This window comes from Nyctereutes procyonoides, unplaced genomic scaffold (assembly GCF_905146905.1).
Source record: "Nyctereutes procyonoides isolate TBG_1078 unplaced genomic scaffold, NYPRO_anot_genome, whole genome shotgun sequence".
NCBI lineage: Eukaryota > Metazoa > Chordata > Mammalia > Carnivora > Canidae > Nyctereutes > Nyctereutes procyonoides.
Window position 1 is genome coordinate 21,853,599 of NW_026575044.1, and position 144,179 is coordinate 21,997,777.

Genomic DNA, 144,179 nt, shown 5'->3' on the forward strand with positions numbered 1-144,179 from the left:
TTGTTGAAAATTATTTGACCATATACGCATGGGTTTAATTCTGGGCTTTCTGTATGTATCATTGGTCTGTGTGTCTGTCTTTATGATAGTACCACACTGTTGTTGTTGTGTTTTTTTAAGATTATATTTATTTATTCCTGAGAGACACAAAGAGAGAGAGGCAGAGACATAGAAGGAGAAGCAGGCTCCTGTCATGGAGCCCAATGCAGGACTTGATCCCGGACCCACGATCATGCCCTAAGTGGAAGGGAGACACTCAACCACACTGGGCTATCCAGGCATCCCAGTACCACACTGTTTTGATGACTATAGCTTTGTTATAAGTTTTAAGGTCAGATATGGAGAGACTTCCAATTTTTTTTTCTTTTTCAGGATTATTTTGGCTCTTCAGGGTTCCTTGAGATTACATATTCTTTATCTTAAAAAAAAAAAGCTTCCTTTTTTTTTTTTACTTATGCCCATTATAATGCAGTTTCTAAGGAGCCAAAGAATATTCTAAGACTTGAGAAGTAGTTAATGCTCTCAAATGCTGCTGATTAAGACAAGCAAGGGCAGTATCTCCTAAATTTAGAAACAGAAAGATTTTTTTTCAGTTTTATTGAAAAATAATTGATATACATCACTGGTAAGTTAAGGTGTACAACATTATGGTTTGATTTAGATATGTTGTGAAATGACTACAACAATAGTTCAGTTAACATCCATCTTCTCATATAAATACAGTTAAAAAAAGTGGAGGAAGAAAAAATATTCTACTTGTAATGAGAACTCATATAGGAAAGTTAGGAGTAAATCTCATATGGCAGTGTTAGCTATAGTCATCATGTTGTACATCACAATCCTAGTACTTATCTATCTTATAACTGAAGATTGTACCTTTGACAAGATTAGTTGTAGTGAGTGGTAGGGGTGAGAGAGCCAGGGAGCAATGAGTTAAGGAGGAGTAAACTTGGAGGTGTAATGAATAAGAAGAAAAACTCTATCAAGATGTTGGTTATAATGTCTTACAATATTCTTTGGCTCCTTAGAAACTACATTCTCTGATTTCTTCCTGTATCTTTAGCTGTTCCTTCCCAGTCTCCTCCTTAGGCTCACCTAAGCACATTCTGGAATCCTTTCTCATCTACTTAGTTACTTCTAAGTGATCTAAAGCATTTTCCTGACCTCAATGATTTCATGAACTTATTACCAAATTTGTCATCCTGTAGTTTAAAAATTATGAAAAATGAAGCAGAGTATAAAATTGTAAAAGCTCATAAAAGTATCAAAGTTAAATAGGCATAACTTGGGGGCAAAAGAGAGTTTATGTTAGGCCTAAGGAAATATTTTCTTGTTTTTAGTAGTCTTTTTATTTTTATTTTTTGAGTTAGCAGACAGAGCTCCTGAAATTATTGAGGAATTTTCTTTCTGGAATAGTTACCTGCTTGGTTATGTATTTTTACCAGAGTCTGTGCGACTGCCTTACATTAATTTTAAATGCACTAATTAAACTCCTATAATAGCCAACATTGTTTTTCCTCCTAGTAAATTTGGCAATGATTCTAACATACTGGGAAAGGGGCTAGGATAGGAGTTCCAAACTATACATGATTGTATGGTCAGGTTACTTAGCCTGGAGCCACTTCAAATTGATTAAGGAGATGACTCTTACAGAACATTGTTAAATGTCAATGCTAGAGAATATTTACATGGTGGGGCCTTATCTGTTACTAGTGCTAATCCAGGCATATCTGGGTTTTCAGGGAAATTTTATAAGGAGAGAGAGCAAATGCTTCCTGGGGACAGGGGACAAAGGACTGCACAGACATGGGACTAATGGCTCTAAGTGGTTCTCTTGAAGAGAAAGAAACAATTATGGTAGAAGGCTGTGTGGTATAAGAGTTTAGAGATGGAAGGAGGAGACACTGAAAGGTCAGGTGCAATGACACCGAGTCTTTTGACCCAGGCTGCCTTGACTGATGTCATAGGGTCTAGGTCAAAGAGACTTTAACTAATTATCAAGTCAAATAGAAAGATTTAGCTTTGGAATGTCTGGTAAAGCTGAGCAAAACTCAGATATCTTTGCTTTGTGGCTGGATAACTGGAAAGATTCATGGGGGTATTCATCACAGCTTACTTTTTACATCTTGCTTACCCTACACAGAAGCTAAAGGTTCAGAGTTCTACAGAAAAACCAAGGAAATGTCAGCATTTATATATGGATTTTTCCATTCATACAGACAGCAGCTGCATCAGGCAAATAGGATACATACCTTGAACCAGAGTCAGGATTTGGGGGGTACCATGTTTATTTTCTGTATCATTTAAAGTTGACCAATTGTAGCAAGACTTTTGAACACATTTAAATGCCAGATTATGTGACCCAAATCATGTAGATCATAGACTCCAGCAAGAAAAAGACCCATGATTATCTTCCTTCCCAGACTAACAGCTCAGCACCTTCCTTTGTCTTTGGTCATCTGCCCACCTTACCACCTGGGCTCTTAGGCTGGCTTTGCCTACACTGATCTGCCATTTGCTGTGTTTTACTTGGGCCTGGCTGCCTTGATTTTTTTTTCCCTGGGATCAAAAATCTACCATTCTTTTGTTCTGCTGGGTGACAAAAGCTCCTCTGAAAATGTATTCTGAGCCAAGGCATTCAAGGAATAATACTTTATAGATTATTATACCCGTAGAAATTGTTTGTCTTTGATCAAGGCCATTTAAGTTTTTGTCCTACAGCAGTTAATTTTATGATGCAAGTGTTAACACTTGTGACATGTGAACTTGTGGGGAGATATCGCCTAGGGTGTGTGATGAGCTGGGCTTCTCTTTATCAGGAAGTGAGTTTTCTAGCATGGAGAAATGGCTAGAGCAATCAGTCGGCCAAGGAACCAGCTAAACTGACTTTGTTTTCTTTTCTGAGGGATAAATTGGGGAAGCCTTGGGGAGTAGGGGGTTGGGATTGCTTAGGATGTTTGAACTGATTCCCTCTTGATAGTTAAGAAATCACTCTGGCATAGCCGTTTGCCGTGGTATTTTTCACACTTTATCTAGCATCCCGTGTCTCTGTTGCCTGAGAACTGTATTTATATTTACACTGTGAAGCGTGAATATGCCGTTGTCCTTTGGGGAAAGGGATTCATCAAATAATCCTTTTGCTTGAGTATTATTAAGTGGACCATGGCACTTCCTCTGCTTGTTTTTGCTTGGAGCCCTTGGGACATGTGAGGTGGCCTTGTCCAGTTCAATGGGTTTCGGCAGGGTGAGCCAGATTTAAAGAAACATAAATTCAGTTGAGAGAGTAGGTAACATGGCATAGCTGAATTATGGACTTTAATAGGCAAACCAAATAGTTAAATGCAAGATGCTTGCTGCATGCTAAAACTTAAGGAATGCATATTCAATGCAATGCATTATTAAATACAACATTGAACATATGGGTACCCACAATTAATGTATATAAATAGCTGATAAAATTGCTCAGTATTAGAAAGCTAGCGGCAAAAATGACCTCATATGTCAAGCAGACAAGTAGGCAGCTACCATTTTCTTTGTACACCTTACAGATGATAAATTAGTTTTATGGTCTGCATGGGGCCCTTATCACACTACAGCACCAAGTGCATGATAAAGAAAAAAAATGCCTTGGCTCAAAAATCGAACTGGAATTTGGAGTCCCAGCGGAGCTCATTTTTTAAATGTAAAGAATTTTAGCCCGCTTCCTTTGGGGAAGATTTATTGTGGCCAAGAGAAATGTAGATCTTGGTTATGTGTTTTGATTAAAACTTGATTTTTGTTTTTATTGACACTGGGTAGAATGTGAATCCGTCATAACTGGCTGCCTATTGATTGAGAGCAGTTTGGTCCAATGGGCACAGGACAGGAAAAAGAAGGGGGAGTCCTGACTTATTTCCAGCTCTACTACTAACAGCAAAGCTGACCTTGGGTAAACTTGGTAACTCTTTACTATCCCTGCTTGCTCCGTTTAATTCCCCTCAACGTTGGTAAATAAACACTGTGTTTTATCTTAAGTTCATAGGATGTAGGAGAGCAGTTATTCAGTATAGATTAAAGGAGAATAGACTACTTTGTCCTAGCATTATACAGGGCAAACACTACCTAAATAAATGGCATTATTGTACTGTGTGTGTGTGTGTGTTGTGTGAAGAACCACTGATGTTAAAAATCTTGAGTACAAAGAAACCCAGAAAGATAGCAGGCTCTGTCGCAGGGTTTGTGTGTGGTTTCTCAGCCTTTGTAACACTATGCCTCTTTCTGACAAACAAAAATCTCATGTACTGCTTTCCTACAATTTGCAATTCAAAATAAATTACATATTGTGACTGACTTCATTTACTGTAATGGGACAGAGGCCTGTTTTGCTTTCAAGGGGCAAGAGAAACCCCGTCCTCTCTGAACTCTTCCCCCCTTGCAGTCACTGCTTTGCCAGCCAAGAGTCTCCTTAGCATAATTTTCATATCAAACCCCATCAGTGATCTGTTGTTTCATTATCAGGCAGGCAGCAGCATGTGTCTGTTATAGGATGCATTCTTGTGCCTCTGGGTGTGGCTGAAACTCCAGAGGTGAGTAAGTTCCTTGTTTAGGACTCAAGCATTATTCAGAGAGCTGCTGGGAGAAAGGGTCATTTGGGTAGCTTGACGAAGAGAGTACATCTTTCCCTTTTTTCTCCTTTCGCTACTGGTGTGGTTCCCCTCTCCTATCCTGAAGTCTCCTGGGAAAATGGTCTCTTCTTATAAATTATTTTCGAAAATTCACTTAATTTCTACACATCATTGAGAGAAATGTTATCAGTTTCTACTTTCCACATGGTAACCAGAAATGAAATGTCTGGTCGACCCTTGAGGAAATAGGCAGATCCTCACCAGAAGGACCCCAGCTCTAAGATGCCCTAAGGGGAAGTCAGAGGCAAAGCCTTTGGGGTTCCATTCTGTTGAGGTGACTTCTCTCTGATTTCAGCAAAGCTTTGGCATTAATATGCTTTGCTTCACAGTTGTTTGTTTTGGTCCCTTTTTAGAGTCACAGGAATGGTATGAAAGGGAGCCAGTTATGTCCCTAAACTGAGCAAGTGAATGTTTCTTCTTGGTCCTCATTAGTGCCAAGATTTCATGTATGTCCCTGACTTTTCATTCATTCATGCATACATTCGTTCTGCATATTTATTGAGCAATCACTGGGCCAGGAGCCAGTGATACAAAAGCCTTCATGACCTGCCTGTCTACTTCGCAGCCCCAGGATCCCCATTCTCAGCAGCACTACCATTTTCCTTGCTCACACTTTCTACCAGCTCTCTTGAACATCACCCAGCCTTTGAGCATGTTTCAGTCTCCTGTAGCTGAGTCTGTACATGATGTTTCTCCATCAAAACCATCTAGGAATGACTAGGAATCCAGTCATTCTGGATGGACAACTAAGATGTCCAGTTAAAGGTCACCTTTTCCAGGAAGCTTTCCCTAGATCTCTGAGACCAAGTTGGCTGCTCCTCCCTCATAAGTAATTCTTGTTAAGCTTTACCACTACAGCTGTTCAGTTTCATTTCATCCCCTCTGGATTATATATTCCTTGAAAGAGGAGACCATCCTCACCATTATATTGCCAGCACCTACACAGACTGGCACATAGACACCACCTATTAAAAACTTTGGAGTAAATCAGTGCAATCACAATGATCTCTGTCTTACAAGCTGCATAAGGGTGTGAGCCTGGAGTTTAAACCTTTTAGAGGAGCAGGTTTACCTCCTCCTGGCTTTTGTAGTTTAGGAGTGCATAGGTGTGTTGTTGTTATTACAAAGACTCCAAGGACTAAGGATCATGGAGAGGCTTTTAATTTACTAAATATTTAAAATAATTGTTATTCGTAGGCCTCTGCTTGGAACTGATTCCACTCTGTATCTATGTTATATATAATTGTATGCCAATATCATTTGCTATATAAATAATGCTCAGTGCAGGCTTATTAGATGATATACATATACACTATTAAATCCTTGGGAGTGATGGAAAAATAAAGGATATTTAGCCATTCTTTCCTAGAACTATTCAATCTTGGAAATGCTGTATGACACTATATAGGAGCTCTTGTCTACGTAACTGCTCATGTAGCTCCACATGGCAGTTGTCATTCTCCTTGGCTGGCAATAAACTTATCATTACTTAAAGGAAACTAATCTGGATAGGTAATGACAGGGATGAATAAAGTCATTTTGTAGATGTACAACTGTGGTCATTAAAAATAAAGCAGACCCTTCTCAGGGGGCTGCTAACCTTGCCAGCTAGTTGACATTGTTTGGATCAGAGGACACTCAGCCTGTGTCTGAACAGAGAAGAAAAGCAGCAGGATTTCCAAACAAATGTTTGCTCTCTGGCTCTCTCCACTGCCTCCACATTTTTTTAAAGTTTTATTTGAGTTTATTAGCAGCAGTGGAGCTGATTAGCAAAGTGAACAAAAGCCCAGAAGTGGGGTCCAGCCTCACAGTTATTGGAAACATAGTATGGGACAATCAACAGACATATACATTGGAAAATAACCTAATAACATTTTTCAACTTATCTCATGGTTCTCTCCCTTCTCCTCTTAGTGAATATTTGGGCCCCAGAGACACAAAGGGACAAAATGTTTTGTCCTTATTTGTTGGTAAAGTCACTCCAGAAAGTGGAACGGACAAGAGGGTCAGGGTTTGGTTTCTTCTCACAGAGACTGTAAATGAGCACATAGACACACATGCAAAAAGTAGGATTTATGCCTCTGAATATGGCTTATAAGGAGGGAGTAAACCTCCTGAATTTAGCAATCAAATTTGTTAAGGCTTCTCTAAAGCCTAAACTTCCAATTAACAAGCAAATCATCATCAGACAGCTAGTGAATGGCAAATTCATTCCATTCAACATCTTTTCAAAAGTGGATTTTGTGCACTTATCTCCATGAAAACCCAGCAGGAAGATTTTCCCTGGGAGTGCTCCTACATCTGCCTGTTTTTAATGATGGTAATGGCAAGCAATATTCTACAATTACTTTGGCGATCTCATTTCAAGCATGCAAATCATATTATTGAAGAGCCTAGCAAAAGCCATTTGTTCCTTGGAATCACCAGATAAGTTCTGTGGGGTGAGCAAATGCTGCTTGGAGAAGGCCAGGCCCTTCTGTGTCATAACCTCAGCTGCACAGTGGTAGAATTTACTCGCCAAGGTCACAAACAACCTAATGCAGACATCAAAGGGGAAATGAAACAAGATTTCATTCGTAAAGTGAAGGTGTCCTTCTTTTCCCTCCATTTGTGAAAGATTAGCTTTGTTACTCTTTTACTTAATTAAAAATAACATCATTAAATAAAGAAAAGAACAAAACGCTGGCTGTTGGTAAAGTTCATGAAGTGAAAGCCAAGGCCTTGCTCAAAAGCAAGGACTTCTTTATGTACTAGCATGGTCCTGATGCCTTTTCCATTTTTTTCCCTACTTTCTAGCTTACTCATCTGAACTGTAATACAGTTGATCTTTATACATATATCTAGAGGCAACATAAATGGGATAAGGAAATAATCACAATATAGTAGCATTTTTAAGGGATAAAATTTGTTTAACAAATACCATATGTAAGATTTAGTGGGGAAAGGGGAAAGACAAACCAACAGTGACTCCTCTTAACAGGCTCACGAGTATAAAATAGAAGGACGTGCCTCTTTAGTCTGGGATGATCAAGGATGATGCTGTGTAGAGGTAGGAATTGAGTCTTAATCAGAGAGATAAAATTGCAATAAGTGATGAGGACTATCAGATCACATTCCAAATCTCAGAAATTGTGACACATGGCAGAATGGGGGAAAAACCAACTTACCTTTAAAAAGTATTGCCTGGGTGGCTCACTTGGTTAAGCATCTGACTCCTGATTCCAACTCAGGTCATGATTTTAGGATTGTGAGATTGAGCCCTATGTCTATGTCTATGTCTATGTCTATGTCAAGCTCCGTGTTTGGTGGGGAGTCTTCTGGAGACTTAAAGGGCTTGGTTCCTTTGAGATGTGTTGTACAAATGCTTGACATTAGAATGTGTCTTTTGTTTGTAGGGTTCTTTGGTTCTGGATGCCTTGGATTCTTTAGGCAAAAACCCATATAATCTGTTCATGTGTGGAAATGAAGAGGAGGAGTGTTGATATTTGCCTTTTTGTAAAAAAGAATAATTCATAGCTGAGGGTTTGAGCTGGTAACAGATTTCACATGTGGATAGCATTGTACCTCCTGTGGAACTCTACTAGAAACTTCCCTGGAGTATGCAACTCAGAATCAGTTGTGTTTAATTCTTTGAATCCTTTTTCTTTGAACAGAATTGTTTGTTGATTTGAGTGGCATTTTCATCTGAGGAGTTGGGAATTTTCTAGAAGACAATGGAAATATTGTTTATGCTTTTTGAGTGGGGTATTGGTCTATAAGCACTCAGCAAGTAATTAACAACACACGTAGTTGACACTTAATAGCACTTACCATGTTCCAGGTCCTACAGAATCCATTTCATTTAATCCTTACAACAACTTTGTGAAATAGATATTATTATTATCCCCATTTTAGATGAGGGAATCAAAATACAGAGCAAGTTTTTTCCAAATGTCATATACAGAAGCAAATTCAGATTATCTAGCTCTAGAGTCCATTTTTTTTTTTAATAGGCTAAGGACACCTTGGGAACCATTGAAACAAGAATAATAGGAAGTGATAGTGGTTCATGTATTTGATTTTTCCTTAAGAATCTCTATGTTATGGCATAATAACCCAGTAATTGTTGTAGAGGCTCTGCTTTTAGGGGACAGGGCTACTGGTGTTACTCTAAGGCACTGTGTCAGCATATCAACCTTGCTGACAGCTTGGCCACCACGGCTGTCCCCAGACACATTAGAATTGCTTACAGCATCTGTCTTCTTGGTCTTTGAGCACCTGAGTTACATTCTGAGTGGTCATAAAAGAGTCATAGAGCGAGTCCTTTAGCTATCACCCATAACTGAGCTGCCACATTTTCTTAAGATGTAGAGAGTCAGGGAAGTGTTGATTCTGTTCTCCTGAAAGCAAGTTCAAACAACCCACTTTTCAACCTTGCTTTCCTATTCCTTTCTTCTGTGAATTTTCTTAGCAATTCTTCAAAGTATCTGAAGGTTAGGAATGGAAGAGCTTGGTCATAGGAAGAAGGTAAGTATGGAAGGTAAAAGAGTAAATATTCTTGTTTCACTTTTATTTTCAAGACTTAGAACCATAGGCATAGTCTTTTTCATTAGAAGCTGCATCCTAGCTGAGAAGTTGAGTATCTGCAATGCTTAAGAACTCTGTGCTCTAGAAGTCACTTCTTTTTGTCTTGAATGGGAATCAATAAATCTGAGTCAAAATCCTAAAGATAGAGAATGCAACAGGTTAATGACCATAGACACAGTGGCTGTTAGCACATGCCAGTCAGGCTATAGAACTAAATGAAGCACAATTGGATAAGTGACCAAGCTCTGAGCACTAACCCAACAAATGGTCATTGTTCAACATTAAGTGCTTACAAGAAGATTTCAAGATAGTGGCTTAAAGCTACTTTTCACTGGCTGTTTTGGGAGATGGTCAAGTTGGAGAACATCATCCTTTCCTTCTCTGACTCTGAATTTTTGACTGCTTGGCATTGATTTTATGTTATTCTTCCTGTGCCTTGACATATTATGCATGTTTTAATTGTCCTTTTCTCTTTACTCTGATACTACTTTTGTTTGACAGGAGTGGCTAAGAGCTGGCCTGGCTTTTAGTCTTCTGTTAGGTTGAGGAATGATAGTCTCTTTCCTGAATTTATGGATGATATGGAATTCAGGGAAGGGTGGAGAGTGGAAAATCAAGAAAGAACCAGCTTTACAAAACCAGAAAGGAGAGTTTCAATAAGTTGCCAAACTGAGGAGCTCTAGAACTAGAAATTGATAGACAAAGTGTAGGGTTAAGGAGGCAAGCAAGTCTGAAAGCAGACCTGCGTGATGGCCAGAAAATGGATTTCTGTCTGTAGCTGGTGTTTGCCTGACTGCTATGTGGAGAAGGGAAGATGTGATGGTAATTTTAAAAAACTAGGAAAAGGAGAAATATTCTCCCTTTCTCTCAAACCAGTACCCTTTACCATATCTGATTCTATTCATTTGACTTATTACTCATTACATTGTATATAATTAGTTATTTTTTGTATGTGCATATCTTGATTCCCTACTTTATTGTAAGCTCTTGGAGGGCAGGAATCTTCTGTATTCCACATATGATTGTCTTGAACATCTCAAGAATTCAGTGAATACTTGTGATGAATTGATCGAGACAGGTCCTTAGGACTTGCTGCTATGGGCTATCCCTTGCTGCTTTGAACAGATGGTGGTAGTTTTGCCCACTTCATATGGACATAGTATGAGAACAGGAACTATTCCAGACACGGCTAGGAGGCTAGCCAGTGGAACTTGGACTCTGCATTATGGTCACCTCAGATCACAGTGGTCTGTTCACAAAAAGGAACTGCATGTGTTACTTTCATAGCACTGAAAAGGCATGCTAGCTAGTAAGAGGTCTTTTTATTTAGCCCATTACCATTATAATATGATGAAATATTTTTAAACTTAAACCCATCTAATTAACAATGTTTTTGTGACTACCCAAAATCTGTATACAAATATTTCATTTTTCTGATCATCCAGAATCATGAAGTGGATAATTCAGGCCAAAAAGTCTAAGGTTACCCATTATTTAGGTTAAAATTTTCAATTTATTTATTATTATGCTGTTATCTAGATAACTGCCTTATCCCTACGGAGTTTTTGAAATCTTTACTAAATACTTCAGCCCATACTGATATCCTTCTGATTTGATCTTAGGTAACCCATATTACTTAAGTCTCACATTTTGGCAATTTATTTTATATAATTGCAGTTGCAGTACATTTTTAACTTGTATGCTATAGTAGATGGCAAGTACTGCATTTTGTGTCTATTTTATATTTTCAGAATCACCTATATCAAATCAGAGACCAAATACAGTAAGTGTTCAATATATAGTTTTTGAATGAAAATGAATGGTAAACCGTGACTCCTTACATCTGTTTTGAAGCCTGTGCCGAATCATTTGACTCCTCTCATTTGATTGCAAGCTCTTCCAGGGCTCTCCATCTATTCAGGATATAATTTCCTTAATTCCAAAGCAGTATAATTCAAGACTTATTTGTTTAATAAATATTGATGGCCTGTAATGACCATGGTTTTTAAGATGAAGAGTATGCAAAGACAGCACTTGAATATAATAAATAAATAATAAAACAGCAGCCTCCAAGTGGGATGGCTTGGGCTCATTGCCCTTTAACATTAAGCCCAAAAACATGAGATGCAGAGCTCAGAAAATGGTAATGGGCTGAGGGGCCCTCTTGGCAGTAGGTTGCCAATTCACAAATATCAAGTATTTACTTTTTATACTAATGGTATAAAAAGAGAGTTTATGTCTGCTCCTAGCTAGGGTGTATGTATGTGTAGGGTCAGGGCGGAATATGCCAGAGCCATCTTTTTTAAAGCCAACTTCCTAAATATCACCACTAAATTTGTTGTCATTTCTGTGAACCCAGGCATCATTTCTGTAACACTGTTGTGGATGTTATGCATTTCCACCTGTTGACATGTTCTCCAATTACATATGTGGAAGTCATGAGGAGAGACTCATTGTGCTCTCTTTCTTCTTATCTAAGATGAAGTTTGTGCTCAATAAATGTCAATACCTTACTGATTGCTTCAGCCACTCATGACTGTTTCACCAGAATCTGTGTGTTCCATGAAAGTCTGTATAGAGACTAAAGTGTTAATAAAATCAGAACTCTTCTCTCCTTTAATCTCTACTTCATTCTCTTGTTTGGTTGTAGACTCATTGACAAGCTTGCCCTCCCTCCCTAAAGCATTTTGAGGCAGACATTAAAGACAACTGATTATTCTTAAAATTCAAACTTTTCTACATCTCTTAGAAATGGTTCAGCAAGTTCACTAAGTTGGTATTAGAGCATTAGGGCTTAGCTCCTCCCAAATGTGGTCATTGTTGTCTCTCCACTTCTCTAGGATAAAGACCTTTGACTCCCCAAACTGTCAACCTGGTACTTTTTAGCAATATTGATGAAAGCTATTAAATAATAATGACAAGCCCCCAAAATAGATTTACAGGGCTTGTGGTGGCTAAGAGCTTGGTTTGCTAAAAATAAAGCTGCTTCTGCTCCCTACATCATCCCTTTTCTGCTAGACTATAATTAAAGTCCACATCTGAAATTCTTATTGAGCAGCAAAGTCCCATGAGTGATTGGCATCTGGCATCCAAAAATATTCTGCAAAGAACAGTGTTCTCAGTGGCACATCTGACAGGCTTGGCTCACTTTCAGTGCTCTTGGCTTCCCAATGAGTGGCAAACCAATGGATGAACAGGAAGATTGCTTCAGCCCAATATCAATCAATCAGTTGGTTCTTCCATCAATGACTTAAAGCAATTTCCTGTGCCTACCCTTTTTTACCCCACACTGGCACACGAGAGAAGAGTGATAGGAGAGAAATCAGCTTCACTAATTGGAACACTTTCTGCCTTTCCAAGTGCTGGGAAAGAAGGACCCAGCTTAGTAGGGAAAATGTGGTTCCCCAGCGAGATGGAGAATTGCACTTGCCTGCTGGTCCAAATAGCATTAGTTTTTTGCATAGAAATTCCACCCAATTAAAGACTTTTTTTATTTGAACCTGAGATTTGTGGTCTCCCTGGAAGGGAGAGATTAGTTTTAGGGAGGAGAGGAAAAGCCTTTCCCATCATCTTGTTTTTCATGCTTGTGCTATTTGCATGAAAACTAGACAATGTGTGATTGCACATGGGTTACTCCTCATAGCATCCTAAATAAGAATATGTTGGACAATGAGAGTCATTTTTTCCTCTGAGCAGTCAAATAAACCTAATCATATGAATATACAATGAGATAAAACACCAATCTTGCACTGAAAGGTTTTATGATTTTAAGTAGACTTGTGCTAAACTCTTATCATAATTGTAATTAGAAAGAGCAGGCCAGTTTCCTGCTGCTCGAGCTCACATTTGACATGTGAACAGTATGAGGTTAGATGCCTGAGCTGAATTTTTGATTTGAACTAGTTTAGAGTAGCTGTTTGCTATGTTGCAAATACAGAGGTCATAAAAGTACTGTTAACTCTGCTGAAAACAAGTATATTATTTTTCTACATTCTCTAGAGACAGCCAGTATTTCAACCTTTAGTGTGTAAAGCTGTGAGTATACATTATGTTAAATAATAGAATGGCCTAACAAAGGAGAGCTAGATATATAAGAATTATAATGTTAGGACAGAGACAATGATCCAAATGTTTTGTGATGCATGTAGTCCATCTGCTAGGCAAGAGATGGCTAATAGCATGAATTTTTTAAGTTAATCAAACCTATTTCTCAGGTCTTGGTGCTTTCTCCCTGTTGTGTCAAAGCAAGAAAAACAAAACAACAACAAAACAAAACAGAGGAGAAATATAGCAATAGTCCTGATGGGGAAAGAGTTCCAGAGATGACTTCAGAAGTAAGCAGAAAAGGTAAAATGTCAGAGATGTTTTCTGCAGAAGAAATTGATAAATCAATACACATTGACAATTTATGCTTCAGTTGCATCTTTTGGTAAGTTCCAAACTATTTGAAGTTTTGAAACTTTCCAACTATTTGAAACTTTAAAGATATTCTAGATGTAACATCTATAGATGTGTAATACTTGATACAGATGTCAAGGACAGGTACTTGCTTATTATTGCAAAGCCCATTAGTCTACACGTAGATTGGAAAGATGGATGTTGGAGCTAGAAAGATGTTTTACATATGTTGTAGTCTTTCTTCCTTACATGGAGAAGCTATGACCAAAGAAGGTTAAGGGATGGGCATAAAGTCTCATAGTTAATTATGGAAGATCCAGACTAGAATTTTGGTCCTTTGAACATGATTCAAGTATACTTTCTGAATTAGACAACCCTTAGAATTATGGTGTTAAATATGAGAAATAAAAAAGATGCCTCACCCACTTTGCATTAGTAGCATAAGGTACCACCATAGGTACATGTGGGGCAGAGGCATGTTGAAGCTGGACTGTTTGTCTTAGAGTCTAAGCTCACTAGAGTTTACTAATATATTTTTAGGAGTTTTGTTAACTTATTGATGTTATGTTGGAAGCTTAAAATTAGCCATGGTGAGAAATGGTGGAATCTACCACCCTGGAGATAAAACATTTATCAGAATGTTATTGATTGGAGGTATATTTAGGAAAGGAAGAGTTTTCAGTAATTAAGACCAATGCCTGGAATGACTTACATACCACTTGCTGGTATGTAAGTGTACCAAACTAATGCCAACAGCTTATTTAAAATGAAAGAAACGCTTAGTGAATTCTACTCTAGCATATGCTCATAGAAATAGCACCATCTATTAGAGATGGATAAAGCAGTGTTAATATTATACATGTGAACTCTCACTCTGGAGATGAGGAGAAGTGATATAAGTTCTTCATGTCAAAGGATAAACATGTCAATCTTTATTAGAGCAGTCTAGGAAGAAATTATGAGAAAAATTTCCTAAAGTGGAAAGTTCAGATCCATCTCTGGACAGCTTTTGGGTTTGGGGGGAGGGGGGTTTGTTTTGTTTTGTTTTGTTTTGCTTTTGTCTATGGGAATGGTATTTACAGAATCAGTGTATTTTAGAGCTGTATGGAGAGATGAAATCTTAAGATATTCTAAAACAGAGAAAATCACCTATTTTAAAGATGGTGAGCTATTCAGTGGTGAGCTGGAGATGGCATGTTATGACTCAAGAGGCTGAATGTGTCTGCACATTTTTGAATGTGTGTGACTTTGTACTCTGTGACATCACTTTTGGAAGCTTGAAGTCAGCCATGATGGGATTTTTTACACCATGGAAACTGACAAACAGTACAGATCAGGGTTTTTTTTTTGTTTTGTTTTGTTTTTTCCTTTTTCTACAAAGATGGTTATTAACCATTTACCAGAGCATCACTGGATACTATGGTACCCTAACATTTAAGCCATAGGCAGTAGTCAAAATTTTATTCAGAAGTTTTTTTCTTTTGAAATTATTCTTTAAAAAATATGTTTAGTTAAGTATCTAATTGTGAACTAGAAACAGGGCAATAATAGGCCTATGAAGTAAGAACCTTCTAGGAGAATGCGGGAATTCTCTCACCAAGAGATAAAAATAATGAAATAGTTAAGACCACAGTGGAAAATTGGACTAATATCTAGTCACTCATCATTTAACATATGTTAATACCTATAATGTGTCTACAGATAGGATAGGTGCTTCAGGGAATGCAAGTCATATACAAGTTTGACCTTAGTGAGCTTAGCATCTGACTATGTAGATAAAACATAAACAAATAGAAGCATGCAGAAGAATGACTGACTCTTAAAAGACACACAGTGAGTATAATAAGGATTGAGATGGAAAAAGAGCTGAGTATTGGGTAGAATCATCAGACAAGGGTATACAGGGAAGGTGAGGCTAAAGCAGAATCTTAAAGGCAGAGCAGTATTTGAATAATGCTTGGAGAGTGGAGAGACAGTTGCAGACATGATCAATGGGCCACATAAGCGAAAAGTCTACAGGAGTGAGTGCTGCATGTATTAGGTCTGTTAATAGACTTTTCTGGCAAGAGTAGAAGTGGTAGCTGGAAAATATTGCAGACAGAATAAGATACAGAAAACGGGCAGAAGGAAAGAAGATGAGAAGGAGAGAGGAGAAAAAGTAGGTAAGGAGTAAAGCAAAAGAGGAGAAGCAGAAAAGGATCAAGGAGTCAAGGCAGGGCATTATGTGAAATAGCCCTTGCATATATCACATCAGGTAACTATTAATATCTGAGGTCAGACACTGTTCTTATTTCACAGATGAGGAAACCAAGGCTGAGCCAGATGAACTCTTTAAAAATGGCCAAATTATCAGGGGTGGAACCTGGTATCCATTTCAGCTCCTCTGACTCTAAGACATAGACTCTTGCTGCAAGACCACATACTCTGGCACCTGGATCCTTGTAAACTCCAGCAGTTACCCTATAGTATCATTTTAGTTAAGTGCCATTCTGAAAAGGAAAAAGGAAAAACATCACATTCGGGAACACAGGAGGTTGAACCAGCTGTACCCCAGGCAAATAAACATTTCACAAATGGCTTGATTAAGTATGGAAACAGCCTTCCGTGTCTGGGTGAAGGTTAAGGTTGACAAAGGAACATCATTCTATATCTAACTGAAAAGACACCCAGGGTGAATATGTTACAAAGGGAAAGAGGTTATAGTTGTTGAAATGGAAGGAGACCGAAGATTCAACTAAAAGGAAATACTGAATCCTGAGCGTTTATTATGAACTGTACCTCTAAATCTTTCCCAAATGGCAGAATTACTGCAAGTTAGCTCACCGGGGAACCAAGGATACTTTTGACAGATCTATACAATCCCCTGGTAAAGATAAATGGGGTGTAATTTAAGTAGTCCCAAACTTTTCTGCAAGCTTCAAGATCACTGCACATTGTTGGATCTATTCATAATGGCCTGGACTGTATCCCAAAAATACCAGTGGGAGAAACTGAAGCGGACTGGCCTGGCTGGAAAAGGAAAATGAAGCCATTTGGACTTGGCTGGGGCTATGGAAGGTCTGACAGTTTGCAATTTATAATTTTTTTTTTTGTCCTTTAACATTCTTTATCTGCCTTTATTTGCTCAACAGCCCTTTTACTGAAGTTCACGCTTAACTTACCACATTCGGTGAAGCACACAGCAGTGGACAGGGGAATTTAATCTAGAAATCAGCCTGACTTGTCTTCGCAATGTATTTTAGCTTCCAGGACTGTGCTATGAGGATGCATAAGCAAGAGCCCTGTCTAGGTCAGGTGGCCTGAGAGCCCTGCCAGCATCCCTAACAATGCCTTTTAGGCAATGCTGTCAAGCGGACTCCCGTCTCCTTAACTGACAGCAATGAGCATTTTAATAAAATGAGGTTCTGGTTGTTTTGAAGCATGAAGCCTAGTAGAAAGGAGAATCTGATCAGCTTTCGCCATGCCTTTCATAATTGTGAATCCTTCCATCTGACTGCCAGTAATTCGCCTTCCCAGACATTCAGAATAGATCATCCTCACTTCGAGCTGTCTCAGACGCATTGCTTGGGATTCTTTCAACCTGCCCTGTAGCTTTCAGGTGGTAAGATGGCAGGCGTCCAGTCCCTCTGAAGAAAAAAGCCTCATTGTTCATTGTGCTGCTGTATCTTCCAGCCCTTTTTGTTATATCCCGGAAACCTATTTGCTTTTTAACTGCTGCCACATACTGGGAAAACATCTTTATCGAGTGGTCCTCAGTGCTGTGGCTTGAGTCCCTTTCATCAGGGGGCCTGTAAGTCCCAAGCTGAGATGAAAAGTTAGAATGTTTCTGTCTACCTGGTTATCTTTATGTCAAACCAATTTGAATGTCATTGGTCCGTGTGCTGCTTTGTTGCTGAAATTTTGTTGGAATCATCACCATCTTCCCAGAAAGCATAATTCAGTACCACTGGCATATATTCTCAAATTAGAATTCCTTCTGGTTCTAAATACATGTGTCACATTAACAGTAGTCTATGAGAGAGGATTTTCCAATATAACAGGGAAACTTAGGGTCAGACATGCCATAAGAAAGGATACTTGTCCACATTGCTGGAAACCCCCCACCAACTCTCTCCTGTATTGCCTTCTTTTTTCCCTTCAGTGTATAAAGAAGCTTGATTTCTTCTGATTAGAGCTGAATTTAGATTCTAAACATACTGTCAGTCAATATGTATACTGTAAACATTCAAAGTGTGTATGACGCTGGTAAGATCAAAAAGGTATTAGTATTCTCACTGTAGATAAGTTTAACTACATTGCCTCCCTCCTGACATACAGCAGAGAAGAGATACACTAAGGAGTGCAATTAATAATGTAGGATAGGGAAAAGGTAACTTAGGAAGAAAGCAAAACATGACTTTTGAGTAAGTAAGTCTGAGGAAGATAAACCTGGTCAAACAAAGGACTGTTCTTTACAAAAAGGACTATGAGTATATTTGAGTCCCTGGAAAAGCATGGCGATGAGTTCACTAGATGATGGGAGAGCTATGGGGGGACACAGGAGTCCCCCCCCGAAACCAGCTTTTTAAATTGAAGAGGAATTAAATTTGGAAGAGGAATATAGACATTCAGGATACCCTAATTTAATTGATCCAACAAATTAACCTTGTTCTTTCTCCCTTGTATGCCAGTCCCTGGAGAATATTACCAGCTTGATACACATATCACTCAGCCACTTTGTTCAGCATTAACCCTGCTTTTCTCTCAAACTCTGTTTCCTGTGTTCCACAGCCATTCACACAGAGAGGACATAGGCCTCCTTCTTACCAGATGTCTGTTTTTTTGCGGATGTGACATACCAACATGTTTGGTGCACACTGAGGCCTATGAGGGTACAAGCTGAGCAGAAGAGTAACTCTTGCTTGATTACAACTCCTGGGACTCTTCATGGAAAAGACTCCTCCTGTGTCATTTTATCTGCAGAATAGCAACTATATCAATATTCCTTTTTTGAACTTAAGCAATTTAGGGGTTGACACAATACTTGATGTTTCTTTTTATTTTTAGAACAGTGCTTTGCAGAGTAGTGATAAGAACTAATATTTATTGGCTGATTGCTATATGTTAGACATGGGGCTGAATGTGTTTTGGGAATTATATCATTTAATTCTCACAGTAGCCCTGTGACATATGCACTGTTGTTATCCCCGTGTGACAGATGTGAACACAGACTTGGAACAGTTAAGTTGACCTGTCAAAGTATTATTCCTCATGTATGAAGTCCAGAACTAAATTCATGTTTGACCGGTAATAAATACCTGTTGGGTTAATAAAAGAATTCTAGCAATTCCTGTGGCTGAGACTTTGAAGAAACCCAAAATCCATGAAGTTACACATTTGTAGGACTACCTTGACTTCCTTTTAGAATCTGGCCCTACCCTACCTATGTAGTGTATCTCCCCTTTTCCAAGTAGAGGTACTCCGAGCCCATCCAGTTAATCTTGCATGGTTAATTATTTTTCCATTTGCCTTTCCAGTCCTTTCTACTCTTCAGGATCCTACTGAGGATTCCCATGACAGTTTAGGTTGAAGGGTCTAACCATTCTGGGTTGTAGTCTCTGTGCCAGACCTTACTGTCTAACTTTACTTGCTTCTTCCAACCTGCTCTCCTGATCTAAAAATGAAAGTAAGCATAGTGTCTATCTCCCAGGCATCATATGAGGATTAAATGAGATAAGGCACTTGGAACAAAAGTCTGGCATGTAGAAAGTACTAAGTGAATAGTAATTATAGTAATAATAAATCAGTAAATATTATTGTTACAGTACTTAGGTCAGACCATCTTCATCACATTCTTCTCTGAATGTTCTCAAAGCCAGCACTTTAGTAGCAATTACATTTTACATGTGTGCTACTTTATTCACTGATGACATTTATCTGCTCTATGACAAGGAGTCATTATATACAAAATTTCTGAGGATACAAAATTCCTGCCCTCACCTTAGCTCTAACCTGAATATGCTTGCAATGGTGCTGTGATCCCCAGGTAGGTATATAGTTTGTTCAGGTCCTGAGTCATCTGTAAGTAGGCAGAGAACATATATGACAATCACCAGATGCCAAAGGGAAAATCATCCTTGCCTTAGGATTAGACTTCACTCTTGCTTGTGCTGATTAGAGTCCATCTCTTGCTTGCTGGATTTCCTGAATTCAAAATATGCATTTACTTTGACCATAGGCTTGGTTATTCCTTTACACCATTGAAGATGTGAATTTTGGCTTCCAGACTTTTGCTTATGACATATCTCAAATGCCTAGCTGCAGGTTTGCCCCGAGTCTATTCACTTTGAGAAACTGCAGTAGTAAGTAGTGGGAGAAGGACTCTGTTTCCTGGTTGAGTATTTTTTTTTAATATTTTATTTTTTTATTCATGAGAGACAGAGACAGAGACACAGGCAGAGGGAGAAGCAGGCTCCATGCAGGGAGCCTGACATGGGACTCAGTCCTGGGTTTTCAGGATCAGGATCATGCCCTGGGCTGAAGGTGGCACTAAACCGTTGAGCCACCCAGGCTGCCCCGGTTGAGTGTTTTTTGTGGTGGTGGTGGTGGTGGTGGTGGTGGTGGTGGTGTGTGTGTTTTAACAGCATGTGTCTGCTTTCAAGAAATTTCTAGTTAGATTATGTAAAAACATGTCTTTGTGCAGTAAATTTAATCTCTTCCTAGCCTCTTGCTTCTGACAACTTGAAATAAATACTTTGACTAAACACCCTGCCCTGAGTGTCTGGTAAAACTAAGTTATCTCAGCCTAAAAGGAGGAAAGGGAGCCAGAAATTTCATTTATTGAACAACTCCCTCCTTCTGTTCTCTGAAATCTACCTCCCCAAACTCCAGAAATAGGAGAATTTCCATGGAAATTTATAGATGGTGTTTGCAGGAGTGCTAATGAGGATATATAATTCTTCTGACACTTAAATAAAAATTGGAAACCACAAGCACCATTGTAAGAATGTATAATGATATATTAGATGTCTGTTTTACCCCAAGTTTGATCTGCTATAAGTGAAATTGTGGCCTTTGCTAATAGAAACATTAAAAGGACTTGAAGACTAGGTTTCTGTATTCCAGTATAGTAGTAGAGAGAATGGAAGCATCATGAAAACTGTATTTTAAAAAGTAACTGACAAGGGAAATAAGAGATAAGATAAATCTGAGACAATGTAGGGAATTCAAAGTAAAGAAATTGCTTTGAGTGGAAGAGAACAAAGATAATGATATTTAAACACACATACACAAAATGTAATTGCCGAAGTCTCTATTGAGACTTGGCAGAGCAAGATTTATGAATGGAAGGACATAATTTGTTTTTTAGATAGTTTAATAGGTAGAGAAGAGAAAAAGTTTTACAGCTTCAAAATGTCTGTAACTGTGAAAAATCAATGAAAATGGGGTAGTGCATATGGTGGGAAGCATTTGAACTCAGATAAGAGGAATTAGACAATCAGTGATGTAGCAGGTGTATGCTGCAGAACTCATGCAGAGGGAAGATGTGGACAGTGCTTTTCAAATACAGATCACAGAATGTCTATATTAGGGATGGGAAGTGATGAAGAAGAAGTTATTTTACTAAAAGTAAAAGCTACATACTTAACATTAGTAATTTTGCTAAAAGTAAAAAAGCTACATACTTAACATTACCTCTGTCCGTGTGGTTTTTATCAAATACTGAAGGAAAGTAATATTCTGGACTATTTTTTATTTTTAAAAAGTGATAAGAACCTTGGGACAAAGTGAGCATAGCATTCTGGAATTCATATTAAAGAGTAAGAAAAGATAATACTGAACTAGAAGTGCTCAGTGTAGTAGAGCAAGAAGGTGAAGGTGTACCAGAATCTTCTGGATGTCATTCTAAACCACATGTATAATGTATCTGAATCTCTATAGAGTGTCAGAGGGTCAGGGAAGGACCATGAAGGTAGGGTTAATTGTTATTAGAGAATCCACAGTGCCAGATCTTCCTCTGTCACTGACTCACAGTACACACACTATACACAATACACACAAAGTACTTACCCAAAGCATCCCACTTATAGATTCCCCCTGTGACAATCCCCTACCCATTAAAAAAAAAGCAACAGTGTCAGCAAGAGACTTGTTAGAAAAAAAATTTAAAAATTAAAATAAAAAAATTAAAAAAAGAGAGAGACTTGTTAGATAGTGATTGGGAGTGAAAGTTCGGACAACTCACTTTTGGGACTGTTGATACCACTGGGCTTTTAGTTTTAACTGTGGTGGAAAAGAAGGAAATCTGAAGACTAAAATACTGGATTTCTTGTTCTACAGGTGTGGTTGAGTCTCTCTCTCTGTTTGATCATATTTGTAACCTGACTTTGTGGAACTGTTTATTGTTTATGCTAGTTATAAGAGCAATGTGACCCTCTGTAGAAGGGGAACTCATTTGGGCAGAGGATTGATTAACTAGGTTTTGAACATGTGGATTTTGAGTTGCTAGTGGAACAGCCAGTCAGATATGGCATTGGATAATATTGACAAGGAAGAGATCAAGGACAAAGAGAGATATAGGAAGAAGAGCTATAGTTGTTGCAGGTGGTGGAGTATCAAGACATAGAGGAAGCAGAGTCAGAAAAAAATATCAGGAAAGAGAAAGAAAAAAGCAAGCAAGCAAGAAAGAAAGAAAGAAAGAAAGAAAGAGGAAAGAAAGAAAAGAAGGAAAGGAAAGAAGAAAGAAAGGAAGAAAGGGAAAGGAAAGGAAGAAATTTGTAAGGTAGAGAAGAAGCTAGAAGAGTCTCTTCATGTTATGAGTTTAAACACCATTAGATTGGTATTGAGGCAGTCTTGTGGCTAAAGAGGGGATAGGAGAGTTGAAAAATAAGGTTAAGATTATATATTCAGAGAATGAAAACTCATTTAGAGAAAATTTGACTATGCTGGTTTTAAAATCAGATGAAGTTGAAGATTAAACGGACAAAAGAAAGAAGGAATACATGACTAAGAGGAAATGCTAAAGAGAACCACAAAACTATAAAAAAATTGAAGATATCTCAGTCCCAGCTAAACTGAGGCTCACGGAAATAATACTTGAAAACAAAAAAAAGTAGTACCGAGAATTTTTAGTATTATATACAAATCAAGGCTAAGAAAAGAGCTAGTGTATAATGAATGCTTGGGGACAAGAACATAAAGGTAGTAGATAGCAGAAAGAAGACAAGTTAGGCTCTGCTTCTCTTTCACTTTTACATTTTTGGACCAGTGAAAATGATGCTTCATCATCCTTTAGGCTCAAGTCTTCATTGTAGTGAAAGGAGTCATTGGTATTGCTTTGTTGTAATCAACACCTTTACCATTTTATGATTCTGTATTTACAGATTTTTTACTAGTAGAAATATATGGATATATCATTATATCTGCAGGTATTTAGTATCTGTGGTGTACGTTTCTTCAGATCCTTAACAGATAAAGGTCAGTAAATTGATAGAGCTGAAGGTCACCAAAACTTCAATGACTAGAGTATGGCTTTGACCCTCATGAATATGTATCACACTCATTTTAGGCTTAATTTTTTTTCTTTTCTTTTTCCATTTAAGAACTAAAACCCTCGGAAAAAAGCCCTGAGTTCCTTATTTTAGTCTGAATGTGATCTGAAGGTAGTTAACCTTGGAAAGAAGGTAGAAATGAAGACAAACTTTCCTTCTGGCCTCCTGATGCTACTGTGTGAATTGATGGATCCCTCAAGGATGAATGCGACACCATGACAAGTGTGGAGGGAAAAGTTATGTTGAAGCTGACATTCACAGGGTGTATTAATTATAAATATCCATCTCCCTAGTGATCATGTACTTTTTTTTCCCCCAGGAAGCAAACCGACCAAGAATTTTACTTTTGATGGAAAGGCAGAATGTTTGGAGTTCTTGTTAAGTTTCAATACCTTTAAGTGGAATTCATCTTCCCATTAACTTGAGAGATCTGTAAATCTCAGACTTGTGTATAAAAGGTGTTAGGTGCAGGGCAGGAATGTGCATTTTCCTTTTCTCATGGCATTGCACGGAAGTTGGACTGAACCCTAAATCCAATTAATATGAATGGAAAAAAGTTGGACTTTATTTTTGAGGCTGAAGGGCTCGGGATTTTTTTGGCTATGATCAAGATTTTCCTTTCCATTAAGTTGCCAGAAAAGTGTTCCTTTGTTTAAATCTTGACTGCTGAATGTGGTCATGATTGTGATGCCAAAAAGAAAAAGGAAAGTTGGCTAGGAGTGGTCATTAACACCACTATAAGATGGCACGCTTCAGAAAAAGATGGTGGGCTTGTGAACACCACCCAAAGAAGAGGAACACCTCCTGCGTTTCCAGAAACTATGGTCAGCTACTTTCTAAAGAAAAACAAATATATCTGGGAAAACCACTATGTTTGTCATGTTTTGGACCAGGATGTAAAAAGAAAATAGTGTTGACAGTATGTTCACAAGGAAGTTCTATGGCAACAAACTACATATATATTTATTTAGTCTTCTTACACCATTTGTTGATAATGCAGACACAGCATTAGACAGCCTGTCTGGCTAATTCAGGTCAAACTTGATGCATTTTCTCAGCAGGTTCTTTTGCATGAGTTAAGTGCAGCCAACATTTCACCTGTACACACATATTTTCGTTCTCTTGATTTCCATATCCACTGAGGGCTCTGAAATTATGTCATTTTCCTGAGTTGATCCGTTTATTCCCCAAGTGGACTTTTGTAGCCACTTCTGTTGCTCTTATTGTTTCCCTCCGGGTAACTTCATAAGAGCAAAAGGGCACACTTTACTTAATTTGGACATCAACTTTCTTTTCTTATCTGAAACTTCTTTATAACCCTTTTCCATTTTTAATGAAAGCAATTATCTAAGTGAACAAGCATATGCAAAAATATTTGAGAGGTAGGCCAGGAAGATATTTCTGTCTTTTTAAACAAACCACTTTTTATGTGTTTCCTGTTTTTTGGGATGAACATATTAAACCACATAGAGTTTTCTGAAGTGGTAAATCACCATTTTAAATCACACCGTCCCTATTCTGTAACATTTTATCCAGGTGCCCATCATTTACGCATAGTGCTTAATTTTACTTCCTTTACAATATAAATTTGATAATATTCAGAAGCTCAGGAGCTATTTCCTTTTAGTCAAATGTTTTCCTACTGGAAAATGTCACCATGTAGATAAGTCACAATAAGATCACCTCATGAATATTCACAGGGCATATTTTGAGTACTGTATCACTCATTTAATGCTCTTTTACTGGCTAGATCACCCATATTCTTGATTACTTTCCCCCATTAAATCCTTAATTGCTATTTAAACCAGGCAATTTTTCATAGTAATTCTTGTCCAGTCTAGTGTCCTGGTATTGCCACTTGATATTACATATGACATATAATTCCCTCTCATTCTTGAAATTTATGTGTGATTCATTTCTTGCTTTGCTTTTCAAGTTGGGATGTTTTAATTTTTTAAAATTCATTGGTCATAATTTTCCAAAAGACAACTTCTGAGCTGTCCTTAGAAAACAGATCATAATGTAAAAGTTGTGTAACATTCCCCCTTCACAAAAATACTTGAATTAATATAATCATTCAAAATTCCCCTTTTCTCAATTTAAAACAAACTATTTTGCACTTAGATATTTGTTATACTTGGTGCTAGACATATACATGCACCATTTTGAGCTGCTTTTACTCTTTCGAAATCCTAGAAGCTAGTATGCTTTTTATCAAAATTGATATTTATCCCTAACCACTCCCCTCTCCAGCTTTTGCTGTATGGTTTCATACTAAGTAGTTACTGAAGATGTAACTTTTCATCTGATGTTCTTTTTCAGATGTCTGAAGAAACACAACATCATGAATATCTGTTTTTGTTTAGATTTAAACAAAACATACATATCTGTTTTTGTTAGTTGAACTTGATTGTAAACTGCTTGGTTAATGGAAAGTTTAATTTTTTGTATTAAGCTTAAGGTTTGACCATGCAGAATTTTCAGTATTCAGTCTATTTCAGTCCATGAAAATATGGTGAAAGCTTATATTTTGACCTGCTTGGAATATCTGAATTAGTGTGTAGGTATGATTTTATTTACTTGAATAATTCAGATAATTGTTACATATCCCATTCTCTATGTATCTGGTTTTAATTCTTTTCATTTTAAGTTCTGAGGGACAGTTTCTGCTACATTGTTTAGCAGCCTGTGCCATTTTGGTCCAATGGGCCAGTCATGCCTGGATACTCAGTGATATAATTAGGGAATGTCTATTGCAGTATACTGAGCTAATTGCTTGCTTTATCCCACATTAACAGTGAAAATACCCAAGAGAGATAATAAATTACATAATTATATATTTCATTTTCACTTTTATGGGAATTTTTTTTTTTAATGGGTAAATGAGATCATTGCAACTACAAGACTTGGGCCCCTGACCACTTCAGGGGAAGGGAGCTTGTTTTCTGTCAAATCATAAGCACTAAGCTTCTACAAAAGGGCTGAAGTTAAGATCCTGCCGTGTCTTATTTCTATTTGTGTTCTGGCTTTCAATGATGGCAGCAGAGAGGCATTATCATGTAGTTTGTAGAAAGCAGTCCAAAGTTTGGGTCCCTTCTCCAGCCCTGCTAAGGCTCCTCTAGAATGCAATGGGAAGAAACAAATATGCATACCTACTTCTGCTCATGTCTCTATGATTTTTTTCCCCAAAGAAAGATGTCCAACATTTTAGAACAAAATCTTAATTATTCAGAGTCATGTTCTTTAGTGCTTAAATTCCTCAAATGATTGCTCAATTATCCACTTTGTTTTGTCTGTGTAGATACCCTGGCTCAAGTCCATTAACCAACTAATGTACACCAAAGATGAGAAAATTAGGAGATTGTGCCTATGTTGATATTTCTGTTTTCAGCCCATGGTTTGTTTGTAGCACTGATGTCTGCTGTCCTCATTAAGAGTTATCAAATCAAAGTAGTGTTCATTGCAACCAGCAGATAAGTTAAATAGGTATTTACTCTTTAATTGCCAGCTTGAAGAAACATTGTTTCTATATTTGAGGAAGAAAGGTAAATATCCCCTTTAATACTAAAGAAAGACATTTCAGATAAGAAAATCTCAACTTTTGGGATGCCTGGGTAACTCAATGATTGAGCATCTGCCTTTGGCTCAGGGCATGATCCTGGAGTCCTGGAATCGAGTTCTGCATGGGGCTCCCTGCATGGAGCCTGCTTTTCCCTCTGCCTGTGTCTCTGCCTCTCTCTCTCTCTCTCTCTCATGAATAGAAAAATAAAATCTTTTTTTTTTTAAAGAAGAAAATCTCAACTTTTGGTGAGAATGTAAGGATATGGGCCTTGCTACAAGTACTCAGAATGAAATGTATCTTAGGCTTTGTTCCTAATGAACCACCATGTTTTTCTCCCTCAGTGGAATTGATGATGTCTTTCTCTCATAGATAGTACTTTTACCTAGTTCCTGAGATTGTCTGGAGCAGCAGATACCAGTGACTTGAGCGACTGATTTTGGCTCCTAATTTCTAGTGTTTTGATATGCTAGATAACCTGTAGGTTGATGACCTTCTTTTTATTTTTTTTTAAACATAGTAATCATTTTCCCTTCTGGGACTGTAACTCTTTTTTGAACTTCAGCTTGTTTAGGGTTTGCCCTGCTGCATAGGGGAATCTTGTATGCAGTGTAGCATAATAGGACAGTCATGGGCTTTTGGAGTCAGAATCCACCATTACAAGTTAAATCACCTTGGGCAAGTTATTTAACTTCTTTGATCATTATATTCCTTATTTGTAAAATACAATACTCATCTCATATTCTGTAAGGGTTAAATGGGTTGAGAGACAAAAAGGAGCAGGTAAAGAGTTTGGCATCTTTTGGTGTTCTGTTACTGACATGGTCTTGCAGTAATAGATTTATTATTTGGAGCCATATGTCCCTGGTTTCTAAATTACTTGGATTCTTTTTTTTTTTTAATTACTTGGATTCTTGCCATAATGTCTACTATTTTCCTGCCTCAACTCTGGCCTCTTAGCTATTGAATGCTTCATTCCTGGGTTAGTATCTATACTGAACAAAGAAATGTGTGGATAGATACAGGGATAGAATAGAAATAGAATGATTCCTGAGCAAACCCATTCCATAATTTACTTTCCCTTTAGAGCACAGCCCTTTGGACTTCTGACTCTTCTCAGAAAGACCAGAACTTCCAATTAATTAATTCCCCCATGACCCTGTGCTGCTCCTTTGCCTGCAGTGTTCCTGATATTCATTGTCCTGAGACATTGTAGATTATGACACATTTTGGGGATTTTCTGGAGGTTAAGGCCTCTGTCTTCAACTATAGAACGCTATCAATAGAGACAATTCATAATTATCTTGATTAGAGAAACGTTTGTGTTTGTTTGTTTTTAAGAAATGACCATTGTTAAGGCACATAGTACTTTTGACCAGCTCATGTCCCCTAAGACCTTGAAAAGCAGGCCACAGGAGCAACTATATTTTAATATGTGAGCAAATGGACTTGATAAACTATGCTATGACAGCACAGAACAACACAATAGTCCCCTTAGAATACTTAAAAGTTGTAAGAAGGGAAGGGACGTATAGCATCGGATATTCTGAAATCTTTGTCTTGAACCATGTCATAACATTCTTCTTTACTATTTTGCAATCAATAATAGAGGGATTTTATTATTCAATATTCTTCATGTAAAAAGAACAGTTGTGTTTAGGTGTAATTATTGTCACTCTTTTTGGTTAGAGTAAGATATCTTAATAGGCCATATCAGAGAGCTTTACCTTGGATGAGACACTTCTTTTACCCAGTTGCTTAGAAAGGGGATGATAGTGTTAGATGGTCTGAAAGGAGTTCCACATCTGGTTGTACCTATGAAGTAGTAAACTTAGAAACCAGCATAAGTAATATGTGATTTTTTTTATTGAGATATAATTTATATAGTATAAAAGTCTCTCATTTAAAGTGTGTGATTCATAATTTGTTTTTAATATATTCATAATTTGTGCAGAGCTCTGTAATTATAGAACATTTTCATAGCCTTAAAAAAGAAATCCTGTATTCATTAGCAGTTACTCACCTTGTCCCCTCCCCAGAGCACCTGATGACCACCAATTTGTTTTCTTTCTGTGGATTTGCCTATTTTAAACATTTCATATAAATGGAATCATACATTATATGTACTTTTGTGCTAACCCTTTTTTAACTTAGCATAATGCTTTCAAGTTTCATCCATATTGTAGTATCAGTGTTTAGTTCATTTTTATTAACAAATATTCCATTATATGAATATTCCACATTTTGTTTATCTGTTCATTAGTTGATAAGATACTTCAGTATCTTATGGCTATTATGAATAATGCTATTGTGAGCATTTGTGTACATTTTTTTGTGTACACATGCTTGTAAATTTCTTGAATATATATCTAGGAGTGGAATTCCTGGATCAGATACTAACTTTATATTTCTTCTTTTTAAATAACTGACAAACCATTTTCAAGGTGGCTGTGCTTACATTCCCTCCATCAGTGAACAAATGTTCCAACTTTTTTACATCCACTATTTATTCTATCTTTTTGGTTATTGCCATCCTAGTGAAGAAGTATTTTATTGTGCTTTTGGTTTTTATTTCCCTAATGACTAATGACATTTAACATCTTTTCAAGTGCTTATTTGCCATTTATATATCTTGTTTGGAAAAAAATATTTTCGGATATGCTGCCAAATTTTTAATTGGGTTATTTGTCTTCTTTCTTTCTTTCTTTCTTTCTTTCTTTCTTTCTTTCTTTCTTTCTTTCTATTTTTCTTTCTCCTTCCTTCCTTCCTTCCTTCCTTCCTTCCTTCCTTCCTTCCTTCCTTCTTCTTTCCTTCCTTCCTTCCTTCCTTCCTTCCTTCCTTCCTTCCTTTCTCTTTCTTTCTTCTTCTTCTTTTCTTTTACTATTTTAAGAATTTTAAATGTTCTTTATATCTTCTGGATATTAGAACATTATCAGATAGATATATGCTTAGCAAATATTTTCTCTGATTCTTATGGTTGTTTCTTTGCTGATGGTGTCCCTTGAAACGTAAAAATTTTTTATTTCTATGACGTGCAATTTATATTTTGTTTTGTTGCCTGTGGTTTTGATGTCCTACATAAGAAACCCATTTCCTAATCTGAGGTCATAAATATTACTCCTGTGTTTTCTTTTCAAGATTTTATAGTTTTAGCTCTTACATTTAGGTTGATGATTCATTGTGAGTTAATTTTGTATATACTGTGAGGTGGGGGTGGGGGTCCAAGTTCATTTTGTTGGTTGAAAACACTATTCTTTCTCCCATTGAATTGTCTTGATACCCTTGTTGAAAACCATTGACCATAAATGTAAAAGTTTATTTCTAAACTCTAATTCTTTCCTGTTATGTTGACACATTGATGTGTCTACCTTTTATACTGGTACAAACCTGTCTTAATTATCTTAGCTTTGTAGTAAGTTGAAATATTCAAATGTGAATCCTCCAGCTTTATTCTTCTTTATCAAAATCATTTGGGCCATCCTGGGTCCCTGAATTTCTATGTGATTTTTAAGGTCAGTTTGTTAATTTTGGCAAAGAAGTTAGCTGGAACTGTGATGGAACATTGAATCCGTAGCTCAATTTGGGAAATATTGTCATTTTAACAATATTGAGTTTTTCAATCCGTGAACACAGGATGTCTTCCCTTTTATTTAAGACTAATTTATTCCAAGAATGTTTTATAGTTTTCAGCATAGAAGTCTTGGACTACTTTTGTTACATTTATTACTGAATATTTTATTCTTTGGTGCAATTATAAATGGAAGTGTTCTCTCAGTTTCCTTTTAGGATTATTCATTGCTATTGTATTGTAATGTACAATTGATTTTTGTATATTGATCTTGTATCTTGCAACCTTTTTGAACTTTTTTATTGATCTAAGAGCTTTTTGGTGAACTCCTGAATATTTTATACAAAATCATATCATCTGCAAATGGAGACTTGTTTAATTTTTTTCTTTCCAATCTGGATGCCTTTTATTTCTTTTTTGTTTAATTTTATGGCTAGTAGCTCCAGTACAATGTTGAACAGAATGGTAAGAAGGGGCATCTTTATCTTAAGGGATAAGCTGTGAGTGTTTTACAGTATGATGTTGATTGTGAATTTTTTTTGTGGACACCCTTTTTAGGCTGAGGAAGTTTCCTTGTATTCTGATTTTGTTGAGTGCTTTTATCATGAAGAGGATTGGATTTTATCAAATCCTTTTTCTGTGTCTACTGAGATTATCATTTGTTTTTTGTTTTATATTCTATTAATATGTATTAGTATGGTAGTATTAATTGATTTTCATGTGGTGAACTAATATTTTGGGGATTAATGCCATTTGGTCGTGGTATATAAGAATTTTTGTATGTTGCTAGATTTGGCTTGCTAGTATTTTGTTGAGAATTTTTGCATTTGTGTTTATAATGGATACTGATTTATAGTTTCCTTGTGAAGCCTTTGTCAGAGTAATACTGGCTTCATGGGATATTGGCTTCATAGGATATTGGCTTCATAGAGTTTTCTCTCCTTTTTTTGAGAGGGGAAATTCTTCTTTGTAAGAATTTGTGAAAAAATTGCTGTTTCTTAATGTTTGATAGAATTCACATGTGAAACCATCTGGTCTTGGGCTTTTCTTTATGGGAAGTTTTTTGATTACTGTGTCAGTCTCTTTACTATAACAAGGTTATAGAACCATAACAGGTTCTTGTCAGAGTTTCTGTTTCTTATATCAGTTTTAATAGTTTCTTTCTAAGAATTTGTCTGTTTTATCTAGCTTCACTAATTTGTTCGCAAAAAAATTGCATATCATATGCCCTTATCTTTTTTATAGTAATATAATCCTTTTTGTAGACTGGTAGTAATGTCTTATCTTTTATTCCTGAATCTGGTAATTTTAGTCTTCTTCTTCTTTTTTTAATCTATGCAGTCTATCCAAAGTTTTACCAATTTTGTTGCTTGTGATTATTATTAGTCCTGAGTAGGAGATACAGAGACTTTGCTAACTATCCTTTCTGACAAATTGTCAGAACTAAGATGTTCACACATTGCCTTATAAAAAGAAATTAATTATCTTTGGCTAATTATTTTCCCAGAATATCTTTATAATCCATTTTGAATATATTCTCTGTGAATTAAGATGAAAACTTTGTACTTGTTGTAATGAGCACCAGGTGATACATGGACGTGTAGAATCACAATATTGCATACCTGAAACTAATATTATACTGTATGTTAACTAATTAGAATTCAAATAAAAACCTAAAGAAGAAAAATTTCTAAAATTATACTTTGGTTTGTTTCTTCTTGGGTTTCAGAGATCAGGAGATTGTAAAGAAGACTTCCTTAATTTTCCCCTATCTGCTCTTTTAAATGATAAAATATGTTATGTCCCAAAAAGCCAACAATTTCTGCTCTTACCATCCGAGCTTTGCCCATCCAAGTGGAATTGACCTATTATTCATCATTTGTAGTGTTAAAGACTTTGGTTGTCTTTCCCTTCTGTCTTTGTTCCTGGATTGAAGGTTCCTTTTTCTGGCAGTCTGTCCTCCCACAGAAAGTCCTTAATCAGTCCACTTGATTATTTAGAACTTTTCCATTGGTGTTCTGTTTCCTTTGAGGTGAAGTACTCAGAATTGCTTGCTGTATTTCAGATGTTAAGGCATCATGATTTTGTAACAATAGAGGATAATCTTCCTTGTGTGCTGGAAAGGAGATTTCAGACTATGTGAAAATGATAATTCTGTGAAGTGAGAGGGTACAGGATGGTGGATTTGAAATCTTTGGAAAAGAAGGAAGAGTTTCCTGTGTTATCCCAAGGACAGATGCCTCAACTAAAGGCAACAGAACACATCTTCCTCTAAATAGTTCTGTTATGTGAGACAAGACTCCATCAAAATCCTAGAGGAGAACACAGGCAACACCCTTTTTGAACTTGGCCACAGTAACTTCTTGCAAGATACATCCACGAAAACAAAAGAAACAAAAGCAAAAATGAACTATTGGGACTTCATCAAGATAAGAAGCTTTTGCACAGCAAAGGATACAGTCATCAAAACTCAAAGACAACCTACAGAATGGGAGAAGATATTTGCAAATAACATATCAGATAAAGGGCTAGTTTCCAAAATCTATAAAGAACTTATTAAACTCAACACCAAAGAAACAAACAATCCAATCATGAAATGGGCAAAAGACATGAAGAGAAATCTCACAGAGGAAGACATAGACATGGCCAACATGCACATGAGAAAATGCTCTGCATCACTTGCCATCAGGGAAATACAAATCAAAACCACAATGAGATACCACCTCACACCAGTGAGAATGGGGAAAATTAATAAGGCAGGAAACAACAAATGTTGGAGAGGATGTGGAGAAAAGGGAACCCTCTTACACTGTTGGTGGGAATGTGAACTGGTGCAGCCACTCTGGAAAACTGTGTGGAGGTTCCTCAAAGAATTAAAAATAGACCTGCCCTACGACCCAGCAATTGCACTGTTAGGGATTTACCCCGAAGATTCAGATGCAATGAAACGCCGGGGCACCTGCACCCCGATGTTTCTAGCAGCCATGTCCACAATAGCCAAACTGTGGAAGGAGCCTCGGTGTCCATCGAAAGATGAATGGATAAAGAAGATGTGGTTTATGTATACAATGGAATATTACTCAGCCATTAGAAACAACAAATACCCACCATTTGCTTCAACGTGGATGGAACTGGAGGGTATTATGCTGAGTGAAGTAAGTCAATCGGAGAAGGACAAACAGTGTATGTTCTCACTCATTTGGGGAATATGAATAATAGTGAAGGGGAATATAAGGGAAGGGAGAAGAAATGTGTGGGAGATATCAGAAAGGGACACAGAACATAAAGACTCCTAACTCTGGGAAACGAACTAGGGGTGGTGGAAGGGGAGGAGGGCGGGGGGTGGGGGTGAATGGGTGACGGGCACGGAGGGGGACACTTGATGGGATGAGCACTGGGTGTTATTCTGTATGTTGGTAAATTGAACACCAATAAAAATTAATTTATAAAATAAAAAAAATAAAAAAATAAAAAAAATAAAAAGAATAAACGAAAAAAAAAAAAGAATAAACGAAAAAAAAAATAAATAGTTCTGTTATAAAAATATTTTTGGTGAGAAGTTCCTACTCATACCAAAGTCTCCTGCTGTCTGAGATCAGAATCTGATTTGAAGTCTGCATGCTCCATCATTCATCTTAGCATTCTTGTTTGCATGACTTCTGCTGCTCAGTAGCCAAATGGAAGATTAATCACAGAATTAGCATTTTCAAATCGCCAACAATCTCCTTTGCAGATGTGCAGTTATATTGCTGAAGTCTGTTGTTTTGCCCTACATTTATTGTTAATAATTAATGTACATTTCTGGGTGAAATTATGTGCTATCACCATCTGGTTAATTTAATAGAAATAGTCAAATCTAAAGCACTTTATTAAATATGTTGGAAATAATCATCACCATTACTATAATGTAGCAAGCATCATGTTTTTTCAATAAAAAATGCCAGAAAATAGAACAATTCACCGTATGTCAACTTAGTTACTGTTACCACAAACTCATTTTTTGAAAAACTCTCCCTATATTATGTAGTCAGTTTGGGAATTAACAGAATGCAAAGTTCAGAGATTAAATGGTAGGCTATAAGCAGTCTATTAAATTTTCAGTAAAAAGCTTGGATAATAAAAGTAGTGTATCACATAGGTGAAGAAAAATTATGTTCCACCTCCTCATATTATTCTTCATATTGAATATCAAATGAAAATTCTGGAGAGTAACAAGAATATAATTATTTAGCATTTTTCTTCTTGGAACTGTCTGAGGAAAACAAATGGTGTGAGCTAAGTGTTCCTTTCTGAATTTGTAAAGTGCCAATATAATGAAGAAAACATGTTTAGTCATTATACAGTGTGTCCTTCTTGATAAGTTTTGCTCTGAAGATTGAAACATAGATCACCACTAGGTTTTTAATATCTTCTTGTTAATGTTTTACTTATGTAATAATAGGATGTTCAATCTTCATGTCAAAGAAGTTAGCTTCCAGGGATTTCCCACCCTAGTCAGTATTGCCCTTGTCTTGAAGACTGGGATTCCTCCAGTATATTTTTTCTCATAATTTAAATATGTTGAAACCTTCCTTTCCTTTCCCATTTGCTCCCCACTAAGGCCATTCAAGGACAACTTTGTGAACTTGCATGCTATCTCATTTCTCTTTGCGATAGTTCTCGTCTCATTTATTTCCCAGGTGAATGTCTTACCCTAAGTAGTTCCCAGCTGATGATCTTTGAGCTGCGAGTAGATAATGGTTTACACTGAGATTCTATTCTATAGGGTTATGCATTGTAGCATACCCAAAAGAAGGCCCTAACTGGCCTATAATCACAAATGGAACATGCATTAGTTATATTATCTCACTTTGTAATGAGAAATGAACACACTGTAGTCTCTGTCCTTGAGAGGAATGAAAAGAGATCATTTTTATTAATAATGTTAGCTTTCACTTATTGAGCTAAAAAGTATGTACCAGGTAGTATTTTAAGCACTTTCTATGAATTGTCTCTTTTAATCCTCATACCAACTCTGGGAAGAAAGTACTATTATTAATCCCATTTTGCAGATTTGGAGGATAAAACCTAGAGGGATTCGTTTATTTGACCAAAGTCACATGGCAATTAAGTGGTGGAGCTGGGATGTGAACGTAGGCAGATTGACTTCAGCATGTAGTTCTCACCCTTGTTTGTATGTCAGAATCACCTGGGCACATTTGAAAAGTTACCTATGATCACATTATTTTCTCAGAATCTAATTAGTCTTGGGTGAGGCCAGAGGATCAGGGCTTTATAAAATTTATTCAGAGGTTCTTCAACATGGCCAGGGTTGAGAATTCAGGCTCGAGAGGCTGCAATCACTGGAGAGATTAACTCGGATTCAACCAACTGCAGAGATATCTATAATGTACAAGGTGTAGTGCTAGGAGCTTCACTTGAATGACCTCTTATATTTCTCACTGCAGTCTTGTGAATGGAGATAGACATCATTATCTCAATGATAATGAGAAATTCTCAGTGTAGAGAGATTAAGCTGCCTAAGATTTTCCAGCTAATAAGCAGCACACCCTGTATGAACAGAGTTCCTTTAACTTTCAAACCTGGATCTTTTAAATGATTATCATAGTGTATAAATTAACAAATATGTATTGTGTAGGTAGTATGAGAAGGGCAATGTGCTAATCACTATGATGAAAATACATGAAATTATAATAAATGCTATCAGAGAGAATATCATTGGTTATTAGAATTAGCACTGCTAATTGTATATTACTGGCCAGAGTGCTAAGGGATTCAGAGGAGTAATTGATGATGATTCCATCAGTCACCTATGTGTAGTCATAAGATGCCTCAGAGGAGAGGAAGTATTTTTGCAAAGAGAGCCAGACTTCAGAACTGGCTCACTAAACTAAGGAAAAAATACAGGCATTTCAAAGCTAAAAACAATATGCAGAATTAACCAGGACCATCACTTTTCCCTTGGAATGATGGTGAAGACAATTATCTCACATAATTATCATATTCACAAAGATCATGACTTGTCTTTACACATCGGTGTAGGAAAAACAGGAATTTTCTTTCTTCTTTCTTTCTTTCTTTCTTTCTTTCTTTCTTTCTTTCTTTTCTTTGTTTCTTTTTTGTTAGATCATGTTTACAGGAAATGTTAAAGATTTCTTTCAGACCATAACTAGATGGCTTTTTAATTTTTTTTATAAGTGACTCTATGAGTGAGATGGTTTTTTACCTGGGTTTTTTTAATACTTAGAGATGAAATTTAAGCCTCAATGCCATTCAACTTAAGGGTTCTTGGGCAGGAGAACTTGTCCAGTTCTTCTCAAATTATACCACTGATAACCTATTTTTGTTTTGTTTTGTTTTGTTGTTTTTAAGCCACACTGGGCATGAAGGCTTGAACTGAGATCAAGACCTGAGCTATGATCAAGAGTCAGATACTTAACTGACTAAGCCACCCAGGCACCTCTTATCTTTTTTTTTTTTTTTGCATGACTGATATCTTGACTAATAATTTGAGCCCCAATTTTCATGGCTCTTTGCAGCATTTACAGTAAAAAAAAAAAAGCCATGTTCTTTTTAGGCTCAAATTAAGACTTATTTAGTACAATTAACATTCATTTATTCATTCATTCAAACATGACAGTTTTTATTGCACACTTACTATGTGCCAGGTACTATTTTAGGTATTGAGAATAGCAACGAACAAAATAAATTTCCTGCTTATATAGAACATACCATCTGGTGGAGTTGGTGGGGAAAGATAGATAATAAAAGTAAATACACAGCAAATAAGACGATGACAAATGCAATGGAGATAAATGTAGCAGAAAAATGAGCATAGGAAGAAGCCAGATTAGGGAGATATTATTTTTGGGAGATAAGTGAAGAAATGAAGGAAAGAAGGGGCAAATCATTTATATATCTGGGAGCAGAGTCTTAGCCAGGGAAGTAACAAGAGAAAAAGGTTTAAAGACAGAAATGACTTAGCACATTTGGAAAATAATAGAAAAACTAGTATGGCTAGAACACAGTAAAAAATAAATAGAAGTTAGGAGATGTGTCCAGTGATGTAGTGAAATCTCAGTTATATAGAACCCAGTAGGCCCTGGGAGGACTTGCCTCCTACACCAGTGAAGTGGAAAGTGGAAGAACTTGAGTAGAAAAGCATTGTGTTCCAGACTTACGTTGTAAAATAATTATTCATATTTCTGTACAAAAAATAGGAAGACCAATTAAAAAGCTATTGCAGTGTTCTTGCTAAGAAATGATGGTAGCTTGTACTAAGTGTTGGTGGTAGAAAGATGGTTATACTCTGTTTTGATTTTGAAAGTAGAGCCAATGGAATTTATTTTGGGGTTAGAAGTAAGTTTTGAGTTAAACAGAAAAATCAAGATGTTAGACCTGAACACATGGGAAAATAGAACTACAGTTTATAAAGATGGAGAAGGCAGCAGGAGAAGCAGGTTTAAAACCAGGAGTATTAATTTATACAGGTTAAAGTCTAATGCCTGTCAGACACCCAGTAGGTAATGTTGAAAGCATTTTAGAGAAGAGGTCTGGGTTGAGAGCTAATAGAACATAGATAACATTTAAAGCCTCAAGCTTGGATATATGTGTGTATATACAGGAAATATCTAAACTTTACCCCTGGTGCAGCCCAGCATTTAGAGTTTGGTAAAATGAGGAGAAAGTAGAAAAGGACTCTTGAGAAGCAGGAGTCTAGGAGATTAATGAGAACAGTGACCCAAAGGCCAAAAGAAGGAAGTACTTCAAGGAAGAGTAATTAGTTATGTCAAATGCTGACACTGGCAGAGGCCACATGAAAACTTAAAGTTTAATCATTGGATTTTACAACTAAAGGTCATCATTGACTTTAACAAGAGTTGTTTTGGTGAATTTATCAAAGGTTTTCAAAGTTGAATTCTTATTTGTGAAGATAAAAATGTTGCTTTCTTAGGGAATAAGAGATCTTACGAATCTTTTGTTCCTTAAATTCTACTGGTGGGTCTTCTGATACTTTGATTCTTTATAAGGGATTTAAGTTTTTGTGTTTGGGATTTACCCCAAAGATACAGATGCAATGAAATGCCGGGACACCTGCATCCCGATGTTTCTAGCAGCAATGTCCACAATAGCTGAACTGTGGAAGGAGCCTCGGTGTCCATCGAAAGATGAATGGATAAAGAAGATGTGGTTTATGTATACAATGGAATATTACTCAGCCATTAGAAACGACAAATACCCACCATTTGCTTCAACGTGGATGGAACTGGAGGGTATTATGCTGAGTGAAGTAAGTCAATCGGAGAAGGACAAACAGTGTATGTTCTCACTCATTTGGGGAATATGAATAATAGTGAAGGGGAATATAAGGGAAGGGAGAAGAAATGTGTGGGAGATATCAGAAAGGGACACAGAACATAAAGACTTCTAACTCTGGGAAATGAACTAGGGGTGGTGGAAGGGGAGGAGGGCGGGGGGTGGGGGTGAATGGGTGACGGGCACGGAGGGGGACACTTGACGGGATGAGCACTGGGTGTTATTCTGTATGTTGGTAAATTGAACACCAATAAAAATTAATTTATAAAAAAAAAGAAGATGTGGTTTATGTATACGATGGAATATTACTCAGCCATTAGAAATGACAAATACCCACCATTTGCTTCAACGTGGATGGAACTGGAGGGTATTATGCTGAGTGAAGTAAGTCAATTGGAGAAGGACAAACATTATATGTTCTCATTCATTTGGGGAATATAAATAATAGTGAAAGGGAATATAAGGGAAAGGAGAAGAAATGTGTGGGAAATATCAGAAAGGGAGACAGAACATAAAGACTCCTAACTCTGGGAAACGAACTAGGGGTGGTGGAAGGGGAGGAGGGTGGGGGGTGGGGGTGATTGGGTGACGGGCACTGAGGGGGGCACTTGACGGGATGAGCACTGGGTGTTATTCTGTATGTTGGTAAATTGAACACCAATAAAAAATAAATTTATTTTTAAAAAAAGTTTTTGTGTTTAATAAGAAAAAACAGACTAATGTACTTGACTATGGAAGGTTTCTCAAATGGAGAAAGTCAAATACAATGTATTAAAAAGATGAGATGCGCTCAACCTGTTACTTGGTCTTTGTTACTCCAAACAACTGATGGAACTGTAGGGTTATCCACAATAGGCGTGCAGATAGGCATCACACAGATAAAAATTGAAGGACTGAAAGACAGGCCTTCACTCTAAAAATCTGAAGTCAATAAAGTTTTGTCTTAACACTTAGGTGTTAAAAATCTAAAAATTTGAAGTTAATCAAATCTAAAAATTTGAAGTTAATCAAATTTGTCCTAACACTTAAGTAAGAGAGGGAGAAACCATCTGAAAGATCTTTATTACAGAGATTTCTGGGAATTTGCCCACACACGTGATTAATTCTGGACATTTTGATTATGACAATGGAGAGAGTTGCCAGAGTTAGCCAAATATAATGTATAGGTGAAACTTCATGTGATGAACAACTGGAACATCTGTCAAAGAAAGACTGTAAGTGGTAGAAGTGGGATTCATTTTGGTTTGGAGGTAAGTCCGTGTGATTCAGTTTTCTGTGCTCCTAACCTTATAATATTTTACTGTCTTATATGTGCAGGGGATAAATGTCAAATAAATAATTTATCTTAAACCATCTGAGCTAAGCAAACAGACCTGTGAATCAAATTTTGACTTACCTTTAATTTGACATCTGTTTCCATTCCGTCTTCTTTTCCCATATCTAAGGATGACCCTCTGCTTCGCTTTTCCAAAAAGGCAGCCATTACTTTTCATTTGATAGACGTTTCTTATTCCAGAATTTTTGTATTAGAAGGAATCATTTAACTTTTCTTGACCTTAGTTTCAGCTTTTTAAATAGAAGTTTGGGTTAGCTGATCCGTATGGTCCCTTCAGGTGCTGAAAAATTATACATTTTATGGGTATATGTTAATAAACATGAAATCATGCTATTAGATATGAAGAGTGACTTGAAGTGCTTCTTTTTCCCATAAGGGCAAGAATGATGGTGCTCAGTCACATTAGAAAAGGAGGAGAAAAGGTTACACAGTATCTCATAATCCTGAGATGTAGTGTGTAATTATCCATTTGCAAAAGGCTTTCTTAATGTTCTGTTTCACTGGGAAAGTTAGAGCAAAGTGAAAATAAAGTTCTGCAATTATGAAATCTGCTCACTTGGCTCTTTCTGCTCTTCAAAGTAAATTCTGTGTTAATAGAGAAAAGTTAGTTAGTGTAACAGGCCCCTAATTTGTTACCATTGTAATTATTTTTTTTTCAGACCCATTAACATTTGTGAATGAATTTAATGCTCAGTAAAATGACAATCTCAGCTGTGGTCTGATCCAGGCATAGCACCAGCCTGCTGGGATAAGAACCTTTTAAATTGTTTCTAATATACCTAATTTTCACTTAAAGAGTGTCCTCCTTTAAACCTTTGGAGACTTGCTTACCTGAGATTAAACGCTCCGTATATCACAGAGTAATCATTCATTCATTCAGTATTTATTAAGCACTATGTGTATTTGTTGTTCTAAGCACTAAGGATGAAGCAGGGCACTTGTCAGACTTTACAGTTCTACAAGGAAGATAGACATTTAAAAAAATTTCTACATGGTGTGCATATAATGATAGAGCAGTAAGATGCTATGGAAACAGAGTCTGAGCAAATGAGATGCTATGGAGACAAGGTCTGAACTTAGTCTAGGCCAGGGAAATTTTGGAGTAAGTGAGATTGGAACTGAGCTGTGAAAATGAATTGCAGCCAACTATGTGAAGTGTGCATGTGTCTTTATTGTCTATGTGCATGTGGCTGTGTGTTTTTGTGTGGGAGGGTACAACGGATTCAAACAGGGAAATGACATGAGCAAAGGGAATAAAATATGACAATAAGGACAATATCAAGGAATCCAGCAGAGCCTATTAATGGAAAATTAAGATGGGAGAGTATAAGAGGGAAGGAAGTTCATGGGAAATGAGGTTGGGGAGATGAGTGAGGGGGAATAGGGAAAATTTTATAACATGTTAAGCAGTTCTGTGCTTAATTCCTAAGAGTAGTGGTAAGAGGAAGGATGTGAATTTAAGATGATCATTTAGCTTCAAATGTGCATCTTGGATTGGAGGGGAAAAGCTAGGAAGCAGGGAAACCACAGTTCAGGTTCAAGAGATAATGACATCTTAGACTCAGATAAGACTCACTACTGGCAGTGAGTCTAGGGAAAAATAGGCAATATTTAGAGCTATTTCAGAGACAAAACCACCAGGAGTTGATAGCATATAAGAAGTGAAGGAGAGAGGTGCCTGGATGACTTTGTCTCTGATGCCTGATGACCTCTGACTCTTAGTTTTGGCTTAGGTCATGATCCCAGGGTTGTGGGATTCAGCCCTGCATTAGGCTCTATGCTCAGTGCAGAGTGTCTGCTTGAGTTTCTTTCCCCTCATCCCTCTCCCCCCACCAACCATCCCCAGCCCTTGGTCATTCTCTTTCTCTCTCTCCCCCTCATTCATAAATAAATAAATAAATAAATAAATAAATAAATAAATAAATAAATATTTTTAAAGTGAAGGAGAGAGAAGGGTCAAGGCTGACTCCCGGGTTTCTGGCTCAAGTAATAGTAGAGATGGGGTGGGGTGGAGTGGTATTTCACCTGATTAACATGGGCAACTGAGGTGTGGGACTGAGACAAGGAACTTGAAAGGAGGATTGGGGTGGAAATGTAGGAAGGAGGAGGCAGTGATGAGTTCATTTTGGGACTTTTGAAGTTCAGGAGAGCATAAGACATCTAGGTGGGTATGCGAGCAGGCAGCTGGATGTATGAGTCTGAAATGCAGAAGCTAAATCTGGATGCAATTTGACAGTCATTAGTATGTAGTTACTCTCAGTCTGCCAAGCACTGATTGCCCCTCTGGTATGGCCCTCACCTTAGTTTGAATTATAGACGTCTGTGAATATTTCTTATCCCCTTACAATGAAGAGGGTTCCTTGAGGAAGAAACTACATCACTTTTTTTGGGGGGGTACACCCACAGAATTTTGAACAGTGCCTTCCAGAGAGATTAGACTTGACTACCAAATGTAGTTTTCTGTGATGATCTAACTTCCTTTACTAGGCGAGTTGACTGTGGCCCACTGAGCCCTGCCTCTGTGTTCCTCCTTCACTGAAAGAACCCTCTTGTCTCCTTTCCTGGTTTAAACCTTGCTTTCTTCTTAGTCTAGTTCTTCAGTCTAAAGAAGACAGCACAGTCTACAAAAGGACACTAAACTGGAGGCAAGGAGATGTGAGGAGCAGCCATCAGTTGTGTTTCTTCTAGGTTGAGTAATCTTGAGCATATCATGTTATTTCATACCCTGCTTACCCATCTGATAAAGAAATGGTATCTAAGATCCTAAGTAAAACACACTTTCACTTTCCCCTCTTTTGACCTAATTTATCTTTTGTTTATTCTCTTATGTTTTGAGCTATGCACATTGGTGCTTATATTCTTAAATGTGTAGTTATTTATATATGTAAAAAATTTTCTCTGCCCCAATACATTCAAAGCTCATAAGGAGTTTATTTTCTGGTATTCCACACAACCTTCATTCTACTGCAGTGGTAGTCACAAGATGCTCAATACATACTTGCTGAATGCAGTTGGATAGGAAAAAGCATCAGAAACATGCATATGATGACTGTACATTTTTTTTTACACTTTTCCTTTGCCTCATATAGGCCCAACTCAGCAAGGTGTTATGGAATGGGATTTAAATTCTGTTGTTTTTCCCATACTTTATCAAGGGAAAGTTAGATGATACTCTCTCTGAGATGCTATATGAGGATTTCTTTAATTTTTTTTTAAACAAGTGGAGAACTTTTCTTCAAACAATAATATTGTATCATATAATCTTGCAAAATATTTAAAACTTAAGTGAGAGTGGATTTGGTTGAAATAGTGATGGGACCTGAAGCCCTCCGTGTAATTTCCTCTTTGTACGTTCCCTTTCTGAATATTTGGGCAGAACTCCTGGAATTTGAGAGAGATTATGTGGTCTTTTAGTTTTCAACTATTGACTCTATAATTCTATCAGTCAATGCTATGACTCGTCTCTGTTTCTCTTGTATCCAGGCTTATGTTAGATGCTGTGGTGACTTTTAGAGATGAAGAAAATGTACCCCCTGCCATTGTTTAGAAAGATAATCTCCCTTATATGGATGAAGCAAGTAAAGGCCCCCATATGATGGCACTGCCTGTTTTTCTGTCTGTGGAGGAATTGAAGCAGGTGATTCTTAGTCTCTTCCAGGTTTCACATTCTATGATTCTAAGTGTTAATGATGTGGCCATGTGCGTTAAGTGCTTTGAGCTCAGGAGTAACACTATATAAATTCAAGGAACATTACATGCATAATCACAGTTGCTAAGCATGGACAAATTCCCTATTTGCATGATAGCTTCAAGAAATCCCAAGGGAAACACTGTTTGGGACCCCAAAACAAAATTACCTTTATTTCTTAAAAAGAAAGAGAGAAAGAAATGTAAGCCCTCTCTGCTCCCTAGGCTCTTCCTTAACATGTTGTTGCAGGCAAATCATTCATTTGTCATTTAGGAAGAATATCCCAAATGGTATTCTCTCCTGATTGAAATAAAACTTCCAGTGCTGGGCTGTGCTGGTTGCCAGAAGTGTCTGGGTTAATTGCACACCTGCATTTTATTTCAAGTAAATTGCATGGAGCCCCCTCCCCGCCATTTGTGCCCCTCACAAAGCAAGAGCCCACCTGTCTGGAGGCTCTTTGGGCAATGAAGGACTGCAGGAAAAATTAGTCATCCTCTTTTCTTCCCTGTGACTTCTTTGACCTTGAGACTTCTAATGGCATCTCAGACAAAATGAACATAATCTAATGGACAGCGGGGAAGAGGGAACGGCTGGGTACATCTGTCGTATTACTGGGCTGTCTGAACAGTCAATGAAGCAGGGCCAAACCATAAGAGGCCTGTTCAGTTTAGCTCCAGGGTCTGCAGAGAAGGAGCACAATCATTTATCTTTATTTACTGAACTCTGCTTTCTGTTTAAGAAAAAAAAAATTGACAGGTTGACAAAAACCCGCGTTGGAGCTGCCCGCTGCCCAGAGATAAATGCTATTTGTGCTCTGGAGAGTCAAGGACAGCTCACGATGCCCTTTAGCTGGTTTCAGTGGGTGCCGGTTATATGGAAACAAAAATGCCAAGGCATCTGGATCCTCTTTCCCCACCAGCATCTTCACATCTCCCATAGAGGATTTGGTAGATGGATGTACAAGAAAGAAGTCTTGCAAAGAATGGGATACATGAATCCCCAAGGAAACAATCCAAATTGGAAATCTGGGCAAAAGAACCAGGCAACAAAGATGACTGGGAAATGTTGAATATCCCATAGGTTTCTTTATGATGAGATGGTGAGAGATTTACCCATGGCATCCATAACACATATAGTACAATTTCTATCAATAGAAGGGAGACAAATAGGCATGTTCCAGCTGCAGATAAAACTTGTACTCTGAGCCGAAAGCAGGAATTTAGAAATAGGATTTTAAAGTCCTGTCCACCTGTGTCTATTCCTTGCTGAATGATGTTGATCATATCACTGACTCTTTTAATGTCGCATTTATGGCTTACTGTACTTTTGTTGGAATAGCCATCACCAAAATGATACTCCTGTTCATCAGGGAGTATATAAGACAGTTCACTGGGAGTGGGGAAAATATGAGAGCTTATTTAGTTTTTCCTTCTTTTTTTCTCTCTCCCATCTCATCTTTTAAATTTTGTATCGAAGGTTTTTTATAACATATGTGATACGATAGTATATAGATATGATTTATAAATATAAAAGAGGTAAGTGCTTTAAAACTTTTTACAGGTGGGAAACACAATTAAACATACCTGAGACCATCTTGAAGTTTTAGGAATGTATTCCCATTGACACTAATTCCTTAGGCAAATTGCCCAAACTCAAGATGCCCCACTGTTCATGGAGATATTTTCCCAGAAATTCTGGAAAACAGTTACTTCTTTATCCCCTATAGTTCTTGAAATAAATAATGCTTCACATTGCAATTGGCATACCATCATTCATTATCTCTATGCCAATATTCATGTGTATGTTAATATTACCAGTAGTCAATCTTAGGATAATTTCTACCTTGTGATCTATTTCATGGCATTTGCATGAGATCCACCAAGTCTCTTGTGGTACAGGAGTTGGGGTTGGGGGTTATGTGGGGGTCATACAGGAAGGTTTTTAAGGTTATGGTTTCCTGAATTTGGTCAAACAGGAGTGTCTTAGGTGAGCATCAGAGACTCTGTATACCACAGTGACCATGCTTTGGGACAGTGAGAAGGACAGCCCAAGAGTATACCCATCAGTTTTAATGTTCTTGACTAGCTTTGCCAGTCCACGTTTTAAGGATGTGCTTTAACTATATCCAGAAGAAGCTAGTGTGAGGTGCAGGTGTGTGCCTGGGAAGAGTTCTAATGTTAGGGGATGAAATGGAGGTCTGGACAGAGGCAGAGCCAGTGTTCTGGAGCCTAGGCTGGTATCAGACAGCTCAGTGCAGGGAGAGCTGTAGTACTGATCAGAGGAAAGGTACATTGGAGAGCTGGGTTGAGTGGAAGCAAGGCGAGGGTGGACTCTAGCAAGAAGTGTGGGAAGTGGAGCAGCAAAACTTGAAGAGAAGCTGGAAAGATCCCTAATGACTAAAAGCCATTATCTCATTACATGGTTATTAATGAACCAGACATTGGGGTATGGGTAGAACGAGAAAAAGGCACTCAGAGTGTAGGAGTGGAAGGATATTAAATGATAGTGAACTGGAATGAGTTAGGTTGGGTTTACTACAACAGATCCTTGAATTCTCAGCCATGGGACTCAGAGAAGGAGGCTGATACATTCATTGTGCTGAGACCAAACTGGCAGTTGTGGAGGCTAGTAGGGTAGGAAAGGCTGTGTCTCTGAAAGTCATTCTAATAGTTTGTGAACTGTAGTATCTGGTGGCTTGTTATATGTCACTGTGTCAGGTTTTGCCATGTTTAGGGAACTCACCTTGACTGATGCAGCAGGATAGGGCCACCAGAAGCAGACACCACAAACCAGAGTCATTGAAGAAGTGGTTTTGTGAACACAGTCGTGAGTACTGTGGATGTCACACACTCCAACAAGCCTGAATTCCCATGCTCTGAGCTATTTGCTGAAATTGTTTACTAATATTTTCTACCCCTTTAAAGGAATATATCACCACTAGGATATTTTTATTGTATTAACTAAGAAAATAATAAATATCTTATAAAGAGTGCAGCTTATAAATTTCACCCATTTACTTAATGATTTACATAAATAAAAACAATTTGGGGGATTATGATGAGTATTTTCTGAAAATGTCTCAACTAATTATTGTTTTCTGTTCACTTTGTTATAATTGAATAATATGACTCATAGCTGTTAAGAATAATTATTTTGAGATATTAAACATAATCACCATTTTCTTCCTTGATGTTTATTTCTTATATTATGTAGTTATTGTGCACGAGTATCCATTAATGACTGTATACTTTTTATTCATTAAAATCAGTTTATAATACGAGCTTTTGTTTCTATTTAATTGAAGAAGCACTGAACATTTAGCTCTATGCATAGCACTCTGCTTGGTGCTGGAATAGAAGATGTAGGCAGTGGGCTCTCAAACAGGATGCCCTAGGACATGCTTTGGTATCAGAACAAACTGCAGCATCTCAGGGTTTAATACAGTCACCAGTTATTTACCTTTCATTTGAGTCCAATTCAGGTCCTGGCAGCTTTACTTGGAGACAGATCTTCCATCACTTGTTGGGGCCTAAGCTCTTTCCATCTCAAGATTTTGCCAACTTCTACATAAGGCTTCCAAGGTCCCTGTGGAGGGAGAGAGCGCTGCAGGATTGCATAGAGTGGATTTCATGTGTAGACCTGGTGGTGGTGTCATCACTTCTATGGCCAACCCACTAGACTAGAAACAAATCACCTTTCCAGCATACACTATTGACTTGAAGTTTTCCAACCTCTTCCTCTAGTGCAATAAGCTCATTAGGCATGTGGTCTGCCTTCCTAGCTATGTAGCAGGCAGCAGTTCTGCTAAGAACTTTAGTACTTCTTTCAGTGCATACATGCACAGCAATCTTTCCAACCTCTTACATCAGTTTTATTGTCTCTCATTGCTTGGTTCCTGTGTCAGTGGGAAACATTTCACGTGTTTGTTACAGCAGCACCCCACTGCAAAGTACCCATTGCTGTACTATTAAGCATAGCTATGCTGTGATTCAGTAACAGATAAACCCTAGAATTAGATTGAAGGAAAGAATAAGAGTTAAAACTAGAAATATCTGGGGATGCCTGGGTGGCCTAGTTGGTTGAACGTCTGACTCATGATCTCAGCTCAGGTCTTGATCTCAGGGTTGTGGGTTCAAGCCCTGCACTGGGCTCCACATTGGGCATGGAGCCTACTTTAAACAAACAAAACAAGCAAAAACTAGAAATGTCTGCAGGACTCAGATCACAGGGAAGAGAATCAGAGGTGATGAGGGACTATGTAATCTTGCAGGGGCACACAGGTATGCAATAAGGAGAAATAGAGGCAGAGTAACCATTGAGTAGAAAATTGCTATAACCTAGGAAAGAATATCAGGGGTCAAAATCAAGGTTATGTGGAAGAAACAGGAATAAAGGGAAGCATCTGAGAGATATCCTGAAGGAAGAACATCTGGCTTTGTAGAAGAGTAGTCAATCAAAGTCAAAGGCACAGGTCCTGGTTCTAATTACTCAATTTACTAGCTGTTTAGTTTCCTTTATCCTTTGTTACCTCACTTTAAGACTGAAATGATCAAATCTGGCATATAGATTTCTAAAGTGTATTTTGGGAACCAAATGGTATTAAATAATTGAAGATGTTTTGTAGACAGTATAATGTAAGTCATTAAGTAAAAAAGAACTAATTAAAAATGGCTCCAAAGCCTGGTGCCTGGGTAACCATGAGAATAATGCTGGCATTTCTAATAGAAATGGTAGGACAGAGGGATAGGTGGGGCAAGCTAATATGTTGCTTTTGGTCACAGTAAGTTGAAGTTTTCATCCAGATCTTCAGATGGATATATCCAGCAACAGTGTATCTTTGTTCCCCAGAAGGTGGTCCTAAGATGATGAACTGTGTGCAAATGATTTGTAAAGAAGAATCTATTAAGGAAGGGAATAAAGCAATTCAGGAAAAGGGAAGAAGCCAAGTGAGGCTGAGATTTCAGGCAGGGATCTGAGGAGGGTAACCTTAGTCTGACCCAGGAAAACTCTGTAGTGTGAGTCATGCTTCAGGATTTATCCCACCTGAGGCAAAGGAGCAAGGCTGTCATACCCCTGTGGCCTTAGTGGTCAGTTGTTGGCTAAGGGCCTGGCGACACAAACTTCTACGCACTTTCTGTGCTTTACCTGAGCTGGTTAATTGGCTTTAGGAGCTAAAGGTAGAAATCCAGCTAAAGAAAGCTGCAAGTGTAGGTGGTTAGAACCAAGAAAGTGGAAGGTAAAGACAGCAAAAGGGATCCAATAGGATCTGAAAGAAGCTTCAGAAGGGCAGTTTTTGATGTTAGGAGAAAGGGTGGAATGAGAAATCTGTTTTGTTAGCATCTGATAAACAGTAAAGGCAAGGTTTCTACATGTTAATGGGATTTTTTAGTATCTCTGAGCTTTTCATTATTCTCACTTTCTGCAAATTTTTTTTTTAAATATATAGGCCCTACCCATGTTTCCTTTTCTTATCTCAGATTGGATATCTGCAGTGTAAGAATTGTGACTTAGGCAAAGTTATTCTCAATATTCTACCAAACATTTGGAAAGACCCTTTGCCGTCTTCTCAACTACAGGGTATCCCACTGGTCTGTGTTCTCTTGAACACCTTGAGCATTCTGTCTTCTCTACTAGTGATACTCTAATCAAATTCACTGGAAGTTATATGTGCCTGACAGAGATTAAGCTCTTTTTATCCTCTTCTCTTCCTCCCTTCCTCTGACCCTTGAGGGATATTATCATTTAATAACAAACTTATTTCTGATGGTGAAATTTTAAGTAACACACAATGACTGTTGAGGAGATTGTTAAAATTCTTATGTTTTTATTCACAACTTTAAAGAATATCAGAATTTTAATGATTTAGCTTATTACACTCTCTGTTTCATACTTTTGATACATTTGATACCTGATTTTTTAAAAGATTTTATTTATTTAGAGAGCACAAGTGGGAGGAGGGGCAGAGGGAGTGTGAGAGAGAGAGAATCTCACGGGGATTCTGTGCTGAGTGCAGAGCGCAATGTGAGGCTCCACCTCAGGACCCAGAGATCATGACCTGAGCTGAAATCAAGAGTCAGACACTTAACTGACTGAGCCATCCAGGTTCCCCCTATTGAATGGGTTATTTTTAAGAAGCATTTTGTTATCCCTAGCCATACCTTAGTACCTTAGAGCAGTAGTTGAAGAGTTTAGTGATTTGATAATAAATATAAAGATGCTGAGAAAGAAGATACAAGATTTGAGCATGAAGAAGTGAGCCTTACTTTTCAGGGAACTCTGGTTTTTCTGATTGACTTCTTAGATATGTCTTGAAGGTGAATCTTCTGCCACAGGCTGCTTTCTGAGCTCTCCAATGAGATTAAAAACTACCACACACCGCCCCCATCCCTGCCTCTGAGAAGTGTGGATTTATGTGGCAGAATTTTTACTTAGTAATTAATTTGGACCCCAACAGTGTGGAGATGGTGAGAGAAGGACCCTATTAAGAACAGATATTAAGTTAATAGCAGGTGACAGTGACTTCATCAAAACCTCTGTGCAAAACATCAAGTAGATGGAAATTTCAGTTCTGGTACATTACTCAGCTGAGTATCATCAGACCTGCTTACAAGGGTCATAAAGATTATTTGTACATTAAAGAAGGGCTTGTCCATCAAGCTCAGTATGAGAGAGAGGCAGGAAAATCACCATCTCATCAAACACAAAAAAATACTGGTGCAGTTCCACTAATGAAATACTCAATACTTTGCAAAATTTTCACTGGCTGTTTTTCATTATTTCTTTAGATACACATGTGTCCTCCCCCCCACACACACACACACATTCTTGCCATAAGAATGAGTGAGAGAGAGCTAGAACAGATGTCATTATCACTTCCATATCTGACCTATCCACGAAGACCACCACAGGGAAATGGAGGTAGGGAGAACAGCAGGGAATATGGCCATTGTGATTTAGACAAAACTTGCTAGCTAAATAGATGGCAAGGGTCACCTGATGAAATGGAAGCTTGGTAAGGCTAGGGCAAATATGAAGAAAAATCACAGCCTCTTTGGAATATTAACCCCTCTAGTTCATCATTGCATAAGGTCACTGCTTATAGATCAGAGATCAAGAAATAAAGCAATAACAGAAAATGTTTGAATACAATTGAGACCAAATGACAACATTCCCCACCATACAAAGTTAAAGCACAAAAGGGTGATTCAATTATGTGTTCGGGATACACAGGAATTTGGGAGGTCACAGGATGCCCATTTCATTTTGAATGCTTTGAACACTTAGCTGGAAAGCTGAATTGTTTCCTCTTTATTAAGGATTGAGCCTTCCTATTAGCAACACTTCTTCTGAATAGGAGCTCAGAAGTTTTGTGCAAGGGGCTTACAACAGGAATATCTTTATTTCTTACCTCTGTCCCTTGGTACCTTCTATAAGCCAAAAGGACATTTCTGATTAATACGGTAATTAACTAGTTATTAAAAACAGTAATCATCTAGGAATTATTTGGTGCCATAAACATCCCATACAGAGAAAATATTTGAACATTTAAAGTTGAACATTACAATTGGCTTTGTATGCAGGAAGCCAAAAGGGACATAAAGAATTTTTAAGTTCCCAAGAAAGCACTCACATTAGGAACAAGTTGTCTTTTTGATCAGGTTGGAAGTTAGTGCCACACATCCAATAGATTCCCCTTGTGGCCAGTAGCAATGAACCAATTTCTATTAATGAAGAGCTCATGTTTATGGCTAATATAGAAGAAAATGTACTGAAGGGGGGAGCTTAGTCATTCATTGGAGATAGCTTAATTCTGGTAATTTCCAATTTCCAAGCTTGTTTTAATTTGTTATCAAAGTAATCACTCATTCCGGCTGGAGTCAGAAATAGCTTTTGTCGTCTGTAGCCTGACAGATTATTCAGATGGAATGCCATTTTTTAAAGCTCACCTGCTCAGCATCTGTGATATGCTCAGAAGTTCCAAGAGGTATGGTTTTCAGCATCAGAGCCAGGCTTAAAAGAACTGAGGCCACTTTGCTGCAGTTTTCTAAGCCAGGGAGTATATTTCATGACTCTAAATCCTGGTTAAAACACAAAGAGAAGACTACGGTGGGGAACAGAGATTGGAGAATGGACTATTCACTGGACTTCATCTTGTGTGCCAACGTAATCCTACAAGCTTCCTTGCTCACTCTGCCGGAGGGAAAGTTTATCTAGATTTTGCTACAAACATAAGACTACTCTCATGGGGTTGCCCTTGGCTTTTCTAGTACTGGTCCACTTTTCCTTTGATCCACAGTGTTCATTTATCCACAGTGTCCAGGAGAATGGTCAGCTAAGTGTGTTTGGCCAGCTGTATAGAAGGCCAGCAAATGATGCTGTGCAAATACTAAACACTATTTAGAAATTGAACTTTGAGGTTTGTCCTAGATTATGCCATTTACAAAGATGATTCCACTCCAGAAACTTGGATGTTACTTTGCATTGTTTCATCAGGGGTAATATAATGAAATAAAGTTTCCCACTCTGTGTCCTACTTCTTCTAACACTGTGGTGGCAGAGGGCGCAAAGGAGGCGTGTGGAATCATATTTCCATATTCCGTGGAGAGGCCGGAAAGGCCTCAGGGCCACTTTTACGGGAGACAGAAGTGCAGCCATGCTTGATTGACTTCACTATGTTTACACAGCTTTGTAAGGTTACAGTGAGGATTACAACGCTGACTCACAGCCAGCGTTTTCTTTATATCTGAAGAAATAAAACAGTTGAGACAGAGATGGAGGGAAGGAGGAGCCAAGGGATAGAAGGTTATTGAGGATGTGGTGGGAATCAAGGAGGAGGAGGGAACTACAGCAGAGGACATAACTTGTCTCAAAGACCTTCCTTCTCAAGTTTGTCATCTCTGTTGATCTCGTGGAAGCTGCAATTTATTAAAGCAAAGTAAGGGAGGAGGATGGTTAAAGTAAAAAAAGCTGATTGTCACTAAAAACCACAACTTCGGGACATGCTTTCTGAATATATACAGAAACACAAACAACCCAAACCACAGTTCCCTCATTGTCACGGAGTAGCTTTCCAGGGATGATAATGAAGAATTGTCTCCTCTTTATTGCTTTGGCTGATGCCTGAGTCTGTGGCGCCAAGAATCTGGATCTCCGAGAGCCAGGCAGTGGAAAAACAATACATTAGCATTAAATAATGGGATCTCTGGTACCCGGACTGCAATGGAGGAAGGGTTAACCAAGCTGGGGCTTTGTACAGCTGTGCCTCCATCTATAATCTCTTGTTTTTCTAGGCTGCAAGGAGGAGAAAGGCGCCTTGGGGGAGGAAAACACAGAGTGCCCTAATCTTATGATAAAAATAATATGATTCCTATACCTGCTATCTCTCCCCACCAGGTTTCTGCTCCCTCCACAGAACACTGGTAATGCCCATAAATGTCGGTTAAAATAAAAATTTCTGTTCCATTAAACATATGAAAAATATGTTGCATTGAATATAGTTGGTTTGGGAAATCTGTTTTTATCCCTCCTAACCAATCGTCCATACTAACTGCAGCTGCCACAAGTGGCAGTGCATTGGGCAGGGGATGGGATCTGAATCAGGGTCAGACTGACCGTCCACGCAGTAGATAGCCAGTGTGAGCCGTGCGCATCTGCACACCAGGCTGACCCTGCTCAAGTTCTAAGGTATACATTTGGGCCAGCATGCTCTGGGAATTCAGGTAGGTTTATATTCTTGAGGTAAATGTGATTTGCCCTTGTTTGCATTCTGAGAAGCTTGAACCATAGTAGTGCACCCTAAACCAGGGTAGGCCCTCTTAGCACACAGTCTGAGGCATTAGAGCCAGTCTGTGCTGGCTTCTGATCCATGTGGCACCAGACTTGAGTATAGCAGGTGATGTGGGAACATGTGTCTACTGACTACTTAAGATCGAATTTCTTGTCTACATGCAACATTCTGGGCTAGGGACACTGCTCAGGTCCTAAGCATCTTTCATGGGTCAGAAGGTTGCCCGTGTGACCTCCTTCATGAGATCGTTATTATTTTTTTCCTCCATTTTTATAGTAAGGAAACAGAGTCAGAAAACATACTTTGGTTAGGGTCAAGTCCTTTAATAAATGATTAATGACCTTTTCCAGTCAAATTCATTGCCTCCTTCCTACCTTAGATATGGCAGCTTCAACCATGGCAGTGCCATTACATATTCTTCTCCTAGCTTCAGACCTGTGCATGAGGTTCTTTCTTTTGGTACAACTCTGTTCCATATGCATCTTTGCCTCTTTCCTTAACTGCAGTTCATTCTTCAAGATTCCTTTGCCTTTAGCAAATACTGAGCAAGTAAGGAAACTTACTTTATTTCGGTTATTGCATTAGGGAGAACCCTGGAGATCTAAAGATCAGGGTGTCTCAGCAGGATAGCTTTGCCTCAGACTTTTATAGAAAGGAGAGGACAAACTACAGGTAGGGTGATTTTAGAGTTGGGTTTGTTTTTGAAATCATAAGTCTCAGTCAGTAAACTGAACAGGAATTGTATCTAGTTAATTTTGGGAGGGCAATTCCTTCCTTCCTTTTTCCTCCTTCCGTCCCTCCCTCTCTTCTTTGCTCCCTTCCTACCTTCCAGATTTTATTTATTTGAGACAGGGAGAGAGAGAAAGAATATGAGCATGAGCAGGGAAAAGGGGGAGGGAGAAGCAGACTCCCCACTTGCAGGGAGCCTGACACAGGGCTTGATCTCAGGACCTGGAACCATAGGGTCTGAGGCATGATCTCAGGCCTGAGATCATGACCTGAGCCGAAGGCAGACACTTAACTGAATGAGCCACCTAGGACCCCTGGGAGGACAATCTCTAATCTGTTATTAATTCATGAGACAAAGAATGGGGAGTTGGAGGTTCTGTGTCTAGCTTTTTAGGAATTCAGGCAAAAGAGTCAAGGACTATGTTGGGCTATCACAGGTAAACAGAGGAGACATCTATGAGTCTTCTGTGAAGTTATGAGAAAGAGTGGACCAGCATGTCTTCTCTAAGTCATAGTGGAAGTGGGATTCTTATGGTAAGCCATTTCCCCCATTTCCCAGAAAAAAAAAAAGAAAGTGTGGGTGTGGGTGTGGGTAGGGGTGGGGGTTGGGATGTCTTAACCATGCTGTTTTCATGGCCCAGGTGGAAGTCAACACTGGAAGTTATCTCCCATTTTCCCCAATCTGGATTAGGGGCTTCCTCTCTTTATCCCCAGAGTACCCTGGACCCGAGTCTACTGTCACACTCATTACACTGCATTGTTTGGTTTTCCAGTTAGCCATCAGCTTGAAGACAGCGATGGTCACCTTGCCTTTGTATCCCCAGCCAGCGAACTCCTTGGACTGCTGCCAGCTCTCATTTGTTGTGAGTATAGGATAGGTAGATGCCAACTGGTAGAGGGGATTTTAAGGTAAGGAGAAAGCGTGAACAAGGACATAGTGAATGAAGCTGCCTGGTGCAGAGAGGAGAGTGAAAGTTAAGTTGGGAACAAGGAGAGCCCTGGGCACCCCCCAGTACCCACAGCTTCTCTGAGAGCCTCTCCAAGCCATTCCTGAGTTGGGGCAGACAGAAGATGCCCTTCAACACACTTTGCTATTTTTCCTGGAGCTTGGTCTTAAGTGATCCTGGGCTGTCACTTTCACCCTTTCCCCTGTGGCTGATTTTTCTGCAGTTCTGATGACACTGCTGTCAGAAAGTTTTTCCTGGCAGTTCAGCAAAGGGAAACGGAGGGTATTGTATTCCATCAGTAGCACATGAATCCCTTCTCTTCTCACTGCTTCCGCCCTACAAATATTTATAGATATCATTATGCCTCCCTTAGCTATCATTTATCCAAGCGGTAACAGCACCCGTCTTTCCATCTTGCCTCATAAATCAACCCCTCCAGCCCCTGTAATCATCTCCCTGCTCCTCTCTGAACTCTCCAGGGTCTGTCAACATCTTAATAAGGTACCCCAAACCAAAGGCTCCTCTCCGCCACAGTACTAAAGCAATTACCTGCCTATTAGGGGAATGGCATATGCTAAAAAGACATTTTGGCCTTGTGGATGCCATTGTGGATTTCAAGCTCATTTCTCACATGTGGCCACTTCTCCCTCCAGAGTGTTTTCCCTGTGACTGCTGCCACTGTGCCCCTTCTCTTCCTACCACCTGCTACCCAATAAGGATCAGAAGTGGACTGGGTTTGCTCTCCATCTCTCCTACTCTTCTTCAGGACTCTCCTCTCCAAATTTCATCTTTGCTTTCTCTGGGCTTTCAAGATGACCCACAGTGGGCCCTAATGTCTTCATTGTGGCATTCTATCTCAAACCCCAGGTTTTTCCTACTCCCTGGTCCTTTTTCAAAGCATGCCCATTGGGCCTCAATTTTGGAAGGCCTGTGTTCAAACCCCAGGTCTAATGTGCTGGCCCAGTAGAATGATTTTGCAAAGGGAACTTAACTTCACTGAGCCTCAATTATTGTACCTGCAAAACAGGAATAAGAATTATATCCAACTCATGGTGTGAGAATTCATGGAAAAACATATATTAACAATACTCAATTGAAGTTCCTGTTATTATCCTCTTCCTCTTACTCTCTTCCTTCTTTTCTTCTGACTTACTATCTTGGATGAAGATCTAGACCAGTGATTTACAAATCAAAAGGGGAAGAAACATATTTTCCTCAATTACTTTGACGTTTTAGAGGAAAAGTGGCTTTAAAAGACACTTACTTTCAGGGACACCTGGGTGGCTTAGCGGTTGGGTGTCTGCTTTTGGCTCACGTCGTGATCCCTGGATCTTAATCTTGTAGGGAGCCTGCTTCTCCCTCTGCCTATGTCTCTGCATCTCTCTCTGTATGTCTCTCACGAATAAATAAATAAATCTTTTTCTAAAAAATGAGACTTTGAGTCATTATTCCCTTCTTTGCTATGTGGAGGTGCTCTGTAGTGATGTAGAATTGCACAAAGAAACCCTGGTTAGCTTTATTATTTACTGTTTTCATGATTCTTGTTAAGCATAACCAAGAAGGAGAAAGGAAACCCATAGGTAATGTGTGCTCATTGAGGAATTAAATGATGTTCCTTCTGAAGCAGCTATGATACTAAAAGAACTAAATAAGGCATAGAGTATATTTGACAGTATTAGAGTATTGAAATAAATGAACTGATAAAGACTGAGTGAGAAGTACCTCTACAAGTATATCTGAGTCTAATTAGGAAAACAGAACCTCCACCAGATTGCTCAATTGTAGGAATTTATTTTGGGCAACTAGTTAAAAGGGTCTTGAAAAAACAGCAAAACCAGGTATTAGCAATGGTAGGAAGATGCCTCAGGACTGAGAAAGCAAAGGAAATGGAGGTTTATCTAGAGCCCTAGAGCCAGCTGCCTAGGAGGAATTGAAACTACTTTGATCTCTATAGCCAAAGAGGAGGGGCAGCACTGCTCAAGATGCTCAACCTACAGAGTGAGGAAGGATGCCTAGACTTCTCCCATTTTCCTCCACTTCCCATCACTGGCTGCACTTAGCCAGAAACTATTTGGGAAAAAAAAAATTGTGAATCAGCCTTTGTGATACAAAGCAGAGAAAGGGAAGGGCAGAAAATGGATCTGAGAGCAAACTGGTGAATTGATTGCACAGTAAGAATCATTAACACAATATCTATAATGGCAGTTGATAAAATGCTCAAAGGGTCTAGAGGACTAGACTAACGGCTAAAGGTATCCCTCCATCTCTGTCTCGGTCTCTGTCTCTGTCTCTATCTGCACGTCCGCCTCTACGTCTCTGTCTACCTCAACCTCACAGATGAAAGGAAATGTGCTTTCCTATTAAGGAAAAACGAATCCTGCCTATAAGTTAGAGTCTAGTCAGGAGACAGAAACCATATCAATTATACTGAATGGGATAAAATTCTCCCCCCCCCAGTTTTATTAAGATATAACTGATGTATAGCATTATATGAATTTAAGGTGTATCCCAGGATTTTATAGATGTATATACCGCAAAATGATTACACCTTTAATGTAGTTAAAGGTCTGTTAGCTCACATAGTTAATGCTTTTTCCTTGTGATGAGAACTTTTAAAATATACTCTTTTAGTAGCATTCAAATATACAATATAGTACCATTAAGAGGGTAAATTAAATATGAATAATGGAGAACTAGGTAAAATGCTGAAATGTTTAAGTGGGAGCTATAGAGGGTAATAAAGTTAGCTACTAGGGAGGGCAACCATCGCCCTTAAGGTTGAAAAAAGCTGAACAAGGTCAAACTTGGAATCTTGGAGGAGGGCCCTTGAGGCTGAGATCCAGCCTGCCGCCATTGTCTAATCAACATAGAAGCAAATGTCCTCTGCAGTGTCCCAGCTCAGATATCACGAAGTAGGATCAAAAATAGGTGTGGTTCAAGTTAAGAAGCAATAAATTAATGATTGGCACACTTGCCAAAGTTTCTTTGGCCAAGTTTTTCTTTCCACTTTACCATTTAAGCATCAATAGCAGGGGTAAACTTCAATACAAACTCAAATCCATATATTTGATTAAGGCTGGAACTATAGATAGGCAATCATGAGTGTGGCTTTAGATAGTCTATGTGTGTCTTGAAGGCTTCCACCAGGTATGATTCTTACACTAAAAAACTGCTAAATATGGAGTCTTTCTTGATTGCATCAAGAACAAATTCCCCTGTCTGTGGGTAGAATGCTGTAGTAAAAACTTAGGAAATTGCTTCTCTTTCCTCCTTGCTTATCTAAATCAGATAAGGAGGGGCAGCCTGGATGGCTCAGGGGTTTAGCGCCACCTTCACCCCAGGGTGTGATCCTGGAGACCCGGGATGGAGTCCCACGTCGGGCTCCCTGCATGGAGCCTCCTTCTTCCACTGCCTGTGTCTCTGCTTCTCTCTCTGTGTGTGTCTCTCATGAATAAATAAATGAAATCTTAAATAAAAAAAATTTCAGTTGAGGGGCACCTGGGTGGCTCCATTGGTTAAGAGTCTGCCTTTGGCTTGGGTCACAATCCCAGGGTCCTGGGATCAAGCCCCATGTCAGAGTCCCAGCTCAGCGGGGAGTCTACCTCTCCCTCGCTCTTTGCCCCTCCCCCTACTTGTAGTCTCTCTCCCCCTCTCAAATGAATAAATAAAATCTTTAAAAAAAATGAAGTTTGGTTGAAGTCCTATTCCCCTCTCCAGCTGACATCATCTTTCCTTCAACACAGATCTTTTTCATGGTGATTTTATTCAGTACCATTCATTTGAAAAAGCCTAGTTGTATGTGTGTTTGTGGGAGTGAATGAGTGTGTGTGTGTGTGTGTGTGTGTGTGTGTGTGTTTAATAAACCTTGTCTCACCAGTCAGATTGCCAATTTCTTGAGTTCTTTGAAAGGAAGCACCTTGTCTAGTAATAATCAAGCTCATTGGGACAGACCATCTGTGCCTTGTGAATTTACTGAATCCAAGAGAGGTTTGTGCAGAAGGTGATACTTAGGCCTGACTCCCATCTTGCAGGTAATTTGAATTTTGATAAATGGAAAAGAGTTTCTGTGTTTGAGAATGCATGCACTTGAACGACAGTGGGACTGTGTGTATGTGTGTTGGCTATGATGGTGGGATGGGTCTCTTCTATACAACGGAAGCCGACTGCATGATGGAGAGCATAGACAATAAACACTGGGCAAACAGGCAGCTAACAGGCAGGAGAGTCTGAGGAAGAAAGCAAGCCTGAGATCAATATTCTTGTCCCTGATTCCATTTCAAAATCCTGATCCAATGCCTTGGCATATTGATGAATTCAGAGGTGCATACAGCACCCCCTTTGATTAGCAGTAATCTCCATTCAGGAAATTGTTTTCTTATTCCCGGTATTCTGAGAAAATGCTGGTTGTCTTGGTACTGTTTGTCCTTGCTGAGCGAGTGTGAGAGATGGAACATCTATCAGGGCATCTCTTCACCACCTTTTCAGAGTTGCATTGTTCCTAGCACAATACAATCTTTTCCCCTGCCTTTTGTCCATTACAGTGTTTTATTCTGAGCGCAGAAGCTGCCTGCACTTAGTTGGACAGATTGTCCCTGACTAATAAATCTCAGCATTGGGACTCGCTTCTTTGTACTCACCGAAAATTTTAGTCTTTACTTTTCTGAGACTGGTTATACCAAAATGTACTTTCTCCACCATTAGTCATTATCATTCCTATTTTGGTTTTTGCTCAGGAATGTTCTCTGGAAAGGTGGATGGCACTGATTGCCTCAGGTGCTCTGTTCTGGCACCCAACACTGCTATAGCTGAGGGACATAGTGTGTTTGAAAATTAAAGGAAAAAAAAGAAAAGCACCTGTTGTTCATACACTCCTACTTTTTCCCTGTCTCTCCAATCCTCATTGTTAAGTGAATTGAAATGCCCCTTTTATCTCTTCCTCTCTTATCTCCCCAAATATTTTCAGAGTACTTATGTGACATTTATCCAAGAAACAAAGGTAACTAAAAATCAGCCATAAGCCTTGGGGGAACGGGGACTATTATTTATTGAATGCCTATTATTTTCCAGGAGCTTCATACATGTTCAATTTTCACAAAAATTGGGCCAAATAAGAATTACCCCCATTCTACAGATGAAACTTGGAAAGTGAAATGATTGACCCTATGATGACAAAAGCTGCAAAAGGCTGAGCCACTTTCAAATGCAGGTCCTCCCAAAGCATGTGTTTTCTTCTCTTCTGTATTCAGAGCCTGCACAGTTATGCACATGGTCATTGCACAGGAAGATGAATGCTGTAGGCCACCGCACTGTGGGAGAACACTGAGGAAGGAGAAGGAGATGAGCTATGGATTGTTCTGAGGACTTCTTCCTTCATGGCTCTTCTCAATGACCTTTATAACTCAACTTTCCTTTGGGAAAAAGATGGGGAAGAAGTTGTCCAAAGGTGACTAAGTAGCTAGTTACAGCCAGGTGCGGGACTACCATTCTAAAGGAAGGATCTAGGTCCTTTCCCTGTATTTCCAGGTCCAGATGAGACCAAAGAATGCCTGTTAAAGAAAAATTGGTATTGACTCAGGAAGTTCATTTGATAATTTGATCTGCTTTAAATGGAATTGGCATGTGAGGAGCATCCAACTTCCTGCCAGCAGAGCCCAGCCCTGCATGTCCCTTCCAGCCCTATGCCTCTGTGATAAATAATTCCAGATTCTCCCTCAGGCTCCACAATTCAGTTCTCAATGGGTAGCAGTCATTCCTTTTAGTGATCATTTAGTTCTTGTAGCTTCTGGTTAGAAGCGAATTCCTAGATAGATTTTGTGTAGCCTCGTTTAAGAAAATCAATGCACTAGCATGTATTCTCAGTAAAGCAAACACACAAGGAAAGCACCACTAACCTAGCATTTTTAAATGAATTGGTGGTGTGTTTCTGATTGTGTGTGCATCAAACTGGATAAAGAAATTATGCAGGATGAGAAATTCTGCACACCAAAAATGGGCTAACATCTGAGGATGCATCCAAGTGATATCTATTAAAGAAAAGTGAAAATAGTTTCTCAAATAATCGCAAGCATCTTGAAATGTAGTATTTAATTTAAAAACATCTGTATTTTATACCATGTGTCAGCTTGAATTTAGGCTCTAATTGGCTTAAAAACACTGAATTATTATAGCCAATCTAGAATTTAATTCCAAAAGATTTGGCTACCAAAAGCACAAAATCCTGAAGGAAAATTCTCGAGTGACATTTTTTCTTATCGCTGATGAGGCAAAATTGTTTTATTAATACTATTGGCTTTTGATCATTTCTGACAGGAATAAATTTAACCAAATTTGGCTTAAAAGACTAAAAAAAATTGTGGTCATTTATTCCTGAAATTAACCCACCACTCTTCCTAGATTCCTTTCAACTCCATTTTCTAGGGAGTAGTCAAGGATTTATTCAAAATCATGCAATGCCTAAAATAATCATTATTCCCTCTATTATAGGTGGTATTATATCCGGGGCCTTCTCACTTACAGGCATGTCTGTCAAAGGGACCATTTTTCAGGCTCACAGTTCCCAAGACTCTGTCACTTTCTTACTTACAGAGGCCCAAAATGGAAACTATTTTTCTTTTCATTATGAGCTGTCACTTTTTCATCTTGGCACCGCAATGATAGACTTTCATTCATCTTCTATATTACCTTTCCTGAAACCTCTGACACAGACTGACACAATGCAAAATGCAGGAGATCTTGGAGCATACGTTGGCAATTTTGAGGGAAGGCAGCAGCTTGTCTCGCTCCGTTATTTTAAATATATATTGAAAACACCAAGATTCCTGGTGTGGTGGACTGGAAATGCTAATGTGCCATGCTCTGTTTTCACCCGTCCTTATAATGTCTGCTCCCTGGGCCCAAATCAAAGTGAAGAGTTGGCAGAGGGCAGCAGGGTTGCCAAGGCTTTACCAGAGTGGAGGGCAAGAGTAAAAAGTTTGCTTTAAATCCATGAGGACATGAGGCAGAAGAGGAGAATGAGGGTTGTGGTTTCTCAATTCCTTCCGAGATTACTGAGGAGACCACTGATTCTTATGTGTATGTTGGCCTAGTCCAATGACAAAATAAGTCCTCAGGTGAGTCCACCCTTCTCGCAGGCTCAGATATTGAATAGAAAGGCAGTGACATCTCACTATCCAACATCAGGGTCCAGACATGCTTCTGTGTCTCTGTTCTCAGTGGGGTGATTCCAGAAGCATTTCTCATGGTGTGGGAGACCTAAGACAGAGAGGGATAAAAAGAAGAAGAGAAAGCCAGATCCAATTTACTCCAACTGCTTTCAAATCATACTGAATTTTGATTCTGAATTTTATTCAGAAATATAAATATCCAGTGTATCAACAAATCATGCTTGGATTCTGGAGGGTGTCGAAAGGAAAACAGCTTACATTCTTGACATTCACATCTTTTTAGGGGACATAACTCTAAGTGAAATGATGAAAAAGTAAAAGTTTGGTATTCCTTGTTACATTTTTAATTGAATCTAAATATTTAGTGGAGTCAAATGTTTATTACTGAGCACATTTCTGTAGCAAAACAAGTAGTATAGGGGCATTCATCAGGAATGAGACAATGTTGCCATAGCCCTTGTCTGTGAAGTGGGTCTCATACCTGCTCTTTAATTCCAAACTCCGTTTGGCCAAACCCCAGTTACATAAAACCTTATCAAATGGTGTGTCATCTAAGAGTGTCACTACTTTCTCAGACAGATGTCTTGTCCTTCCAGTAGATTATAAACTATTTATAATTAGAGGTTGGGTTTTGTTTAACATTGTATATCCCCAGTGCTTTACACACGTCTTGCTGTACAAATATCTGCTGATTGAATAAATGAATGGTAGAAGATTCTGACCAGATTCATTGCCCATTTATTTTCAATTCTAACCTTAGCTGCAAGCCACTAGAGGTGTTTTCTTTCCCCAGGCGGTTGATTTAAAAACTGTATGTTGGAACGCTTTTAGGTTGGGCATGAGCTTTTCAATTCTCTGTCCCCCTCTTCATGTAGTTTTATCTGACTCAGGTGAGCCTGAAGTTTTCGATTTTCATCCCATCTGGGACTGACATTCTGACTCAGTATCTTTCATAGTGTTTTTCTGTCTCTTGTTACTTTTACTTTCGGTACCTTTGTTCTGAACCTGACAAAGACTGGAGACATTCTCCCATTCGTGTGAGATCATAATATAGGCCGCTCAGCCACATCTAGGGAACCTAGCCCACTCTGTATCTGAATGGGCAACTGTCCTTGGTGTGTGTTTCAAAACCTAGCTTTTAGTGTTGGATATTGGAACATTATGGAAGCTGGAGGATGTGAAGATAAGAGGGCAAATAGAAGGGAGGTGAGAAGTTGAGAAAAACTGGGGAAAAGGAAAAATTCCAAGTTATACCTGGAACACTAAAGAAAATCAACTGAGAATTGATGTTAAAAGGTAAGAGAGTAAAATGGCTGAATACCAAAATAATATATGAGTGAACAATTTTTATATATTTGTTCAAAAATATACACACATATAAACATGAAATTAAAATATATAGTGGAAAGATGTATAATAGTAATTTTTAAGCAATTTTATTGAGGTATAATTGACGTACAATAAACCACACATATTAAGTGGATAATTTGATAAGTTTGCCATATGTCTACAAGCATAAAACCATCACCACAATCAGGATAATGAACATAACCATCACCCCCAAATGTCTGATCATGAAAACTTTGATATAGTCAATGTAATACAACAATATGGAATATTACATAAAAATATATTCCTAAGGCAAAAGATAATTTAACTAGAAAATTTAATTTATATGATAGATGGAACGGTATATTATTTAATATATAAAGAATTTCTATGGATCAAGAAGAAAAAAAGACAGCCCAATTAAAAACATGGGAAAAGAGACTGATAACACAGTTCATAAAGAAATAGCTCTTTACCAAATATACTCAATATCACTGAAATAAGGGAAATACAAAGTAAAGTTGTAATGCTTACCATTTTCCATCTAGTAAATGACAAAACTTAAGAGTATATAACCCAGCATATTAATTATTGTGAGGAAAAAGTGCTCTTATTCCATTTTGATTGGAATTAGGGCCTGTATGGAAAATATTTTGGGAATAGTTTTCCATAAATCACCTCCACTTAAGCCAGAACAGGATTTCTAGGTGTTTATTCTGCAGATAGACTAGCATATATGCTAATGATTATATGTGCAAGGATATTTTTTACAACATTGTCCTAATACCAGAAGATTAAAACTCAAATGTCCTAACATATGGGACAAGTTATAAAAATGATGGTGCTTCAGAAATATAATTCTATGCTATTATTAACAGCTAATACATGCAGATGGTGCAAAATTTTAAAAATATGAGATAATATACTCAATATACTTTCTCTTCTTCCTACAATCACACAGTTCTCTCAAGGTAACCATTGTAACTGATTATATCCATTATACAATATATATATATATTTTATATATAAATATTTATATATATAGCATAATATTATGCAACTAAATGAGTGATATTATAAATAAAATTATAAAAAACTTTGAGTAAGAAAAGCAAGGTACGGATCACTGTATGGTATGCTCTCACATATGTAAATAAATGCATAGAAAATTTTTACACATGCTATTAGGAAGCCTGATCACATATCTGCTTCTTTTGTTGAGATCACAGATTTCATCACCAATCTGAACCACACCTCTTTATAGATTATACACACTGAATTGTCTGTTGGTCTCTTCCTGGCTCACCCTTTAATTTATTTAAAACCTGTTCTGGGGATCCCTGGGTGGCACAGCGGTTTAGCGCCTGCCTTTGGCCCAGGGCGCGATCCTGGAGACCCGGGATCGAATCCCACGTCGGGCTCCCGGTGCATGGAGCCTGCTTCTCCCTCTGCCTATGTCTCTGCCTCTCTCTCTCTCTCTCTCTGTGTGTGTGTGTGTGTGACTATCATAAATAAATAAAAAAAATTAAAAAAAATAAAATAAAACCTGTTCTGTATTATCATGCCTTCAGCTTTCTCAGTTCAACTCTATTTATGGCATATGACCCCATTCTAGCTTCCCTCTCTAATCCTCCAGCCAGGAAACCTGAACTTAGTTATAGTAACAATACATTTCAATCAATGTCATCCTGAACTAGACCACTGACTCTCCGTCTTTAGCATCACAATCATCATGGGGGCTTGTTAAACTATAGATTGCTGGCTCATCCCCAGAGTTCCTGATTCAATATGTGTATCTAGTTGAGGCATATGTGAACTTTGTTAACAAGTTTCAGGTGATGCTGATGTTATTGGTTTGAAGATCATAATTGGTAATCACTGGCCTTGAGCATTAGTGATGGAATCCATCACATACCCAGCCTCAGTTTAAACTTGTGTTTACATATGTAAACAACTTTGCATGTTCAACCTACTATAAACCTATTTGGGACTAATGGCTTTATCCAGATGGTAAAAATTTGGCATTTGGTGAAATTTCATGTTTTTTAGTGCAGCCCTCTTTTCAAGGAGAAATGTATAAATTCCTTTGGGGGCAATGTCTAAAATGCCCAAAGTCAGCATGGCATTAAATTGCCCAGGTTCAATTCTTTGCTTAATGTTAGGGATGTGCACTTGTGACATTTCTCTTTCCTTTACATTTGGAAGAGACATTTGCAATTACCTAAGAAGCAGCCCACATGAGGTGGATATTTGGCAGCTCTGGTTTTCCTGGACATGGAAGGGTTCATTAACATAGATGTGAATAGGGAAGACCTGTGCTTTTATATAACTAAATTGAAAGCCTTTTTCTTCTCTACTGTCCTTTTTGCTCCTTACAACAATCCAGCTCAGGACTTGCCTGAAGCAGAGCCAAGGCTGTAGGTGCAGAATTTTGGTTTGCCACATTTCAACAAGAATGACTTAAGGTCCAGAGGCAAGGAAACTCTACATGAAATTCTTTCCTTTTTTGATGTCCCATTCTTTTATTAATAACAGGTTTATTTTCAGTCTCCCTTGCTTGCTCCATGCTGTCCTGGGGGAAGGGAGAGGGGAGTCAAAAATAAAACCAAATGAGAGGTTGTGGAGAAATCGTGATAGGAGTGTTGGAGTTGCAAGCTGGAGTATTAGCCATGGATGTGTGCTGGTTCGATCTCACATTAAGATAAATCTCACCATTTATGTGCAAGGAATGCAGTTATCAGGCATCATTCAGCTGAAGGTGAGGCAGAACCTTCAGGACCTGCCTCAGCTTTTGCGCTGAAACCACACTGTCCAAGAGCTTAGCTCTTTCTGTCCAATGAAGGACTCCTCTAATGGGCCATCTTTGCTCTGAACTCCCCATTGCATTAGCTGAGAATTTATTAAGTTTGTTTTGTGATCTGAGGCTGTCCTTGCCCAGTCCTGCTTCCTTTACTATTATTCTGTATTGGAGTCAATTTTGCACAGTCTGAGGCTTCTCCTGCCTAATTTTATTTCCCTCACTCTTCTTTTACTGAGTTCATTCCCAATCCTTTGTACTCCTAATTCCATCTAAGTAGCTGCTTTCTGGAAAACCCAGCTTGATATACCTAGACATTAGGAACACATGATTGTTCAAAAGGAAGGAGATGTGATTTCCCAATGACAGCTAAGAAATGGGAGGAAAGTGTTACATAAGTAAAAGACATTTCAAAGTGCAAATAACAGTAATATTGACCATATCAGTTTCTTCTTCAAAGACTGCCAATGGCTAACCATTGCCCACAGCATAGGTATAAGTCCCATCAAGTTCCATTTATTATCTCTTTCCATTTTTCTTTCTAAAATTTCTCTTCTGCTCTCCTATATACAAACTAGCTGCTCTGTCTGTATCTAGCTGTGTAGATACAGACAGAATTTTAAAGCTGGGAGAGAGTTTATATTGTGTCCTTCCTCATTTTATAGATAGGGAAATAAAGCTGGTCACACTTTTTACCCTGTCAACATACATGCACGTGTGCATGCGTGCACACACACACATACTCGGTTTATATTTGAGAGTCTAAATTAGTGCTGTCCAGTGGAAACTTTTATGATGATGGACATCATCATAAAAAATGATGCATAAAACATAGATACAGGTACAGAACATAAAAGTTCTGTATCTGCTCAGTCCAGTATGGTCACCACTAGCCACAGGTGGTATGGAACACTTGAAATGTAGCTAGGAAATAAGCCACATGTGACTAGTGACTATGATACTGGATAATACAGGTCTAAGATTTTTCTTACCCTCTTTAACCTGTGATACTTAACTCCTTTTTGTCTTTCTAAATTCACCCCATTAAAAACTGTTGTTAAGTCTGAATCGTTTTTCCTTAATGAGATCTCCTTTTGACCATTTTAACTTACTTGGAAGATTGACATCCTCTATACTATTGTCTTTGTTGGTATTTATCATTCAGCCCATGTTTAATGAGTGCATACTATGTTCAAATCCTTATACAAGATGCTTTAAAGAAAACACACACAAACTCTTGTGTTGTGTAACTTCTTAATCTATGACATAATTTAAGTTCTAACTCAAAAATTTTTACTGAAAAAAATTATTGAATTTTGTTTTGATTTGTAATATGTCTCATAGGTATTCCCCCCTCTTTCCAACATGAGATTTTAAATTCTATGAAGATGGAGATTGAGATAATCAGACAATTATCTGATTTGCGCAAAAGTAGCACCTAGTAACAATGTTAGTTGATCTGATAAATAAATGTACTAACTGATTATGAAGAAATGTAGGTTAAGGCACTAAGTTAAAGCACTAACATTTTTTTTGCCAATTTATTAACCAAGTAATGAGGAAGAAGTGACTTCACAAAGAACTAGGATAGAGGAAAGACATAAAATATTGACCAGTTTGTGGGCTTCAAATTAAAATTCTAGAGTGGTTGGTCCAGAAGTCTGATTTACTAAATGATATTCCAGAGGATCTTGGAAATATTGAAATGTCAGTTTCTCTGAAGTAGATTATCACAGTTCCCTATCTCTTATAGAAGAGGATTTCATTTAACTTCTTACTTGAAATTTCTATCTATTTTAGAATTATTAAGGCAATATGATTTTCCTGCTGACTCTATAGTGTACCAGTCATGGCATCCCCAGTGAAAGGCAATGGTTGGTTTCCATTCCATAAAATGTCTGGAATATGTCTGGATTCCACAAAATTGGAGAGATCTAGTTAACTTAGTTCCTGTGCCTTGCATTCATTCATATTTCTTTCTTCAAGTCTAAGCTCAATTATTACAGTCTGATGAGTTTTAAGTGTTCATCTCTATTTTTAAATTTAACACACGATTTGGCAGTTTGCACAGGAATTGACAGATGCTTTAAATAGAAATCTATTATTTTTTTCTTTTTTAAAAAGGGGAATGGATTAATTTACCTGTGGTAAATATGTCCTTTCTGCAGTATCAAAGGCCACTGTGAGATGGGGTAAGTGGTGATATCTGTTCACTGACAGGAGCTAAATAGTCAGGATGCTTTAAATAAAGGAGGCCTGCATCTGCTTTCCTCATTTCTGGCCTAATCGGAAGAGAATTAATTCTTGGAGAAATCACTGTTTGGTAAGAAGCTCATTCCTTTAGGGCCTGCCTGTTCAAGTCTCACTTCTCCAGGAGCCTTTACCTATTTATTCATGTCATACAAACCCTTTTCCCTTGAGTTCCTATATAATCCTTTCCATACTATCAGGTACTGCCTTTAATTTCCTTTTTCTGCTCCCTCTCTCTATTTCCCCTCTCCTCCCTCCTTTTCTCCTTCCCTCTCTCTTCCTTCTCTCCCTCCCCACTCCCTCCCTCCCTTCCCTCCCTCCCTCCCTCCTTCCTTCCCCTCATGTGTTTGAACTCCCAGTTTAGATGGCATACTCCCAAAGCAACAGGAAAGGTGTCTGTTGTCTGCCTAACATGGAATGAGTAGAGAACAGGTACTTAAACATTTTATATTGATTTACTGAATTGATTTTTCACAGGAACCTCTCTTGTCTCTTGGGCATTCTGTGCCTCACCCTGTCCATGCATTTGCATAACTTTAAGTACAAATGTCTATTCCTATGGTGTGTGTGCTTCTATACATCCCTGACTCACAGGTAAGCAGCTGAAGGCAATTGCTTCCAGGTGTTTATCGGAGGAAATCACTGTCTGTCAGTAAGCCAGTGACAGATAGGGGCTAATTTCTCAAAAGAAGTAATTAACTCTGGGGGATCTTGGTGATGTATTTTAGGAGAATAAATCTTTCTTTTCACTCTCACTAATAATGTTTGTCCATGCATAAACACACACACTAACACAAACCCACACCTTTTCAGGGCCTTTTTATTTATAGCTATATTCATTATTCAGGGTCATTGACTAAAAGAACATATATGAAAAGATTCACTGACAGAAATCAGATTGTACTTTAAAACAAGAATAACAAAAATAAGTAAATTTTATAAAGCAGTATAGGTTGCATACAGCCCCTTATTGGGATGGATCTAGAGAATCCAATATTCTGTTACAGTGGATTTTGATCCTGTCTGGGGACTTTTCATGGGTTACCACACTTAATGTCTTTTCTCCAGAATGTACAGTTTGGAGGAAAGCAGAGGATTAGGAAGAGAAGAGAGAACATCTATCCTACCAGGTAAATCAGTCAAACTAGATCCAGTGTCCATGTAGTGACACACCAGATCCTGGTGTGTGTGTGTGTTTTAAGATTTTATTTATTCATGAGAGACACAGAGAGAGAGGCAGGCAAAGACATAGGCAGAAGGAGAAGCAGGCTCTATGCAGGGAGCCCGATGTGGGACTCGATCCCGAGACCGTGGGATCACGCCCTGAGTCAAAGGCAGATGCTCAACTGCTGAGCCACCCAGGCGTCCCAGATCCTGGTATTTTAATCACATTTAATAGAAGTAACTAATAATTAATTTAGAGTAAGATAATAATATATGTAGTGTTTTTCACTGATAAAAATCAATGAACATTTTCCTTGGAAAATACTTAGTGATGCCTGTCCCATAAACTGTACTGGCAGGTGAGAGCCTGGGGGGCAAAATTTTTAGCCTTATGAATGAATGAGTGAATGTATGAATGAGTGACTGAGTGAAGCCATATCTTTTTTTTTCACATCTTAATTCATTGTATATTTCTACTATAAAATAAGTAACAAAGTTTTGCTACATTTGAGTTAGTGGTGAGAGACTTCCTATACCTTCAAGGATTCAGGAATTGGTCTGTGACTGTGATCCTCAAACATTAAGGTACATTGGAATCCCTTGGAAGGATCCTTCAAACACAGCTGGGTCACACCTCTGGAATCTTTGATTCTGTAAATCTGTGATAGAGCCCAAGAGTTTGCATTTCTAATAATGTCCCAGATGATGCTGATGTTTCTGATTCAAGGACTTCACTTTGAGACCAATATTTATCTGTGGTTATTGTCTTATATGACAGAAGTTAAGTAGCATTTATTAAATATTCATTGATCACTTACTATTTCCAAAGTAGACATGCAGCCTGTTTGCTGTTCTCAATGGTCTCATAATCTAATTGAGAGGACACACTTAAAAAATGTGAGATTAAATAAAATCAGAAGTTAAACTGCATGGTTCATATCCTTCTAATATAAGTGAGAGCACAGAGTTCTCAGAGGCCTAGAGTCAGAATGGAGACAGGCCAGGAACTCTTGGGCTTTGCATAATGGACAGGACACATATACCTGAGGAGTGGAAGATATAATAAGTATTAGCACTCAGAAGCGGGGCCAAGGAACACAGCAAACTCTCTTTGAATACCAACTTTTTATGGAGGATAAAGGGAAAATTTCTGCTTTTACTTCCAGAGAGTCTAGAAGAGAAAAAGCAGTGATGGTAGACTTTTTGAAAATGAATAATTATATTGGCCTTGACAAATAGTATTTATCTTGCTTTAAAACTAAGTTTCACTCTCCAAAGATAAAATCTTTTATCAAAATGTCTTTAGGATACTAAAATCATCTAATGGTTAACCAAAGTCTTTGCACCTTGGAGAATGCACCTTAGTAAATGGAGACCAACTGGGTGTTCTTGTCACTCCTCTTCAACACCTCTGGGCCTTTGAGTGCATCTCTACATGGATAAGGGCAAACACCTGCTGGTTCTAGCTTGTTCTTCTTGCCTACAGTTAAGCAGTGAAAATAATGTGAGCACTGAGGTCAGCAGCACTAGACACAGAATGGGTAGTTGTTTAATTCTTCAGCTCTAACAGGCAAGCAACATTCCCACAGAAAATATTCCTAAAGATTGTAAGCTTCTGGGTGCTTTTTTTTATTGTTGAAATATAATTGACACACAATGTTATATTAGTTTCAGGTGCACAACATATTGATTCAGCAATTCTGTATAGGTGGTTATTTATTTCTAGAATATCAGAACTAAAAGAGATCTTAGAGGTAAGCTAGGCTAATAACTTTCTTTTGTAAATTAAGAAAATAGGGTTCTCAGGAAATGAATGACTTGTCAAAGATGGTACAACTCATTAGTGGTTCAAGTTCAGTTCATATCTATCCCAATAGTACACTCACTATTGCCTTGATTTTCTAATCCAACCCTAATGCAGACTTTTTTGCAGCCATCTATGAACCTTATTTACTTACAATTTTTAAAAAAATGGTTTTTGTAGAGTTGAACAATTATATGTTTCATTTCTATCATTATGCTTAGCTAAGCATAATTTTTAAAGCATGATTTTTTAAAACGTATTTTTGAAGAGTCCAACTGAGAAAGGCACTGTTGGTATGTTGCTTTTGAACCTGGACACTTATTCAGGGGTTCAAATCACAAATTCATGCTGAAAGCCCCTATAGTTACTAACTGGCATGTTGAAGCAGAAAAAAATTCTTGGTCGCTGAGGCTCCCTGCATGTTTATAGCTCTAGCCACAGCAGAACGGGTCCTTGTAAATGTCACAGGAGATAATAATTGCAATGGAAAAGAAAGAAAATGTTTGGAGCTTATGAGAAAAGACCAAACTGCTCCCAATCACAGGACTGGAGAGGTCAAGAAAACATCCCTAGGGCAAGAGAGATGAAACTTCCCCACAGTCAAGAAATTAATGCTGACACCTAGTCAGCTAAGTAAAGTGCAGAGTGGAAAGAGCCAGCTTGGCTGTATTTTGGCTTATGGATAGAGCTGTGTGTGTACAGTCCAAAGAGAAACAAGTGTAAAGATCATCTTGTCACTGTAAATAAAAATCACCCTGTTGCCCAAGGGACCCAGAGCTCAGTTATAGTCTGGTCAGTTCCAGCCAGGCCATCACTGTGCCATTATTGATGATAATACAGGAAGAGGGTCGTTTTCACTGTAGAATGGAAGGAGGTAGCTTCAGCACTAATGTCCAATTACGTTAATGAACATGAAATTTGGCTTTGTGTGGGCATTTCTTCCCATGCTCTGAATTAGATGTTAGAAGGTAAAATAAAAGATAAAAATCTTTTCTTCAGCACCATTTTTCTTTGGCTATCGTTATATGAATATGTGTGACAGAAACAGAAATGTTCTCATGTCAGTTGCACTAAATCCATGTATTGAACACAAGGCCCAAATGCTGGAAGGACGTTTTCGAACATATTATTCAAACACTTTCAAACCAAATAATTAAGAATGTATTTACCTGAATCTGTGCTGTTTTCAAAGAGCCAATGTGAAGTGCTGCCAAGCTAGGGCCTAAAGGGGGGAAGCTCTGCAAAAATATATGTCTAGATCAATGCTACCAAAGTCTCTTTTGAATATCCTCAGAGCATTTCTCTCGGTAGATATGCAACTCTGCCCCAAGGTGGGACTTATTTCAAGGACTGCTGTGATATCTCTGAGGTCCAGTGATGATTCTGGGCTGGGGAGCAAGAGAGAAACAGTAAACAAAACTAAACTGTATGGTAGGCAGAATGGCGGCCCTCAAAGATGGTCATATATCTTTTTCTTTAATAAATATTTATTTGTTAAGAGGCAGTAGAAAAAACTAGTTAATCCCTGGGATATGTGACTATACTATATTATAATGTACTACATTATATTATGTTACAAAATGGATTCTGCACTTTGTAAATGTGATTAAGTTAAGGATTTTTGAGATGAGGAGGTGTTGAGATGAGGACATAGTATAATCATATAGGTTCTTGTAAGGGAAAGAGGGAAACAGGAAAATCAGATATGTGATGACAGAAGTAGAGGTTGGATTGATGTGATTACTGTCTTTGAAGATGGAAGAGGACTATCAGCCAAGGAACATAGGTGGGTTCTAGAAGATGGGAAAGGCACGTAATGGATTCTCTCCCAAAGCCTCCAGAAAAAACAGTGGAGGCTCTGCCTACATCTTGGTTTTAGTCTGGTTAAACTTCTCACCTTCTGAACTGTAAAATAATAAGTTTGTAATGTTTAAGCCACTATATTTTTGTATGTGGCACTATATAGAGGAATACATATAAGAAACTAATACACACTGATGGAAGGAAGGTATATCTAGACTATGACATCACTTTGCCAACATATTGTGTAATTTCATCTAAAATAATTCTAAAACTTTGTTAATGCCTCCCCAAAACCTGTGTTTTCTCTCTAGTGGACCCCAAAATAGGAAGCAGAAGTAGAGGGAGGATTGACAAATTCATTCTTTTGGCTCCATTAAAAGTACAAAGAGTAGTGCATCCCACCAATGAAGCTGCAACAGATGGCTGTTTCTGGAAGTATACTGAGTCTTGATAATCTGGCTCTGTGGTCTCAGGAATGTGAGAGAGACAACTTTTCAGCAATTGCTGAACTTGAAATATGTTTTGGCAACTTCTTAGGTGCACACACACAGACAAACAGACATACACAGATTCATTGAGTAATGTTTACAAAACCCTTTGATCTGTATCACTTCATTTGAAACTCCACTGCCTTCATATTGTCTTCAATTTAGAGGTGAAGTAATGAAATTAGAGCATTGAAATGCCTTCAGCATGGACTCTCAGACACCAAGAGCTGAAGGAGGATCTGATTTGGTTCATCATAAGCACTCAGTAAGTACTTCCAGGCAGGGCTGGATTGATGCCCCTTTGTGGAAACCTTAAGGTCATGTCTTTCTAGAAATATTTAAGGCATTTATCTTATTTGGAAAGAGTAAAAAGGAACCTCAAAGGCAAAGATGACTTCTGGAACTTAACCATTTTCCAACTGAGATGTCTTTATAATTATGGAGAGCAGATGCTTGTTTCCCTTTCCTTGGCATAGACCAACCTCAAATAACTCTACAGCCCAGTCCTCTCCTTTGTCAACCAACTGCGGAATAATTTTATTACCCCAGTGTGGGAAACATTCTGATTCAGCTTTAGAAGAGGAGGCAATTTTCCACATTCCAAGGACCCCCCCCCCCCCGCCAAGGGTTCTGTTCTACTCTCCTTTCCATATAGCCCATTTGTTGATTCTTCCATGTCTTTCTGATAGCACACAGTACCTAGCATGGGATGCCACACACGCACCCACATTGTAATGGATGGCCAGCTCTTTATGGCTGCTGTCTGGCAGTAGCACCTGGGAGCTGTTTTTGCACGTTTTATAGAATTCAATGACAAAACAAAACAACACCCCACATTCTCCTAATGATATCAAGAATCTGACCCAAACCATTAATTCCTGTTTTCTGTCATTGAGAACGTAGCAGCTAAGGCTATGACTTAGTCCAGTAGGTTGGGTCTAATTTTATCTGTCATCTAATTATGAGATCAAAGAGTATAATGTTTTGTTCTTCAGGGTATGAAGGTCTTCATTTGTTTATTTAATAGATATTTGTTGAGAAGTAATAGAAAAAACTCGTTAAGATTTGGGCCTATGTTCTATGTTCTATTACCAAAAACTGTGTGACTTTGGTTGTTTTTTTTTTTTTCCCCTAGAAAATGAAGTGCTTATTTTGCCCTGTAAGCACATCTACTTTGGTTAAGTTTTTGGCATAAACATAGTATCTCAGTTAATTCATCTATAGAAGAGAGATTATGTCCCAAAACCTCATCAGATTGCAATGAGGATTAAATGAGCTTCTATGTGGAAAATCTTTAAAACAGGGTCAGATAATAGGTGCTCAGTAAATGTAAGCTGTAAACATTGTTTTCTGTTGGACATCCACCAAATGCATGGATCTCTGCTAGATCTTGAAAGGCACAGAAATAAGTGAAAGAAGCAGCTGACATCTCCATGCATGTCATCTCCATACTCAGGTTCTTTGAATAGTTCCCCATTGACCATTACAATGATTCTAAACCCCTGTGGCTCATGCTTCATCTCCCAGGAATCTCTTGTAAACTTACATTCTACTCAAATTAGACAAATCCACACACTTGATAATGCACCTCACTTTCTTATTTTTTACAGCTCTATACATGCAGTTTGCTTTAATGGAAATGTTTCCACCAGCTGCCCCTATTGAAATCTGACCAGACCGTCTGGCACATTTCAAAAAATACTTCATCCATAAAGCATTCCTTGATGTCTCTTCTCTATAGTCTGCACCCTCAGAGTTAGTTTCTCCCCTTTTCAGACACCCTCGGTACTTTTTATTTGCTTTATTATGGTATATATCACTTTCGGCTTGGAAGTAAGTAAGGTTTTTGAGTTTTTGGTTTATCCCTGCCACTGGGTTATAAGACACTTAGGGGAGAGTCAATGACTAATTCTTCTTTGAAGCTCCCACAGCATCTAATCCATGGCCTGGTACATCGTAGGTACTCAAAAAATATTTAATAAATAAGTATTTGTTGAAATGATGAATGGCAAAAATATTTGTATTACTAAACTCCCTCTCTATATGTGTACTAACACTGAATCATATGATGGGTTTTTGTGTATGGTTTGTACAAATCACACAAATGTACACACATACATTTCAATTGACAGAATATATTTGAACAGTGATTACATACTGCCTGCATAACTGTTTTCATACTAGAAATAATGTTGATGTGTTGCTAGTATCTTCATCTCTGACCACCCTCTGGGTTGCTTATAGCCATTCAGATTGTCATGGTCCTGACAGCTAAAGGAAAAATTTCTACAGATATAGACACCCCTCTGTGTTTGAACCCTAGATTATATGGATCTGTACCTCCTTCTCTGGAGAGTTGGAATGAGGAAAAATAATCCAACTCTGAAAATCTGAAGTGTAAGCTAGGGAAAAGGAGAGGATAAATCTATCCATGGTATAAATCAACAAGTAAATTAAGAGAGAAGACTGGATGGACAGGGGCCAGTGAAGTTGGTAGTTTGTACTAGTCCCTAGCCTATGTCAGTTGCCTGAGTTATTTTGTTTTGTTTATTCTTCAACAGTCATCAAGGTGCCAGCTTCTCTTCCTTGGTGGAAATAATTTTAGAAGATGAAATCTGTCCCTAAGCCCTGTTTCTGACACAGTTACCATTGAGCAATCAGCAAATACTGCAGCTTTTTGCAGCAACTTGGAATATTACTCATGTCACTGTAATGTCTCCACTTAGCCAGGATAGCAATTCATTTTAATACTTTTGTCTGAAAAGAAAAATGATTTCGATTTTTCTGATCACACATGGGCTCAACTATGTATCAATTTATTTTTAAGTTCAATATTTATATTCCTGATTTACGTGCAAACATAAAATCAAAGAAAGAAAAAAATATTCAAGTAAAGGACAAGTTGCAAATAAAGGTAGAATCAAAGTTCAATCTATACAACTTAGAATTTGAGCTAATGTTCAGCTATTATAATGAGTTACTGGATATTAATAGTTGTAATATTTATTACTTTATGGATACCTCATACATTCTTTCATTCTTTTTTTGTTGCTATTGGTGTTGTTGGATCTCCCCCACTTTGGGTTAGGATAGGGGTTTATGAGTATGACATAAAAGAAATATGGAGGAAGGCAGTTCAGAGCTGGAATAGTGTGTTAGTGAAGTTGACAGAGCCAGAGTCCTTTCAGGTTACAACTGTGCTCTCTAGAGAGACCAAGAAGGACTCTATGAACTCTCATTATTCAATTAGTTTGCCCTGGTGTTTGCAGATAATTATTTCACTCCTTCCCCATTACTTTGTTGAATTCACCCTTTGATCATTACAAAATGTTCCTCTTTATTGCTGATGGCACTGCCATCTGGAAATGTACTTTGACTAATACTAATGTAGCAGCACCTTCTCTTTTATGCTTATTGTTTTCATGGTTTATCTTTGTTCCATCCTTGTACTTTCAACCTCTCCAGTCTTTTTATTTTAATTACATATTTTCTAGACAGTGTATGGCTGGTGATGCTTTGCTTTTCCAGTCTGACAATCTCTACCTTTCAAATTGAATGTTTAAGTCAAGACTTGGTAACGTGTTTTTTTTTTTTAAGATTTATTTATTTATTCATTAGCAACACAGAGAGAGACAGACAGAGAGAGGCAGAGACACAGGCAGAGGGAGAAGCAGGCTCCATGCACGGGAGCCTGATGTGGGACTCGATCCCTGGTCTCCAGGATCACGGCCCAGGCTGCAGGCGGCGCCAAACCGCTGCGCCACCAGGGCTGCCCGGCATCGTATTTTATTAAATACTGAATAAATTAAAAGGGATACTTACAAAACATGTCAACAATAGAAAGAATAACAATGCAAGAAAGACACATGCTGTCCTCAGTTCAGAAATTAAAACATCATACAACATCATTTGACCCTCCTTTTTATTGGGTTGTCATTTCTCATTAATGAATTTCAAGAATTTCTTTTTTTTTATAAGCGCTAGATTCAAATCTTTTATAAGATATGTGATTTGCAGATATCCTCTCTTATTTTGTAGCTTGTCTTTTCATTTTCTTAAAGACAGATTTCAAAACGAGAAGTTTTGAATTTTGATGAAGCCAAATTAATGCATTTCTTTTTTTTAAATGAATAATGTTTTGGTGTTGCAAGCAAATCTTTGTTTAAATTGAGGTCACAAAGATTTCCTTGTAGAAACTTTATAGTTGTATTACATTTTATATTTAGGCTCATGATTTATTTTTGGTTAGTTTTTTAATGTGATGCAGGGTTCTTTTGGTGAGGGGGGTATAAGAGGCACATGAATATCCAATCATTTCAATACTATTTGTTGAGAAGATTCCATTGAATTGCCTCTGAGACTGTCAAAAAACCAGTTAACCATAAATGTGAGACTCTAATCCACTTCACTGTATGTGATTATTGCTATGGTTTGACTGGTTTTTATTTGTCCAATCTGTTGTTATTCTTTGATTCTTTCCTGCCTTCTTTTAAGGCAAACAATATAATTTTAGTATTTCTTTTTTATTTATCAGCTTTTTAGCTATATCTCTTTGTATTAAAAATTATTGATGGGTTTTATAATATGTTTCTTTAACTTGTCACAATCTACTTAGACTTAAGGATTGTACTGCTTCAAGTAAAGTATAGGAACCTTACATCAGTATTCTTTCTTTCTTCTTTTTTTTTCTTTTTTTTTTCTTTTTTTTTTTTTTAAGTAAGCTCTATGCCCAGTATGAGACTTGAACTCACAACACTTAGATCAGGAGATGCATGCTCCACCTACTGAGTCAGCCAGGTGCCCTAGTATTATTTCATTTATTCTCTCTGCATTCTCTGCTCTATGCTACTGTCATCTACATGTGCTGCCAATTATACCTTACATGCATTGTAAACCTCACAATAAAATACTACTACTTTTACTGTAAATGGTTAGTTGTCTTTCAAAAAATTGAGGGGAAAAAATGGCACAATTTTATATTTACCCACGTACTTACCATTCCCACTGCCTTTCTATAAATTTGTGTTTCCATCTATTGTCATTTGCCTCAGGACAAATAATTCTTTGGCATTGTTGTGTAAGTATGCTGACAACAGATTCTTTCATCTTTTATAAATCTGAAGATGTCTTAAATTTATTCTTATTTTTAATAGATATTTTCCAAAAATATACAATTCTGGATTGTATCTTTTGTGTTTTTAAAGCACTTTAAAGATGTCATTTCATTGTCTTCTGGGTTTCTTTGTTTCGGATAATAAGTTAGCTGTCATTTTGTTTTGTTGCTCTCCTGTATGTATGTAATGTGTCTTTTTTCATTGGCTGCTTTTATGATTATTATCTGTTTCTAGCAGTTTGACTCTGATGTGCCTAGGTATGGTTCTTTTTACATTAGTCTGCTTGGGATTCACATAGTTTCTTAGATCTGTAAGTTGATGTTTTTCACCAATTTTGACATTATTTCTTCAAATATTTCTCTGCTCTGTTCTGTTGCTTTTTTAGTGACTTCAGCTACATGTAAGTTAGATCTCTTGATATTGACTTAGAGATTTCAAAGACTCTGTTCATTTATTTCAAAATATTTTTGTCTCTGATTTTTAGGTTTAATCATTTCTATTGATCTGTCTTCAAATTTTCTAACTTTTTTTTCTACTGTCTCTGATACATTGTTAAACCCATTCAGTAACATTATTATTTACAATTTTTACTTACCGGTTCCAAAATCACCATCTGTTTTAGTTCCATTTCCTAAGAAAAGTCATTCAAGATGACCATTTTTAATTCCTTGAATATGTATACCTTTGTTAACCTATAATTGATAAAGTTGTAAAATATTTAAAGGATACATGTGATGATTACATATACATGATACATGTGCATATATATATATATATATATATATATATACACATACATATTTTTTTCCTTTCCCATTTAATGAACACATCCATCACCTTACACATTTATTTTTGGTGAGAACATTTAGGTACTGCTTTTTCTTTTATACATTACTTGAAAACAATGGACTTCTATATTTTGACCAGTTTTATAGTAGTTTATGGTAGATGGGCATACACTCATCATTAAAGTAAATGTAGTCAAAGGCTAGTAAGAATGCTGCGATAAGTGAGAATTTTGGTGGGGTGGAGGAGTATAAGGGGAAATGGTTTATTATAGGAACGTCCTTGTATAGAATTAAGACTATTGTTTAAGGATGGCTGGTGATGTAAAAATGTTACAAATAATTTGGGGAGAATTGTTCACATCTGTTTGGCTGTAAAATTCTAAAAGGGGGAGAAGGTGGAAAAATCAGTGGTGTGGAGAGGTGTATAATTTATATAATTTATTTGTTTAATTTAGTTATGAGACAGTAGTGATGGTTCAGAAAGAAAATGAGAGGAAACCCAGCCTGTGCTCTCTGAAGATCTGATAACTCTGGGCAGGGCAAGTGACCTCTCTAAGTCTTGTCTCTCATTCTTGCACAACTCACAGATGGATATAGTAATACTTATATCCACATCACTAAGGATTGTAGAAGATTAAAGTAGGGTGTAGGGAATGTAGAACATAGTGTAAATTCTGAAAATGTACAAAAATTAATTCTTATTATCAATAGTCTCTGAAGAAGTCACACACTTACTGCTTTTTCCATTGATTTCAGTTAATGATCTACTACTATATGGATTATTAGAGGACTGAAAATAGTTTGTCTAGCAGAGCCCTAGGGAAATATTAGAGTCCTGATTATAAATGGACAGCTATTAGGATTATTTGTTTGAATCTTTTACTGAACCACTGTTGACTTTTTCGGAAGAATTTATCTTTGGCGACAAGATATAAATTGAAATGTATTTCCAATATAGGTTTATGTAGAAATCAGCCTACAATTTCATGTGTGGGAAACATGTTAGAAAATCAGATTTTGCCTGTGCTATACATAGCAGACAGTGAGAAACAGAATGCTCAGTCAGTCATCTACCAGATACTACTGGTTTGCTAATATATTTTTACTGGACTCCTTATTTGAGGTAAATTGAGTAGATACTTTATCTCAAATACGTTCAGACAAGAGAAAAAAAGCAAGGAGCTAGTCTATTGGTTTATAAAGTTAACTGGCCCACTTGGGTGGTGGCCAACAGAGATCTAGGATGTAGGTGATACAGGCTGGATGTCAGTCACTTCACCTTTTCATCAAGACGTGTGACTTGTTGAGTCTTCCTATAGGGTTTAGGTACATCATTTGTCCTTGTTTCTACTAACTTTTAGGCAAAGGAAGAGAGCTGTTCCTTCTGTTTAAGAAAATATATGGATTCAGTTGCCACTAAATCTAGGAAAAAGAGAATCAAAATCAGTAATTTAAAAAGAAGAAGTGTTGGTTTACCCACAGCACATGACCAATGATGTCTACTAGAAAAAACCTTGCATATTGTCAGTACTCAAAAAAATTTTAATGATTGGGATAGTCTAATTCAACTATAGAAAAATATTAGAATAAGTATTGTTTTCTTTATCCTGACAGAGTGTATCTGGAAGAAATTAAGTAACCAATGTCTAAATAAAAGAATACATGGTATGAAAATTGTTGCCACATCTTCACAAGCCATGAAAATATATTTTCCTATATATAGCAATGTGGTTAAGATCCGGTAAGCCAAAGTGAAATTGGGTGTGTAAAGGCAGGCTATGCCTGATCCAACACTTTCATTCCTTCCTGCAACCATATATTTCATGACTTGGTGGGCTTGAGGGCTTGTATTTGGGGATGGAGGAGGAAGCTGGAGTCAGAAGCATGCTCCTCTCCATTTCCAGAGGATACTAGTAAAAGATGTGTGAGACTCGGGACACCAGCTGTACTTCCTGGGTGCCTAGGTGAGGAAGAGCAAGCCGAGTTGGAGAGAGGGGCATTCTTTCCAAGTTTTCACGGAATGTCATGTCCACGTTTGGCAGGAACTGGGGAGTGGTGAGCCAGTATGGCAAGGAGGCAGTGCTGTCTCAGCAGACATTATCGATGTGGTGGTGGAGAGGTGCTGCCCTAAATTTCCTGGTCAGTGGTCTCCTTCAGGGAGCTGAGAGAAAGGACAAATGTGCATTTATTCCTAAACAAACAGGAGCTGAGACTCACCCTAGGGCCTCCCAGAAATAACTGAGAGATGATCAAAGACCTTGGGGTGTAGGCCAGGGAAATGAAGAATGAGAATCTGCAGTTCTTCAGGTGTGGCTGCAGGCCAGGAATTTTTTATTATTAATATTAATGTGACCTCATTTTACCCACAGACTGCTGAAACTAGGAAATTCAGGTTACACATAGTATATTTATTTTCAAAGTACTTTAGTCTCTTAATATATTCTTATGTGAGCCTTGTGATCAGGGACATCCCTTGGGTATATGGATCCAAGGCCAGATCTCACTATGTTAGTCTTTTATCCCCATCACTCTCAAGAGAAATCAGGTATTGTGGATATCAAGAGAATCCTTGAAGAGAATAAAAGTTACAAACAGACATATTATAGAATAGACGGATGCTCACTCTTTCCCTCACTTTGCTTGGATGGTAGTGGGGGTGAAGGGTCATAGTGGGTAGGTAAGGGGAATGTCAGTCTGAGCATTGGTTGTATGCATTCCTGGGTTCAGGCATGTTGGATGTGATGGAGCAACCCTGGAAGAATTCCCCAGGGAGTTCATTTCAATGTGACGATTTCCACCACTAGAATGTTACTCCATGTTACCCTACATGTAAGATACACACTTGGGTGCAGAAAGTATCTCCCTTCAGGCTTGTAATAGCTTTGATATGGAAGATCAATGACAGAAATCTTTATATTCTGTATAAGGACAAAATCAAATTTGTATATTAAAATCATTTGTCAAAAGATGTAAGTTGTTTAAAAAAAATAGAAATCCATTTCTAATGTACCCTGAAAAAAATGTTATGAGCTGAATTGTGTCTTTCCTCAAATTCATATATTGAAGTCCCAACCTCCAGTACCTCAGACTATAACCGTATTTGAACATAAGCTCTTTAAAAAGTCGATTAAATTAAAATAAAGCCTTAGGGTGGGGCCCTAATCCAGTGTGACTGGTGTTATCAGAAGCAAGAGACACCAGGGGGTGTGCATGGAGCAGAGGGACAGTCATGTGATAGACAGCACAAGAGCAGTCATCTGCGAGACAAAGAGGGAGACTTCAGAGGAAACTATCCCTACTAGCACTTCAATCTTGGACTTCAACCTCCAGAGCTGGGAAAGAGTACATTTCTGTTGTTAAAATCACCCAGTCTATTGCACTTTGTTGTGGCAGCCCTTGCAAATTTATATACTCCTGAATGAGAGACCTTTTCTGTCTTATTTCTGGCTATTTGTCTGATACCTAGCAAAGTTCCTGGTACACAGTCAACACTCAGAAATCCTTCACTTAATGAGTAAATAAAAGACTGAATGAGGCACCTGCTAGGAAGTCTTTCAAACCAAGGACATGTTTGGAGTACTTATGTCTCTTATTTTCTTATAGCATAAAGCCACAGTTTATACTCCCCAATCAAAACCCCCCATGATTGGGATTTCTACTTATTCTGTGTTAGTTAGTTATAACTTATTTAGTGTTTTCCTTTCTGATCCCTTCAAATCAGTGGTTTGCTTATAGATTATTCCCAACACAGAATGACCACATCATTGCCAGGCCATCTTCAGCTTCCTCTACACGTACCTATGCCTCTCCTTTATGGCCTGGCTAATGTTCCACCCCTGCCTTGTATCTTGCTGTCTTTTCTGACTGTCCCCTTTCTGCTCTGTAATCCTGTGGCACTTGCTCTTTGTATTCACCTGAGAAACAGCAACTGCTATCTATGATGATATTTATATTTATATTATTAGATCATTCTATCTCTCAATATGTATAATATCTGACATAATAAGGATATAGTAAACGAAGTGGTCATAATTACAATAGTGGTGGTGGTAACAAAAAAGAAAGATCTCCTGATACTGCACTGAGCTACTGAGAACAGAGTAGGCCCACTCGATTCCACTATGTCAGCTGCAACAGGAGGCTGAGCTGAAGTTTTTAATAGCAGAAAATGTGGCCATACTGCCATCAAATGTCAGTATTAGTGTCCATACCTGTCCTGCAAGCGGACATGGCATCATTAACTATCTCCATACATTCCACGGAGAAAAAAACAAAACGAACAACAAACAAAAACATTTCTCCATTGAGAAAGCTCCTGAAAGCTCTAATTCAGGGACCTGGGGGTGGGGGGTGGAAATGGACCTCTATCTGGCACCAGACCAACAGCGAATATACAAAGCAGGACTTCCAGGCTATTAGGATGATAATTGCTTATAGAATTGCTAGAGCATAGCATCTTTTCAGACGAGTCTACCTGAGAAATTCAGCTCCAGTACACCCGAGGAGTGACTGAAATAAATTAGGAGATGGAAAAGATTCAGAACTCCATCAAGCTTAGACGAGTCAGAGGAAGTGAATCAGATAAATACATTAACACACACAGTGACGGATGAAGCAGATGACATTTTATGCTCCTTTAAACTGACTGATGAAGATCAGACAAATTAGAAATAGCTGTGGACAAGTTCAAGAATGTCTTTCTAGTATATACTGAAAAGGAATCTTTTTTTTCCTAGTTTTATTGAAAAATAATTGACATGCATCACTGTATAAGTTTAAGGCATACAGCATGATGGTTTGATTTACATATATTGTGAAATGACTACCACAGTATGTTCAGCTAGCATCCATCTTTTCTATAGACAGTCTATAGACACAATAAAAAGAAAAGAAAAAAAGAAAAGAATAAAGGAAAACAATCTCTCCTTGTGATGAGAACTCTTAGGATTTACTCTCTTAACAATTTTTCTATATATCATACAACAGTGTTAACTGTAGTCATCATGTTGTACATTGTGTCCCTAGTATTTATTTAATTTATGACTGGAAATCTATACCTTTTGATCACCTTCCTCCAATCTACCCTCCCCCAATGTCCTGTCTCTTGTTACTATAAGTGTGAGCTCTTCTATGAACTTGTTTGTTTTATAGATTTCACATGTTAAGTGAGATCATACATTATTTATCTTTCTATTTCAGGCTTACTTTATCACATAATGTCTTTAAGGTCCATCAATGTTGTCACAAATGGTAGAATTTCCTTGTTTTTATGGCTAATATGTATGTGTGTATATATATACCACAACTTCTTTGTCCATTCATCCATTGATGGACACTTAGGTTGTTTCCATGTTTTTGTGATTGTGAATAATGCAGCTATGAACATGGAGGTACAGATATCTTTTTGAGTTAGTGTTTCTTTTACCTTTGAATATATTCCCAAAAGTGGAATTGTTGGATCATATAGTAGTTCACATCATTTGTAATTTTTTGAGATTCTTCTATATTGTTTTTCACAGTGGCTGTACCAATTTACAACATTGGCTGTACCAACATTACACATGGGTTTCCTTTTTTCCATATGCTTGCCCAACATTTGTTATCTCTAATCGTTTTGATGATGGCCATTTTAACAAGTATGAGGCCATATCTCATTGTGGTTTTAATTTGCATTTCCCTAATGACTACCAATGCTGAGTATCGTTTCATGTACTTGTTGGCCTTCTGTATATCTTTGTTGGAGAAATGTCTGTTCAAGTTCTTTGCCCATTTCTTAATTAGGTTATTGTTGTTGTTTTAAGATTTGATTGATTGATTGATTTTAGAGAGAGTGTGAAAGCAGGGCGAAAGAGCAGAAGGACAGGGATAAACAGAGTTTGCTCTGAGCACAGAACCTGATGCTGGGCTTGATCCCTGGATCCTGAGATCATGACCTGAGCCAAAATCAAGTTGGACGCCTAACCAGCTGAGCCAGCTACATGCCCCAGGTTATTTATTTATTTTTATTATTGAGTTTATGAGTTCTTTACATATTTTGGATATAACCCCTTATTGGATTTATCATTGAAAATACTTTGAAAAGGAATCTTAGAGCAGAAATGTGAAATAGCCCTGGGAAACGGAGAGACTATTCTAAGAGTTGTATCTCTTTGCTCAACTTTTATAAACTTTGAGAAGACAGTTTTAAATGTAATGTCTTGTAATATAATACTTTATTTTTAAAGGATATCAGAGCAACAAAATGTAATATTAGAAACTAAGACCATTTCTATGTAACTTGGACATTATAAATACTAGGACCTTATGGGTTCTAGTTTCCTATTCTTAGTCTAATCATGGAATATGAAGTTATTAATCTAAACCATAATTCAGATCATGAACATCATCTCATGGTTGCTGAGTTTTACTGGGTCTATATTAAATCTGTATTTTAGTGTAGCTAAAGATTATTAGATGTCAATATTTTCAGAAAAACCAAAGTATATATTTATTCATATTTTGATTATATTTAGATCATAAAGGGCTTCTGATTCTAAGTTTTCATAAGATTTTCTCTTTCCTCTACATAGGCATAGATAAGTATATATGTTTCCAATGCATGTTTGTTTTTATCTTAACCTGGAATTTTGGAAAGTAAAGAAATGAAATGTGGTAGGAAGGAAAGAAGTGGGAATTGAAATAGATGGCTGATGGCACTCTCTGTTTTGAAAGTGTATTAATTTTGAGAAACTGATGGAAAACTAACTTAACCTCAGAGTGGAGAATTAAAAATGCAAAGGTCAGAGGCTGTTGGCATTTTTCCTTCCTGAGTTGTTATGCTGTTGATGGCTAAGCCCTTCACATTGCTCAGTCATAATGAACTTCGCCCTTATGGATGATCAGATGAAGCCGAGTCATTAGCTAATGAACATGCAGTTGCTACATGTCTAAACAATCACATATGGGTGGGAAAATGAGCTTTAACATCAAAGTTGGACAAAAGTAGATCACAAATCATCTTGAGTTGAATTCTTTATTTATATGAAAATAGGAGTTAGTAGTACATGGAGTAAACAGGAGCAGTTATGTTTCTGCTTTCCAACCTTACCATCACCATTTTCCAGGTTAAGCCCTCTGTTTAGTTAGATTAAGTGAAATTGTGTTGTATGTGGTTTGGTGTCACTGCCACATCAAGATATGTTCAGAGAACCTTGAGTTTTGAGACTGGAGTGGTAGGGCAGAGGCCTGGATGCCCTGTTGGGCAGCAAATCCATGATAGCCTACAGTGGAGAGGTCAGGCTCAGGTTCATATTATATTAAGACTACCATTCTCTGTGATGGAGATTTCGAGCTCATTTTCTCCATGAGGTATATGGCCATGACACCCTTAGTCATGAATTTACATAGGTACAGAGTCTATCCACCTAAGCTATTAGGACTTGTGACTAGCATTGTATGTTTTGGAAGGAACTATTACTATAGTCAAGAAATCAGTGGTATATTCACAAATCATCCAAATAGGATGACTAATTACTGAAGATTATCTTGATATTTTTTTCCATCACAGCTAGGAAAAAAGGAGATCTGTCTAGATTGGGAAAATTGCTAAAACCAAAAAGAAACTAGTACCCCAAGTGCGTTTGATGCTTATTATTTTAAAAGTGGAGAGATAATGGATTATATGACAAGGAAAGGAATAAAGGAAGGCCCCTGCTTTTAATAACCATTAGCAAATAAATAAACAAATAAGTAAAATAGATGGACAAAATGGCTAGGTAGGTAGGTCAGTATGGAGAGAGAGAGAGAGAGAGAGAGAGAGAGAGAGAGAGAGAGAGATCCCCATTGCTTTTCCAATTAAAAGCTAATTTTGATTTCCATAAATCCCTATCATTGCTCCTTGGGGCAGGAGGAGTGTGAAGGAAATTTAAGATATTGACCAACAAAGGAAGATGTGGCAGCTGGCTTGGAAATAAATCAATTAAAGCTTCAGAATGATCTAGCCTGTGGCACCTGCCCTAAGCCGCCTAAAAAGTCCTCTCTTGATGTCAGAGTGGGATATTGGGAGAAATAGTTGTAGCAACTTGCTATGGGAGTTTTCTTCCATTGGTTGTCAAGAAAATATATGGTGTCACTATATGAAATTAATGATTATAAAGTATTTGAAAAAAAAAACAACAACAGGAAAGTACAAGAGAGGTTTGAGACCCAGTAAACCTGATTCACTGACCCATGAGCTGGAATCTGGACTTGGGAAAATCTGCAGAGTCCAAATGTGACTTTGTTCAAATGTCATATTGAAAATTTGGAGATTCATCAACTGGGGAGGTCATGAGATACTCCCTTTATTGGGCTGTTCACTTCAGCATGCACTAGATGACCAGCTTTACAGAATAGAGATGTTTGGTCATATTGTTGAAATACAGGCCTGGGGACAGGAGCTATAGCTTACCTGCTGACCACCAGGATTGGTAATTGCTTCCAGAGGGGTCTGTTCTCCAGTGAGTTGGAAGGCAGCAGTGCCATTACTCATCAACCACTTGTGTTCAAAGGTGAGAGAAACCAAGCTATCCAGACAAATATCCAATGTTTTGATGATAGATGAACCCTCTTTTCTGGAAGTGATTTGGTGGGTAGGCTACAAGGTGGAAATCAAAGCTATCCCAAACCCAGACTCCTGAATGATAATAGTCTAAAGGGCCATTTTGGCGTCATAGTGCTGCTTGCTAGATATTGTATTGCATTGCATAATATCTCAGCCTGGGCACTACCAAATGTCAACTGATATGTTACATGTAAGGCATGATGGCTGAATAATCCAAGAAGCAGGGATCATCCAGTTTCCTAAACTGACTGCCTGGTATAAAGACATCAAAGATAAAGCTACTTGTGATGCATTCATTCATTCATTTATTCATTCACTTCTTCCTTTAGGCCAGTGGCTTTCTTTCACTGGAATTCACACTGCAGAATTTAAGAAGCCCTAATTATAAGGCCACCAAATAATAGAAATAAAAGAACTGACCATCAACATCTGTTATTCTGGCCATCCTTCCCTATTTACTAACACTTTGATCTTTGAGATCATCTTTACTTAACATCTAGAGATTTATTGTTGAGTGGGAGTGTTTTTTAATTGGTAAAAGGTTATACAACTTCACTGTTTTATTTGTCTCACCATTCTTTTTCTTATTTCACAAACAGCTGATTTTTCTGGTGGCATGTAGAAACATCTAAGGGGTAGTGGCAGTCAAAGAGGAAAGATTGTTACCTGCACCACTGACACAGAAACATAATTTTTGAGTGTTTTGAGTGTCATAATACCAAAGACTTAGAATTGTGTATTTCAGCTGACATTTAAGTTGTATTTCTTTTCTTAATACATTTTTGGAATGTGTTGGAATCAATTGAGGTTACCTTACTGCAAGTAGTGACACTCCACACGTGTTCCAGTGTTGGCAAGAATGTTTGTTTCAAGAAGTCCTCAAGAGGGTACACACCCTTCTTAATATCTTCTTGTTTCTTCTGAGAAAATCCACGGTGACACAAACACACATCCTGTTCTCAGCTGCCTCCCTGAGATGGCTGTAGCCCAGTTAACTTCACAATTAAGTACTACTTCCTGTCTCTGTCTCCCTGGCCTTCTCCCCATTTCTCTCTTCCTCTTTTTCCCCCTCTCCTGTGGCTGGTATGTGGTGCCTATATAAATTTTCATGGAACTGACAAGTGCCATAAATAACCGCTTCTCTGTGGAAATGGGTGCCTGGATACTTTTCTGTCCTATCCATACAACTTCATAAAGCTATCTGAGGGAGGCTTTCAAATCCCTCCTGTTTTATTGCATGCAGCATCCATCTTACATCGATAAGTGATGACAAATAGGATAAAAAATCTCCCAAATGTTTCAACAGAAAAATCAAACAATTATTTGTCTTGGCTTCACTGTTTTTGATATCTGGAATGTGACATGAACCTTGCCTGTCAACTTTTCATTTCAGATTTGTTTTTGTTAACTCTTAACACCATTGTTTTATTTCTGTCTTACTCTATTTGGCCATACGCTTTCTGCTTGAATTCAAACTGTTTGTCAAATGTGATAATGGGGCAGAAAGACGCAGCATGAGAAGTTAGCCTTCTTGTCTTTCAGCGTTTTCTCCTGGATGTAACTTTCCTAATATTAATGTAACTGTACATTTCACTCACAAATTTCAAAGCCCTTCAGAAAGGGCAATTGTGTCTTCATCATGAGAACGCCATCTTATTCTGTGGTTCCAGTAATCTTTTTATGGGCTCAGGCTCATTCTCCAGGTGCAGAACTGGAAAAAAAAAAGCTTGGCCACCTTATTTCTTAGAGGAGACTCACTCATATTCCATTTTTGACCTTTGCTGGTAAGCCCACGGAGTCCCAGAATGATCCTGAACCTTGTCTCAGATGCCTCTGAGGTAGCAGGTTATGTCGCTTTGCATCTCTCAAACCGTGTCCCTTTTGGCATTGTTACTTCCAGCATCTCTCTCCATGGCATTGTCACCAACCACCTTCATTCTTTCTCCCCCCCCCCCCATTTTTTTAAAAGAAAAACTCTCTTTAAAGAGTGTAGATTACCCAGAAGTTCAAGGACAAATCCAGGGTGTCTGAGGTTTCAGGCCCTTCCTGTATCTGTGGCAGACACCCTCTTTGGCCTTGTGCAGGTCATTCTAGTTTCTCTCCACTTCTGCTTTCCCATCTGTTAAAAAGTGGATAATAATATTTGCCTCGCTGGGGTGTATTTATGCTTAATTACTGTAATTGCTTGTAAACAATTTGCTATCCTGGGATAAAACATATGACTGAAGAACAAAAATTAGAGGAGACAATTTAATATCTCTTTATATATTTTTAAATTTATTACATGATTGCCTTTTTCCCAGCAGTTTATTTTAACAGTATGCATAGCACAGCCGCTCAAGGCAAGGGATAATGTGATAACATGCAAAAACACCTTGTTCTAGAAGTCAAGTTTCTTCTCTAGTTCCAGCTCTAAATTGCTGTGTGATATTCAGGCTTCTCTTGGCTTTAGGCACTTACTTCAAAAGGGAGAGTAACACCTGCCCAATTTATCTTACAGAGATGTGAAAGAGTATTACATGCAACAGCTGATGTGATGAAGGATTTAGGAAATTAAAAGACCTATAGAAGCACTTTTACTCAACCACTTCATAGTAAGATGAACCCTAACACTAGTGCATTAATGAGAAAACAGAATATTGAGTTTATGTCATATATTTATATGTATAAATATGTGTATGTGTGTATGCACATATGCAAAAATGTATATATTTTAAATATATACCTTATTATTAAATATTTTAAATATTTCCCCAAGAACACAATTACTAACACATGTAAGTCCACAGTAAAAATGATCTGTTATTATTGTTTCTAGGTCACCCAGATTCCATTTATGCCATTGGATCCAGTGATCCAAGATATATTGCCTTGTATCTGACTCCACTGCCTGCACAGCACTAACTCTATATGGAAAGAGCAACACATAAAATATTGTTAAAAGATGATGATAATCCTATCTGCACTGCTAATATCTCTCCTATTTACCTTGAATTTTTCAGAAAACTCTACCATTAGAGGTTTACTCCTTTCTGCCTCATCACCAAAGGAAAGTATTCCTTAAAAAAGTCCATTGAGGATCCCTGGGTGGCGCAGCGGTTTGGCGCCTGCCTTTGGCCCAGGGCGCGATCCTGGAGACCCGGGATAGAATCCCACATCAGGCTCCCGGTGCATCGGTGCATGGAGCCTGCTTCTCCCTCTGCCTCTCTCTCTCTCTCTCTCTCTCTCTCTCTGTGACTATCATAAATAAAGAAAAAAAAAGTCCATCGAAGTTACCAATGACTTTCAAATTCTTAACTCTCAAGAGACAGGGATGGTCTGGAATGTTTGAGGATCTATATAGAAAGTTCTGGGGAAGTCTGAGAGAATGAAGATCCCAAAGAGGAGATGCAGATGGAGTAGGATCAAGAAGGATAATGTGATGTAAAAAGAATAGAGTATGGTAAAGTCGATAGGAGAGACCTGCAGAGCAAAGTCAATTCTACATTAAAACCTGTGGTGAGAAAGAGAGAGAGAGAGAGAGAGAGAGAGAGAGATTGCATCTTTCACTGTATACTATTCTTGCTAGAGTCAATGGAGTTTAACTCAGCTTGTCAAAATCAATTTGACAGAAGATATCTGAGAGATGAAAGTGGTAGTTGGGGGAACAAATTGCTTTATACTCATTAAGACCTCTTTCTATATAGGAATCCTTAACTCAAGGATTTTATGTAGGTGGAGACCCCACAATGGAAAGTGCATACATACTCTAGATCCTAAAATTCCTCTTTCTCGGCTTTCAGAGTGGGGAATTATACAATGTCCAACCCAGTAATCCTGTAGAACTGTTCCAGTAAAGTCATCTATATCCAGTTTTAGGTTCATAATTGGAATGATGCACTGATACAAGGCTCTTGGCTCCTAGAGACTTCTTCCTTACTGAAGTGAGTTTGTGCCTAGGAGAACAGAGACTCTTGGAGGCTGAAAAGGCTCTGTCCCTGCATCCAGCAGGGGAATTCAAAGTCTCATAGGGCAAGAGAAGAATACTGCACACACATGGATATATGTGGTTTGGGTATGTAGGTGTTCACAGTGCCCCGAGAGCCTATTTCTAACTTATGGGCTTGAGTTAGCATGAAGACCATGTGAGCGCAGCCCAGTTGAGCCATATGAAAGCCAACGGGGATGAGCTGAGTAAATCTGAGTGGAGTTCATCTCCTACACTTATTATGTGTTTTATTGTATGACTGAGAGCTCCTGGGTAGGCCCAGACAAAGCCACATTATCGATTCTTCTGTGCCCCTTCGTGATTTTGCATGCTCTTCCCTGAGACCATTATCTAAAACACTGTCTGCAATTAATCTTCAAGGCAGCATGTAGTCACCCAGAGGCTGCAAGACTAGAGTTTCAAACAGTCCCAGACACTGAGGTTTGGGCCCTACGGTAGAGGAGACATGGTAGAGAGTACCTAAATGGTCAAGCTTCCTTGGGCAGAGTGGATTATTATGCATGATGAGTTGGGACATGAAAACATGAGGACGTAGGATATGAGAGAATATATTTCTTTATAACGTATCTGTCCATGGAGGCGGAGGAAGGAGGAGGGGGACTGGAAGGTGAAAGCGTCCAGATGCTGGCGCGCAGTAAAGCATTCCTGGCTGTTAGTTCCAGTAGGTCATTACTGCATTAATTTGGTGTTTAATTAAATGCCTGTGCAACAGACCATTTATTTGTTATCTAATATTAGCTTTGGTTCTTATCAATTAAATGCTAGCTGAGGGCTTGATTCACTTACATTTTATGTCCCCTTATACTCTTTTCAGAAACAACAGCCAAACCCAACAAGGCCTTACTGTGCCCGAAAAGATTTATACACTCAGATTTCAGTGTGGGGAATACAATATGCTGGTGTTATTAGGTGAGAGTAAGGGAAATAAAAAGAAGATGCTGTTTCATTTCAAGAAAGCAATTACCCAAATACATGGGCTGTGGTCTCCCTTTCCCCTCCCCTTGCCCTCTAAACAACTGGAGGTATTAAGAGCATGGGGGAGGCTGGGATTCCAGGAGCATATATTGCCCATTCTTTGTTGACATGTTTTTTCCCCTACCCCTGTTCTGCCTTCCCCTGTGCTAAAAGTGAAGGCCCCTGGCTTTCTCCTCATGAAATTTCTCTTTTCCGTGTGTCTATCTGAGCTTTTAGTGAGAATTGTAGCACTGCCATGAAATGCATGAATGCTAAGGATTTGTGTACTTACTGTCAAGTCAATCAAGGTTCACTTCAACTGAAATATTATTTCAGGCAAAGTGAGAGCAAAAAGGCCAGGAGAGGTGAGAGAGGATTTTTGTGGCATGGTGGACATGCTGGGAATATGACCGAAGTCAGTGTTTGCTACCAGTCAGTCATTTGCCTATCACTGTTGACATTCTTCTCGTGCCTCCTGCCACATACCACCTGTCTATCATTTAACTTAAATTTTTCTTCAAACCTATCTATTCTTTTTAAATTAGAAGCTAATTTAAAAAAAATTTTAGAAGCTAATTTTTGAGAGAGAACTTGATTTCAGTATCTCAAATACATGACTGTTATTACTTTCTATTAGAAGGCAGTAAGTATGAAAATAAATATAACTACACACATTATTAATTTATGAGAATATACTATTACCTGTCAAAGGCTCTAAGCCTTTGCGAAAAAGGAGAAAAGCAGGTCTTAAAGTTGTGTTAAAGATGTACAATTCCAGCCTGAGAATTTATCCTTGATGTCATCATAAGGATGAAAAGAGAATTGAAAAGGGAATAACTTTCTCACTGTGTGATTCAATTTTATTTGCCAAACTTCTGCACCACCTAAAATTATCTATAACTTTTCACACTTGGGGAAATACTGCTCTGAGTCACCAGAGTTCTGTTGTAAACTTATCCAAAGTTCCAGGAAAAGCTCAAGGATGATCTGGGATGGAGTAATCTGCAGGGATCAATAGAACATTTTGGAAACCAGTAGTTCACCAGGGAGTATGTCAGGCATAGTGATGTTGTAGGGTAGAGCTTCCCATGGCTACAGTCATCTCTGTGGAAGCCTCAGTGGCAGCCCCTTTGTGCTTTGTTTTTCTTCTCCCTGACCACTCGCCCCATCAGAAGTACAGCACCACACACAAAGTCTTCCATTATCATCAGCCCATTGCTTCCTGTGCCTTGCACGATGTTCCATTTAAAGCTCATTTCTTTTTTTTTTTTTTTAATTTTTTATTTCTTTATGATAGTCACAGAGAGAGAGAGAGAGAGAGAGAGGCAGAGACATAGGCAGAGGGAGAAGCAGGCTCCATGCACCGGGAGCCCGACGTGGGATTCGATCCCGGGTCTCCAGGATCGCGCCCTGGGCCAAAGGCAGGCGCTAAACCGCTGCGCCACCCAGGGATCCCTAAAGCTCATTTCTTTTAGGGCCCTTTCAATGAAAAGTTATCCAGTATCTTCAGTATTCGTAGTGTATCAAACCACAGTTAGTTGCAAGTTTTTTTATTTACAACTGGATGAGAACATGTGTGATAATATTGTAGCATTGTATTTTGAAAAAGGAAAATGTTTAGAGCGTACAGGAGAAGCATGGACATGCTTGCTCCCAGTGAGGACCGTGCAGGACACTGTGCCAACTTACCCATCTATACTTGCAGGGTGAGCTTCCCAAGGCTCTGTGGATGCTGAGGAGTCTTTTGTCGGGTCTTATTTCTCTCTTATGGCCTCACCCATTCTATGGCACATATTTCTCAAGTTACAAATGAAATGATTCTTCCAAAATTCTGGTGCTGGCCTCTGGTTTCCATTTCATGTGACAAAGCTTGGCTTTAAGAGGCTGGGAGGATGAGAAGAAGTAGGACCTGAAATCAGGAACCCAGGTCTCATTTGGGTTAAATAAGTGCTAATGAGAACGACTGTCCTGTAGGTTTGGGGAGAAAACTAGATACCACAGGAATATGGCAGATTATAATTCAAGCATGACAGTCACTTTGGAGAGGTTTAAAACAAATGAAAATCTCTCTCAAAAGGTAGGAGAAATACACTTTTGGAAAGGAACAAACAGATGACATGTAAAATTTAGATAGAATGGCAGGCAGCCCACATCAAGAAAGCATTCCTCAGCCATCACCAGGTTTGCAGCCCTTGGACTAGGAGGTTCATATGGCCACTCCTGGGAATAAGAGGTACTATCCAGAAGTTGTAGTCCAGAGGATTCAGAGGAATGGATATATATATGTTCAAGAGTAGAATTGGAGCATTAGATTTGATAGCAAAAATCAAAGAAGATTAGAATTATCACTGGTTATGGAGCAGGAGGTGTCTGTAGGGAGGGGTAGTGATAGGAGAGTGAAGAGTGTCAACACTGAGACTAGACATGACTTCACACCAACCTCTCCCATTCCTGTGAGCATAGATACGTTATTATGGTTTTAGGAGATATTGAGAACTGTGACCAAGAGAGGTATTATTCTAAAGGAGGAGAGGGAGGGAGAACGGCATGTATAAGCTGATAGTAGATTAGTTAGGGTCCAGACCGGAGGAGTAAGTTCTAGGAAAAGGCAGCAGGAAAGAATAGGCTGAGCCAGTCTACTGCCAGCAACTTGCCCTCCTTCCCCACAATGCGTGGCTCAAATGATTCCCCAGTGATGAGTTTTATCTTCCTTTCTTTTATTATAAGACACATTTCTCCTTTTGCTCTTGTCCTTTCTCCATTCTGACAGTCATATTATACCTAAGTCATAGCTGTTCTCTGTTCTTTCCTTCCTGCTTCACGTTGAAACATGCACCTTTCTTTGTGCCCCTTTGGCATGAATAGCCATCACTGACTCACTGACTCTGTTACTTATCCTTAGTTGCATCCCACAGCCTGGCCATTTCTGATGTCAGGCAATGTAGAAAGCAGGATCTTCATATGAATGCAAACAGGTACCAGCTCTGTTGTCTTATAGGCTGCTCTAAAGATCCAGTGAAATATAGGTGGGAAAGATCCATAAAATCAAAAGTGCTTTACAATTCCTGGAATGAACTTCCTCCGTTGGAATTATTTAGTTAATCATCGAGTGCCTTCACTTTGTTCTGCATATGTAGGCCTCACCGTGGACTTGGTTCACTCTGGCCCAGAGGGAGTTTCCTGGCTGCTCTGGAAGGAAGCTCTTTCCTTCTGGAACTGGTGACAGGGCCTCAGCTGCAATGGTGGTAGCAGGTGGCGCTCTGATAATGTCGGCTCCAGTTGAGGTACAGGAAAACAGAGCAGCTGAGGAACGAAATCTGAGAGATAACAGGAAATGAAAAATGAGGCAAAGTTATATCTTCTGTTCCCTCATAAAGGCTCCTGTGACAAATGGAATCACAGGCATCACACAAACTGCCTTGCTGAGCTACTGAAGGCCCGAGCTATCTTGACGGCAAATATCCGTCCTCTGGTTATCTGTGGGAAAATAATAAGCAAATTGTGTATGAGAGAAAGGGAGGAGGGCAGGAAGAGGGAAAGAGAGAGGGATATTTGCAGTTCTTCACCAAATATAGCTACTATCTACAGAATGAAAAAATGGCCATCTACACCTCTGGTGAAACTTAAATATTTAACTAATGTCTGTGGTCATGCTGAAATAGTGCTACTAACACATGGCAACGTTTGCTAAGTTGGTTTTTCTGAGTGAAATACAAATCATGAGGGTGTGAATTCAACCATAAGTGGCCATACAAACACACTTTTGTTTTCTGATATCCATTGTCAAGGCACTCTTCACTAAAGATGCCTTTTGAATAATAGTGTGAACATATACTTCATTCATACATTTCATAGTTAACACTAGGTTGAAAGTCATCTTTTCCATCCACATGATTCAAATATAAATGCATAAATGTGCAGCCAAGAAAAAATAATCTCTTTGGCTTTCAGTGTATTTGAAAGTAAATCATGATGCAATTGTGTGCCTGACAGATGCTAGATGTTCAGTAAATATTTGTTAAATAAATGAATGAACATACTTTTAGAAGGGCATGGTACCAAAGTAAATTCAGTTTGCTCCTTGCTGTATTTGTTTCCAGAAAAATCAAGTCAAAATGAATATTGAGAATTTTGAAAGAGAAACAGTTTACAGAATGTGACCATGTACAGGCAGGGCCGTGTCCTTGAGGGAGGTAGAGAGGGAAATGGAGAAAACCATTCCATGCCTTTGCCAGGGATGTGGGTGGGTAACCATCAGATCTCTTCAAGTACCATTTAGTGAACTGCTTGCCCAGCCAAATGCAAACCTGAATTGCCATAGAGGAATTTGGGTTATGGAATACTTTCCAAAATGGCCTGTGTAATGCATTGATTCACTATATCGTATAGGGGAACATGTTCTGGTGTCTGCAGGGGCAACTTCACCTGAACTCTGTGAAGCAATGGAAATATGTAGCTATCCCAATTTGTTGTGGCTCATTGCTGACTCTCCATAATTGTCTGAATTGCAGGCCTAGAAGCAGCAGAACCATTGAAAGGGCTGGAAAAATAGACAATTTGATATACAGAATCTTTAGGTTGAATTGAATTCTGACACTTTGGGGAAGATTTAACAAACTTGAAGAATCTTCTCTCTGATCTAGTTAGTCCCTAATTTGTCTGTAACCATAAAAAAAAAAAGAAAGAAAGAAAGGAAAGAAAAAGAAAAGAAAAATTTGGCCACAAGCTAAATGGTAGCCTCATTTTGTTTTTAATTTTTTGAGTGAGCTTCTTTGCTTTTGAAAGTAGACATGCAGTACATTTTAAAGATTCTAGTGTAGTACCTTGCATTAGAAAAGATTATATCTTCATTTTATTTTTCAGGGAAAGAACAAGTGGAAATATTTTTTAGGAAAAAAAGATACTAGAACAATGTGTCCCATAGCTTAAGTGTACTAATGAGTTTCTCGCAGACAGACACTTGAAAAGACATTTTTGGCTGTGTCCACTTACATAAGCAAATAGAAGAATGTATACTTGAATTAATGATTCAGGTAGTATCCTCTTTACCTAATAGTACAAAATTTATCATTACAATTTTTGGAAGCTATTCTCCTCTATCTTACATGTGAGTGTTTGTTTAAAAAGTGTTTGTTTAAAAGGGTTCTCCAGAAGAAACTGAACAAGCCTTCAGTGTCCCCAAGGAGGTAAAGTGCTGTTGTGGGTACCTGAAGCATGGAATTCTTTTCAGATTCTGCTTAGTATCCAAGTCTTTGCTTATTGAAGAGTAAGCTAGAATTTTTAGGCAGTATTGATTTTATAACAGTAGACTGGACATTATTTCTAGAAATCTCTCTCTGATTCTGGCTTGGATTTTTCTCTTGGACCGGTCCACCAAGAGTGGTCTTCAGATACTTATATTAGAATCACCTGGATATTGTTTGTAATGCAGACATCTTATGCTAACCTGATACCTATGGAGTTCAGATCTTTGGGTGCAAGTTTCACCAACCAAGACTTTAAATAAGCTCCCTAGGTGACACTTAGATACACTGGTGCTTGAGAGCTACTTCTCAAGTAGATTCGAAAAATGAATCTGGGTCTTGATAGGGTCTATAGTTATTTCCAACAATGTACTCAGTTTAAGAAAAGAAATGTATTATCTCACTGAGAGCCAATCCTTTATAAAGCGGATGGACCTACTCCTTCTAGTGGGCTGAATAGTGACACCCCCCCCCGCAAAGATATGTCCATGTCCTAATCCCTGGAACATGTGAATAATATCTCATATGGCCTCGAATGTAATACAGTTAAGGATCTTGAGATGATAATGGTGCTTAGATTATCCAGGTGGGCACTAAATGCCATTACACATGTCCTTAGAGAACAGGCAAAAGGAAATAACAGAGACACACAGAGCAGAAAGAGATGTGGCCATCATAACCTAAGGAATATCAGTAGCTGCCAGAAGCTGAAAGACGCAAGAAAAGGCTTCTTCCCAAGAGCCTCCAGTGAGAGTTACCTCTGCCAACACTTTGATTTCAGACTTCAGAATTTGCCCTCCAGTATGTTAAGAATAAATTTCTGTTGTTTTAAGCCATCCAGTTTGTAGCATTTTGTTACGGCATCCACACAAAACCAGTACACAACTACTGCTACTTAAACCAAACAGGGACTTCCTCAGAATTCACATTTCAGTCAAAAACATCATTAAGCACCTATCATGTTCCAGGGATGTAGCAGGACAAGGTTTATGAAGGCAAGTCCCTGGCCTCATGGAACACACAGATTGGTTTCCTTGGTTCCTGTTAATTATCCCCACTCAGACACAAGGCTCACAAAGAGGAAGACCTGGTCCTTTTACCTAGCATGTGCCCTGACCCAGAGGAGGCCCCTAACAATTTTAGCTGTGTGAATAAAGGAAGTAAGCAGATTACTACTTAATTTCACATTTTTTAAAGTGTAGGAAATAAGAGGTGGAAACACAAATTAATACATTACAGTGGATAAAGATTTGGTTTAGATTTAAACTGTTTATTTTTGAATTCTAGAGCCTCTACTTATAAGCCATGCTGTCCTTAAGTTCTTCATATCTCTGTGCCTTAATTTGTTTATATAAAGCATTATTTATAGGTTTGTATTAAGTAAGTATTAAGTAAGATAATTCATAGAAATATTTATCTGGGTATCTGTGGCACAATACATGATATGTTAATATTTTTGTCTGGTACTGGGGGATAGCATCCAAAAAGGTGATGGTTACAGCTTGATGGATAAAAAGAGGTAGATGTTGGAGGGCATGGCAGATGTAGAGACCTTACATGGGGAAGAGTGTAATATGTTTGGACAAATAGGAGAAGGATTCAAAGGACAAAGCTCTGCAAGAAAGTGGACAGTAGCATGAAATGGAGCTGGAACAGTAATAAAGACATTATGGGCCACAGTAGTGAGTTTGGATGGGGAATTATTGAAAGCTTTTGAGTTGACTAGTGACATGATTGTAGTATATCTATATCTATATCACTTTGACATTGGCTCTTATGTGGAGAAAGGTGCATTTGGAGGACAAGAAAGGAACTGGGGAGGCCCATGTGGAGGTTCTTACAGTAGCCAAAGGAGAAATGATAGTGTCTAGAATTAGGGCATTGATGTAGGAATGGGGACAACTTTAAGTAGTTGGGGTATAGTATGATGGTAGAAGGATAGGACTTGCTGTTGGATCTGATGTAGATTCAGAGGAAGGGAGGGAAGAGGAATGTCACTCTCAGGTTTCTGGCTTCAGAAAATGTGAGGATGGTGATGCCATTTCTTGAGGTAGGGAGCCTGAGGAAAGAAAGGGTTTTAAGATAAAATAAAGAATTCTGTTTTGGACGTGTCAAGGAGGCAGCTGGATATATGAGTGTGAAGCTCAGGGAAGTCCATATTGAGAATATAAATTTGAGGAAATATCAAAATATAAATGTCAGTTAAAGCTATCAAAATAAAGAAAGAACCTAAAAATATGGAAAGGGAGGGTGAAGCCCAAAAGGACCTCCAACATTCACCTCTCAGGGAGAGGAGTATGAGCCTATAAAAATGACTGAGATGGAGCAGCCAAGGAGGAAAGAGGAAAACAAGGGGAGGATGGTGTCCTGGAAGTCAAGAGAGGAAAGAACACAGGAAGAAGGAGCTGGATTCATTGCTGCTGAAATATAGAGCAGTTTCAATGGGATGATGATAGGAGGTCAGCCAGATTTGAGAGGGTTGTTCCATGAAAAGGAGGATAGAGAGTGTGTCAGACAGTTCTGTTAACAAATTGGCTGAGAAGGAAAACAAAGAAATCGTACTGTAGCTGGTGGGAAACTCTAAGATCATAGGAGGCTGTTTTTATTTTATTTTTTATTTTATTTTAAGGTGTAAGAGGCATCATGTTTATGTGCTAATATGAACAATTTGGTGAAAAGAAAGTTTTGATGATATAGGAGAGAAGAGGGATAAACAACTGAGAATATAAAGCCTTTGAGAAGGTGAGCACATTTGTGATGCACATCACATGTGGAAAGTCTCCTTGACAGGGAAGAGATACTTAATCACTTGAGACAGAATGAAAAAAGGGCCAGAAGGTTATTTACACAGGTCAGTTAAAGGCTTTGGACATGGGCACATGTGGAAGTTCCAGACTGGTGGCTCTTGATTTGCTCAGTAAAGGGTAAGATAAGATTATCCACTAAAAGTGTTGAGGAGATATAGAAAAAGAAGTACAAAGTAGTCTTTGATGAGAATGAAAGCATGAGTTTTGGAGAGAAATACAGTAAGATTGTCAGGTCAGGCTGGAAGTCTGTTCAAAGTTGGCTATCATGAATTCTTAGTGACTTGTTCTCCAAGTTATGTGATCCGTGAGAGTAAATAAGGCCATTGGGTTTTTCCAGGATTGAGTTGGGAGGTAAATGTGAAGGAGGGAAAAAGAAGTAATAAAGTTGGGTATTTTTGCAAGGAGGTAAGCATGATGAGGAACCATGAAGTTAATGAAAGTTAGGAGGTAAGTAAAGGTAGGAGGAGGGAATGGATACAAAATAAGCCAAAATTAGATGACTAAATAAAACAGATTTGTTGTTCTTCAGGGATACTTGAACAAGTGAGCTCGTTGGACAAGAGATTACAGCTGGAGGAGGAGGAGATGTTCCAATCTGATTTAGAAGATTGCTGCCATTTTGTTAATGACAAAATTCAGGGAAAGACCATGAGAGTGTGTGGCTGACAAGTAAGGAGAAAGGACACTGGAGATGAGCAGCCAAAGATTTGAGGACAGGAACTGAATGGGTCTTCCCTGAGGGATTACAACTTTAAAGAATGCTGGTAGGAATTGGGAAGACCATTGTCTGGTTACTAAGGTCATTCATGAATGAGGGGCAATGACCAGTAGAGTATAGGAGCAATAATGGAGGAGCAAAAGGGCTGTGTGGCTGGGTGTTATAACTCATTTTAAGAATGAGAAGCAGTAATTACCTAGAGTGGAATTTGTTTCTCGTGCCTCTCTCCTCCTGACTGTGAGGTATGGGGATGTGTGAGAATAAATGCCCTTCTCCCGAGAAGATTATAGGGTTTGCATTCCTTGGTATCTAGAAGCACTAGAAGTGATCTTGGTAACAGGGTCTTGTAGACTGTACACAGTAGGATGAAAAAAAAGGGCAAATTGGATCATGGGCTTCAGGTGCTATTTGGTGTAGTCAGTCGAAAAGTAGTGGACACTGCCCTGGAAGCAGGGATGACATTAAAGTAGTTTTTCATTGTTTTCATTAATTGACTTCTTAGTAAGTATTATAAATTTATATTTATAAAATAAAAAAAACACACTATACACCACTTTTTACTTTTTAGATTCAATAAAAGACAATGAGCAAAAATTTCCACGCTAAAACAAAATTTGGAGCCATTGGGTTAAGTCATTGTTATATTCACCATCTTAAGGGAGAGAAAGAACTGATATATATGCTGCATTTGTACTTAAAATGCAAACTCAAGGTGAAATTTAGTTGCCATGGATGCTGGTGAGATGTCTGATTTATTTTGTTTCTGGAATTTATTTTTTTTATTCAAATTTAAATCTCTGTAACAGGTGGAAAGAACTTTCTGTGTCAGAAGAATAAACATTACTTGATATTAGCCTACTGATACAAGAGATTATTAAACAGTATGGCATCCATGCCCATTTACCGTGACAACTTGGAATGTGTCTGAACAGCCTGAGATTCTCAAACAAAAACTTAAACACTTGGTGGCTGTACTGTTCTCCCTACCATCATGTTGACTTTTCTAGGTAGGGGCATTACCAGAAACTGCCTAGCATAGGGGCTAAGAGAGCTGGTTCGGCCAATCACAAGCCCAGTGACTTTAGCAAATTCCTTTAGGTTTTTGAATCTTAAACGTTTCAACTGCAAAATGGAGATAAAAATAGTTCCCTCATCATGCTGCTTAGTGCATTGAATGAAATCATCTGTATAAATGATTTAGCCCAGCCCATGGTACATAACTGCCCAATCAAGGGTTGGGATTAGGATTATCAGTTTATGTATAGTTGCCACTGAGCACTTATTTTTGTCTGAATTTTAATTCTGGCTCAGCCACTTAATATCTGAAAGATCTACGGAAAGTACTGGTACTCTCCAAGCCTCAGAACCTATATCATAAGGTTATTGTCAGTCTAAAGTGACTTACTATCTATATGAAATTTAGAATAGTGTTTGGCCCTTAATAAACACTCAGCAAATGTTAGTTACCATTATCATTATCATCATTGAGGTCCCCTGTCATCAAAGATATCTGATCCTTGCTGTTCATTGCATACCTATTAACTGATTCCTTTGATCTTAGTTCACTCATCTATCAAATGGCAACAGTAACCTAGACCTACCTAAATGACTAAGCTTTTATTTATCTTAAATTTCAAATGCAATAATAGCTCTAAACACATTATAAAAAGTTGTAAAAAAATTCCAATATGGTATAAATACTCTCAATTGATAAGACCTATTTATTTAAAATACAGAAATGCTGGGGCAGCCTGGATGGATCAGGCCTGATCCTGGAGACCCGGGATCGAGTCCCACGTCAGGCTCCCTGAATGGAGCGTGCAAATCCCTCTGCCTGTGTCTCTGCCTCTCTCTTTCTCTCTCTCTCTCTCACTGTGTCTCTCATGAATAAATAAATAAAATCTTTTAAAAAAATGAAATAAAATACAAAAATGCTATATGTCATTTTATTTGATCATTTACATACAATATAATATATATATTAGTCTTTTTATTACACATGTTTCAAACATATACAAAAATATGAAAACAGGGGAATGAAACCCATGTCCTCGTCACTCAGCTTCAACAATTATCAACACGTGGCCAACATTTTTCATTTTTACTTTTGGATCATTTTAGAGCAAAAGATAACATTATTACTGAAAACAGCAATTAAAAAAAAAAAACAGTGGTGTTTTTAGTGTAAAAATAGACTTCAGCCCTAGACCTTATCACAAATATTATGGATTTCCAACATGTGAATCTTAGTCATTGGGGTTTTACTGGCAAGGGAATGCTTCTTACAGTGCAGAATTTTGTTGTGGTTGGATAGTAAACCACTTTTCCTAAGGTCTCACAACACTGTTTTACTACTGCCTTCTGTAGACACTGCCAGGAGTTGGGGGTTTGAGAGACACAACTTATAGCTTCCAGGAAGCCCAGTTAGAACTCACTGTACAATCTCCAAAGGATGATTGACAGGAGTCATCTGATCTGGAGACTATCCCAGACTTACTGTCTTGGGAAAATGAAAGGGCACCTGATAAGTAGTCCACAGCAATAGGGGTAGTCTTGTAGAAAGTCTGTCCAAGCACAGAAAGGAAATTTTTATGGCTACCTTCCTCCACCATTATACAAATGATTTTTGTAGAGGTGCACCTCTGATGAGTAGGGGGATATTGGAAGTGTGCAGGGGTAGAGACAATTAGGATTGTGCACAGTCATAACGTTCTATGCTTCTGGCCCTGCATTTAGGGTTTCACAGATTGTTCCAGAAATATCTTGCTCAACAAAGCCCTTCTCCCACCACCACTTCCTGACCTTTCCTTTAATTATCTGGTGCCCAAATCATGCTATCCACATCCAAATATAGAGATTGAATCTGTAGACATTTAGTAGAAGGGGATCTGATTATCCTGCCCCCATCTTTCTCTTCACTCATTCAGAATCAATGCACACCTTAAGGCTAAATTGAGTTAGTCACATCAGAGAGGAAAGGGAGTGGGTTCTGGGAAGAGGGAACAGTCTGAATAAAGCAGAGATGAGAATGGGCACATTTCATGTGAAAAATGAAAGGACATATAGGGACACATTTTATAGGACCTCATAAACCTTATAGAGATTTTGTACTTCATTCTAAGGTTGACAGGAAGCCCCTCCAATTTCTTCCATAAACATCACAGGGAAATGTGAGAAGTAATTATCTTAGGTGTTGCTTGATACTCGCGTTTTTTTAAGAAATGCAGCTCACAAAACTGAAATAGAATTTTGACCCATTTATAAAACTATCTTCTTCCCTCCTTCCCTCCCTCCCTCCCTCTCTCCCTCCCTTCCTTCCCTCCCTCCCTCCCTCTCTCCCTCCCTTCCTTCCTTCCTTTCTCCCTCCCTCCTTCCCTCTGTCATTCCTTCCTTCCCTCCTTCCTTCCTCTCTTCCTCTCACCCTCCCTCCTTTCCTTCCCTTCCTTCCTTCCTTCCTTCCTTCCTTCCTTCCTTCCTTCCTTCCTTCCTTCCCCCTTTCCTTCTACTTCCTTTGCCTTCCTGCCTCCTTCCTTTCCTATCCCTTTTTCCCTCTGGTTTCTGTCTTTCTCCTCCATCTCCCCAACTCTTCTTTCTTTTCATTATTTTTCACTGCCAGCTCCTAAGTAAGCAACCTCTCCTGCCTCCATGGGGAGTGTGAGCAGCTGCTTTCTGCCTTCCCTGGGGCCTCAGTGTCCATCCTTCCTTCCCTGCTGACTGAAGTCTGTGTTTTATCGGCCAGGCACTGCTATTCTTGGCAAAGAGGCCAATAAAATGGAGATAACAAGTCCCAAATCCCAGTCTGCAGGGAAGCTTCGCCTTGTCAATGAGAGATTAAAAAATAATGGCTGGAGCCTCGGCGATGCTGGCTGCAGCCAACTTTAAAAAGTCCAGATCAGACCATCTGGGCTTTTCTTCCTTATTTTTAAGGCTTTTTTTTTTTCTCTCTAATCCTCCATAAGGCCTTGAATTTCCCTCATTAAGTTTTATGGTTTGGAAATGAAAAGGAAAAAGTAGGTACATGGTTCTTGACTCCTGAATTTAATCATCGAAGAGTCCCCTTTGAGGTCATCAGATTACAATTCGATTGCATTTTGTCAAAAGCAAATAGAGTGGTTATGTCCTAGAGTTCAAAACCTTTGAGTCTCCTAATTCCGATTCCTTTCTAGGGGCCCAGCAGAGGATCCTGCACCTGCTGGCCACTTTTCCCACTGAGAATCTAACTGTCTCCAGAGCACCAGGTCTCAGAATTAGCATTTTCTATGTAACTGCTTATTCTCTGGATGGGTGAATGCCATTTCCTTTTAAAAGTGCCCAAGTCCCTCACTATTATGCAAGTGCTTAGAGGATGGCAAAGCCCAGAACACATTTTTCCAAGCATTTCTACTTCTTTCTTGAATTCTGAAAGTTACAGACTCTGAAAAGAGACAGTTGCATTCTTTAATGACTATAAATGAATCCTGCTGACATGATATCAGGAGGAAATAAGGATAGGGGAAAGGAATATATTTTCTCATTTGGGGATGAGGATTTTAAAGTCTATTTCTTTACATTGATCAAAAATCCTGATACACAGTACCTTATCCCCTTTCACGTCTCACGTCCCTCTCTTCTGGGAATGCTGCATTCTAACACACAATGCCCTTTCTTTCCTCTCAAGCACACAGACACGAATATCTACAGAGACCAGGTTAAAAACAGGAATGAGGAAAGAAGGTGAGATCAGGCAGTACAAGGGAGAAGTGGGGACCCTGGACTGGTAAATTGCCACCACCAGCAGCCCCACTATAGCCATGCAAGATAGCAGACCCCAGTGTGAGGCCAGAGCTTCCAATGTTTTCAAGAGAAGTTAAAAATTTTGAACAATAAATGATGTGCCCCAATGCTTAGATAGTGGCTCATTTTTTATTTTTAACACCATGAAGGCCAAATAAAACATACTTGTGGGCGAGATGTGGGCTGTCATTTTGTGACCTTTGATCTAGAGCAAACTTTATTTATATCCATTCATTTTGTCACAAAACCGACTATATTCTTATTCAAATATCTCCTATATTAAAATTTTCTTTCTCATTTTTAAGTTCCTTTAATGCAGGAAATGTGTTTTTCCTCTTATACTTCCTAGAACATCTTTTGTAAGATTGAACCCAGGGTTAACTCTGTTAAAACAAAACAAAACAAAACAATAAAACCACAATGAATTGCAGAATTAAATGCTTGGAGTACACTATGAAGTGATTGATCTCTGTGTGGTATATTGAAAGACAGAATGATGGTGAGAATATGATTTTCCGTAGCCTCTGTCGTTTTCTTCCATGGTTAACTTTGGAAATCCAGTCTCTCAGTATTAGTTGCCAACACTGCTTTTTTTTTTAACAGACATTCCTGCGAGTACAACTTCTGATTTCTTATCTTGTGGTTTGTTAGGGTACTGTGGTACATTTTCCACTACTGTTCCACATAACAATACTTTCACACAATGGCAGCCATTGGAATCATCTAGAAACCTATGTCACTTGCAGGCTCATCTTGTCATGCCTGTGATGGAGCACAGGAAGAAGTTCTATCTTGAAAAAACTCTCCAGGTCGTTTTGATGCACCTCTGATATGGGGAAGGGCGTCCAAACCCTAGCTTTATGCTCCCCTGGGGAGGGGCACTGTGGGTTTGGACTTCTGACAATCAGAAATTAGCTAGTTAAAGGATGTGATCTCCTTTGTTCCCAAAGCAGTAACATACAGGATGGAATTCCTAGTGTGGTTTTACCTCCCTTCATTTCCGGCTTCCACTCCCAACTTTAAAACCCTATTGTATGCACATTTATATGCAATAGCACAGAGCCCAATAATTCAAATAACAAATAGGACGAACTGGGCTGCTGATGTGTGTTTGTATGTGTGTCCTTTGAAATTTTTTTGAAGGTGGGAGGTGTCTCAGTTACCTAAAACAGTTATCTGAATATTTGCAAATATACATATTTTAAATTTCTCAGTAGAAAGTTAAAATCCCCACTCCCCACCTGTCTGAGGCCAGTTTATAGCTTCCAGCCAGGCCCAGCCCTGATCTACTGCCATTGCAGTTAACATTAATTTCTGTCTCCTTTGATTTTCAATAGTTCGCATAGTTTTTATCCCTCATTCTGCTTTATATCATTTGCTATGCCAACTACTTTCCAAGTTATCTGGGAACGTGGAATGTCTTCTAAAATTACTGATCTCTCTCTCTCTCTCTCTCTCTCTCCTCTCTCTCTGTCCCTCTGTACCTAACAAAGTATTTTGCACTCTCTGGATACATATTTGGTGGATGTTTCCTTCTCTTCAAACATGTAGAGATAGCCCATGGTTTCTTATAGGTGCTCATTAAGTACAATGAATAGATATCCTCAGGCCATTGGGAAGTGGAGATGGGTGGTATCCTTTATTCAGATGTATAGGGTTATTCTTGATACCACCATCACAAGGTGAGTCAGCAGCAACACTCTTTTTGGAACTGAGATCTCCCAACCTCCCCACACTCTTTCCCTACAGCCAGAGGTAAAAACACTGTCTCTAGTGTCAGTGGCTCCAAAGTCTTCCCACATTGAACATGTTACATAACTGTTCTGTGCCTCAGTTCCCTTTTCTATAAAAAATAGATTGAAAAGATTCTTGTAGAATTTCAGGGAAGATCAAATGAGTGGATGCACACTAAAGTTTGTGGCACAAAGTCTGGCACGTATTAAGTATCCAGTTAGTACTGTCACTATGGTCTTACCAGGCTGTGTGCTAGCCAAACTCTCAGCCTCTGAGGTTCCCCCTTTCTTTATGATTATCTCCACTCTACCCTGTGTTTCATTTCAATGCAATGCTTTGCCTTCTCTGCCAATTCCAAAACCTGAAATGATGTGTTCCATGTGGTATAACTGATTACCCCCAGAGAGAGAGCCATATTTTAGGGATCAGAGGACTTAGCACCAAAATTAGATGCCCTGAGATAAGTGGCTAATAATCAGAGGGAACATCAGATCAAGGGAATGAAACACAGATCCAACAAAGACACAGTCATGTTAGGAAGTCAGGTCAAGGGGATCCCTGGGTGGCTCAATGGTTTAGTGCCTTCCTTCAGCTCAGGGCCTAATCCTGGGGTCCCGGGATCGAGTCCCACATCGGGCTCCCTGCGTGGAGCCTGCTTCTCCCTCTGCCTGTGTCTCTACCTGTCTCTCTCTCTCTGTCTCTCATGAATAAATAAATGAAATCTTTTTTTTAAAAAAAAAAAAAAAGGAAGTCAGGTCAAACTGAAGGGAAGTGTGCATCATGTTGTGACATAGGTCAGGATCCCAGATGGAAGAGCTGTGTGGACCCAGAAGCTTTCAGTCCCAGAGGGATCAGATTCATGGTTTGCTGTCTAGTTCCACCCAGCTGGTCACAGAGAAACCTACTTGCATTGTGCAAGCTTGTTCAGGGACAGCTGGTCAGATAATGGCCTCAAAAGTTAAATATTTCCATTGCATGAAAATATAATTTGAACTATTTCTTATGATGTAAAAAGCTCTGCAAGATAGTCCTTGCTCATGTCATGTCATGCTCTTTTTTCACAGACTGTCCTGTTAGGGTGAGTCACTATTCAGTTCTGGAGCACACGAGCCCCATTGCTGCCTTGGAACCTTGACGTGTGTCTCTTTATGCTAGGACTCACCTCTCTCTATCACGTTTGGCCTCTATAAAAGACTCTAATGTGAGTTAAACCCCTGCATACCTCTGCCAAATAATTCTATTTCAACATCTTCCTTTTTTCCATTAGGTGGATTATACCCCACTTTGTAAATATATATCCTCCCTTCTTCCCTCCCTCCGTCTCTCCCTCCCTCCCCCATCCCCTCCCTCCCTTCCTTCCTTCCTTCCTTCCTTCCTTCCTTCCTTCCTTCCTTCCTTCCTTCCTGTTACCACACTAGAATAGAAGCTCTATGACCACAAGTGTAGGATCTATCTTACTCACCATTAGATCCCCAGCATCTAGCCTGGCAATTAGTGCTCAATTTTTAATGAAAGAATACATGAATGAATAATTTTCTTTTCTTTTATTAACACCCCGGAAATATAAGCACTGTATCAGTTGGGAAGGCACAGAGGCACCATTCTGCTCACAAATTTTTAGTGCTTTGCTTATGCTTCTAGCTAGCTTGTTTATGATGCACAAGGACAGTTAGCTGAGAATATCACTTTGTTTAAGGGAACATATCCAAGCAAGGCAGACTGAAAAGGGTCTCTTAAAAAAAAAAAAAGTCTGCCTCAGAATCAAATAATTATTTTGGAGGAAATGGCAGCAAATTATCTAGATTTTCAACTTAAACTCCCCAGTTCCCTGAAGATCTTTTTCCCTTTGCTAATGGATTAACTCTAATGGCCCGCCATAATGCGATAGCAGCAAGCTTGTTGGGTGGTAAATATCCAACCTTCGTTTCTAAAAACACCGGGGGAAGAAAATCATGCTCAGAAATGGAGCCAGCAGTTACACTTGCCAGGCTAAGAGTTACAAGGGCCGTCAGGCCTCCTGCTTTAGGGCAGAAGTTGGTCACCAGCTGGGCTCAGAAGAGATTGCTCCAAACCCCCTGCCCTGACATTGCACAATTAAGTGCATTTCAGTAAGGACTTTAGCCTTTTTTTTTAATACCATTCCACACTGGCTACTCTCAGAGGCGAGATCCTGGGCTGGATGGACCATTGGTCTGGCTCCACTGGGGCAATTCCTGTGCTTTGATGGTCTTAAACAACCTTGCTGAGAGATAAATGGGATTCTAAGAGGATTTTGAGATAAATTCCCACAGCTATGAAGATAAAAACATTTGACTCCAGTTTTGATGAAAGCAGCAGCCTCAAATATTTAAAGTCATTTGCTTCATTTATTTTCTCAACTGTCTCCACACATGTAAAGGACACAGTTGCTCTGCCTAGGGTAATTTCTCTACCTGGTCCTCAGAGATTCTTTCCTAGGGATTCTGCAAGCAGATTCATCTGTAGAAGTGGCCATAGGTGAATTTTCTTCTTTTGGATACTTATTGTATCCTTGACTGCTCTCTCCTCCAAATTGTATTGTGTATTTAAGTTCAAATATCTCTATCAATACATGATTTTCAGTGTGTGCTGTTTAATATGAAAGCTAGTAGAAAATCTGCTTTTTACTGAATGGTTTTTATTAGGCAGTTGAGGTCCAAAATGATACCACATTTTTAAGACAAATCATCAGAGGTAATCAGTTTTTGGTTACCCTTGCTTTGAGATCCTAGGTTAATTAATTCAACTCCAAAATGGGTTAGGTATCTATCAGGTGCTGATATTGTTGGTGACTACTCTCACAGAGAGAGATGACACTCTTAAATCAGAAGACAGTCATCTGCTCCTAGGTCTATACCCAAGAGAAGTGAAAACAATGAAGTGAACACAAGTATTCATAGAAACGTTGTGTAGAATAGTACTCCCCCATAAAAGGAAACACAACACATATCTATCCACTGATGAATAGTGAAACAAAATGTGATATATCCACATAAAAGAATACGATTTGGCAAAGAAAAGAAATTATGTAGTGAAACATGCTACATGATGAAACTTGAAAACATGCTATGTGAAGAAAGTCAAATGCAAGAAGCACTGAATGATTATGTGGAATGTCAAGAGTAGTCAAATCTGCAAATCCGTAATAGGGATGAAAGTAGGTTAACGTTTGTCAGAGAATGGGGAATGATTGCTAATGGGTTTCTTTTTTGGAGGAGGGGTGGTCTGCAATTAGATGGTAGTGATGCTTGCACAACTTTGTGAATATACTAAAAACCACTGGATTGTACACTTTAAAATGGTGACTTTTATGGTATGTGAATTATATCTCAATAAAAATGTTATAAACAATAAGATACTCAGTAAGCAAAGAAATAGATAACAGAAACATTAGGTAATGTAATGAGCTATATTTAGCCAAATGGGAAATGACCTAAAAGGAGGTGCAATTTTAGATGAGGGGGTCAGGGGAGGCCTCTCTGTGAAGACATTGATTTGAGAACTGAATGAAGAAAAGTGTCCTGTTCTGTAAAGGTTCTGGGGGAGGTGCATTATAGAAAGAAGAAACATACTTAATGTTTTGGAAGCTTGCAAGGCCAGTGTGGCAGGAGCAGATGAACAGGGAAGAGAATGATTCAAAATCAATTCAGAGACATAGGCAGAGGCTAGTTTTGATACAGCTTTGCAGAATGTGACACAGAGTGTTTCTTTTATTTTGATGGGAAACCACTAGTGAGTTTTAAACAGTGATGGGATATGATCTTATTTATGTTTTTAAGGAGACACCATTTCTATAGTATAGAGCATGTGTTATAGAGTCTGGTTAGGAGTCATTGCCTTCTGACATCAGAGATGAGGTGGCTTAGATTAAGTTGGTAGCAGGGACAACAGAGGTGGTCAGATCTAGAAATGTTCAGATGTGGAGCTGACAGGACTGAAACAGATTCACGATTCAGAAAGCTTCCATTGGTTATGACAGAAAGCTAAGCACACCTTCACAAAGACAAGCATAAGATTTCATAGCACTATTACTAATGGCCCCAAATGAGAAACTTAACCCAAATGTTCTGCAACAGTAGCATGGTTATTGTAGGGTATTCACATAATGGAATACTATACCAGCAATGTTAAGGGAAAGAAAAACCTTACCAGACTTCATTCAGTATGATCCCATGTATACAGCGCTTGATGACTGGCTCAGATAATGTACAACATTAGAAGTCCAGATTAGTGGTTACTCTTGCTGGGGTTGGTGACAGAGAGAAAGGGCATGAATGGGAGTTTCTGGAACTACTGGTAGTGCTCTATCATTTTATTTGGGTGCTAGTTACATGGGTTCTATTTTTGAAAATTCATCAAGCTGGACACTTGATTTTTCATTTTTATGTAGGCATATTTTACATCATTATAAAGTCAATAATGAGCCCATATTGTCAAGTGAATATTTAATACAGTTAAATAATGGGCTCAAATTGTCATGTGAATATTTATTAGAGATTTATAGACACTTCTCATTCTAGACTCACCAAATGCCTAGAGTTCAGCTGTTTTGAATCCATAGCATGTGGGAAATATTTGAGAGTTCTGGTTAACTAAGTGATTCGCATGATGGTGTGTCATAACTACTCATAATAAGTGGGTACAGGTTTGGCCTTGTGGCATTGTTCCTACATCTCCCTACTTGTCATGATCATCTTTCTTGCTATATTGATTTCTAGGCACAGGGACCTGCTTGTGGATATTTTATGAAGGATTCTTGATTTGGGAGTAGAACTTCAAGTGGTTTAAAATCTTTAAAACTAATACAGTTAATAATCTATTTGTTCATTCATTTGTTTCCTTCTTCCATTCGTTTTTTAAATAACTAATAATAAATGAGTCTCTAGAACATGCACATACTGTGTTGGTGCTGTGGAGACAAAGATGGTTAAGACATTGTCCCAAATCTCCACAGATGGTTCTATTTTTAATAGGAATGAAACAGGTAAGTTAGTAACTATAACGTACAGTGGTGGAGAGCATTAAAGTTTGGTGTTCACAAAGTAATGGTATTTGATGATTAGGACCCTTCTGTCCTCTATAATTCTAGTAGTTTGTATTTGACCTATTCCTGTTTTGGGGGGTTGAGTCAACTATTATCCCTCCCATTTTATAGATGGGATACTTTTAGAAAGCAAAGAATTTATCCAAGGTCACCAAACACAGGTAATGCTTGCTCTCAAGCCTTTATCTTGCAGTCCTTCCTCTTCCCTGGAGACCAGGAGGACTTCCCAGTAACCCTGAGTACATCCTTATTTCCTTGGAAACAAATACACAAAAACTCCCTATTGATTGTTTATCAGTTTCTAGCAGATAAGAATTGGTGCTGACAGTAATTCAAAGTATTAGCTCTTTGTGAGGCAATTTATCGTGCTTGTGACCTAGAGATTCAATGGGTTTTATTGTAAACCCATGGAGTCAATGCACTATGTTGTTCTTTGGTGGAGGCAGATTAGGGCTGCAAACATCATAAACTACTGTACTCACTCTAAGCATGGATTGGGATTCTAATTCCCCTCATCAGCAAGCAAAGCAGGGAACAAATAGTGAGTAAAGTTGACAATAGTTCTGGGCTTTAAGACTTTTTAGGCCTGGATGACTATATCTTGGAGGATTACTTCTTACTAGGGTCTTAGCATCCTTTTAATTTTTATCTTCAAGCACAGTATTTTTCCTCAGACCCTTTCTTAGTGGAGAAACTCTGATCAAACAGAATCACTGGTACTTTGGTCAAGTGCAAGTGAGGTAGAGGATCAGAGGTCTGTCTCCCCTAGGGTCTCATCTCCACAGTTGACAAGTAGGTGGTAGAGAGCCCAATGCAAGACTTGATCCCCAACCCCAGGATCATGCCCCAAGTGGAAGGCAGATGCTCAACCACTGAGCCACTCAGGCGTCCCTCATGGAGCTCAGTTGTAAATCACTCTAAACCCAGTGGTTTAACAATGGTTTAAAATTTTCTTGGAACCACAGCCTGTCTGTTAATTCTGTATGTTTCATTTGTTCAGTGTTCTGAAAGCATTTGCATATACTTTGCGCCATTAGCTACTTTTCAGATTACCATCTCATTAAATGCTTTATATACATCATTCATTTAATCCATTTTTGGTTTCAGCTGCCAGGGCAGGGCAGGGTGCCTCAACTAGACTCCGTTTAGGGCAAGCCCACTGTTCTTAACTCAGTTGCCTCCTGTGTCCACCTTTTAGGCAGAGAGGAAGCTTGGGCCATCATTCTGCAGACCTCCCTCTGACTGACCTCATATTGTCCCTGCGTATGTCTTGTAGGTTGTAGTGGAAACCTGACAGGGGATCTCTCTCCAGGACACCAAGTAGAGGGCAGGGCTGACCGCAGCATCATTCTTTTGGAATCATACAGCTCACTTTTTCCCTGGGAGGATCCCAGGATCTCTGAGTCAAGCACATAGCCTGCCCAGTGACTTTTCCTCTTCCTTTTTCAGGGGGCTTGTCCTTCCTATGGCACTTTTCATTAGGCTCTCTGTCCAGACTCCTGGGTCTGCTTTGTTGAAAGGAAGCCAAAACAATTTAGGAATCCTGTCAGCAGGACTTTCCTTAGACTCTTCCATTGTGTCTGAGGCAGCTGCCTCTTTCCCCCACCTCCCTGTGCTCCACAGACACCTCACTTCCCTGGTGCCTCAAGAACCTGGCCATTGATTCTCAAACTTTAGTATAAAACAACTTTGGGCTCTGTTTTATGTGCTGACATCAGAGTGTCTCTGTAGAGTTTAACACAGTAGGTCTGAGGTAGGGCCCAGAGATTTGCATCTTGAATAAAGATCCTCCTTCTTCTCGTCTCACCCCACAATCAGGTGATTCTTTTAATGTGTGAATTTAGTCATACTTTGAGAAAAACTGTTAGGCCTTGGAGAGCCTCTGCCATTACATCTGTTAGAAGACCTCCCTGGGCTTTTTTGTATTGATATTGACTAATGTTCTTGACATAAAAATGCAAAGAAGCATTTTATTTCATTCTAGGAGAAAGAAGCAAGTCTGTAGGTGAATTTACAGAACACCAACTGACTTAACATTTCAAATTTAGTGGTTAGATTAGGGAGTCAAGATAACTTGATAAAACTGAATAATTTTCATTATCCTCACTTTGGTACTGTGAAGATTAATTTCATATTTTGGAGCAATCTCATATTTTGACCACTTCACAGAGAATCTATACAGTAACATTTGACAATTTGTGGTTTATCCATCCAAAGAGAGTCTGCTGTGCATGGTAGGGGCAGTATGAGCATTACTGCAAATCAGAACACAGAGCGGGTTATAATGCTGCTTAACTGGAGGAGGGTCCTCATCCAAACCTAAACTTTCTCCTTTGACCACTTAATTAAAGTGGGATACAGACCACAGCCAGCACCTCACCTGGTATCTTGGTTTAATATGTTGTCTTGAATTTTTAAATAAGAAATATGAGTCTAATTCAGCTTTCTTTTTTTCAGCCAAATACACATACTGAATAATTCAAGTCTATTCTATGAAGTATAATAATTATCATTATTAAGAAAATGAAATGGGCAGCCTGTGTGGCTCAGCAGCTTAGCACCACCTTCAGCCCAGGGCCTGATCCTAGAGACCTGGGATCGAGTCCCACGTCAGGCTCCCTACATGGAGCCTGCTTCTCCCTCTGCCTGTGTCTCTGCCTCTCTCTCTCTCTCTCTCTCCCTCTCTCTGCGTGTGTGTCTCTCATGAATAAATAATAAAATCTTAAAAAAAAAAAGAAAGAGAATGACATTTCTTAAGTTTTCCAACATGTCTTTGCTTCATCAAAGTATAGTAATAGTGCCTTTGGAATAAATATCTAAAAGCTGAGTGTGTTGAGGTCTCATTCCCTCATGGTCCTGTTCAAAGAAGTTATCAGAAGCAAGTGTTCTCTGTAGCACTTCGTTAGAGTGACTCGCTCTGCTAATAACATAGGGGGATCAAAATTGCAACCTTAGATTGGAATTTACCTTGTACTCACACTGTATGTTCTATTGCTAGATGTTGGAAAGGCTTTGGAAAGGCTAAAATTACCATAAGCTTAATGGGAACCTTTTAATCCTTTTCATTTCTTGCAGCTAGGATGGCTTGAAACCATGTTAGAGATCCACAGAAAATTTCCATTGCAAAGCAGAGTTCTCCAGGTAAGGAACCAGTGTTTGCTAGAGTTCGGGTGCAGGGCCAGGTGTTTCTGATCATTCTGTTCCTTTGTCACATTGCCTGCATTTCAGTAAATACCAGAGTGGTGTTGAAAGTGCATTTGATGAAGAGTTAGATCTATTCTCAGCCACTTAGGAAGTATGACCTTGAGAAAAAAGCACCTATATTTTAACTCTTATTTAGAGCATCAGCATTTAATAGCTTTAAGTTTTGATTCAGTAGAACTAAATAGAAGCCAATTTCTGCTTTCCCTGACCTGTGTGATCTTTTTTTTTTTTTTTTTTTTTTTTTTATTTTTATTTTTTTTTCTTTTTTATTTTTTTATTTTTTTTTTTTATAAAATTAATTTTTATTGTGTTCAATTTTACCAAATACAGAATAAACCAGAGTTCATCCCGGTCAAGTGTACCCCTCAGTGCCGTCACCCATTCACCCCACCCACCTCTCCCCTCACCACCCTATTTCATTTCCCCAGCAGTTAGAAGTCTTTACTGTTCTGTCTCCTCTCTGATATTTCTCAACATTTTTCTCGGCACTTTCCTTATATTCCCTTTCGTATTATTCATATTTCCCTAATGAATGAGAACATACACCGTTTGTCCATCTCCGGTTACTGTGGCCAGTTCAAAAAGGGGTTGTTGCTGAGTTCTCCTCTGGGATTTGATGGACATCTTGTCTCACATTTTGATCTTTCATCTATTTAAGTTTATCTTTGTGTATGGCTGCAAGAGAGTGGTCCAGTTTAATTCTTCTGCATGTGGAGGTCCAATTATTCCAGCACCATTTATTGAAGAGAATGTCTTTCTTCTAGTGGATCGTCTTTCCTCCTTTATCGATATTTAGTGTGCATTAAAGTTTCAGGGTCACTTCTGGGTTCTCTGTTCTTTTCATGTTCTATATGTATGTTTTTGTGTCCAGTACCACACTGTCTTGATGAACAAAGAACTTCTGGTACAACCTGAACTCTGGCATTGCGATGCCCCCAGATCGTTTTCTTTTTTTAAAAATTCCCTGGAGGTTTGGGGTATTTTCTGATTTCCACACAAATCTTAAAAATAATTTTGTTCCTATGTCTCTGAAGAAAGTACCATGGTATTTTGATAGGGAATTGATTATACGTGTAATATGCCCTGAGGTACATTGGACATTTTCCAATATTATTCTGCCAATCCATCGAGCATGGACTATTTTTTCATCTTTTGTGTCTTCCTCAATTTCTTTCAGAAGTGTTCTGTAGTTTTATGGGGTATATTTATGAGAACAGTTGAATGGTAAATGGTCCTACAACCTTTTATTTCAGGTTGTAGGTGTCCTTCTGTCTATAATGAGTCTCTTGTAGACAGCAAAATAGATGGGGTCCTGTTTTTTATCAGTCTGAAACTCTACAGCCTTTTGATGGGGCATTAAGCCATTCACGTTCCAAGATTTACTTGAACTTTTCTTAAAGGGGAGTTTTAAGAGTTCCTTAAAATTTTTGCAGAGCTGGTTTGGAGGTCCACATATTCTTTCAGTTCTGCACTGTCTTGGAAGCTCTTTATCTTCTTCCATTTTGAAGTGAGCCTTGCTGGATAATGTATTCTTGGTTGCATTGTTCTTTCATTTAGGACCTCCTGAATATATCCTGCAGCCCTTTTGAGCCTGCCACGTCTCTGGTGGAGAGGTCTGCTTTTACCTAATATTCCTCACATGTAAAGCAGAGACTTCTATGTCTCATGCTGCTTTAAGGGATTTCTCTTTATCTTTGGATTTTGAAGCTTCACTATTAGATGTCGATGTGTGAACGTTTTTATTGATTTTAGGGGGTGATCTCTCTATTCAGGATTGAATGCCTGTTTCCTTCCGTTGGGAAACGTTTTCAGCTAGGATTTGATTCAAAATACTTATTCTGGCCTATTGTCCCTTTCGGCGCCCTCGGGAACCCAATTAAGTAGGTTTTTCTTCCTCCAGACTGTCATTTATTTTCCTTATCTGTCTCATGGTCCCTTAATTGTCTGTTCTTTTTTCCTCTGTTTCCCTCTTGCCATCTAATTGTCTATCTATGTACTCATCGTCTTTCCACCACGTTAACACTCGTCGTTAGGAATTTAGTTTGGCTTGCATCTCATTTCCCATTGATTTTTAATTTCTGCATGATTGGATCTAAAATTCTGCAGTCAGGAGTCTAGTGAGGCCTTAATGCTTTTTTTAGAGCCACCAGTAGACTTTAGATTAGTGCTTCTGTGAATCTGGCTTTCTGAACATGAAGTGTAAACAGATTTTGTAACTCTGTGGGATTGGAGGGCTGTTTCTGATTTTTCTTTTGAGTTGAGGTTGTCCTCTAGTCATTTTGTCAGTGTGAGGTGGCCAGAAACAAGTTGTATTGGAACACGGGGGAGTATCACTGGTCGTGCATTTGGTCTTCGGGGGAGGGGCCTGACTGTGCTGATTCTCAGGTGTTAGCACTTGGGGGGAGCTGCTCTGCCCCTGAATGCTTGCGGCTCAGCGGTGGTTGTTTACCCAGGAGGATCCAGCTGCAGTTGCTATGGCAACTCTGGAAGCCTGGATGTCAGCCTCCGCAGGAACTACGGGGGCTCGGGCTCTCGGTTCTCCGTCTGCTAGGGGGGCTGGCAGGCTCGGGGGGGGCCGATGTGTGCTCAGCGCGGGGCAGGAGCTCCTCGCTGTCATGGGCCTCCCGGCCTCTGCCTGTCCCGGGGAGGACGGATCTGGGCTGTGTCCGGCGCCTGTGCTCCGGGGCCTGCGCTGGGGATTCGCGCTCGCCCGGCAGCCCCTCCGCGGAGCCGCCCGCCCGCAGCCTACGAGCTGCTTCCGTCGGGGGGGGCACCGCCGTGCGCGTGCAGCCCTTAGGGAGCTCGGCGCCACTATACGGGGCGCAGGTGTCTGTTAGTGTCCCGGGTTGCCCGAGGGCATCACGCTCTCCAGGGTCCTGCTCTAATCCTGCGAGCCCTTTCCGCCCGCCCGCGGAAGGTTGGTGCAAGCTCCTGCTCTCGGGACGGGGCTCTCCCGGTCCTGGGGACACTCGCACGGCCTCAGCCGGCTCCTCGCGGGCCCCTACCCCCGGAGGCCTTGTTGTTACCTTTATTTCTTTTTCCCGTCCTTCCTACCTGCGATAGAAGCGCGAAATCTCTACTGTAGCCTTCAAGTGGTCTCTCTTTACATCTCAGGCCGAATTCGTAAATTTTCAGGTGGTTTGATGTTATCTAGGTAATTTGGTGGGGACAGGTGATTTGGGGACCCTGCTCTTCCAGCCATTTGCCCTCCCCAACCCCATGGCTGTGTGATCTTGAGAAAGCAGCTCAACTATGTAAAGCTGCAGTTTCCTCATCTGTCTGAGCACCCTCTTAGTGCTGTGGAAATAATGAAAATAGCTGCTATGTATAATATGCTCTGAAGAGTGCCTGACACAGAGTAATTTTCAGCAAAAGTTGCTAGTAATGGCTCTTTCAGAGGTGATTTCCTCCTCTGTAAATGTGGAATAATAAATCCCCCTTACTTAATTTCTTTTTTGGTTTATATAAATAAGCAGTTATGTAAATAAATGGGTTTTGGAAGCTGTAAAGTGTTGCATCATTTCATTTTTTTTTCTTTTTAGTATTAGTATTGATGCTGCTAGGCAGAAATAACTTTGTTACAGATGCTGTGGGGGCACCCATAGAAAGATGTATTAACTCTTCAGTGACACTGAGGCCCAAGGCAGGAATACAGGGAATACCCAGAAAACAATGGCCAGAAATATATGACATGAGAATGACATACATGTAAATGCCTGCCTGCCTGCCACTGCTGCTGAAGGAATTCACAGTGGTCCAGGGCGCGATCAGAATGGAGTTCCTGGGATGGAGAAGAGGGATGAGGGGAGAGACTGTGGCAAATTTCTTGTGTTTTCTGCAGATTACTGGTACAGATCCTCCTGGCCTATCCTGAGGTCCTACCAGCAAAACTGTGACACCACTGTAGTATGGTTTTTCCTCTTCCATGCTGCTTATTCCCTTCTTTTCAAGGTCTTTCTCTTTCTGCTTGCCCAGCCTCCCTGAATCCTCTTAATACAAAGTTTAGAGAAAATTACCAATATCTTAGTGGGAATTAGTTCAGTGTTTCTGGGAGTATTTCCAATTTAAAAGCTCTCTGAGTAAAAAATTTCAAGGACTGAACTGATAACCGTAACATTTTAGTAGACAATGACAACCAGCCTGGAATACTTTACTAATGCTGTTCAAATCATAGGTATCTAGTGAGGTATGTGCTATTTATCCCAAGGGCCAGTTTTCCTTGCAGTGAAGGAAAAATAAGAACAGGAAGCTTTAGCACCAAGTAGGACTTGGCTGTGGGGCCTTTTCTTATTATTGATCAATAAATAAGGTCAAAGTTACTTGGTTTTTTTTTTAAAAAAAAGCTCTCATGTAAATTCCAGTAAGCCTTTGGCCATGTGACTCATCGCATTTTCCCTCATTCAGAATTCATTTTCTTCCATACCTATATTTGATTTCAATTAAAAAAAAAAGGCAGCCTGCTTAATCTTTCCCACAAACTGATACCATGTATACCTGAGTGAACGGGACAATTTTCCTTATAAATTATGTATAAAGTCCTCAACTGCCGCCTCTCTCTTAGAGACTCAAAAGAAAATTCAATTTCTCTTAGCTTATTTTTTCATGGTTCTTGGGATATTCATTTCAGATTTTCCGCTCATTTTTATAAATGTCTTATTTATTCAAGCTCTTCATAGAGGAAAGTAATGCTGTGCATTGCTGATTTTATTACTCTGGACAGGTTACAATATCTTTTCCGAAGTTAACACACTAATTGATTTTAAAGTTTCTGTAAATGTTGGGAGTCTTCTTGCCACACACTTAAGAAAGGGATATGTGGCATAGTGGGAAGGTCCTGGTCCCACTAAGCAGTGGGACATTCTGATTCTATTCTGTCCTTTATCCCTCCACCTGGAATGTTTCTGGGCCTTAGCTATCTTCATCTACAAAAGGGCAATGCCTTAACTTCCCTAAGACAGCACAAGGAGGGACCATTAGAACAAAAGATCTCAATGTCTCTTTCACTCCTATAGCATAGGCTTTGTTCTAGAAAATTCTTCTGTGGTTCCTCTGGAACTCTTGGATGTCTGTTATAATTATCTTAATAGACATTGCTTCTCTTGATAGACATTGCTTCTCTTGATAGACATTGCTTTAGTGAGACTTTAGCCACAAAACTCAGAGATGAGAAGGGTAGCAAATTGATACCCTTTTCCCTGGTGGTAAATGTTGTTCAGTCATGGTTTCAGGTCATAGGAGAAGTCAGTCTGGAGGAGAGAACCCAGCGGGATGGGAAGGACTGTGTAGTGAATATGATGAGCCATAGGCCAGTATTTCCTGGCCTGTATTTAACTTAGTTTGTGGCCATGTCTGGCTTTGCTTTCATTTCCGTCATTGAAATATTGTGTTACTTTAAATTTTCTCCTATGACTAGGCTCTTTAAAAAAAAAATATGCACAGGAATCCAGTTTTTCTTTTTTTAAGGATTTTATTTATTTATTCATGAGAGACACAGAGAAGCAGAAACATAGAGGGAGAAACAGCCTCCCCATGAGGAACCTGAAGTGGCACTCCATCCAGGACCCCAGGATCATGACCTGAGCCAAAGGCATAGGCTTAACCACTGAGTCACTCAGGTGCCTCAGGAATCCAGGTTTTTGTGGTGCTTTTTTTTTGTTTGTTTTGTTTTTGGTTTGTTTTTTTTTTTTTTTTTTTTTTTTTTTGGTCAGGGACTTTTCCTATCTCTTTGCAGTATCTTTCTTTAAAAGAAAAAAAAATTATGAAGTAGATTTTTATATGCTACTATTGTTTAGTTCCCTGGTTCCTCTGAAAAACACTTCCAGACACAAACATTTGTCTTGGCTGACCTCCATTATGTGCTTGAGGACTTTTATACTCTTAACTGCACAGCTGCATAGATACAATCCCACTGGAGATGCTATGCTCCATTCTGGTATTTTTCTTGGTCTAGAGGTTCCGTAAAACCTGGCTGATCGTATCACCAAGCTAGCCCAGCCATGGATCTCCTTGCCTCTCCCCCCACATTACTGTAAAAATAAACAGGTATAAAGTAGTGGACAAGCTATGATCATGGAAGTTTTGAGTAATGATCTGTGTCCTATTTTAATTATTTAAAACCAGTAGGAAATCAGATGCATCTCTTCATGGAGAATCTAGTAACCTTGGACCACAGAAACTTGTCACATTAATACACTGATTCACAAACATACCAAGTCAAGAAAGTGGAAAAAATAAGTCTAAGGAGGGTGATATTAGAGATGGGATTTAAGGACCAATAAGAGAACAAGATGGAGAAAAACCTTCCAAACCAGTCTAAACAAATTTGAATTGAATTTATTTATTTATTTTCTTTCAAGTCTCAAAGAAGTTTAAATACCTGTTCAGTATGACATAAATAACTTCGCTGTATTCCATGATTGCTTTTGTCTCTCTATGCCAGACAACTCATAAACATCTTAGTTTACCAGCTGTGGGTCCTGTGTACACTGTGTAAAAGAGAAGAAGATGTAAAGAAGCTAATGTATATGATATGGGGCTAACTTTTCTCCATAGCCAGCATGCTGCAGCAGAAAAAGACCTAAGTGCTGTGCAGATGACCCAGATTCTCTAGGGCACAGTCCCTGCATGGGAAGTAGGAGGAAGTTGAGTGGGAAGGGAGCCATTCTCTGCCGTCCTTTGAACTTTACTGTTCTTTCATTCTTTTAACTTCTTGTGTTCACTGTGTAGAGAAATTCTATAGTTTTGTTCCTTATATTCAGAAATCCTTTTCTACTCCTGAGTTGGCAACTATAAACATGGTTGTAAAGAGGAAACAGGTTATTCTCTTTCCTATGAATCAAGGATGAGAAGAAACAATTTGAGGTTTAGTGTGGGGACAGTTAAATCATATTTTAGGGAAGATTTTCCCAGCAGGCTTCCATGATGTGAAATAAGGTTTTAGAAGCACAGCTGGAAAACAACAATATTTGGTTCATCTGCCTGGGACATTTGAGATACAGATCTACCAAAGGTAGAAGGATAGAGGAGATGGACATCCAGGTGACAGCTAACTATTCACAAGCAAGCAAAAGCAAAAACCAGCTTCTAAAATGTGTCACATTTTGAAAATGGGAGCCATGACTTCTATTTTGGAGATTCTACAACTTTTCTTTCAGGCATTGACATGCACATAGTAAGTATTTTTAAACAATTTGTTGAATTTTAATTTATCATCAGAAACAATCAATGATGAATTATATCACATTAAACATAAATGAATCCAGTGAGACGTGTCATTGGTATTTGAAGCTATATGCAGGTCCCCCTTTCATTCCAAATAGGGCCTTCTTCTGTAGGGCCGCTGGTGGGAGGGTCTAGCTTTAACATCCTCAGGCTATTTCCTCAAGTTTTAGCTTCTGTAGCATCTCTGATGAATTCATTTTGACTGGGGAAAGAGGCTTAGCAGCATAATGGCGCTAACATATCTCTGCCACCTTTTAAGTCATAGCTCGGTGGTCTTGCCCTTTCCTATTTCATGGATTTGCTTTCTCCATTTGTTCTTAGTTGATTAGGAAATTGCTGAACACAGAACTTCTCCCTGTCCATAAATATCACCCAAGTTACACAGCATGGGGAGAGAGCTGCTTTTTGTTTGGTTCACCGACTTCGGGACTTTTTGCAAATTAAAGGATTTGAAAGGATCTAATATGGCCATATCATCAGATAAATCTTTAGGGTCATGTTCTCCCCTTGGGGTTTTCATTTAAGTTAGTGTAATAGAAGGTGTACTCGGGCATCCAAGGACAGGAATTAGTCCTCCGTGAGTAACCGGATGCCACTGTGTGGGGGGTGAGCCTCATTTCTGAGTATGCAGCTTTGCTTTATATTTCAGGATTTTAAATTGTTATGCTCTACTGTGCAACATGGTTTCACTTCCTAGAGGAGTTTAGAAAAGGAATTGCTGTTTTTATTGGCACTCTGTCACGTGTTTCCTTACTGAAAGATAGTGGGCTTTTTAGATGTAGTTGGATTTCGCGGTGATATTTGGAATGGATGAAATTTAGTAAGTTTAATGAAAAATTTGTTGCATGCTGTCTGTGTAGTCTCAGGTCTGTATTAGGTTTTTTGAAGATGGGAAAAGCGTCTTTCTGAAAGGAAGTTAAAATTTAGAGACAAAATCATCCATACAGGAAACCACAAAGAAGGCAGAAGTATCCACAGAAGTGCTTATCTATGTGGTCACAGATGGAAGGGATCACAGAAGCCCAAGAAGCACCATGATTAGTCTGGGGAAGTGGCCCCTAAGGAATTAGTCATATTTTACACATTTCCAACTGATTGATAGACCATATATTATAGGAAAATAACATTATCCAAAACTCTGCAAGCTGTTTCTAATTGCAGCCTTACAACAAGAACCATTTGAAGTTCTTCAGAAGTTTTATCTCCTCTACAAAGCCTTTGTCTTGAAAAATCTAAACAACTAGCTCTCTCCCCTTCCTGAGTATCTTAGTATTTGTTTTTATGCATTTAGATTTTTGTTTCAGTAAGATAATCTGGGTAAAGCATCTTAGAAGAGTGCTTGGAATACCAATTTTTTGTAGTCTTCACTGTTATAACTTATGAATTTCTACTTGTACATTATTGATTGTCATATTATTTTTGTCTGTTTTGATCAAGACCTATTTATTTTGTTTCTACTAAGGGAGCAGTACTTTACTAGTTATAGGAAAGCAGACAACATAGGCAAAAAGCATTCCCCATTCCCCCCTACCATGGAAGGGAAGGAAAATTTAAGAAATTTAGGATGTGAAACATTTGAAAGATGAGTAGTTAACTATTGCAGTAAATAGAGTGCATAGTGTTCTTGGAGATGACAGAAAAGAGCAAAAGCTGTTAGGTTAGAGAATGAAAGATTTAGGACTTTAACTGGATTTTTAAATGTTGGCAGAAGTTACAGAGGCAGAAATTTGGTATGTGACTCCAGGTTTTAGAAGAGCAGCTGCACTTCTCAGCAATATTCAGTAGGTACTTACTCAGAAGGCACATTCATGGGCACAACGAAAAGAAAAACAACAGGGAGAAAAGAAAGGAGCAAACATTTACTATTTCATTTTAATTCTCTCAATTAGGAGTCGGGTGGAATTACTCCTATTTTACAGAAGAGGTAACCGGGGCTCACAAAATATAATGGCAGAGTTGGTTTCAAGCCTGAATTCTTAAGACTTTGAAACTCTGCCTATTTTGTGCCACCATGCTGCCTTCCACACCCTGAGAACAGAAATAAAATGTGCTCTCAGTTCCTGAGAACCCCACATTCATTTGACTTTGGGAGAAAAGCTTCAGATGTGGAACATTACAACACGAGGCAGGCCACTGTGGTCAGAATAGGAGGTTACATAGATTCTTGTGCTCAGGGTCATCAAAAAAGGTGGAATTGGGTTGGACAGTGGGGAGATGTAGTTTAGAGGATGACATAGGACTGAACTAGATTTTGACAGATTTTATATCAACATGAGATGGTGGCCAACACAGGAATTTATGAGCTTGAGTCATCTAAGTGTCCTGTACAAGACAGCAGGTCTTGTCTGCTGCTCCTGGCCTTGCAGGTATGCCTCTCATGTAGAACCCAAATAAATAAGCTTGGAGTTATTTGGGAAAAGGTGGTGCACTTAGGAGAAATGCATGTGCCCAGAGAAGAGAAGCTCGAGAGCCTGTTTATCAGCACTAATCAGGTCTGGGAGAGGGAGGTGATTGCTGTAATGGAAATAAGTAGAATAGGCAGTTTTATGCTCTAAGTATTTATATCATCTATTAAAGATATTGCTATAGTCCCTTTTCAGTGATTTGCTGGGCAGTTAAATCCAGACTTCAGTTCAGTTTAACACCCTGAAGTGGTTGTTTTACATAATTTATGTTGCCAGGATTCTTTTTGACCTTCACAGGGTAAGGAAGAAGCTGCAATCTGAGGACCACCTTGGTCCAGCAGATCCCCTCTGGGAAGATCACCGGCCCTGGTTTCTTTATATTGAAGCATCATCCCTAAGCCTAGGGGCTGTAGGGCTGTAAAGGTAGATTTATTTTGGAGTATTGAACTTGGTTATGTGTTAATCTGTTAGCATCCATCACTGGACAGCTTTCTATGTGTATATGTCTTGTCTTTACAATGAGGCTATGAACTTCACAAAGGTGAGCATCACATCTCATGTCAGATCAACCGGGTTAGTTTTTGTGCTCATCAGGTCCTCCACAAGGTCGGCTTGGTTCATCCATGTAAATAGAGATAAGAGAGTTGGTAGGAAGAGGAAATGTTATCATTTCCATGCTCAGATTTTCCTTTATATTGAATCTACTTTCCACTCACTGCACCACATTCTCCTTTTCTCCCCAAACGTACTTATACAACTCATCTCCTGCTATATAACTTTGGTAGTCTGTTTGTTTGAGGTGCTCTAAGAGAATGCCAAACAGTAGAAGTTTATTTCTTACAGTTTTGGAGGCTGGGAAGTCTAAAATCTAGGTGCCAGGAAATTTGGTGTCTGGTGAAGGTACTTCCTGGTTCCTAGATAGCCATCTTCTTGCAATGTCCTCATTGGTGGAAGAGCAAAGGAAGTTTCTATGGTCCCTGTTATAAGGATGCCAATTTCATTTCTGAGGGCTCTACCTTCATGACCTAATCACCTCCCCAAAGCCCCACATCCAAATACTAGGGATAAGATTTCAATATCTTAATTTTGGGGAAACACAAACATTCAATCTAGGACATAGCTTTATTTATTTATTATTTATACACTTCCCTAGCTTTCCACTCCTCTCTACCTATTCAAATTTCTTTCAGTTGATTGAGCTGCTTGGATATGCATTGTTTCTGTCTCCCCAGCACCCCTCTTTCTCTTTGGCGATTGCCTCATCCCCATTCCACAGGTTATGAGGAGACTGTCAGTCTCCTGTTGCCATACCCACTGCCAGCATCAGGGATGGGCATTTGGGCAGGCTGTGCTATGCCAGTCCTCTGTCCGTGGTGCTCTGTCCCACAAGGTGAGTTCACAGCACAGCAGAGCCAATAGACATCCCACTGAGAGTCAAAATAAGTGCACACTGGGGAGGGAAGGCAGCTGTGCCTCTGGAGTCACACAGGGGAGGACTGTATGTACTCAGAGCTTGAGTGGCCCTTTTTCTACCATTGGAGACAAGCTGCCAGAGAAAGGAAACAAACTTGGAAGAATGAATGCCAAGGTGGGGGGTGGAGATGCAGAGTGTGCCTGTGTGACACAATCAGGATGATTGTGTGAAAAAATCAGGATGTTATTTGAACATTTGAATCCAGATGTGCTTGAGATTAGTACTGTTCCTAGAGTTTCGGTCAAACAATAAATTCCTATTTTCAGTTGGATTTCTGTTATCTGAGATTGAAAGATTCCTGACCATTCCAAAGGACAGTGTTAAATTTCATCTCTCTCTGTGGTGATGGGCTGCTTTCTGTGGTGGACTAGCTTATAAAGTTCTCTTCCTTGTCTGCCTTGCTATTTAATGTGGTTCTTTCTATTTGCACTGAATGTGTAGAAATTTCCTACAAAGTCTTGTAGTTCTGGGACAGTGTGTTCTCAACTGCTTGTCTGTAGCCTGGTGCCTAGGATGGGGCAGGATGGCACAACAGGTGTTCAATAAAGAGCTGGCCATTTCCTGAAACTAAGGCCTAGAAGAGTTACTATTACTTATAGAGAATGAGGCTTTGCCATCTCTTTGTATGACTTGAGAATATTAAAACCCAAAATGATGAATTGAAGTATGCCTTTTTTTTCCATCTACATCACAGATATGCAGTGTTTTAGAGCATTTAAAGGCCCCAGAAATACAGACAACATTATTAATGTAATTTACAAGAGTAAATTCTAGGTCAATTTTTACATAACACATTTTTAGTTTTTGGTACGTTTTATTCACTGGAGCTCACCACCACTCACTTCTCCACATCATCATACATTTCAGTGATTTGTCTGAAGATTTACTGTTTCAGAGTGCCATTGAATATTTATGTGAATTAGCAGTAATTGTTAGAAATTTAATAGGTTATATATTGATTAAAGTAAGAATAGAGAAGTGAGATAGTAAGACAATATTGCATAGTAGTTAAGAAAGTGGACTTCTTTTTTAAAGACCTTTTTTTTTTAAGGATTTTATTTATTTATTCATAGACAGAGAGAGAAAGAGAGAGAGAGGCAGAGGGAGAAGCAGGCTCCACGCAGGGAGCCCGACGTGGGACTCGATCCTGGGTCTCCAGGATCACACCCCGGGCTGCAGGCAGCGCCAAACCGCTATGCCACCGGGGCTGCCCAAGAAAGTGGACTTCTAAGAGAAAGAAACTGAACACAAAAGACTACTTTTTATTCAAAGACTGTTTTTATGAAATGTCCAGAATAGACAATTCTACAGAGGCAGGAAGAGGATTAGTGGTTGCTAGGGCTTATATGTAAGGAGTGATAGCTGATGGATATTGAAGTATTTGAGGAGTGATAAGGTATTTTAAAATTGATTGTGGTGATGATTGCACAACTCTGTGAATATACCAAACACCACTGAATTATGCATGTTAAATAGATGAAGTATATGGCATATATATAGTTTGCTAAGGATGCTGTAACAAAGTAGCACAGAGTGGATGACTTAAATACAAAAAATTATTTTTTCATAGTACTGGAAGCTACAAGTCTAAGATCCGAGATTTCAAAAAGATTGATTCTTCCTAAAGGCCACGAGGGAAGGATCTGTTCTAGGCGTTTCTCCTTGCTTATAGATGGACATCTTTCTGTGTTCTCACATAATTTTTCCTCTGTACCTGCCTGTGTCCAGATGCCCTCTTTTTATAAGGACATACACTGTCATATTGGATTAGGGTCCACACTGATCACCATATTTAACTTAATCACCTCTGTAAAGGTGCTATTTTTAAATATGACTTATGTTGTGAAGTATGGGAGCTAGAACTTCAACCTATAAGTTTGGAGGGGGAACACAATTCCATAACAGTATGTGAATTATATCTCAATAAAGGTCTGAAAGAAGGAAGGAAAGGGAGGATGGAGGAAGGCAGGCAGGAAGGCAGGCAGGAAGGCAGGAGGCTGTGGAGTGAGGCTTCTTGGGTTTCAAATCCTCATTCTTTTAATGACTAGTGACTTTGAGCATGCTATCAGGTCACTCTGAAATTTATTTTCTATATTTGTAAAATATAATAATACTTAACATTATAGGGTTATTATGAGGATTAAATAAGTTAATACATATAAGATGTAGAGTATTGCTCAGCACATAGAGGGGGCAGTGTTCAGTATAAATTAGGTGCAATTACTGCAGGCAAGGGTGAAGGCAAATTGAGATTATTTTCTGGAGGGCAACTTGAAAAGGAAATCATGGCTAGGATATAGATATAGTTCCCTCTTGATGGTTGTAAATTGCCTCTTAGGGAGGCCACTTTTCTTTTTTTTTTTTAATTTTATTTATTTATTCATGAGAGACACAGAGAGAGAGAGAGAGAGGCAGAGAGAAGCAAACTCCATGCAGGGAGCCCAATGTGGGACTTGATCCCGGGACTCCAGGATCGCACCCTAGGTGGAAGGCAGGCGCTAAACCGCTGAGCCATCCAGGAATCCCGGGAGGCCAGTTTTCTAAACACATTTGAGAATGTTTGAAAGCATTATCTTTTAAGACCAATATAGGGGTGGCATGCTTTGGGACTATCCAGTCATTTATTCAACCCATATTTATCGTGCACCTACTGAGTGAAGACTGCATTAGTGACATTTTACATGCCTTACATTTATGAAGAGATATTTTATTCCTAGTTTTACTTATTAATATCTTTTTCAGAACTTCCTTCAGATTGCAATGAAATGCTTAAATTGTGTGGTTTTTTGTTGTTTTGTAATGAAGAATATGCACAGAAAAACTGTTTGTAGTGTTCTTCTAGAATATGTTTCTCAATCAAAATTTATAAATTCTTTTCTGATTCATAATCAGCCATTATATTCTTATGTTGAAGCCTCACTTCTTTCCTGGAAGAAGAGCTAGGAGGATCAGTAGGGATGTTTGAAATATAAAAAGCCTCAATCCTCAAGCCTATTTGCATGTATGTTTACCACCTCCTTTCTCTGACCCCCAGGGTTGCATTGTCCTCTCTCTCTTTGTTCCAGAATACATGGAATTTGGTCCCCATTTACAGATGCTCTAGGCCCTCCTCACTCATGAAAACCACCTGAATCCAGCTTAAAGGCTGGACTTTATTTCCCCTCATTTTCATATATTTTCCCCAAAAGCTTACTGTAAAAATCTGCCCTCTCTTCTTGTCCTCCGTTATACCTCCTATTTATGTCCTAAACACATTGTTATTTCCTTTTTAAAATCATTCTCAAAATAATTTTCACACACTAAAAACAAATTTTTTAAGGTTATGAAAATGTATGTGGTATGACTCCATGTGCCCTAAGATTTGATTTAAAGGGAACTTATATCTGATATTGTAAACTGCTTTATGTTACTCCAGACCCATTTTGATTACATGTGTTATATTTTCATTCATTAGTAAATATTAACTGAGCGTCTAGAGCTTTGCTAGATATTAGCAAGGGAAGTAAAACACTGTCTCAGTCCTTAGGGACCTTACAATCAAGTGGGGAAAGTAAGAGAAATACACGTAATGTATAATATAAGGCAGATGTGAGAGGTGCCATAATGAGATATACACACATTTCTTTGGAACAAAAGAGAAAACCCTATCTTATACACAAGAATGAAAGCATATTATGGACTGATCCATTCAATTGTATTCCTCTAAATATCACTCCTACTTCTCCTCTAATTTCCTATTATCTGGAGCATCATCATGGAAGTAATAGGGATGTTAAACTAAACTGTAGGTCTAATGAGAATAGAGATGAAATTATTCTTTGGAGTGAAATAAATAAACTAAAATAAACCCGTCTCCTATAAGAGAATGCCCCAGCAGGTAGCTTACTAATGAAAACAATGATTTCCAAGGGGTTGTGTATTTCAAAAGTTTTGGCAAAGTGCTAGTTTCTCAGAGGCTTTTCATCCAAAGAAGCAAACAGTATGATTAGATGACTTCAGCCTTGCCTTCACCATCTGAAATTGAAGACTGTGATAAGGACAGTTACCCACTCCCTTCCGCACCCCTCCCCAAAAGTGGAAACTTGGTTGGTTTGGAGTGTGGCACAAGCTTGACATAACTAATTGGGGCAAATAATCAGCACAAGGCATGGGAAATTAACCACCAAAGTCTCATTAGCATTAATGGGAATTGCACAGCTAATTCCCTCCCCATTGTGCACAATATTTACTTCATAATGTTTATACTGACATTCTACAACTTCCAGCGGGAAGCAATGATTTACAGGCATGGGGCTGAAAATTCTGTTGGTTCCCTTGTCAGATTCTTCTCACCTTTGCTCATAGACTCTGAGCATGAACTTTGGGTGTCCTCATTGGCTTGTGGCAGCTATTATACTTCTTGTTCCCCTAACCCTTCCTTTCCTACTTCATAGACACTACAGAAATACCTATAGAAGGGCACCTAGATGGTACAGCTGGTTGAACGTCCAACTCTTGGTTTCAGCTCAGGTCATGATCTCAAGCTGGTGGGATTGAGCCCCATGTCAGGCTCCATGCTCAGCGAAGAGTCTGCAGTGTAGAGTCTGCTTGAGATTCTCTCCCTCTGGCCCTCCCTCCCCCCAAATAAATAAACAAATCTTTTTTTTTTTTTTTAAGAATTACCTATAGAATTTGTCTTGATATTTTTTCCAGAAATTAAAGAATTCCAAATCCAAGATATGAGCAGTCTGGAAGGATTTGCTTGGCTGTTCATGGCTTGGCTGGAATCTATGAACAGCCACCCCCTGGTATCCTTTCTGTTCCTTGCTCTCTACTTTTTACATACCATTCCACTCTGGTCAGAATCTCTTTTGGCTGCAGTCTCACTAGATAACATCAAACTATCTGTATATATTATTGCAATGGTGTTTAAAGGATTCATAGAATCATATTATCCAGATCTTCCATTTTTTAGCTACTTTCCTTCAGAGTGGAAAGGTTTTAAATTTCTTTAACTCTATTTACCCCCTCTTGTCTAAGAGTGTCTGTGTACATGAGGCATTGGATCGTGTCATATTTATGCTAACATTGTGATCTATGGTGAACTTTTGATGTGCCTGCGAGTTTGGACCATATTAAGTTAGTTTGATGTCTGCAGGAGCTGGAGACTGAATAGCTTAGGTTAGTCATGCAGACATTCCTTGCCTACATGACCTACCCCAGTGAAATCCCTGGACACATAGACTAAAGAAGAAAAAAAAAAAAAAAGGACATACAGTATTATTCTAGTTACATGAATTTCAAAATACAAATGAAACCAAACTGCAATATTCAGAGATGGATGCTTAGGATAAAAATGACAAATACAAAAATAAATATAATTACAAATTTAATTATATTTAAATCAGGATAGTGGTTACTGGAGGCACAGGACAGTGACTAGAAGGAATTAGAGGGGGCTTTCTTGACCTCAGTGGTCATTACATACTCATTTTGTAATAAGTCATTGACCATTGATCAAACTTGTACACTTATTTGTAGTTTTATTTTACAATAAAAATTAAAATGTATACAGTGAAATACATGGATACATAGACCTATCCTTTTCTGTTTACTTTCTGATGACAATTTTATGAAATAGTTCTTATCAGCATGTTAATTTTTCAGACCAGGGATACACCATATAGAGAAAACCTTACCATCTTTCTCCTCATTCTTCTGTAAGTGCTTACATGCAACAATGGTAGCGGAGATCATTTAGCATGTTAAAACAATCATCTTTGTAAAAATTACAGTTAAATCAGTGGATGGAAACTAAACACAAATAATTGATTCAGTTTTGGAAAAGCTGGTAACATTATCAAATTTTGAGTCTCCCCTGCCTGGTAGGGTGTTTGCCAGAAGTATTTGTCACTCTGCCTTGACTGAAGGAAACCTGCCTCTGCAATGATATGCTACTTACCTTGATTCCTCTTAAAGATTAGTAGAGAGAAATTTGCTGGTGAGAGCTCTGCCAGAAGCATTTATTCTAAAATTGTAATATGGGTAACTATGTCAACACACTGAAAACTTGGGCTGGAAAAATCTCTTATTAAAAACTCAGACTTCCAAACCTTGCTTGGGGGTTATCTAATGAAAAGTGTGGCCTTTCACCTGTCAGACCTCTTCTGGAATCTCCGGGGGGAGGGGGGGGTTTACTGAGAGAACACACCAACGGCAATGCTGCCTTACTTAGTAGGCATCAGAATAATAACAATAATAATATTTATGCCCTGGTCTCAGAAACTGTCTTTTCTAAAACACACCACAGGCATTTTAAATTCACTATCTCATCACTCCTCCTTTGGGCCCTCCTAGGCAAAATAGCTTGTTTACCTCATATTTACATATAAGTAATGAGAGAGTGGCCCATCAGCCTGTGTAACTGTTTTGACCTTCACTTGCTGGCCTGTGTCACAATCTCTTCAAATAAAGGGTAGCTCATCTCTGAACAGTCGTTCAACTTAAAAATTTTGTTAAATCCCTTTTAAAAACAAACAAACAAAAAGGGTAAAAATACTACCAAATAAGAGGGTATCAAATTAGTTACCTACAGAGGAATGGAAACCCCATTTTTTTGTTCAAATACTTTCCAAATAGTCTAGAGCTGTGCGCTTCGCCTAGTCAGTCCCTAGTGGTGACAATAATTAGGTTTCTGGTCTTAGGTTCTTTCAGGGACAGGTACTTAAGCTTCATTTAGCCCAATTTGATTTCATCAGGACACTGCCGAACATTAGATTTTATGCCCACAACCTGTAGCTAGCAATAGAGAAGGATCAGAAGATGAATCCAGTTTATAAAAATCCCACTTTTCATTGTCGTTCTCTACCAAACTGAGTTGAGAAAAATCTAGTCTCAGTATTGGAGGCAATCTAAGACTCAAATGCATCCCTGTCCTCCCTTCAAAGACCCTTCTTCAGCTCCTTGCTCACATGTGGCGCCTGCCTCCTTTGTCCTCATGAGGATACATGCTGCTTTATGAGCCACTAAAAGGATCAAAGTGACCCTGGGCTCACACAAGATTTATATCATTCATGCACACATTTAATAAAAGCTGGAATTTCATAGTTCTTGATTATTCTAGATTAACCATTGCATTCAGGTATATTTGGACTTGAATAAAAAGAAGAAAAATGCTGATGTTAACCCTTACATAGACCAGTTTCTACAACTTGGTCTAAATTCAGACAGTTTGTTATTTTCTCTGACATACATATATTAAGGACTATTGTCCATTCTTTACTATCTCATATTTTTTTCCATGTATTGTACTGGTTTCTTTACTAAAAATGTATGCAGTTGTGTGTGATGTTTTAACACTTAAAAACCAGAACTCTTGTTTATGGTGTATTAGAATTCAAGATTTGGAACCAAATATCTTGAAACTAGAAGAGGAAACTTATTTAACTTTAAACACATGCTTATGTTGTAATTATTTCAGTGGAGATGGTGTTAGCAATATTAGCTTTGTCCTTACTATGAAAGTGATATATAATCACAAAGGTATGACTAATTATCTAGGGGCTAGGCTGTCCTCACACTGATCTCCCTGGGATTTTTCTAGTAACATCTGAACTGAAAACATCTCAGATGACACAGAGTATCTTAGAGCCAAAGCATGATTTTAGAAAGGGGAGAAGCTGTCTCCTTTCAGTTAGCTTGTTAAAACCGGACAGTGGACAGTGGTCTGCTTGCTAATTACTAATTCTTCCTGCAGGCACGGAAATGAATCTATGTGCAACTCTCAGGTGCCAGACTCATTGGACCAAATTCCTTCTCTAAATCTCTTTTTTGTTGTTTCCTGTATCTTCTGAGTGAGTGAATATGCAGATCTGGGGCAGAACTTGGCCTCTATCAAGCAGCTCTTGTAAAAGGATCAGATCAGCCTGCCTGGGAGGCTCTCTAATTGGAGGTTTATGGTAATGCAATTGTTCCCCCTGGCAAGGCAACTCTCAGCACACCAAGCATTCAAGAAGAGAGAAAGCCAGGTTGATAGACAGGCAGTCCCAGCTCAACCTTGCCGGTGTTGGAATGGCCCAAGGTTGTCCCATCTGGTGGCCCCACAGCTCCAGATTGGTGTTGGTTGCCATCAGCGCTGCTTTGTTGCATGGGCTTTGTTGTCTTGGAGTTTGGGGCTCAAGACTTCTCTTCAGATAATGAAGGTAAAAAGAAAGGAAAAGGTGGGTCTTCCTCAGCACCTGCTAGAGATATAGCCTTTCTTTGGAATTACACAGGCTTAAGGAGAAAGTGAGAACTGGAAATGTCCAAGCACTTAGAGGGAATGATTGACGTCTATCAACTGGTTTGTTGAGGGGTTTAATTTAGTGGAATTTCAAACACGAAATAGCCTTTAATTCTCCAAATATTACTTTCAACTGTCTCAGTGCCCTTCCAGCTGGGGTAGCAGATCCCAAAAATTCATGATCACTTTAAATGATTAAAATTAATTCAGTCCAGTTTAAATCCCATCTGTTCTTCTTCCCTCACTTTCCCACAGCATAGATTTCAACTTGTGGCTCTGGTTTCTACACTTACCCAAATCTGGGTCTGTTTTTCTTCAAATTGGGGGCTGGGTAAAGAGATTGAGGAAGCTGAGATCTTCTGAATTTGGCCACATTATCAGAGGTGTGGAAATGACAGTGGTCTGTGGTATGTTCTGTGTTTATGAGGGCTTGCTGACCTCTCCAGGGAGAAGACTTATGTACAGATGGTTTACACTGTGAAGGGTCCAGTTTCACCCTGGCCATTTATGTCATCAAATGACCCTATCACAGAATACTGGCTCATTCTCTCTTTAATCTGACAGTGGAATGACCCCAACACCATTCCTGCTGGATCATATCTTCCCCTGACCCATGGGTCCCATATCATTTATTAAGCTCTGTCCCTCTTTAGTATCAGTCCCATAACCACAGACAAATTCTTTTTTTTTTTTTTTTGACAAATTCTTTTGACTAGTCCATGGGCAAATGGAAATTGGAATGGTACCCCACACCTCCATATCCTTTTTCTTTCCTCAGTCTTCTTCAGAATAAAGGCATAGACACATGTTCTCATATGCCCTCAGACTCTAGGGCTACTATGTGAAGCTCTTCCTAAAACATATTCTCCAGGTAGATTCCATCCACTCTGCCTTTCATTGATGCCATAGTGGTCCTAAAGGACCTCACCAAGGTGGGGCCAAAGATGCATACTTCACTTCATAGAGTTACCCCGTTCTCTATGGATTCCCCTTACCTGATTTGTTTGAGAGAAGCCATCCTTCTGGGTTTAAACTAAAACATATATTTTACAGAATAAATGTGCTATCTTCAGAAGATTGTTTCTAAAAGGGTAGTCCAGGGTTCCATCTGTGATCGAATTCCTTGATGGCCCTGAAAAATGCAGATTCCTAGACAATCCTCTGGATTTATCAAATCAGAATCTCTGAATAGTACCCAGGAATCTACATTTTTAACAAGTGTCACACGGGGAACTTCTGTGCCACAGAATAATAAGTTATAACATAAGAATACCAGTGCATCCTTTCCTTGAGAGCATGAGACATTGATTCTTATTCCTCATAATGCATTAGAATCATCCATGGGATATTTAAAATATGCTTACCACTAATTAGGGAAGATAACCCAGAAAATGGATATAATCTTTATTTTTTTCAAATCCTACTTAGAATTTTTTTCATCATTTATTCTTTCCTGTATTTCAGTGATTTCTGACTGTGGCTTATCTCTCCTAAGCCTCAGTCTCTTAGAATTCTTAGAAGATTTACTCTTATTGATTTGGCCATGATTCATAAAACATTAAGGAGAAATTAAGTGATTTGTATGTATGTGTGTATCTTTCACTGTCTATGTAATTGTCAACTAAAGAGAGAAAATTTAGTTTTCCGCTTTTACTTTACAAGATGATCAGGAAGCACTTTGAGTTCTTGATTTCTGAGACTTCCCTGTTCCCAGGTTGCAGTTGCCAATTTTTTGTAGTATAGGGCAACAACATCCGATTATTTCTGTTATGGTGGTTGAGGCTAATGGGTGAATCAGTACTCTTCCTTTGTGGGTGTTTGAATAGTATGTTATGGTATTTTTGACATTTAATGGAAGAATGCTAAATATTTGGCAATGGGCAGAGCAGTCTTGCAAAATAAAAAAATTGTCCTGTGTCCTATGTAACTGAAAGTGTTCCACTGATAAACAAAACAAAACAAAAAGCAAAAAGCCTGTCTAGTGTCTGGAACCCCCTCTATTTTAACTATAAAGGCTAATTGTTTTTAGGTACATAGAAATTTTGATTGCTAGGTTTTCCTGGTTAATTGAACCTTGTTTTCTTAATCTTACAAACTCTTTTTAATTGGAATGTTTAGATCATTTATATTTAATGTAATTACCTATGTATTGGGATTTAAATCTAACAACTTATTTTTTGCTTTCTATTTTCTTGCCTGTTCTAATTTTTTTTTTTTGCTTTCTTTTTTTTAGGCTTTTCTAAAAATGGCCAAAGATTTATGTATTACTTTAATAAATTCTAGTGTAAATTAGTTCTTTTCCATTCCTGAGACAGTGCAAGGACCTTAGAGTACTTTTAATCCAAATATAGTTCTCTCACAAGAAACAAGTGTTAGAGAGGATTTGGAGAAAAGGGAAGTTTCATGCAATGTTGGTGGGAATGCAAACAACAGCGATGCACTGTGGAAAACAGTATGGAGGTTTCTCAGAACATTAAAAAAAAGAATTACCCTACAATCTGGTAATTGTATTAAGAGTATTTACCCAAAGATTACAAGAACAATAATTTGAAAGGATATATGCACCCTTATGTTTACTGTAGCATTATTTCCAATAACCAGATTACGGAAACAGCCCACATATGCAGTGATAGATGGATGGATAAAGAAAATGTGGTGTGTGTGTGTGTGTGTGTCTATTTATGGAACATATATATGAATAACATTGGGATATTATATATAATGGAATATATATAGAATGTATGTATAATTGAATATTATTCAGCCATAAAAAAGAATGTAAATCTTGTCCTTTGCAAAGACATGAATGGATAGAAAATATTATGCTAAGTGAAATCAGTCAAAGACAAATACCATATGATTTCATTCATATATGGAATTTAAGAAACAAAACAAATGAACAAAGGACAAAAAAAGAGAGAGACAAACCAAGACCAGACTCTTGACTATAGAAAACAAACTGGTGGTCACCAGAGAGAAGATGGGTGGGTGAGGATGGATGAAATAAGTGAAGAGGATTGAGAGTATACTTGTTAAGATGAGCACTGAGTAATGTATAGAACTGTTGAATCACTATATTATACATCTGAAAATAATATAATACTTATGTTAACTATACTGGAAATAAAATAAAAAGCTTAATAAAATAAAAAGATACAGTCCTTTCTTTTTTTGTCATATCATTTAAAATTTCCCAAAGTACAATATTTTATATTTGCGTCTATCTATATCATCTGTATTTCTAGCTCTTTCTCTCTATCTCTATCCACTTGCCCATATATTTACCCTCCCCAATGTTCTTAATTTCTTCTAAGGTGAATCATCTTCCTTCTGCTTTCAATATTTCATTTATGATGAGTGTAAAAGTGACAAATTCTATCAATTATTGAGTCTGAAAATTTATTTACTTGTCCTTTATTTGTGAGGCATTACTTTTCTTCACTGGATATAGAATTTTAGATTGTCATATCTTCTTTCACCATCAGATATCTATCACTTCATTGGCTTTTGTCTTTTATGTCATTTTCTCTCCCTTCCTTCCTTCCATCCTTCCTTCCTTCCTTCCTTCCTTCCTTCCTTCCTTCCTTCCTTCCCTTTCTCCCTCCCTCCCTCATTCCGTCCCTCCCTCTCTTCTTCCTTCTTTCCTTCCCCCCTTTACTCCCTCCCTCTCTCCCTCCCTCCTCCCTTTCTTCCTTCCTAGAGGTCAGTTATTTCTCCTTCAAAAGTAATAGATACTCTTTATATGGTTTTAAGATTTTTCTTTTATTTTTCTTTTATTCTATTTTTATTTTATTTTTAAAGATTTTTTTTTATTTTTAAAGATTTTATTTATTCAGAGAGAGAGAGAGAGAGGCAGAGACATAGGCAGAGGGAGAAGCAGGCTCCATACAAGAAGCCCGATGTGGGACTCGATCCCAGGTCTCCAGGATCACACCCCAGACTGCAGGCGACGCTAAACTGCTGTGCCACCAGGCTGTCCTGTCTTTTATTTTTAACTTTTAACAGTGTCCTATTATTTTTTTAAGTGCCATTTTCATTAATGTTGTTATCCTTCTTGAGGTTTGTAGTAACTCCTGAACTTTGACTACAAATTGATTCTTGTAATTCTTTTAGCTTCAGTTTTGTAAAATTTTTAGCTATTATCTCTTGAAATATTGCTTCTGTCCATTTTATCTCTGTTCTTTCTTGGATTTCAGTTGTAAGCATATAGTTCTATCACTGTATCCTGAATGCTCCATTCTACATTTTCCATTTTTAACTCGTTAGTCAGGATATTTTCTTTTGAGCTATCTTTCAACTCTCTACATCTCTATTTAGCCAAGTCTAATCTTTGGTTAAACCCATTCTTTGAGTTATTAATGTCAGTTTTTGTTTTTACTTTTTTTTATTATTATTCATGAGAGACACAGAGAAAGAGAAAGGCAGAGACACAGGCAGAGGGAGAAGCAGGCTCCATGCAGGTAGCCTGACATGGGACTTGATCCCAGGTCTCCAGAATCAGGCCCTAGGCTGAAGGCAGCACTAAACTGCTCAGCCACCTGGGCTGCCCAGTTTTTGTTTTTACTCTAAACATTTTGATTAAATTTCATTTCATAGTTTAGTTTCCTTGCCAGCATGATCAATTTTGTCTTTTAATTCCTGGAATAAAGCAATAATAAATAATTTAGTGTTCTTTTTGATTACTCTATTATTTTGATTCTTTATGGGTCTGTTTCTATTCTCTTTCTCTTTTGATTTTGTCTTCTTGGTCTATAGAAGATAAGAAGATAGATTCTTATCTTCTCTATACCGGGTTATTTTTTGTTGATGCCAAAAATTGTATATGAAAAAGGGTAGATTAAGGTGAAGCTCTGGTTATATTATTAGGGATAGTGGGGGTGCTGATGGTGTTGGTGACAGGCAGCTAAAATACTCTGTGCTGGATAATCCCAGGTTGACTTTTATTAGCCAACGCTTACACTAATTGAAATATGACTTTCAATCCCTGATGAAACTATTGACATCCCAATCACAAGTCTATGGTATTTGTACAGGGCTCCTGATCTTTGAGAAGATTAGCCCTCCCAATTTTTGCCACATAGTTATATGAGTATGCTGAAAGCTCTACTTGGTTTTGCAGCTTCTCACCGTCTTCTTTTAAATTGGTAATTAACTTAAGGAAGAAAGTGGTCCCAGATGCTGGAGTCATTCCCTGTGCTCCCTCCCTCTCTTGGATCTTGGCTTCATAATTTGGCACTGACATAAATCTCTATGCCATCCAACTGATAGTTTTCAATTTTTTTGTGGTTATTTTCAGCAATGGAGTTTTTCTAAAACAAATCTAGGCTACTATTACCAGAAGCAGACTAACAACAAAATATTTTTAATGATTTTTAATATTTCCTGAATTTTCCACAAGCGTAGTCTGAAGAATTAGGCACACTGCACATTCTGAGGGAAGAGTCTCCACAAAACTGTCCTCCTGCATGTACTTCAGACAACAGCCACAAGTTTAGGGGTGTTCAGAACTGACCTCATTTCACACTGGTTGTCTACAAATTCTAGAGTCCCCACATATTCCTCAGGTTTAATAATTTGATAGAACAACTCACAGAATTCCATAAACTCGCATACATATGATTATAGTTTTATTGTAGTGAAAGAATATAAATTAGAACCAGCCTAAAAAGGAGATGCATAGGGTCAAGTCTAAGAGGGTTCCAAATTCAAAGCTTCCATGTTTTTAGTATGCATTACCATCTTGGCACTGCTGTGTGACAATTTGCACAAAATATTGCTGAATCTAGAAAGCTCATTGGAGTTTCACTATCCAGTTTTTTTTATTGGGGTTTTGTCATGTAGACATGATTCATTGAATCATTGACTCTGTAATTGAACTCAGTCTCCAGCCATTCTCCTTTACCCAGAGGTCTAGCTGACATCCTGTGGTTCAATCTTCTAATCATATGGTTGGTCTTTCTGGAATGGTTCTTCCCCATCCTAAGTCACTTTAGCATAAACTGTCAGGAATGTCAGTGGGGCCCCACTAGGAATAACAAAACTACTCCAATTACAAAATTCCAAGTGTTTAAAGGTAAAACTGAAAACAAAAAGGCCAGCCCTCTCTTTGGGCTGAGATCATATTCTCTATTCTCCTGTGTAATAGAAGAAATTGAAGGAGGAATGCATTATGTTTTCTTCAGAATGTTACCATTACCATACTACTGACTAAAATTATGCTTGAGTTATTTGCCAACACAGTACAGCTATATCAAGTCTACCTTTGTGGTTGTTAAGTCATAAGAATTCTTTGTGGGGATGAGCACTGGGTGTTATACTATATGTTGGCAAATCGAACTCCAATAAAAATATACAAAAAACTGAATAAAGAAACAAAATATTTTAAAAAGAAAAGAAAATAATTATTTGTGGTGTTCTAATCATCAGACTCTTTCCTGGTATTGTCTAGTGAAATCATATTAGAGCATTGACATATGGAAACATTATTTTATCATAAGGTATTTTCCCTCTTATTTTTTCCTTTATAATACAAATAGGGCATTAACATATTAATCTCTTTTTTAAAAATTAACAAGTAGGCTGTGAATTTTAATCAGGATAATGAATTACCAAATATTTATTATAAAATAGATGCCACCTGTTGTGAACCACCGGTCCAGGCCATTTTAATTGGGGATGAGTGGGGACTGGATTATTGGGGAGATGTTCAAGCACAGAGAGAAGTGCTAATCTGAGATCAACTGAAGATTGAAAAAGAGATCTGGAATTTTAAGGTTCTGTTAGCAATAGAGGCATGTGGCCTGCTTGCATGTAGCACTTGTAGGCCAAGTGGGACACTGTACAGTAGATGTTTCAGCCCGGTCAAAGAACATAAACTCTGGGTCCAAGTACTGTAATCTTGGGAACAGTAGAAAGGTGTCTGAAGCCAGCCTAGCACTGAGAGCTACAAGGGTTATAGAGCTACCAACCTTCAGTATTTACAGAGGGCTTGGGTTGATGACCAGAAGCATTTTCTACATTTCCTGGACTTTTTATCCCTCCTGGTCCTGTCACAGCAAAATCTGTGCATAGAATATGGCTGCTAAAGGATATTGCCAAGCCTAACAAATGGAAGCTTGAAGTGGGATTGACTTGATTTGGAAAAGTATGTATATGTAACAAAATGTTGTGAAACCATTTGTACCTGTTATGTATCCAACTTGGGATGCATACAAGAGGTGTATGAAATATGCAGAAATTGATCCCTTCTCAATGGAACTTAACACCCAGGAGGAAACAGAATTGTATCTTATATTGCTACCCATTCCCCACTCACAATGGATCCAGCATATTTAGAAATGAACCAACATGGAACACAAGGAAAGTATTGAATATGAGCTGTGTAGAAAAAATAAAACTGGTCTCATGTTTACAATTTGGAATTTGGTATTGTATTAAAATTCGATTTGAAATCTCCTTACATCTATGATGTGGGCAGAGGGTATAAATGTGCCCTTTTTTATACATCTTTATTTTTATTCTGACAAACCTAATACAGTATATGTTGATTAAAAGAATCATCAGACTTCCAATGTTTATTTGACACAAAGGCATTCTCCTTGTGTTGTAAACTCCATTTGCCAGCATACTTTGGAGATATTGAGAGTTCTGACCCAGACCACTGAAATAAAGTGAGTATTGGAAGAAAGCTAGTCAAATGAGTTTTTTGGTTTCCCAGTGCATATAAAAGTATGTGTATACTATACTGTAGGCTATTAAGTGTGCCATAATTATGTCTAAAAAGTGTACATTTCTTAATTAAAAATACTTTATTGCTTAAAAATGATAACTATCATCTGAGCTTTCAGTGAATTATAATCATTTTTGCTGGTGGAGGGTCTTGCCTTGATATTGATGGTTGCTTACTGATCACGGTAGCTATTGCTGAAGATTGGGTTGGCTGTGGCAATTTCTTAAAATAAGACAAC